Genomic DNA, 103,393 nt, shown 5'->3' with positions numbered 1-103,393 from the left:
TTCTTTTAAAGGTGGGTTACCCTAGAGCCATTTGATTAAAAATTTGTTCTTTAACTTTAATGACCTATGTTCAATACTCGACACACCTGGAAAAAAATTGTCCTCTTATATTCACTTGATGTTCTTATCATATCTCTTCATTTTTCTCTCTATTGTTTTTTTACTGGTATAAAGATAAAAATAAGAAATTTGTTATAAAAATTGTCATCAAATGATTGTACAAATAACATTACTCATTTTCATGTGTAACTTTATGAACTAAATTATGCAAGTAAAAATATTTTTGAGAACAAAATTAACTAACTAAAGACTCATTCGATAAATTATTAAAAAAAAAAAAAAAAAAACTCATTCGATAATCAAAATGTTTGTTAAATGGACATTGTTTTCACTCCCAAAAGGGAATATATAAATTGAGGTTATCAAACTCATATATACACTCACACTTAGCATCACACATTGTCACCTTTAGTTCTGCTTTGATATTATTATTTTAAATGAATTTGGATCTCATTCCTAAAAATAATTTTCTTCAGTCACATTTATAAGAAAAATCGGTCTTTTAAGTTTATTGAATAACTATTTATATGACATATATAAGATCAGATATATTAATTATTCAATGACTATAAAAAGTTGTTTTTTACTTATAAATATGATTGGGAAGAGTAGCTTATAAGGCGAGATTATCCAACCACGTATATACATCTAACGGTCCGATAACCAAAACAATGTGGAACTCTAATACAAATCTTTCTTTTGGACATGACTCCGTACAACTTCAATAACAATAAAAAGACAAAAAGATAATGCATAATATATGTAAGATCTGTGGTTCGAATCTCGGCCAAAAAGAAAAATGTATATGTATCATTATGTAAGTTTGATACATTTTGATAACTATGGTGACATCTCTTAACACATGTATAGCTTGTTAGCAGCTGTTTATGAAACTTCAATCGAAATGATACAAATAATGAATAGAATTTAATTTAATAACGTTATAGATTTATATTAGATATAGGGTCGTAGAATTTACTCAAATAAGCAATAATAACTAGAAACTAATAAATGAGGATCCGTTATCGCCTGCGCCGCAACCGCTTTGTTTAGATCTCAACTCCCTCCTTCTCCTTCTTTTCGCGCCAACACCGACTCATCTTTTAGTTCACATTTTCACAAATTAAAATTATTTGAATAACCTTATACTAAATCTTAAGCAATCCATGATATAACAAAGTCCATGTTAATATTAATTTTTTTATAAGTAACGCGGTTGGATCTTGCTTACTTCAAGAAATTCTAGTCAACTTCGTAACATGTGAGCTATTAATTTTGAAAATATTAAACAAAACTAATATTAATGTGTAATGTTGATAATGCATGTGGTTGTAATTTGCACATACATCCATTTTTGTACTCAATCTTAATATATATACGTTTGCATCTATCACTGTATACTCCATCCTCATATTAGTTCATCTCATTCTCAATTCCTCTATTCAAGAGGAAGTTAGTTTTTTAATTTGGTACGTTTCAATTTCCTCATTGAATCTCAACTCATAAAGCATAGTATTTTCTTATGTAGTTTCTTGACTTGCAACGTTTTTGGCTTTTTTTTTTTTGGTTACACGTTTTTGGCTTATTACATATATAACTTCAATTTAAACTTTAATTAGTGTTTCAATTTTCACCATATATACCATTACCAACCACAAAATCTTAAGTGGTTTTGCTAAAATCTTTAATCTAAACATGCACCAAGTCATACAATATTTTCTTGGATCATGCCATCATCCAAGTATGCCAAAAACATTAAGCTATAAGATGAAAATACATGAATTCTCTAATATTTTATAAACTAGAATAGTAATTGCATCATTGTAGATATTTTTCTCTATATATTTGAAATTTATAGGGTTATTATATTATTAGGCAAGATGAACCAGGCCATCATCACTCCAATTTTTTTTGGAATTTTGGCTTGTTGGAGTGCAATTTCGGTTACTGCAGAAGACCGATATCAGTTCTTCACATGGGAAATTACAAAGGGAACAATTTTTCCTCTTGGTGTTCCTCAAGAGGTTAGTCTATTTTACCACTGCTGTTTGAAATGACAATTCTTTCACATTTGAAAAAGTTAGTGATATTTATTTACTCTTTTACCAGGGTATTCTTATCAATGGCCAATTTCCAGGCCCTACAATTGAAGCCATCACTAATGACAACATTGTTGTGAATGTCATTAACAAGTTGGATGATAAATTCCTCATTACATGGTTAGTGATCCACTATTAGTTGTTAAGTAAATCACTAATTCAAGCCTTGAAATTAAAGAAAATCTAAAATTAAAATTTTGGATCACATTAATCTTTTGTATCCGTCAATTCGACACTTAAAAAAAATTCCGTACACAAAAGTTGTTTAGAGTCTCATATATGATGAGATAATATTTTAAACGAGGACAATTCTTGACTTTTAAAGTTGATATTGTAAGATTGAGTTAGGTCAATCCAAATTATAAAAAATGTGATTAAAGATCGTAAATTTTAGAGGCATAGAACCTTTTAAATTTGTTGGTTCTAATCAGTTAAATCCAACCCAAATTCACATATACTAAGTGTTGAGAAGTGAGAAGTTGCATATTCGAATTTGCATCCCAACATATCAAATGTCTCTGCAACATTTTACTGCATGAATAGTGCATTAATTAATTTAATTAATTATTTGTGTTGTGTAACATAAAACAGGAGTGGTATAAAACAAAGAAGGACATCATGGCAAGATGGAGTTTTAGGAACCAATTGTCCAATCCCTCCTAACTCAAACTGGACATACAAATTTCAAGTAAAAGATCAAGTTGGAACCTACACATATTTCCCATCAACCAAAATCCATAAAGCTGCTGGTGGTTTTGGTGGATTCAATATTGCTCAAAGGTCTACTATAGCCATTCCATATCCTGCCCCTGATGGAGAATTCACCCTGCTTGTTGGGGATTGGTCCAAGACCAACCACAAGGTTTGTTAAAAAAAAAAATCACTTCCCTTAACTCCTTTATCAATACTGCTAAAAGATGCGCACTCACGTGTCCGTCTTTCCGCTTTTTTAATTGCATTAACGTTTGAAAATTATTAGCCGTGTTTTTTTATGAAATTTTGATTTTAATCAGAAACATTTGATCACTAAGATGTGCAATTTGATTTCTAGGTGCTAAGGAGACTACTGGATGTTGGAAAGAGTCTTCCTTTTCCTGATGCTCTCCTTATAAATGGTGTAAAAGATAATGCTGTATTTACAGGAGAAGCAGGTAAATTAGGAACAATGATGAAATAGCTTTGATTAAAACTTTATAGCCATGATAGATTTGAGTTTTAATTGAAATCATTATCACAAATTAAATTTGTTTGAAAATTGATTTATTTCAGGGAAGACATACAAGTTCAGAGTGTCCAATGTTGGGATGGCAACCTCAATTAACTTTAGAATTCAGGGTCATTCATTGAAGCTCATTGAAGTTGAAGGTGCTCATACATTACAAGAAACATACGAGTCGCTCGATGTTCATGTTGGACAATCTATGACTGTTTTGGTCACACTTGATAAATCTATTGGTGACTATTACATTGTTGCATCAACTCGTTTCACGAACCCTATTCTTACTACCACTGCAACCCTTCGCTATTCTGGATCGAATAGTAAGGCCTCGGGTCTATTACCCGTCGGCCCAACTGATGTAGAGTGGTCCATTAAGCAAGCCAGAACCATCAGGTAAAAGTTGTTTCTGTTGCCTTGCTTTTTGACCTAATTTTAAATCAAATACATCAACTTACTTTGGTTGACTCAACTTTTTCTTATGCGTAGGATTGGATAGTATATTTTAAACATGTTTTCAATTACGAATCTTATAAATTTTTAATCTTTGACTTTTGACTCTTTTTTTTCAAAGATTGAACTTAACAGCAAATGCTGCACGACCAAATCCTCAAGGATCATTTCACTATGGAACCATCCCTGTGTTGAGGGTACTGCAATTGGCAAATTCTAAATCCATTGTGAATGGAAAGTTAAGATATGCAGTAAATGGAATTTCACACATCAATCCAAGCACACCATTGAAGCTTGCTGATTGGTTTAACATTCCTGGCATCTTTGATCTCAACACAATCAAGGACTTTCCTTCTTCAAGCAAATCTGTCAAACTTGGCACATCTGTCTTAGGTTTCACCCTTCATGACTTTGCAGAAATAATATTCCAGAATGATGAAAACACTATTCAGTCATGGCACATGGATGGATCTAGCTTCTATGTAGTTGGGTAAGACAACTAAATTTTTTCATATTTAGTTTAACTTAATTAAATTTATCAATAAAATAATTACTTAGTAATCTTATGTTGATTGAACCCAAAATATTTAGATTTGGCAAGGGTAAATGGACACCCGATGTGAGACGCACTTACAATTTGGTTGATGGTATTACAAGATACACTACTCAGGTCAGTCGATATTTTTATCGCTAATTCATCTTTTTCTAATAATCCTCTTTAGATTGGTAGGACGATATGGACGACAAAACTATCTTCTTGAAGTTTTGGCACAACGAGATTATTAAAATATTATTGAGTTGTATTTTAAAATTTTGTTACATTTTATTGATAAGAGTTTCTCTTGCATGCATGGATAAATAGGTGTATCCAAACTCTTGGACTACCATTTTGGTCTCTTTGGACAATAAGGGCATGTGGAACTTAAGGTCTGCAATATGGGAAAATCGGTATTTGGGACAAGATTTGTATATGAGGGTGTGGAACAATGAGCAAAGCTTATACACTGAGACCAATGTTCCTTTGAATGCATTGTTTTGTGGCAAAGCTAAACACTTGCCTAAATTATAAGCATTCCAAGAGGGATCTACAATTTGATTATTGGCATAATTAAGTTTGTAATTGAGTTTTCTCTTCTTTTTATTCTTAACATTACTTTGTTTAGAAATTTCAGTTACGAGGGTGTGACTGTCGTGAAAAATGAAAGGAAAAGGGTCATGTTTATTTTAGTAATGAGTCTCCTAATTGATTTGATGTTTCATTAGATTATTATTTATTGTAATCAAAATGAATAATAGTTATGTCACCTCGTTCCCATTGTTTGCCACAATATGCATCCTTATAATTATAATTTACATGTTAAACATTCTTAGTCAATGAGATTGTAGGCCATATGAATATAAACTTGTATGTAATTTAAAGTGAAAATATTTATGATCTTCTAGTTTCAAATAGATGATATATGACATCGAAGAGAGGAAAATAATTCATGTGGACCATATAGTGTACCTCTAAATTATAAATTATTCTACTTCTTAGAATATATCATTCACTACACATCATGCATCCTCCAAAACCTTAAAAAAAAGTGTTTATAGGTCCTCTTACTTATAAAGTGTTCAACTTCTACTTTTCTCTTCAACGTGAGACATATAACTCACACTTGCACACAACATAAACAATCTTGCAGGCCACATGACTTCCCAATCAAGAAAGTAAACAAGTGAAGCAACAACCTTGCTTGTGTTGCACTTCAAGAAATAACCTTGTGGTCGATATATTTTGTTGAGAAAGAAAAACCCCATGTATTTCTACTTTCTTGATAAACAAATAACTTCAAAGTAAAACAACTTTGAGTCACACACAACACCCATATAATAGAAAACCAATTATGTGGGAGCATAGATAGTTTATAATCTAGTGATCGACACGTCTCAATAACTTCAGTCTTTCCTTAAGTGGAGATATTTGATCGTGGGATCGAGACTTCAGTGGAATTTACACTATCAACTCAGCTTATAATGCTTTTGTTGAAGTTTCATCTATTGGAGTTGAACTTCTAAAAGATCAGCTCCAAATTTTTCCTAAAGTTTAGAATAGTTGGACTTCGTACAAAGCTATTTCCTTCTCGTGAATCTTATTTATAAAAGTTCTTAAATCTCTTGGACAACTTTTTGGAGGCAAAAAAGTTGTTGCAAATTTCTTTTCTAATTTTTTTGTTCTTTTTTTTAGTTTTTTAAATAAGATGATCTCATATCTTATATCTTATTTATAAAAGTTCTTAAGTCTCTTAGGCAACTTTTTTAAACAAAAAAGTTGTTGCAAATTTCTTTCCTAATTTTTTTTTCTTTTTTTTTAGTTTTTTAAATACAATGATCTCATATCTTATATCTTATTTATAAAATATCTTATGTCTCTTAAACAACTTTTTGGAGGCAAAAAAGTTGTTCCAGATTTCTTTCCTAATTTTTTCTCTTTTTTTTTTTTTTAGTTTTTTGAATAAGATGATCTCATATCTTATATATAAAAATTCTTAAGTCTCTTAGACAACTGTTTTGGAGCTACAAGTAGGGTAATATTGTAATTTTATATCTATTTTAAATAATTCTTATCAACGATCTCTATGGTGTGATAAGCCTTAGAAGTGTCAAGCGAGGAATTGAATGGGATGTCGGAGACTTGGAGACAAGTCTTAGAAGTGTATGACTTTCGGCTGAGTAGAAGCAAAACATAGTATATGTAATGTAATTTTAGCAAACGACGAAGTAGTTCTACCTTAGACATGAAAGTTGGATATCTTATCATATAAGTTACACAGTTTAAATATTTTGGGTCCATTGTACAAAATGACGAAGAAATAAAAGCATATGTAAATCATCGTGTTCAAGTTGGATGGTTAAAATGTTGAAGAGTCTCAAGTGTTTTATGTGTAACGCCCTAATTATTTATTTAATTATTTTATTATGTGGAGTATATATATATTATTATATATGATGTTTGATGATTTATGCGGAGTATATATATGCATATATTTGTATATATGTGATTTTTGGATGTTTTATGTGGTGCATTATTTTATTATATGGTTTATTTAATAATAATTAGAATAAGTATGAAATATTAATTATTTTGGTGTTTGGGGAATTAATTGGAGTTATTAGGAGTTTGGGGGAGTTAAGTGTAATTAGGAGGGAGTTACTCTTAAGTGGGAAGTTAAGAAAATAGAAAGTGGAAGTCAGAAACAGTTTTACGTGAAACCAAGCCAAGGAAGAGAGAACCAGGAGCAAGAGAGAAGAACCAGAGGAACCCTTTTTGCTGTGCATTTTTCATTCTGAACTAAGGTAAGGGTGAGGTTTACTTCAATAATGTAGTTACTGATTTCTGATTTTGAGTTTAACAGGTTTTGGTGAGGAATTGGGAATTTGGGGTTTTATGTTAAAATGATGATTTTGAAGTTGTAAGCATGATTTTGGGGTTAGAACTAGTTTCTGGTCGCATAGAACACTTAATTATGTATCTGTAAACTGATTTGGGGAGTGATTGGAAGAAAAATGGGATTTTTGGGTAAAACCAGTTTTCTGCCCGTACAGAAGTTCATCGCTCGCCTCGCGAGTAGCCGTGCTCGCCATGGCGAGTGAGCAACTTCATAGCTCGCCTCGCGAGCAGTCCAACTCGCCATGGCGAGTAAGCCCAGACAAAACTTGATTTTCTGAAAAGTTGTTATAAGATGTTTTGGGGATGGTTTAAGGTACCTAGATGATATTAATGATGAACGGTGAAAGTTTTAGGTTAAAAAGATGAATAGGGAGCTTAGAATTGGAGTTTGAGTGAGAAAATGTCACTTTTTCCCGAGAGTAGCTGTTTTTCACTCGCCTCGAGTTCGCCTTGAACTCGCCATGGCGAGCTAGTGTTTTGTGAACTCGCCATGGCGAGCAGATGTGCTCGCGAGGCGAGCTACTCAGTTCCTGAATGTTGATTTTCGTGCATGAATGGTAGTACCTTAATGTTGTTGTGTTGAGCATAGTTTCATGTAATTATGCATTATTGTGGTTGATTTGATTGCTGAATTGATGATTACTGATGATGAATGAAATGTATGCAAAGTAGTGAATCATACATGTTGTTTAAGTGGGGTCACATGGAGTTGCATTGCATGGTCAGTTGTATGTAGATATACACAAGTAGGTCCATTGCATATGCATAAAACAGCGGTGAGGGCTTCGGTCCTTGAGTACTAGTTGCTCAACAGCGGTGAGGGCTTCGGTCCTGATGAATGCTTTAACCATTCAAAAGCGGTGAGGGCCTCGGTCCTGATTGGTACCACATGCATAATTGCATTTCATTAAGAAGTCTAAGATGGTGTCTTAGCAGTGGTCATGTCATTTGCATGAGTCTGGGTTGTTGATTTCGGTTATTATCTGATAGATGATGTTGGTGTTGAATATGTGTTATATATTTATATCCATTGTGATTATGGTGTATTGTTGATGTTGTTGTTGCTTGTGACTTATACATATATATGTTTACAAGATAATGTGTTGTTGATTAGGGTGTTAGATTCAATTGATGATTTTAACATCTATATTTATTGTTGTGAATCTCACCCCTTCTGCTTGAAAACGTTGCCCTTCCTATGGGTAACTTGCAGGTGATCCTGAGTAGTTGGTGGTGGCTCATTGTCGTGTCTAGGGCTCTGATATGTGGGATGGGAATATCTATATTATTTTATTGTTGTTTTCCTCCTATGTATCAATTTTTGGAACTTGATGATGTGGCCCTTTGTTGGTTGACTTTTGTTGTTTAGGCTTAATGCCAGGATATTGTTGGAGATTTAAATCGTTGTGGTTGTTATTGAAATGCAAAACTTTCCGCTGCATTATTTTGAAGTTATGACTGATGTTGAATTAAATAGTTTTATTTTCTATTTAAGAATTTTGAATTTGCAATGTAGCATGCCCGTTGTGAAATTACTCTGATGTATTTATGCTATTTTACTGTTTTGGGTAACGGGGTGTTACATTATGTGGTACAAAAGTACCGTTCAAGTTGAAGAGAAAACATATCATACAGTTTTCAGACCAACAAAGTTTTATGGAACAAAGTGTTGAGCAGTTAAGAACCAACACGAGAATAAAGTAAGTGTATAGCGGAGTTGAGCAGCGGTGAAGCTATCATTATTTTTATGAGGGGGGCAAATATAAAGAAAAAAAAATTAAACACTAATATATGAAACTTAATTAATTTACTCATATTTAATGAAACTGCAACAAAGAAAATAAAAGCTAACAATAGTTATTTATAAAAGTTGAGCTCTAAGGAGTTTTTAGAAGTCAAATTTATCCATAATTGACACTAAACTAAATAGATTATCAATATTTTTATAATATCATCTTTATTTTAACCAACAAAATTGTTTGGAGTAGTCAAAAAATATCTTAATGGGGTAGCTACATATATACCTAAGTTAATTATTCAAGATTTTTTTCTCTTTTGGGGTAGCCAATGCTACCCGGCCCATGGTTGTGAAGCCCTTCGCCCCTGAAGATGAGGATGTTGTGTTGGATGTCTAGTAAAACTAGATAAGATAAGACTAGAAATGACAACATTATAGAGATAGTTGGGGTAACAACTATAGTATTAAATATTGTGGAAAACATGCTTAGGTGATTTGAGCATATAGAGATAAGACGTGTAGATTTCATAGTAAGATGAGTAGATCAAATAGAAGATAAAAAGATTACAAGAGGTACGGGAAGACGTATAAAAACTATAAGAGAAACTATTAAAAAATATTTATAGATTAATGAATTGGATCTAAATATGGTTTATGATAGAACAATATGACGTATTTCGATTCATACAGTCAACTCCACTTAGTGGAATAATGATTGGGTGTTGTTATCGGTGCCATATGGTAATAATGGGCTCTAACGTTATCTCGTGTTGGTTTTGCGGTTGTTTTGTCGATTCCAATTCCCATTTGCTTTTAAGCTGTGATTTTCCCTCCAAGGTTGATGCAATATACTGTTTTAGTTTGCTAGGGTTAGAGTTAGTTATGGCCCTTGATTTGTTCCATTTTTGTTTTGCAATTTTTGGGTCTTTTGCTGTAGGGTTCATCTAAATATTATGCAATGTTGAGAAATTGAAGGATATAATAAAATTTCCCTTGTTAAAATGGTTTCTTAGTAAGACTTTGGATCATTCTTGTACTTATTATTAAGAGTGGGTTGTAGAACATGTCTTGTGTTTGAGTCGTTAGTTGATTGTGGTGTTGGCTAAATTATATTTGTTTGATATGTGGTTTTTTTTTTCTTTCTTTCTAATTGGTTTTCCTTTTCTAATTTTCGGTGGTTCAATTTGTTCGCTTTTTTGTAAGGGTTGAGTACCCTTGTGCTCAATCATATTTAGTACAAATAGGATAATAATTGCTGTTTAGAAAATTGATGATGATTCTCTATTTTCCTTTTGTTTTCTCTAGTAGACTAATGATTAAGTGCTTGTGCATGGCCTTCTTTAATTTTTCTTCCTAGTACTTTTGACTTTCCATATGAAATGGATTTCACTCCATGTTAGCTAGATGAAAATATCAAGATATTGTACTATTGCATTGATTCAATAGTGGGAAATTCAAAGTCAGTATCCATTCAATTGTTGTTAAAATTCCAGACCCATACGGTTGATTGATTTCAAGAGCTGAGGGAAACGTTAGATACACTTCAAATGGAAGTTTGAATTAAAGAGGAGTATTTTTCTTTGATAAGCAAAATAATATTATGTGAGTACAAGGTACTATAACCTAAAGACAAGTAGAAACAACCACTTTGCATACATTCGAAAGGATTGTTAAACCAATTTGCAAAAACATGATTGCAAAATTGAAACTGTTAAATAAGACAATTAGTAGTGCAATCAGTTTAGTTGGTTTTTTCTGTTAATAGTTGTTAACTAAAGTGGGACTACAACAAGTTCTATCTGTATACAAGATTATCATATATAGTATATATACAGACGCAATATTTCGGACCAAACCTACCTTTGTATAATCGTTTCTCATTTTTCTTTATATATATAAAGTAGTGTGAATCAATTATTTTCTTTAATTAAATTCTCGTTGAATTACTTTTATTTCAAAAGTATTCAGCATGTGCTCATTCTAGCTCTATAACATGATCAAGTAATTTGTTACCGTGACTTACAGTAGGACCCTGAGATTACGTACTCTCACAGAAGGTAAGAAACGTTTGATACATTAATATTACTCCCTCCGTCGTATAATAACCGAGGTTTTTTTTCCTCATTTCACATATATCAAAAACAATTGTATAAGTGAAAGAGAAAAAAAAGATTTTTTTAGGAACTTGTTATCATAAATGTAAAGCAGAATATATTGAATTGAGAATGATGAAAGTAGTATTGATTAGAGTTATAATTGAAAAAAATTAATATTGTATTGAAAAGTGAAATAAGTCAATTATTTTAGGATAAATCTTTTTTGTAAATGACTCAAATATTTTGGGACGGGGGACGAGTACTGATTAGAAACACCGACAACCAAAATATCTATTTATAGATGGTGTGTGATAATGAAATTTAGAGTAATGATATTTGTCAAATCATTTTGTAATAATTTGGGGATAACCTTCTTCCTCTTTTTTTTTTTTTTTTTTTTGAGATAAAAACAAAAGAGAGATAAAGAGAGTAAGAACGCAATGAAATTACTAAGAGAAATGTTTCAAAATTTGTCCCACAAATATCATTTCTCTAATTCAATTTAGCGGGACAACATAGCTGAGAAACACAAGTAGCTGCAGAGCGGAAGTTCAGTGAAAGTGGATTCTTTCTCTTCACTAGGAATTGAAAACAGCAAGAATATTCTGTAATGCCGTTTGAGGAAACTCTTTCAAAAGACTGGTTTTGCATTAGGTTCCTCGATTTCTCGTTACAAAACAAAATCTTCCACTTCCCTATGCCACCCACTAGAATCACCAGCTCCATGTCAGACTCTAGTATAGTGTTGATCGAAAAAAGATATAGAAAGAGAAGAGATTATTGGAAAGTAAAATAAATGAAAGAGAATATTAAACCCTAAAAGGAAGAGATTAAAAGAAATAATTAATTAGTTTAGTTAGATCATATGGAAAAACATATTAAACCCTAAAGTTTTTAGTGGACCAAATAAGTGTATCCCACGCCAGCTTTACTCTTTCTTTTATAAAGTAATCTAGTATTTGTATGTGTAATCTTGTGGTATGTATGGGTTGAGACAATGAAGAAATATTAAGAAACTAATCAAGTGTTTTGCTATTAGCAAATTTTTAATTAAATTTCAAGGTATTTTATAATTAAATCTTCGTGATTAAAATAAAATCATAGAATTATTTTTTGGTTAGAAAAAAATTATTATAATTAGTGTCCTCCATATATAGAACTTTAGACCTACTTTGAATTCCTTTGATAAATCAATCCTCCATTAGAACTCCTTTGATATCTCAACCCCAACCACAAGGTGACTCATTCGTCCACAAATACATCATATATATCTTCTTTGAAGAGAACCAAAACATCTAACATATTTGGTTACCTCTAACATATGCTTTAGTTAGAAGTTAAACAATATATATAATTAATTGTTAGGGGTTTGAAATAAACTGGGACTTAAGCAAGACAAACATAAAATTAAGAAACTTAGCACCTAATAACAAGAATTCAAAATAGACTACCTTATACATAATACAATTTTAAACTCTCTGGTCTTCAAATTAATAACTTATCCGAACACACCATTAACTAAGTTACACAAAAAGAAGTAAATGATAGAAGGTGAGAGAGGGAGGGAAAATGGACAGAAGAAAAAAAAACTAGTACTAGATCCATATTCATATACCACCCAAACCAAAACCAAACACACACAAAAAAATACAAACTCTAAGATAGAATTAAGGAGCAAAACCTATGCTACTATGTAATGGTAAAAGAAGATTTGACCGGTCAACAAAAGAAAAAGAACACGTAGTTACACTTATTACTGATATTGGGTTTGAATTGCACCATTGGTAGTTGGAAGATCAGACCAAGTAAGGGTTGGAATTGGATTCCAGTACCCTAATTCACCACCAGTAACTGAAGTTGTCTCCAAAATGTTGGATATAGACGAAGAATTTGAAGCCGCGTTCCCTAGTAATACCGTTGGTGAAGATGAAATATCACCAACACTGTTACTAGGGAAAGTTGTTGATGACCTTAGTTTCTGGTACAGTTCTTGGATTCCACTGTTTTGATGATGCTGATGTTGTTGATCCCCAAGTACAAATCCACCATTTTGTAATTGTTGAGTTTGATTATCATGATTGTTTCTCCAAAATGGGTTGCATAAAACATGTCCAACACCATCATAACCATTTGACGAAATCAACGGCTGAGAACTCATCATGTGAGAAACATGGGACCCTATGAAGTTATTGCCTTCTTCCTTAACATGATTAGGGTTAGGGTTTTGGTTTTGACTAGATCTTAGCAAAGAAAGTATATGAGAATTTTGAGGAGAACCCCATAGGATTTGACTTTGTGGTGGAACAACGTGTTCGAGATCAAACCCTTGACCACTTGTTGACCTTCCAATAAACTCCGAAGAAGAAACTGTTTTCATCTTGTTTGTAGCTATTTTTGCCGCGTTGTTTGAGGCACCGATGCTCTTGTTTTTCCGGCAGCCACCTCCAATTGGAACGTTTCTTAAAGCACCTCCTTTTGTCCAATAACGACGGCATGTCTTGCAGAAATGGCGAGGCTGAGTGAGGTTATAGTTGTTGTAGTAACAAAATTTTGTGTTTGATGAGTCGCATCTTGGACACCTTAGATGTTGTTGGTTTTCTGATGAGGTGGTGGTGGTTGTGGTGACGGTGGTTGGTGCAGTGGTGGTGGTGGTTGTGGAAGATGGACATGAAGAAGGAGGTTGTGTTGTTGGTTGAAGTAAAACTCCTCCATTAATGGAAGAGTAGTTTCTTTCACTTGATGTGAGGGTAGCACTAGCACCATTACCAAAGAGTTCTTGGATCATCTTTCTTTAGTTTTGTTGTGGATCTAGCTACAACAATCCAAAAAAAAAACAGAAAAGCAAAAGGGTGGTGAGTCTTTTTGTGTTAGTGGAGAAAAGATAAAGCAAGTCGGTTTGTTGTTTGTATGAGAGTGAGAGAGAGAGAGTGTGTAGAACTCTACTATGACACTTGCCTTTGAGAATTCAATTTGCTAGCTTTATTGGCAGTTTGGTACTAGTTTGTTCCCAAAGAATTATATAGAATTAGGGGATATCATGAATGCATATAATAAAGCCAATAATGAATCTTCCATGAAATTTGTATTTTACAATTGTATTTTTATTATTTTTCAATTTTCAGTCTAAAATTGTATTTTTATTTTTAACTGAAGAGACGGTGTAATTATATTTTACAATAATTTTCCAAGTATGTTTTTAATGTAATATTTATTATAGATTGTTGGAAAAATATGCAACATCATAACCCATTTGGGTTGGCTAATGATATTGGCTTGAGACCTGAGAGTGTGCTCCTCCTCAAGGTCAGGGAAATGTTAACTTTTCTTCAAAAAAAAAACTTATGCCCTAAGAGCATAAAATAAGAAATCAAAAATAAAAATAAAATCTTTGAAATTGTCTATTCTTAATTTTAAAAGCTTTCACTTTTATCTTTTTAATTTGTATATTTATTAATTAATTCTTGTTTTAGTTTATTAACTTATGACCTAAAAGCACAAGTTAGCATGATGAAAAGAAAAATCTCAAAGTTCTATCAGAAAATAATCACAGTCTGACTAAAAATTACATGGGCATTAAAACACGAGTTCACCAAAAGGTTGTTCTTAACTAAAGATTATAAACTATCGAGCTCATTAAACACAAGTACTAATTGGTTCACATTGAGAATACATTTATAGCTATTTTAGGGCAAAACGATTTTGAAAGATCAATCAAAATATGACCGGCAAAAGGACAAAGAAATCAAACTGTTTGGATGTATAAAAATAACAAAGTGGCTTTATAGACACTAATTACTCTCAAGTAGGGCATGCAAAATGATTTTTCCACCTTACATAATTGATAATTGGTCTTCAAAGACCGCACGTATCATAGTCTAAGTAATGATGGATACATTAATAAACCCCTTCAAACTTACTATGTTGGAATTACATGATTGAAAGTACCCCTGCCATTCCATTTTAAGTTATTCTAATAAATGTACATGGATTAAGAATAATGTTGTATAGAAATAGTAATTATGAGTTGTTTCACAAAAATATAATTCATTAATTTTGTCAAAAAAAATATATCATTCATTAATGGTATGGAAAACAAAAATTAAAAGAATTGGAAAATGATAAAGTAATAAATAGTAAGGGTCATAATAGGAAAATACGCATTAATGATTCCTTGATATTGTAAGGTCGCGTATAATTTGGAACAAATAAATTTTGCTAGAATGACATATAAAGTAGAACTGAACGAGTAATAATAACGAGCTTAATGATTTTGTCAAAAATAAAAAACGAGTTTAATAAAAAAAAGGATCATGCTTATTTAAAATATATATATATATATATATATATATATATATATATATATATATTAACGCGTGTTCCCATGACACTAGTTAAGGAAGCTAAAACAAAAAAAGTTTAAATTAAAAATAACACTTTTAAACTTTAAGGAATTGAATTTTTATATTTTTTTTTATTAAACTTTTAAACTCTTACGCTACAACCATGAAAAATAATGTATTTAATTTTTTAAAATATTTAATTAAATTTTTACATTTTTATATAATATTTTTCTTTTTTATTTCAATAAATTTCTTTTAGATTTATAAAATGTAAAATTACTTTTATGAAAAAATAGACATAATTTATAAAAATTAATATTAATAACGAATATTAAATTAAATTAATACTTATAACTCATGATATATGTGAAAGTAAATGAGGAAATATTCTTTCTTTTTTATTAAGTTTGTTTTTAACCGAATTTACAGAGGTGTAAGAACTAAACTAATGATATGATGAGCCCAAGGATTCAACTTAAACAAATTAAATCAACTTGTTTTCTTTTTTCACAATATTCGAGTCTAAATTGAGTTAAACCAATCAAACTTGACCACTAATGGTTTGTTTATCGATATTTTATTCCAACCAATCTCCCAAAATTCGCATCAAACTATTACTTTTCTTATTTTAGCTTATCTACATATGTTTTAATTGTGTTAAAAATCTACGTTACTTAAATTAAGGTGGTCACATCCTTAACTATTTTTTAGATTTTGATAAAAATATCGGATTCCATTGCACATATTTTAAGTAATGAAATGATATAAACTTCTTTCCTTCAAATAAATAAATAAATTTTTTAAAATGTGACAACCCCGTAGAACCAAACCAAACTAACTTATTCTTCATCAGTTGCTTTGGTATGGTTGTGGCTTTAGAAGAAAAAATTACAAAACCTTAATCAATCCGAACCAAAAAATTTATCAGTTTATATTTCTCTCTCTCCCATAATCAATTCAACTTATTACACTCCTATCAATCTACATCATAATATAAGAATTAAACTAAGAAACGACACGATTAACCTAACATATTTTTTTATCTCCATAAACATAACTTAATTGACACGTACAATATATTATTATACGTAAAGGTTGTGGTTTAAATTCCAGACATCTCAAACACTCCATTTATTTATTTATTTTTATTGACAAGCCATTTATTTATCTTAAAAGTTGAATTATAACAATTTAAACTACTTGAAAAAAAAAATACATATATAAAAGTCTGTCAAATCGTATCTCTTACTCCAATCAATAGCTCAACGAGTTTTCTCTCGATGAAGAATCTCCTAGTTCAAAATCCATGATTATACATTCAAGGAGAAAGCTAATCACGTGGAAGTACGTGTAAAGCTAGTGTCCCAAGTCTTCTATTTTTGCCAACTAAAAATTAATAAAATTATTATTATTAAAAGAAAATGTTAAACGAAGGTCTCTCGATCACTTTTAAGTATCTTAAATAATAAATTTTTATGATGCTTATTATTTAAGATACTTAAAATGTGATCAAAAGACATTCGCTAACATTTTCTTTTAATAATAAATTTTTATATTCTCGTGAGCTTAGCTCATTTGGTATGGGATAATACACAATTTGTGCAGAGGTCGGGGTTCGAATCCCAGACACCCCAATTATTCATCTTAAAGGTGAATTTCTCTAACCACGTTAAAAATTGAAATATTTTAATTTTTTTATAATAATTTCATAATTTGATATACTCAAAGAGTACACCAATGACTATGTTAAAAATTAAAAAGGCATTGCGCGCCCGAAACTGATACCATCGGTTCAGCCTTTCCCTACACCAAACTGGCGCTCTGTGTAGCTAGAACAAACACACGTCCCATTTGTCTGGCCAGTGGTAGAAATCTGCCGGGATGTCTTCAACTATTTTTTTTTTTTTTGAAGGAGTGTATTCTTCAACCTAATGTGGCCTATATACGTGTGTAGTTTCATATACACAAAAATAGTTTTTTTTTCTTTTTCTTAATTACCTTTTTTTATCCTCTAACTATTTAATTGGTATCGGATTGATCATCTAACTAAAAATTAATTTATTTCAGTCTTCTAAGTATGTATGTGTGAAACAGGAGGTCATATACCCACATAACACAAACTCTAACGTTTATTTGAATAAAACTAATAGAAATGACTAAATGTAGTAACGGTGAGAAACTTAGAGGACCGAAATAAATCAATTTTTAGTTAGAGGACCAATCCGATACCAATTAAATAATTAGAGGACCAAAAAGGTAATTTAGCCTTTTTTTTTAAGAAGTTAATGTGAACATGAGATCTCGATGAGGAGCTAACACACTCTCAGATCCCAAGTCAATACCATTAGGTCAACTTAAGTGGGTTTATACACAAAAATAGTGAACTAGGTAACGTAATATAAAATGAGAATCTTCCTTTCTTTCCATTTCAAATACTAAAGAGTGATTCATCAGCCAAAAGAATAGTGATAAAGTGTAATAGTCTAATAGAGTATGGATGCCTTATGGAACTAATTGCTTTAATTTGGGAAGGAGATTTGCTGGTTGGGGATATGGGCAGTTAGCTTGGGAGTGCGGGTGTGGGGTTTAAGTAGGAGGAGGTTTTTTTTATTTTTGTTTGGAGTAAGATTTGGTCAACTAATATGACCGTGCTACTTAGGGAGGTCACTCTCTTCAATGCCAACAATCTTTGGTCGTGGAAGCATAGCTCCAATGGTTTGGAAGAATTGGGTCCTTTGTAAGATATTGGTTTTCTCTTGGCAGTTATTTCATAATAGCATTTCACATGCCATATTATTTGTTAAGGTTTAGGATTATCGTAGATCTTAGTGGTATTTCATGTGTGTTGTTATGTAGGGATCAGATGGAGTTGGCCAGTTTAATTTACATGGGATGAAGAGGCAACCTAGTCTATGAATTTTGTGAAATAGCATACTACTCCTTGGATTCGTTGTGTCAATCAAATTTATCTCTCTATACAACAATCAATATGTAACAATTTTCTCAAAAAAGAATTTGAATATGTAATAGAAAAATGAAATCCATAAGAGTGGAATGGTAAAATTGGAATGAGTTGGCAAAAATAAAGGGCAAAATAGATAAAAACATAAGTTAGTGTTGGGGAATATGGTTTGCATTTATAATTTATAATAATAGATAGATAAATAAATTTTTTTTTTGACGGAATAGATAGATAAATAAATATTGAGCTATTCTTTCGCTTTTTATTAAATAATAATGTGCATCACAATTAGCAACATACCCTAGTTTTTGAAAGGATATTTTTTATTGACTATTGAAACTCCAAAGAAAAAAAATTGATAGGTAGATAGATATGAAGACAAATGCCACAGGTGGTCAAACTTCAACAAGCTGTTATAACCACCTAAATTGCAATGCTTGAAACACGTTAAAAGCCTTACGATTATAGTTAGGTATAAACAAAATATATATGATGAGATTAGACGGCACGAGGAGATTCTAGGAAAATTAAAGAGGGGTCTACATGTTTTCCATTCGCAGAACCATTTGTCAATCATAATTATAATCGATTGAGAGACGACCTTGACGATGAAGGGCAAATTAATCTTATCTCTTGATGAGTTACAAGATGTAGCATGTTGATCACACTCATTTCCTTCGTAGTCTAGGTTTCATATGCTACAAATCTTAAAAACAAATTAAAATAGTATAATAGCATACTGGTATTTAAAATAAAAAAAATAAGAAAATTGTAGTCTCTGTTGATCCCTCTTCTAGCTCCGGCCATATGAACAGAAGACCTAAAGTAATCTTGCGTGGGCATCACCTTGTTCAGACCGAAAAATCCAACGCCATATTGTAAAGTAATTAGTGTGTTTCACCGTTGATTGTTAACTTTTGAGAAAAGCTAATATATAGATGGTACTAAGAATATTATTATTTATAGATTCACATCACATAAATGTTGAACAAACCAATATAAACACACTCATTAGTTTTACTGACTTTATGCTATATTATTGATTGAGACTGACTGAAGAAACAGAATTTCCAAATATAAAAACAAAACAAGTTGTTGTATGAATCTGACTAGAATATTTAGCCATCGTGTTAATTTATTCATGGAAAATTACCTACGAAACCACTAGAATAAAGAAAGCTTTGCGATGAGATTTGAAGTTGAGATGAGCATAGGAATGTCAATTATAGATACCAACAAATTATAATAGAAAAGGAAATTGAGGCAGCACAAAAACAAAAGCAGGGAATTTCAATTATTGGGATCAAAATACTAATATGTGATAGTGATGTGATGTGTGTGAAAATGTGTCATTGTAGAAAAATGTAGATATCTCAAAATCAGGGCCGGCCCATAGCCCGTCGAGGCTGGGCGACGACACCGGGCCTCTAATTTTTTGGGGCCCGAAATATTTTTTTTTATATGTAAGCCACGAAAATAATGGTTATATATCTATTAAAAGCAAATTAATTAAATTTGTACAGCTTGCTTTAGTGGTGTGACAACTTTTTGTTGAGTGTGAGGTCATGTGTTCAAGACCCACCATAGTGTGATTTTTAATAATTTTTTTTTAAATGACTTATTTATTTTTTTGGGGCCCAGATTTTTTTTTTTTTTGCATCCCTTATAAAATTAAAACCGGGCCTATGAATTTGTTAAGACGGCCCTGCTCAAAATCATCATAAATATAATCTCAAGTTGATTTTTTTTTAACAATGATATTTGTACATCTATTTCATAACAATTTTAGTGACAATCTTGTTTTTCTCTCTTTTTATTGGTCAAAAACAATGGAGAGAGAAAAAAGGAAAAGAGAGGATAAGACGATCACGAGAGTATGAAAAAGAAAGTTGTACAAAAATTGTTACAAATTGATTGTACAAATATCATTTCTCTTTTTTTTCATTGCCAGTTTAGAGATTAAACCGACTAACGAAGAGAAATTTCAAATAAAATAAATTTAGAAATATTTAGAACTAACAAAATATGCTATTTTGTAATTTTAACACATTCTATGATTATACTTTTCTGTATTAGTATTTTAGAAGATTTCTTTGACTCTAACCTTATATATAAGACCCTCTGAATTTTTAGAGGTATTTTTTACAGTTTCTAAATATATCACTTATTAACTTTATTAATTTATATTTTTCTACAAAAAAAAAAACTTTAGTAATTTATATTAAAATTTAAAGGAAAAAAATTAATATTAAATATGACATGAACATGTGTTTATAAGTAGGTGTAATCTTCACCTCAAAATACGGTTTTATGCGGTTGTATTAAGCCTATGAAAAATTTAGACTATATGACAATGCTTATAACACATGCAAGAACAAAAATAATAGATGAAAGATGAATGTTAGATGAACATTCTCTTTTCAACACTCATTATTTTTATCGAATAAATTAATATATGACCCTCCACTTTAAGTAAAACCATTTTTTAAGTATGAAATACATTATGATTTAAATGAGTGTCGAAGAGAATATTGCTAGCATTACTTAATATGTATAATGGTGACACTCCAAAGGTTCCAATGCCAAAATGAGTCTTTATTCATTCATGATCATGTAGAACAACATGCATGCATCAAATTAATCCACTTTATCCCGCGTGCCTTCCGGAGAGAAAGACAGAGACTGAGTCAGTTATGAAAATTCAGAACTGAAAAATCATGAATCAGAACATAAGAGATTAGAGACATGTCTTTTAGTTATGGTAGTACAAACATAGTATTGTAGCTACCAAGTAGCTACTACGGAGGATGTTACTTAGTGCTATGTGTGTTTTCCTTTATTCTCTCAATCAAAAAGTTTGCATAAGAAAACGACACAAGCTTTGATTGAATGTAAAAACATGCATGTTGGGCAGCGCGGGCAGGGCGGGCACTTAGCTAGATATTGATACTTTACCCTATGGTCGTTTTCAATCAAGAATCATGTCATCTTCTTCCATTATGCATGTCATTGTTCATTTTATTGGAGCCTAATAATGTTCAACTTTTGTTCTTCAATTTTCACTAGTCATTCAAGATATGATAGACCTCTTAATTAACTTATCTTTCTTCCCTTATTATCTATCTTTATACATTTGATCATGAAATTATAATCTCTCCATTGTTCACATTATGAAATGATTCTTGAAATTGTAAGATGATAATTGTTACAGACCGGCTACAAGGCCCAGTCAGTCAAAGCCTAATAAAGACTAGCTCACAACGGCGATGGAACAGGCTAAACTCCGTGTGAGGCACCACACAAAAGCGTGTCTCGGGTCCATCTGAGCTGTTGAAGCCATCTCTAACCACCTCATGGAGAGACGTCGTGCATTTCACGAAGACGGTTATGTTCTTACACGCTTATATAAGGATGATTTAACATCACCCCTAAAGTATGATTCACTTTTACATCATTTCGCACATATCCACATCTTTCTCTTTTTGATTTGACCATCAAAGTGTTGACATGTTTGCAGGTATCATTCTCCTCCGTCTTGAAGACAACCACGAAGGATCAACCTCCGATGCAACGGAGCATCCAGCACAACTGTATTATTTTCTCGATCTTCATTGGAAAGATCACTAATCAAGTTCGTCTCTTTGTTGTTAACTTTAGAGATTATATGACACAAGGTTGATGAGGTTGTGATGCATTTGAAATTAAGTGAATTATAATGTTAGTAATACACTTGATAACAAGTTATGATGGTTGGATTGGATAGATGTAATATATGGAGGAATATATTTCGACAAAAAAAAAATATGGATGATCGATAGATGTAACAACATTTTGTAATTTTATATATCATTTTTATATACTTATATTGTAAAATATTGTCTGATATAATTTTAATCGAGGGATTTTAAGATATTAAATGTGAATATTTCTTCTTCTAAAAAAAATGTGAACATTTTTTCTATTTAAAATTTAAATATTTGTTCACCATATTGTACGCAGAGGCTGATCGATCCAGCTCTTTTAAGGTGGTTCAATTGACTATTTAAAACTTTAAAAAATACAAATATCACTATATATTTTGTATGTTGAACCTTCTGATTTTTTTTACACTACTTGTCCAAGAATTCAAAAATTTGAACCTCTACAATTTTCAAAACAAATTGATCAATGTAGTGTTTTTCATAATTTAATTAAAATGCCAATAACTAATTTGTATTACTGTTGTATACTTGTGAGTTTTGATTGATATGCAACGAAGTCATACTAGCAATTTATAGGAAAACATGGCACATAGGTAGGTAGGAAATATGAAAGGACATGACTAGTAAAATCCATCCATGGTCATGGAAGAGATGAGATGAGATGGGATGTAATATCCCACATTCCAATAGATGGGTCCCCTACTCATGTCTCCCTTTATCCAACATCACAGCTTTCCCAGGGCTCCCTTCATTTTCGTTTTTTTCTTGTGTTTTTCCTCTTTTCTCCCTCACCCTTTTAACCGTGATGATAGGTACGTTTCTAATCACTTATCTAGCTACTACTCACTCTCTCATGCAGATGTATGAAGTTAGGCCCAAATGATCTATAAATCAAACAATTTGATTCTTATTGCAAATTTTGGTTGTCCTAGTTATACGAATTTCAATGTATATATATGAGTAGGCGATCTTCCATTTGATTAAAGAGAAGTGTGTTTGGTAAAAGTGGTGTTGCCTCAGTATGTGTATACCATGCGCATGGTCCATTTTATCTAGGACTTGAATCTCAATATATCCTCCCTCCCTAATTATCACTGCAAAAATATGCACCACCATTTTGGGTACCATTATTTAATATGGGATATCGTAAAGTTTAGGTATAACTGCATATTAAAAGTACTTCAAAAGTCATTTGCGTGAGCATAATTTAGTTTTTGTAGAGACATTGGGATATGCTAAGTTGGGATTCAAACTTTAGGTTCATCCCTTATTCATCTAAAGTCGTGAAATTTTAACTATTAGGCTACTTGATAAAAAAAAATACTTAAAAATCATTTAAAACTTTAATATGAATCGACAAATGAAAACAGAATGAAACGGTGACCAAATTGAATATAAAACTCCAAAGTGGATCAACATCATTTGAAAATATAAATTCCTGAGCCTTTCCATCTCTACAATGAAACAGTGACCTAGTTGAATGTCAAAATCAAATATTAATTGAGTTTTAAGATGCACATGCTCGTTTTCAATTGTTTCAGTTGAGTCAACGTTGATCAAATTATCACCTCAAATGTAAGGATAAGAATATAAGATAAACCATATGGTTCTACGATCTATAGCTAACATCTATCATTGTTAAAATTTCAAACAATTTTAAAACAATGATCCATAATTAACCATGCATCTGTCAAATTAAATTTGCCTAGAATGCATTATAAATAATAAAGAGATCAATATTGGATGGTTCTTAGTTGTAGCTTTCATTCCCATGTATAGATGGTCCCCCACCTTAAAAGCAAACAATTACATGAAATTTTAAGGGCAACCACATTCCACATTGAGATTGATTGAGGAGTGAGAGGGTTCACTTCATACCATATAACCTGACAAAAGATATGGTTAGACAAGATTCTTTGGGTGTGGAAAATTACAAAGATTGTCTAGTCTCTGTGTGAGGAGAATATGGGGTGAAGTGTCTTATTGGAGCCTGAGAGGTAGCTATGTATGTGAGGAATTTCTGACAACTAAATTTGAGCCCACAAAAAACCATGACGACCAAATGTGAGTGACTGTTCAAGAGAATTTTATGTTACCAATGCTAGTTATCTACGAGTTGATCCTTCTTGGATTTTGAAATTTTGGGCAGCCTTTATTGAGCTGAATAAGGATTAACTAATTACTCACTCGTCCCTTTTGATATTTAATATATTGTACTCTAATTAAGTTCATCATTACCGTTAACTAGCTCAATTAGCATGTGATTATACAATGAATATCCCAAGTCAAGATACTGTATCTCTATATAGTTTTTTTTTTCTCTTCTGCTGACTGAATATCTATATGGTTTTGATATTATTTAAACTGACAGTTATATTAGTTATTTGAAATTTGTGAGCATGTGCGAGTAAAGTTTGAAGAATATGAGTATGAAATGCAAATTTTACAGGAGTATGTATTCAGGTACCTTGCCCCCTTTTTTCTCTTACATGCAAGTTTTAAAATGGTTACTCACACATAAATCCCGCATCATTTCAAAATCAAGATTTAAAGTAGTTTATAACCCCTCACACTTATCAATTCATTCAAATGTTGTCCTACCATACAAGACCCCAAAATGTAAGGAATGTGACTTGAGGCTGAAATATTGATATCATTTGTGGGGATTGAACCCAGAACATGTGGAAAATGTCCCTTCCAAAACACAACTCACAAACAAATTCTTATCTAACGAGAATAAGCAACGAGAGAGCGAGAAGAGAGATTAGAATTTTTTATTTTTTTTTAAGGAAGAGATATTAGAATTTTGAATCTTTCTCAATTGTATCCTTGCAAACAAAGTATTAATAAGATTAGTTTAACAATGTAATTAATAAATTAATGCACAAATTTAATAATATAAAATTAATAACTAATAGGATTAAACTGTTGTAATCAATTAAATTATAATATAATAAAATTTAATATTACGTTCTCCGTCTAAGAGGATGATAGACAAAAAAGACAGACAAATGAATAATAAATATTACTTTTCTCATCTCTCTCGTATCTTCATCTCGTCTCTTTACCCTCTCATCTTTTTGCCATCTCTCCTCTCTAAACTATCTTCTCACTCTTTCCTATATTCTCTCATCTATCTCTCTACCATCTTTTTCATCTTTTACTCTCTTTTCAACATCTCTCTCCTTTCTCTTCTCTTTCTCCCCTCTTTCTCTATCTCTCTCATCAATCTCCTTTATTTATATATACATTTATGAACATTAATATAATTTTATATATTATAATGTAGGTCCGAAAATGTTTGAGGATTTTCAAATAAATCCTTAAAAAAAAAACTTTTTTTAGTTTAAGGATTTATTTGAAAAAAAAAAGTTATAATTAGATATATGAACTATCATTTTTATGTAATTAAGTCTTTCTTTTACATGTTGACCAACTGAATTACCTAATTAAAAAAAAAATAGTTCAATGACCTCATTGCAAAAAAAAAAAATTAGTTTAGGGACATACCGAATAAATATATATTTAATTCATTCTTTGTTAAAAACAATCTAAAATTTTACAAGAGAAAGATCTATAATATACTAAATATGACTGTAAAAAATAAAATTCAAAATTTTAAGTGATACATATAATTTGGCTCAAAGTAAGTGTCAAAAGTAGTGACAGATAATATTTAAAGGACCAAAAATTTTAAAAAATATTTTGAAGTAGTGATTCTGCTGGTGTTGTGACAGCTTATTATGTAAGTAAACAATTACATTAATATTGAAATTTAGTACTAAATGTGCATTCTTTGATGAATTCCTTTTTGTGTTTTTATGAATCCAATTGATGAAGTGTTAACAAGAATAGGGGATTGTTGCAGATGTGTACAGAAAATGGTGCAGGGCCAGAAAGAGATGAGCTTGATTTTGAGTTTTTGGGAAACAGAACAGGACAAGCATATTTGATTCAAACAAATGTGTACAAGAATGAATTGGACCGGTAATCGTGAGATGAGACATATGCTTTGGTTTGATCCCACTGAGGACTATCACACCTATTCTATTCTCTGGAATAATCACCAGATAGTGTAAGTTCAATCGTATATTACTCTTATTGGTGTTCTTAATCTTATAACCCAAGTCAAAAAATGACATCAAAGTTTTTGTGGATAGAGTTCCAATAATTAAGGGTGTTCAAGAACAATGACAAACCAAACAATATCTTCCCAAATTAGAAACCAATGTACTTGTTTTCAAGTGTATGGAATGCAGATGATTGGGCTACAAGAGGTGGACTTGAAAAAACAAATTGGAAATTAGCACCATTTGTGTCATCCTACAAAGACTTTAGTGTTGATGCTTGTCAATGGGAAGATCCATTTCCTAAATGTGTTTCAACCACAACAAAAAATTGGTGGGATCAGTATGATGCTTGGCTTCTTTCAGGTGATCAGAAAATGGATTATGCTTGGGTTCAACGAAACCTTGTCATCTATGACTATTGCAATCATTCTGAACGTTTTCCAACTTTGCCTGAGGAGTGCTCATTGAGTCCATGGGAGTAATGTATCAAGGGAAAATATATGAAATATCATTTTTCTTTTAAATATCTATTTTTGTATCAATTTTTTTTTTTTTGTCAAATAGCTTAGTGGCTGGAGCTCACACATTTTAAATGTGGAGAAGTGGGGTGTCCGGGGTTTGAACCCCGGCCCCTGCATATAAAATGCATTGGTCCCTACCAACTGAACAAAACTCACCGGGATATTATCAAATTTATTTAGTTACATGGTTTGAGAAGAGTGCGTAAATCTCTATATATGAACATGTTGAACGGTAACAAATTTTACCTCCAAATGAGTTTTTTTTTTACTAAAGATGGTAACAGGTAATCCAACAAAATAGGTGTTCACAGAAAGTATATGTATTGCGTAAAAAAAAGAAATACTATATGTAATATTTTTTTGGCACAAAGTATGTGTAAATGTTTCTTAAAAAAAAAAAAATGCAAATGTAATTGGTAGGGCGGTGCATATTCAGACAAAACACACACATCATTAATCAACAAAAATATGAGGTGCATGTGTGCTTTAGATTTTGGTGGAACCCTTGTAAAGAAATGATTTTGGTGGAACAAATAGAAAATTTTGATTATGAGACAAATTTTATTAGATGTAACAACAAATTTATTCTTCCATCAAACTTGGATTGAAAAGCCAAATTTCTTCATTTTGTGATGATAGAAATCTAAGCTAAACAAGGGTGTAATTATTTATTACTTCATCAAAATAACAACTTATATTTTTAAGATAAAATTTCTATTTCTAAATTCCTTAACCAATACGTCTAATGTCTTTGAGACGCTAGTTAACAAAATCTTTAAATATATTATTTTAAATATCATATGTGAAGTTTAAGTTGTCTTTGAAAATTTATGGACAAATTACCAACATCAAATGAAAATTAACCATAAAAGCAAATTTATAAGTGACATACACAACTAATTTTTACCTAACTTACAAATTTAGTCACGTGATTAATTTTTGTGATTAATTTTTATTGATCGTTAGATAAATTATCTACAATTCTTTAAATGTAACTTACAAATAACTTTTAAAAAACGATTATTTTTTAAAACAAGTATAAAAATATACTTGAGCGGATTATATTTTAATCTTCAAAATTGCATGAGCCACATGATTTTTCCATTCTACCAAATGGTGAATCAATTTGATTTAAAGCTTGATTATGGTTTTAGTCACGCTATTTTCATTTATTTATGAAATTTATTTCCATTATAAAATCACTTTGTTTTGTCCTTAAAAAAAAAATCACTTTGTTTTGATTCCTTTATAAGATTTTTATACTTAAAATAAGTGATTTTTCATATCTTAATGACGTGACATACGATTTTACGATGTAGAGTGATCGACCATCATAAAATTACAAGATAATCAATTTTTTTTTTAAGATAATCAATTTAAAACTTCAATTTCATCATTTAAAAATAGAATTAGAGGAAAGGTTGGTTCTTCAAAAAAAAATTACAAAAATATGATGAAAGAACAAAAATTGAGTTATTTTGAAATAGAGGACCAATTTTTTAAATGCGTAAAATTCGAGGAATCAAAAGTGTTTGAAAAAATAAAAGTGTAATTAAAAATGAAGGTGTATTTAAAATTGTAAACCATAAATAAATTAGATTTCATATGTTTTATCAATAAGAAAAATAAATGATTTATATTTATATTTGTAACAAAAAATAATATCTCTAGAAAAAGATAAAATAAAAATAGATCTCATACATACTCGAAGTCTGTCGTTTAAGAGAGGTTACCCGTAAACAAAAGGTCAAAACGACACGAATTAGCTGGAAAGGGTTTTGATCCAAATCTTGATATTCAATTTGAAAATTTCACAATCAAATCACTAATCAGAATCATTATCGACTGCAATGGTCTGCGAAAAGTGTGAGTTTCTCATCCTTTTTCTTCAATAATCCATCCATATTTCTAGCTTTCGAAAATTCAATTGATCTTTTTGGTGATTTGAATCCGTGGTTTTAGGTCAGAAAAAATTATCGAAGGTGACAGTACCAGACAAATGGAAAGAAGGTGCAAGCAATACTACTGAAGGCGGTGGCCGCAAAATCAACGAGAACAAGCTCCTTTCCAAGAAAAACAGGTTCCCTTCAACCTAAACCCTTCAATTTCTTTTCTTTTCTTTTTTTTACTTATTTTTTTAATTAGGGTTTTACTTATTTTTTTAATTAGGGTATGAAAAGCATAGTAATTTGGTCTTAGTACTCTTATATTTAATTTTATTAGCTGATAATATGCTAAGGTAATCATTTTTAGTTTTAATATTGGAAACTTTGGGATGCAATTTTCTTTTACCTGCTTAGTATAACTTCAAATTTTGAGGTGGGGTGTTTTGGACTATGAGCCTGTTTGGATTGACTTATTCGAGCTTATGTAGTGGCTAAGTTTTTTGTGATTGTTTGGGAGAACTTATGAAAATAGCTTATGATATTGTTCATAAGTTGTTTTTAGCTTATTTTCATAAGTTCATTGAGATAGCTTACAAAAACAGGCAGCTTATACGAAAATAATCTTTTTGGAGTGATGCATTCAATAAGATTGATCAAAATATACTGATTCAATTTAATATATTCTGAAAACATGAAATGCACATTATGATAAGTGTTACAATGTGTGCGTGTGTGTTATTTTTTTTTGTGAAAGGAAATAACATAGAAGCAACAGTGGCGGCCATCTTTGAACATCAGTGGGCATTGAGTGCATAAATATACGTGTCTCTTAAAGTAACAATTTGGTTGATATCTGTTTTGACGTGTTTTGCAGAAAAATCAATCAAGGCAAGAGGCTGTTAGCTACAAGTCCTCAAATTCATGATAAGGGTAGCTTGGGTAAGCATCACACTATTTCAAAGCTGTTTTGTTAAACCTTGAATGATATGCTTTATAACCCTTTTGTATCTTTGTGTGTGTGCATCTTGTCCCCGTGTCCTATATTTTAGACATTGCATTTGTTGTGTCCATCTTCATGTCGTGCCTTGTTCGATATCAGATGTTCACGGGGTTTCTCTCACGTCACTATACCTTTTGATCTCTCTTTCTCTCTCTCCACATGTTCAATATCAGATGTTCACGGGGGTTCTCTCATGTCACTATACCTTTTGGTCTCTCTCCACACACACATAATGATCATCCATAATCCCCTATATCTTTCTGATGTTTGTATTGTATGTATGTATGTTATCTTAGTCATGAATGCTCTGATTCATTACAGACTGATTGGCGTCATGTGCTTGAAGATTTTTTTTTGAATGTGTTTACTGTTATTGACATGTAGTTATTAAAATGTGTATTCATCGAAGAGATTGGTTGGTTTTTTGGAATCTCATTTCATTTACATGCCAATAAGGTTGCATGTATCCTGACTCTTTTGATGATAGAATTATTGGATGTTAGAGTTACACAACCCCTGCATTCTGCACAAGATTGAGGTTTTCGCATATGATATTATGCATAATCTAAAAGTTTCTTTGATGGTTTGATGCAGAAATTCTTTGGAAAAGCTTGTAAAAATGTTTACATTAGAAAGCATTCTAAAAGTGCAAGTACCTGCCAAGCACTAGAGTCATTAAGCAGAATGAATGGGCTAATAGAGAAGCCAACAAAGTATGTTCTTTGTAATGCACTTAGTTCTTGTGCAAAAACCCTGAATTGGCATTTGGGCATACAAATCCATGCATATATGATTCGATCTGGATACGAAGATAATTTGTTCCTCTGTAGTGCACTTGTAGATTTCTATGCAAAATGTTTTGCCATTGTGGATGCAAACAAGATATTTAGGGCCATGAAACAACATGATCAGGTGTCGTGGACTTCACTTATTGCTGGATTTTCAGCAAACAAACAAGGAAGAGATGCCCTCTTGTTGTTCAAAGAGATGTTAGGAACTCAAATCAGGCCCAATTGTTTTACCTTGACTAGTGTCATTAATGCATGTGTGGGGCAAAATGGAGTCCTTGAACATTGTCCAACTCTTCATGTTCATGTCATCAAACAAGGATTTGATACTAGCAGTTTTGTGATCAGCTCATTAGTTGATTGTTATGCGAATTGGGGACAGATTGATGATGCTGTATTATTATTCAATGAAACTAGTGAGAAGGATACTGTTATATACAATACAATGATATCTGGATATTGCCAAAACCTGTACAGCGAAGACGCTCTCAAACTATTTGTAGAAATGCGGGAAAAAAATATGAGTCCTACCGATCATACTTTAAGTTCCATTTTAAGTGCTTGCAGCAGCCTTGCAATGCTTCTTCAAGGAAGACAAGTGCACTCTCTAGTTATTAAAATGGGTTCTGAAAGGAATGTCTATGTGGCCAGCACTCTGATTGATATGTACTCAAAGGGGGGTGACATTGATGAGGCTCAATGTGTGTTGGATCAGACTTCTAAGAAGAACACTGTGTTGTGGACGTCCATGATCATGGGTTATGCTCAATGTGGGAGAGGTTTAGAGGCTTTGGAACTTTTCGATTATTTATTAACCAAGAAAGAGTTAATACCTGATCATGTCTGCTTTACTGCAGTCTTAACAGCTTGTAATCATGCCGGATTTATTGACAAAGGGGAGGAATATTTCAACAAAATGATAACAAACTATGGTTTGTCTCCTGATATAGATATATATGCTTGCTTGATTGATCTTTATGCTAGAAATGGAAATCTGAGGAAAGCAAGGGATTTAATGGAGGAAATGCCTTATGATCCAAATTGTATAATCTGGAGTTCGTTCTTGAGTGCTTGCAAGATTTATGGAGATGTAGAGCTTGGAAGGGAGGCCGCTATTCAGCTCATTAAGATGGAACCATGTAATGCTGCTCCATATTTAACTCTAGCACATATCTATACAACAAAAGGATTATGGAACGAAGCTTCTGAAGTTAGAAGCCTTATGCAACAAAGGGTTAAAAGAAAACCTCCAGGGTGGAGCATGGAGTTGGGTAGAGGTAGATAAACATAATCATGTCTTTGCAGTTGATGATGTTACCCATCAACAATCAAATGAAATATATGCAGAGTAAGAAAGTATTTACTTTGAAATTTTAGAATTTTCACCCTATGTAGTAGAGGATATCAATATTCAAGCATAGATTCTCACATGGAATGCATGTTCCAATTTATGATGGAAAAAGTTATTACTTCCATGCCATTAAACAATGCATGACTGTTACTAGATGATTACAAACAGTGGTTGAATTTCACTTCCTGAAAACCATAGAGATTGCCTAAAAACACTTTTGTGGATCTGTGATATTTTACAGATCTCAAGGATTTGTTCTGTCTGCTGTTTGACATGGAGATAATGTGTAAAGCTAGTAAGTAGTAATAAAAGGTTTACTTTCTTACTGCATCCTCAAAGTATTAGTTTCTTAATTGAAGTTTTTTCTTTATGGAATTATTAGTTTCTGAAAAACTTGATATTCAAAGGTAGACTTCCTATTTACAATTTGTTAGTTATGAATGTTGAATTTAAAGGCTGAAAAAGAAGTATTTCATTTGGCCTCCAACTGGTGCATATTTTAGTTGAGACACACAATACTCGGTTAACGGGTCTTCTTCTAACAAGTTCTCCATGAAGTTCCTTTATTGGAACTTTCAAGGGGAAATCAACCTATGAACCTTTGGGGTAAGTGAAATCGAAATTCAAACTTTATTACTTATGATAAAGATCAAGGTGATTAGAATTGCCATGGTTTAAAAAAGTTTCGATATTATTTTTCTAAATTGGGGATGGAGAATTTTTTTTTTAAGGGGAAATGGAAAACATTTTAATTAATTAAAGTTGCACTAATTACTAATTTACAATTGTCTTTGAGAGAATTTAAACTTTGTATTTTGTGGTTACAAGTTTAACCTCTTATAATCTTACCACATTTATTAGGAGTTGATACAAAACTAGTCAACTAGTGAGCTTTGCCTGTTGTGCAAGCAATGTCTTTTAGGATTTTTCAGTTTTTCAGTTATATGGAAGTTAGAGTGGTTATGATTCACAGTGTGTATGTGAACAATTGTGTATATAAGGCAATACAAATTAATAACCAAAGTAGTGAAAGTGTGATTTCCATTCATAAACAATCATCTCTAATCTTCTTCTTCAACCCAAATACAGAAGTGATTAAGTGTAAACAAGAAAACTATAGTGAGTTTCATCTTGTTTCAACACAAGTCAACAACTTCAAGTGTTAGTATCAATATGTTAATTACAACATAATTTTAAGCCATTGTCAAATAATGTTATATATAGTTTTTGACGTTAAAGGAAACACGCATTCAAAGCATAATTCCAAGAGGATTATAAGCATTATTCTCTATCCACTTCAAAGAAAATTTCTAACATTAAAATCTGATCATCAGCTTGAAAAACCATCGAAGCATTGAGTAGTTGCAAAAGACAGTTCCGGCATCATCATGTGGACCTATCAACACCTTGTTATTCATTATAAGGCATCTCTAGTATGTCTTTTTAACTTTGAAAACTTGGAAGCTAACTAACACAGAGTAAATCTCTTAATACTAAACAAAAATTTGAAAGTTTCTTCACATGTGTTACATCATTCAGTAAGTGAAAAAAATTCTTGGATGAGCAATAATTTTTTCTTGAATGATAGTAGCATCTAATCTCCATTTTATTCCAGCACTAAAAAGCCTTGCCAATTTATAGTCATGGCTACTCCGGGAGATGACGTTAGTGCAATTTCTTCAACAATAAATAAGGGTTATTTTTATATTAGAAAAAACTTTTAAGTGAATTATTCAAAATGAATATCCTGTTTGAAAGATTGAAATCCAACTTTTAGTGATATGAAGTTTTTATTTTTATTTTTTAAAGATGATATGAAGTTATTTGTAAATTTTTAGCTGTGACAATTTTTTTAAAAGTAAAATTCGCACATTAGTTTTTGCAACCAAAAAGAACTACATATATTATCCACAATCTCAAATGTCCCCTCATGTAATGTAATATAATGGTAATGAGAAGTGTTATATAGTTCACGAAAATTCACAGACGCCTCAATATATAAGCAATCTGAACGGTTGCTATTGATTTTTTTTGTTTTTGTAATTTTAAAAATTTCACTATGTCTTCATTGTTATGCAATTCAACCAAATAAAAAGGTGGTCAACATCGTTTGAATTTGTTGCACCTTTTGTTTAATTGTGAATTCATTTTAATAGTGTTATGTTAAGGTTAAAGAGTGCTAACCTTTAAACTCTCTTTTTATCAATTAAATCTCTTACTTTTAAAAATGGAAAGAAAAAAAAAAAGTTGCGCAAGTGACCAACATCAATTAATAACCGTCCGTGAATTTTCGTAGCCATACCTTCCGTACTATTTAGCATTTTCCAATGATAATTGTATGTGAAATGTCAAATTATAAAAACATAAAAAAAAAACTAGCAGTTGATATATTATTCGTTAAAAAATTCATATACAATGCACAAGCTCTAACTTAACTAACAAAATGGTTAGGTCAATCACCATGATCGAGATTTAAAATTCGACCTCCACTTATGAGTTTAAGTTTTAATGATTATTTGTCATTTCATTTATCTACAAAAAAAATGCATACACAAATTGATTTATTTAAAATAAATTGAAGTCAAACTAACCAACCAAAATTAGTGCTGAAAAAACTGATTGTGAAACTTTGAGAAGGGCACGCTTCAAGGCCTCAAACCAACATCATTTTAAAAATGTCATTCAATAACCTACTTTTAGAATTGCTTTAGAAATACTAACAGTGGATTGGTCTAAGTGGTAAGGGACTTGTGTTTTTTAAGAATGTAGTTATAGGTTCAATTCATATCTCATGTGTATGGAAAACATTCCGTTGGTAGAAATGTGTCTCACATGTTTTCTGAAGGAGATTGGTAATTGTTAAATGGCGGTGAAAATTTCATACCAATATCGTTATAAAAAATAAATAAATTATTTCAGAAATAATTGGTCCACTAAAAATAAATGTTCTGAAGGGAAAGCATTACATTGGGACAATTTTAATCTGAAGGGAAAGCATGGAATGAATGACGATGACTTTATGGCGTTGTTTAGTTTTCTGTATTACACTTATCAATATTGTTATCTTATAAATAATTCATTGTAGAAATCATTCAACAACAAGACAGTTTGGCCGAGTGGTCTAAGGCGCCAGATTTAGGCTCTGGTCCGAAAGGGCGTGGGTTCAAATCCCACAGCTGTCAAATTATTTCTTTTTAACCTCATTTTTTTTCTTTCGTTTAGTATAATATTCTTTTTTGTTTTTAAGGAATATTCTCTTTGATTCTTGTTTATTTATATAAACAAACAGTAACTTTACTCAAAAAAAAAAATTATAAACAAACAATAACTACCTGTTTCACCAGGTGGCATTTAGGGTGGGTAGAAGGAATTCTTTCCCACCATGGGAAAGTAAATATTGACCATTAAATAAAATAGAGAACATGGTTTTATCATAGACACTCAACACCAAATCTTTTCCTCTTCTTCTTCGTCTCCTTCAAACCATTGTTGGTGACAAAAAAAATAGATTTTTCAAAAACCATTCTCTAAATTTTAAGGGCAAAATTTCAAAATTAAAATGATGAACCTAAATCATTATACAAAAAATTTCCTTGGGCATGAGTTTCTCTCCACAGTCAAAAAAATAACATAAATAAAAATTAAAACATAACATCATAGAAGAAATTTCAATTAGAATTTAAGAAAAGTGGCTTTGTTAATGGTGACTGTGCTTCTCTTTAACCCTTGAACGCAATTCTCTTGAGATTTTGAGTTCCTATGTTAGTTTCATGATTTTTCTCGATCATGAAATTTCAATTAGAATTTCCATTCTGCTACCATAATAGGCCATCAAAGACCATACAGCAAAAAGAAGACCATTGCTTCCTATGCTTAAGCCTTTAGCTAAGCCTTGTTTCAATCCCAATTTCACTGATCCTTCCAAAGCATTAGAGAAAGCAGCTATGGTTTTGCTTTCTCCTGCAAAGGAATAAACAGTTCTAATTGAAGAAATTGCTTGTTCTGCTATTGTACCGGCTTTATTATACTCTTCTCTCATTTTTTGAAAGATGTTGTCAAGCAAGCATAAGATTTAGTGGTGATTGGTGACTGTGAAGACCACGAGTAGGAGAGGAAGAAAGAGAGTTGAGACAGTTGGTGGTGAGTGTGAAAAAAGATTTGGTGTTGAGTGTCTATGATAAAACCATGTTCTCTACTTTATTTAATGGTCAATATTTACTTTTCCATGGTGGGAAAGAATTCCTTCTACCCACCCTAAATGCCACCGTTTCACCAATATGGTTTTAATTTTGTATTATCGAAATGAAAATCACTCCATCTATCCTTTAACTATAAGTCTCTATATACAAGTCTTTATACAAGTTACTGAGTGTATTATTATTATCTTTTCTTAAACACGTCAATAATTAATACTAATATCTTGCCCTTTAAATATGAAAATTTAATAAGATTCACGCATAAACTTGACACATTAAATACACTTACAACTTTTCTTAATACGTGTGAAATTAGTCAAGGAGGTTTAAATTTTTTTAATATGTATGAAATTAGTCAAAGAGGCTTATAATAAGAGACAAAAAGGAGTATATTCATCTCAACCATAACCGTCAATGAGTATATTATATGGTTCCTCTACACTTAAACAATTATCTTTGTTTTGTGAGTTAGCATTTCCCTTAAGTTTAATATTGAACAATTCATCTTTGGTGGAAGTTATTAATCATTTGAACCCAATTGTTTTGGTTTAGATCAATATATTTATCTCTTGTTTTATTCTTTTCTTTTTTTTTTAGTTCGATTAATATTAGTATATCAAAAGTAATATCAGAGATAACTCTATGAGTAAATATACTAGCGATACACCGTATATTTTTTTTTTGTCTCAATGAGCTTTATAAAAACATCGTCAACCCCCCTGATTCTAAAAAATAGACTTGTTTTCCTCTTCTTCTAAAAAAATGATGGGGTTATTTCTTGCTTTCTATTTCCACTCGCATGTTCTTTGGCTATGTATGAGTTATGATAGTATTGGCTATGTTTTTGTATTTTCTTAAAGCTCGCTTCCAGGAGCTATTTGCCAACATATTCTTTAATCCAATTGTCTTACGTCATATTAGTAATTGGATAATACAATTGTTTTATATTGAAGGCTTTGTAATGTACTAACTACTAGGTAGTATTTTAAAACGAATTCCGCTCATTATTTAAACAGTATCGCTCATTCCTAAAGTAAATGTCTAAAATGCCCTTGCGCATGTTAACATGCGTAGCGTGACTTAAGTTGCACTAGTTATAAGAGGAACGCAACTTAAGTCATGCTACGTGCTGTTATTAGGTCAGACATAACCTCATTCTGCATCATTTTCAAACACAACACACACACAAATCTCAATTTTCTCTCAAATTACCCAACTTCAAAATTCCTTCAACTTCAAATCAAACAACACTCCAACAACAAGAACAAGTAAGCTTTCACTTAAATTATGTTGGTATGATAGATTTTTTCACTTAATCTAGAATTTTTTAGGTTTATTCTTTTGTTAAAATTTTAATTTTTTTTGCAAGAAATCATAGAATGTTACATGCAAATGACTTATAGTGCTTAATTGTTATGATTTTTAGATACTATGTTAGATTTTTTTACACTTAGATTAGATTTTTTTAGATTTAGGGTTTGTTTAATTATTATTTTTTTGCAAGATATGACCCAATGTTACATGCAAATGAGTAATATTGCTTAATTATTTAGATGTTTGCATGTTTATGTTGTAGGGTTTATGTATAATTTGCACTCTAGGTGTTTGATAAAATGTTGGAATGAGTTTTTCATTGATTGTGTTTAATTTCTTATTGTGTAGATTTGAAACAATGGTCGAGTATATCGACGTTCATGCAGGATTCAACGGCGGAGAACCTCATAGGTTGAAGGTTCGGTGCCTTGATGTAACGTTAAGAGGTCTCAAGGATCAACTGAATGAATTCAACCAAGGAGTCAATCCCATAGATGCAAGGAGGGTGGAATATGTTCGTTATAAACGTCCAACGCTCGACGAGGGGAGAGTATCATTCACTTGGGTGGAGTTAAAGAACGACGAAAACGTGACGAGCATGTTTTGGGAGCACAACATGTTCCAGTGGATCGATATGCGGATAACGTTGCTGAGATCAACTGAAGATATCATCAACAACTTGATTCCGCCAGAAGATCGTCATTAGTTAGGGTAAGGTGCATTCCAACTACAACAATTGTCTTACCTCTGAAATGGGGTAATTCAAACTTGCCAAACGGCCATGACTCAAGCATTTCGCCCAGCGTTCATGTTTTTCCATTGAGACAATTGTTGTAGTTGGAATGCACATTTCAACTACAACAATTGTCTTACTCTGGATGGGGCAATTCAAACTTGTTAATCGGCAGGACTCCAACATTCGATAAGCCTCTTGAATGCTGGTATTCAAGTGTTAAGGAATGCACCTCATTCTTTTGACACTTGAATACCGTCATTCAAGATGCTGATCGAATATTGGAGTCCTGTAACACCCCGTTACCCAAAAGCAATTAAATAGCAAATATACATCAGAGTAGTTCCACAACGGGCATGCTACACGTCATTTCAAAATTTCTTAAATAGTAAATAAAACTATTTAATCAAGCAACTTATTATTTATGAAAACATAGCAGCGGAATAGTTTTCAAAATCCATAACCTCATGAACATCCAACAATAGTCTAAGGCATTAAAGGCCTTAACATAATTCAACATCATAGTTCAAAGACAACAAAAGGCTCCACACCATAAGTTCCAAAATTTGATACATGGAAAGGAAAAGCAACAATAATAAAAATGATAAATCCCATCCCACGTATCGGAGCCCTAAATACGACTTTGAGCCACCACCTACTACTCAGGATCACCTGCAAGTTACCCATAGGAAGGGCAACATTTTCAAGCAGAAGGGGTGAGATTCACAACAATAAATATAGATATTAAAATCATCAATTGAATCTAACACCCTAATCAACAACACTTTATCTTGTAAACAAATATATGTATAAGTCACAAGCAACAACCACATCAACAATACACCATGATCACAATGAATATATATATAAATGCATATTCAACACCAACATCATCCATCAGAAAATAACTGAAATCAACAACCAAGACTCATGCAAATGACATGACCACTGCTAAGACACCATCTTAGACTTCTTAATGAAATGCAATATGCATGTGGTACCAAACAGGACCGAAGCCCTCACCGCTTTTGAATGGTTAAAGCATTCATCAGGACCGAAGCTCTCACCGCTGTTGAGCAACTAGTACTCCAGGACCGAAGCCCTCACCGCTGTTTTATGCATATGCAATGGACCTACTTGTGTATATCTACATACAACTGACCATGCAATGCAACTCCATGTGACTCCACTATAATAATATGTATGATTCAATAAATAACATACATTTCAACCATCATCAGTATTCATCAATCCAACAATCCAATCAACCAAAATAATGTATAATTATATACAACCATGCTCAAATACAACAACACCAACCACTACTAATTATGCAAGCAAGTCAACACTCAGAAACTGTGCAACTCGCCTCGCGAGCACATTTGCTCGCCATGGCGAGTTCACAAAAACAGTAGCTCGCCGTGGCGAGTTCAAGGCGAGTGAAAATCAGGTGCTCTCGGGAAAAAATTGCCATTTTCTCACTCAAATCCAAATTCTAAGTTCCCTACTCATCTTTTTAACTTAAAACTTTCACCATTCATCGTTAAAATCATCTAGGTACCTTAAACCATCCCCAAAACATCTTATAACAACTTTTCAAAAATCAAGTTTTATTATGGGCTACTCGCCATGGCGAGTTGGACTGCTCGCGAGGCGAGCTATGAAGTTGCTCACTCGCCATGGCGAGCACAGCTACTCGCGAGGCGAGCGATGAACTTCTATACGGGCAGAAAACTGGTTTTTTCCAAAAATCCCATTTTCCTTCCAATCACTCCCCAAATCAGTTTACAGATACATAATTAAGTGTTCTATGCAACCAGAACCCAATTCTAACATCAAAAACATGCTTACAACTTCAAAATCATCATTCTATCATAAAACCCCAAATTCCCAATTCCTCATCAAAACCTGTTAAATACAAAATCAGAATTTAATAACTACATTCTTGAAGTAAACCTCACCCTTACCTTAGAATTACAGAAAGAAATGCACAGCAATAATCAACTCTAGGTTCTTCCTTAGTTCTCTCTTGCTTCCTCCCAAAACTGGTTCTACGTGAAACTGTTTTTCTAACTTCTCTGTATTAACTTCTCACTTAATGTAACTCCCTTCTATTTACACTTAACTCCTGAAAATTTCTACTAACTCCAATTAATTCCCCCAAACACCAAAATAATTATTATTTCATACTTATTCTAATTATTATTAAATAAATCATATGATAAAATATTATACCACATAAATCAACCAAAAACACACATATATATAAATACTAGTAATTGCCCCGTGCAACGCACGGGCAAAAAGAGACCGAAGTTGGGTCTTAAAGCATATGTCGATAAGCCATTACCAAAATGAATAACATACGTCGTCATTTTTGTAAAATAAAATACATAGTTAATCTATAACAACTAATAAATTAAACCACATCCATTGCCATCACAAATTTATGAATTAGAACTTCATTGGCATATTACAATCATAGAATGACTTCAAAAAAACATCAAAAATGAACTGCATAGCCCAATAGCAAACATATATCTCAATATAAGCCCTTCAAGACAATGATTCGCTACGTCATGTTTCCATCAAAAAACGCTGCAAAATAAAAGGAAAAAACAACTTTCAAAATTATATGCAGTGACTAATGATGATTGAAACCTGACATATGTATAAGATATGCATTCATACCTTGTAGCAATTCAACCTACAAATTATCAAATACTTCTGGATAAACAACATTGATAGTTGATGTGCAAGGGATACCATCTTCATCCAGGATTAACATTTTCAAACCTTTCTTAGTAGTTACTCTTGACACAGCCACATACAACTGTCCATGTGTGAATACCGGGCGAGGTAAGTATAAACCTACTTTGGACAATGATTGGCCTTGACTTTTGTTTATTGTCATAGCAAAGCATAAAGAAACGGGGAATTGCCTTCTTGAGAATTTGAATGGAAACCCTGAATCTGATGGAACCAAATCCATCCTTGGGATTAAAACCTTCTGTCCTATACTCTTTCCAGTGATAACAGTGGCAGTAATAATGTTCTTCCCAAGATGGTTGACTTGCAAGCGTGTTCCATTGCATAAACCATTTGCTTGATCAATGTTTCTTAGAAGCATGATGGGAACTCCAACCTTCAATGTCAGCCGATGGTTCGGTATCCCAGAACATTTGACATCATTGAGGAACTCAGTGGTACACCAATCTCCTTGAATATCATAATCCTCATCAGATTTGCAAGGTGTATCAGAACTGAGATAATGTTTCTCTTCGCCTTCTATCAAGGACAAAACATAGTCATTAACCTGTTCAACACAATCAAGCGTTGGAGCCAAAATTGCCTTTTCTTCAAAAATCCGCTGATTGTCAATGTTGTTGACAATATTAGGATAAACAAAGTCAATCAATTCTTGCAAAGGGTTATCACATGGAGGAATGCACAGTTCTTCGGGTATATCTATGCGACCTTCTCCATCCTCGTCAGCTTCCATCTCACCATTACCAATTTTCAAAATCCAGTTTGCAAAATCTCTAATCTCATTAGCACTTGGACTTGTACCATCATCAACTAACCTCATGTTCCTTGTGAGCTTCAAAACCTTGCAACTATGCCAAAGAAGAGAAGAGTTGATAGTGGACTTCATTATATCAAATCGATTAGCTTGTCTAATCACAGGTAATATTTGCCTAAAATCTCCACCCAATACGACAACTTTACCTCCAAATGGTCTGTTCAAGTTTTCCTTATCTACACCTCTCATCAAATCGCGCATGGTACGATCAAATGCCTCAAAACAAAATCTATGCATCATAGGAGCCTCATCCCATATAAATAAACTCGCTTCTCTTAGCAACTTGGCTCTCAAATCTTGTTGTTTTATATTGCAAGATGATTTCACATTTATTTTGCAGTGGAATACAAAAGGTAGAGTGAGCAGTTTTGCCTCCGGGCAACAATAATGACGCAATGCCGCTAGATGCAACATTTATTACAATTTTCCCTTGTGATCTTAGAGCTGCAGATAGAGTCTTCCACATGAAGGTCTTCCCAGTTCCACCATAACCATACAAAAAGTAGAACTGACCATCTTGGGTCTCAACCGATTTCATTATAGTAGAATAAACACTATGCTGCTCATCTGTCAACTTCCCAAGAAGTGATTCATGCAGCTCTCGGAGCTTGTCTTTGTCATAGTTCAATTCATCTGCAATGAATCTGTTTTCCATCTTTAAAACCTCTTCGAGAATCGGATACGGTAGAGATTTATAATCCTTCAAAGACTTTCCATTGTATCTCAACAACTTCTCTAACTCAATTAAGCAAAGATTCTTCAAAACAGAATCAGATATTTGAAGATCTGCACAATTTATTTATTACGAAAGTCATTGGATGTCATTTGATTATAATTCAACAATATCAGTTACCAAGAATAAAATACCACCATAATTTACGTAAGTGTTATATACTTCGTTTCCAATATGATATACGTATAAGTATTATAAGGTGTTACTACTATTTGTTCTGGTTTACGCATAACTTAGTAAGAGAATAACACAAAACATGTGGGTGCACCCTAATTTTTTGGTTTTAATGTGAATTAAGAAAACATGATGGCATAAAACAGTTAGAATATTTAGCAGGTTCTACTTAAGTGTAAAATGCATATAGAATTATCAAGTTTGAGACAAAAAAAGAATTATTAAGTTTAAACCTGGAATATCCAACTTCCTTCGTCTTGCATATAGAATTCCATCAGCCAACATTTTCCAAGTTGCATCCCACACCTTATCAGGCTTGTGCATAGTGCTCATGTTCAAAAGTCTGACAAACAAAACCCGAAGCATATGCCCACTCTCTGTTCTATATGCTTCTAAAATTCCATCAATGAATTCTTTGTCATCCGACAACAAACCAATAGCATAACAGGCGTCTTGGAACGTATCATAAAGCTTACCGTTGACAGTTTTGATACAATCATACCCCATGCAACCCTTCTGGATCGTCAATAAGATGCGCATATAATACAGTTCACCTGAACCGACTGGAATGTATGAGAGCCTACCAATTTGAAAACCATTTTTCCTGGGATGCCATACCCTTTTTGTTGGAAAGTAAGTGAATTTTGAAGGGTATTCCGCATATGTCAAATCCCTTCCATCTGCATACAACTGATTTGCAGCAAACCAAGCAAGAAACATTGTTGGTACTGATTGATGATAGTCAACCACTTTGTTAAGGTTTTGTGTTTCCTTGAACCTAACACTTTGCTGACCTTCCAAATGCAAAGATAATCTCATGACAGGAGGCCATTTTTGATGAATATCGAACATGAAAATTCTCCATGTAGCTTCACATGGGGATACATAACGACAATCATAATACCTCTTGATTTCATCTAACTGTGCTGGATCTTCTTTGTCGCCCGATTTGTTTTTTATCTGTAGGTTTGCTCTATCGGGACCTTTGTTCACATACTTGAACAAATACTTAATTGCATTTGATTTGTTGCAATATTCTGTGTTAACATGACCTTGGTATCGCATCAATAGTGTTGGATTATACGGGACAACATACCTATTATCCAAAGGAACTCCATTCTTCATGACGGACAAACCACTGTCCACTCTTTTATACACAGGAAAGCCATCCTCATCTATGGTGGTTGAGGACAAAAACTTCTTTGGGAAGTATTTGGAGCATCTTGGTCCTTTCATGCAAGGTGAACCTGAATTTGCCTTTCCACATGGACCATGCATCATAAATGTAGAAACGGCCAAATGCAACTTTGGGTATAAGTCTGGGTGTGGTATTTCCGCTGATATGACCTTGTCGATGTCCTTAGTCGTGTGGATTTTGTTTGACCCTTCTAACCACAACAAAATGTGTGCATGTGGAAGCCCCCTCTTTTGAAACTCAACAGTGTACATCCCTGGAAAAAATATATATAAGTGGATTAAGTTCAAAATATGTCATTGATTCAATTAAAATACCCACACTAATTATAAAATTTTCTACATTATACAAAGCAAACCAAAAATGTACCTGCAGTTACTTTCCCAAACATTTCATTTTTTTTGAAGTCAGTCATCATCTGATCAAGTTTCATCTTAAACACTCGGGAAATAATATCTGGCCTGTCTGAAACACTAAGACCCTTTTCTCCAACAAAATTCTTAATTTCACTCCAACTTGAGTTGCACGTAAATGTAATGAAGAGATCCGGGTATCCAAATCTCTTACAAATTGCCATGGCATCTTGGCAATTATTAAACATATACCTTGGTGAACCTGTGAAAGAATCTGGCAGGATAACACGCTGTCCAGCATTACGGGGGTCTGTATCTCCACTTTCAACTGCTTCTTGTAGTCCGTTCAAAAGATCTGATCGAATGTTCCCTTGATTGTTTCTTATGAAAGAAAGCCTCTGTGCTTCAATCATTGTGTAACAATCAACAGAAAACTGTTGGAGAAGTCTTCTACTGTACATAATGTTTCCAAATTCACACTCCCTTTCTTGAATCCTAAAGGCTATAAATTCCCGAATAGCAACTCTTTCCTTTGATCCTCTATTCTTTTCTTCATCTTCCCACTCTCTATAAGGGATGTCCTCCTCGTAACCATTTTCACCGCGAGGAAATACTAAGGGATACTGAAGTGGCATGTATAGTGGATGTGTCTCATGTAACCTTCTTAAACCTTTGCTCACATCATCAACTATAATATCTCTTCCTTGTTCGGATAGATCATAATCACCGACTATCAATCCTGCAACTTCATCCACAGTTGGTAAATTATGCATCCTTGAATCTTTTTTCCTCTTGCGAAACAACCTTAAAGCCATCTTTGGAGGTGATCCTTTGTCAACCAAGTCACGAATCTTTCTAAAGGATTTGCATAGAGGGTTACATTGATCCAACATTTGTTTAAGATCCTCCACTAATGAAAGATCAAAACCTCCCTCACCACCTTCACTCCTGGAAGTAGTGCGAAAATGAGTAAATTAATAATGTTACCATTTATAATAAATTTTACACAGTCTTTATTAATGTTATCTAAATAGGAAACAAAAATAAATACTTACTCAAAAACCCTTGTTCTATTTTGGACTTCATTTTGGGTGTCATATATGTATAACTGCGCAAACTTTGGAGTAGTACCGGGCTCAGGCAAGAGACTACCAATTCTATGGTAATTTTGTCCACTCAATATGAATTGCGGCGGACCATTTCCATTGTTTAACTTAGAAAAAACCTTGCCTCCTAGTGATGTAAATGCAAACATACTGTTGTACGCCCTTATATTCTGTTGGTAGTGCTTACTTCTAGGTTCAGTCCCATTGAGCAGTGATACCAACAGTTTAGGTGTTTCTTCTAAGAGAGGAATATCAACAAACCCTTTTTGACAACAGATGGAGAACTCAGTGCTATCATTCGGTGGTCTAGACTTTTCTGCCCTTTCCTCTATCCAAACTTGAGCCTTGCACCATTTACACTGGATTTCTGGATAGCCCAAATCCAAGCATCCTGTCGAAAGTGTGAACAATAATTATAGGTCATATATCCATGTGCATTACAAATGATAGATTAGGCCAACAGTACGTACAAATGAACTATATACTGAACTAAATAGTATAGGATTATTATGTAAACCTGTGATCTCAGCATCAACGTAGATAGAAGCTCTAAATTCATCCAAATTTCGAATGTTTTGATTGACCCCTGTTAAAAATTTCGATGAAATCTAAGAAGTTGTAGCTATCTATTAAAGTGTATTATGTAGGGAAACTTAATAAAACCTCACCTCCGAATGATGTCTGCTCTCTTGGGACGACATCTTGGAGCAACGAATCGAAATCCAAATGTGCCACAGGAAGTTGATTGTATTTCCTTTTCCTTCCAATTCTGGTCTTTTGTGCCTTCTTAACGGTGTTTGTTACTTGTGATGCCACATCTGCTAATTCACATGTGAGGTCAATGGAAACATATAATGGGCTGAATTAATAATTATTCTTATTTAACACTTTCGGTGAAAATTAATGTACAAAGGAATCGAACAACTTTAGAATATTTGACATACTTGAGGACTGTACCGACACACCGTTGGAAATTGTTGATAATGGAGTCCTATTCTTTCCTCCCACTTTAGAGGAACCTTCCCTTGATATATTGCTCACTGTAGGGTTAGTTAATGTTGATGCACCTGTCGAAAAAGTCGTAAATTTATTGATATTGTGAAACTAAACATTGGATCTACGGAATACTTAATTAGAATACCATTACTATACTGAAAATGTTCTAACCTGATGCAAATGATGTTTGAGAAGGAAGGGTTGGTGATTGGAACAGCCTAACATCGCTTGAATTTAATCCATTGATATTCCTCGACGTCAAGCATGATTTATTTGAATCTATATTGTAATATAATGTTCAATATTGTATAAGTGATAAATTATTTAATACTAAAAAAATTATTAATAAATTAACAAAAAAAATTAACTGATGTTGTTGGTTAACAAAGTTAGACTATCACCAGTAGTAAGATGTGAAAAGGGAATCCTTGATGACTCAGTACAACTCTTTCTCTTCCTATATCTTAAAGCAAAATCTAGATCTTCATTCTCTGCATAATATTTGAACAAACTTTGTGATCTTTATAGAATGAATTGTAAGAACTACAACTAATGTATAAGCAATTACATAAAAAATATAGTTTAAGCTAATGATATGTTCTACATAATATTAAGTACCTTTATCCCTTTGCTTTTCATTGCTTCCTCTATTCAACTTAGCATGTTTTCTCTTCAATCTGGCCATTTTTGCATCTTGTGGATCCATTGTTGGTTGGCTTCAGGAAGATTACTTTGGCTGCAATTAATTTAGTTTCACATGATGGTAGTCTGTTGTTGAAATCTCTAAGGAAAAAGAAACTAAGGGAAAGTGCATGTCATGCGTGTAGGAATACCCACAACATTACAAAATATGGGGAAAGGCAAACTATCTTGTGTCTTAATCATATAAGTCTTGATTCCCATATTTACACCAAATTAGAAAAATAGGACATCTGACTTGGCTTTATGCATAAATTAATTTGGAATAAAGCTTGCAATATCATTTTCATAAAGTGGGGACATTAGGAATTTTGCATTAGAGGACAAATTACATATATCAATGTGTAAGCCCTTTTATAAAAAGGTATAGCAGGTGTGTGCTTTATTTTCCATGACATAGAGTCAATAGAATCAAATTAAAATATGATCCCCCAAAAAATTAAGATGAGTATAATGAATAAAATATGATCCAAAATTTTAATGGTGATGAGACTCAAAAATTTCATCTATAACTATTGCCAAACCATTATATACTACTTGTTACAGAACAACAACAACAGTCAATAAATATTAACAGTCAATACATATTTCCATTAGTCAAAATATATCTTTTCATTAACAGTTAATAAATATAATTAAGTTTACATCAGAATTCAGAATAGAATTGAATGGTAATGAATAATATTGAAGCAGTAAAATTAAGTTTATACATCACAAAGAGACATTCTTATTAATACTACTAAATCCTACTAAACATAGTAATGTATACATTTTGACTTTCATATAAATACATCATTAAAACTAATTAAGCTGAATATTGTGTTATTATAGGCAATCGCTTTCCTTAGGACACCCTTTTCACACTTCAAGTTTCTGTCTTCATTCCATCCAGATATCTCTCTTTGCATCCAATCATACACGCAACCAATAAAACCTGTGGAAAAAAACATAAATTGTAAGTTATTTGCATTTTGCTATAAGTTTAATATAAGCAGTATTAATCTCAATTAATGATATCAAAAAAAAAAAAACTGTAAATGAGACATGATTACCTTGTTTAGTTGACATACACAGGACAGTTAAAAAAAACACAAAATATCTCACTTGAATATATCAGAACAAACACAAAATCTTAACATAATGAAATTAGATTACTTAATAATGTGCTCAGATCAACATATTACAGATCTGATAAGGTAGCAAAATAAACTGATAAACAACAAATCAGTCATAAACTTAGCACCAAAATATTACAGTTCTCAAAACAAATTATACAAATTGAGCTCATATGAGACTGACATTTATAATAGTAAATAAGTTCATTAATTAAAGACATAATTAAATAGAATCCCAATAGGTGCATTTTAAGGCTTTTCAATCTTGATAGTTTTCCTCAACATCTTGAGAGACATGTTCATCTCATCATCATCCGTAGTGGGAGATCCCCTCTTGCTAGATGCAGCAGAACCTTTCTGACTTATCTCAACCACATCAAACTCACAATCTGCAACTGCAAACTTAGGCAGAAGATCCTGCAAAGATTTCAAAATTATGAGTTTTAAAATTCTAGACTCCATAAATCTAATTAGGGCCTCAGATTTACATAGTGTTCTTCTGACCTGTGTGACAATGCCAGAACCCTCCCCCAACAGCATTTCCTTGCACTTCTCAACAGGTTCAGTCAATGAAAAATCATCCTACAAAATAATATCACAATATTTTAAGTAAGTTTTACTCACCATATTGAAGAGAAAAATAGACAACACTCAAACAATAAACACAACTACATTATACTACTCCATACTTGATTCAACACATCAGAAGAGCCAGCAATCATGGGAGCTTTCCCCTTGTCCAACAAAACACTTAAGGAAGATGCTTCCTACATAATATTAGCATGGCCACCATTACTCTTAAGGTTAAAAAAACATAAATGTTTTAAAACCACCAAAATGCTATCTATGTCCAATATATAACAGCAAAGTATTCATACCATGGCGTTTTTGAAGAAGGCAGCTTCTTCTTCACCCCATTTCTTCTTGAACTCATTGATAACATCCGGCATGGCACAAATCTTCCTCACCCTGAATGATTGCTCAAATCTGGGGTTTTGATCAACTTTGGTCTCTACCTTGAAGAGGAAAGTTTTGCCAATGATTCCAGCAATTTCAGGTGGTAGATGACCTTCAGAAACAGCCTATACATTCAAAACTCATGTATCAGTGAATCCTTTAAGTGTGCTGGTCATAAAAATACAAAGAAACACTCTATTCATCCAATGACTTACCACTCCATGTTCAGCTAGCATGTCAACACAGCTCTTGTTAAAAAGTGCAGTTGCTTCTTTGTCAAAAATTACTAAGGTAGCACAATCTGTATGATCAATTGCTCTCACCCTCAAACAGTACCTAGTACAGTTATAAAACATTCAGTTAATTTATAGTGTGTATAAGGTCTTGGGTCAAACACATAAACTTTAACTAAGAGTTATAGAGTAAAGTAGATCACCTAGAGAATACTTTCTTCACATGCCTATCACACTTCTCACAATAGAACATTTGAGAATCAGGGATGACAGCCTTAGAGCATATACATGCAGTATACCAAAAATTTTCCCTATTAACTATTCTCTTAATGGTTCCAAGCACAACATAAACTTCATTCTGTCATATAAATAAGCACAAAGTAAGTAATCATGATTTAATGGTAAAATTGTGCCTATTAACAATAAAAAAAAAAAAGCACAACACTCACTGTGGTAGCATCTTTGAGCCCCTGCATAGTGTTCCTGGGTGTTCCATACAAAAACTCTTCTCTAGGGTCAAGTTTTGCTTCTGGTTGCAGCTGGGTTAAACCAAGTGGGGATGGGGTATCAACAGTCTCACTCAGCCTAAAAAAACTTAAAAATAAATGTCAAACAAACTACTACATTTCAGTTTTACATGAAATCCCAAATAGATTACAAAATACTAAAGTTATACCTATTCCTCATGCTAACAGCAGCATCACATGTAGGCTTGAAAATAACTTTGGTGCAACCAATACAGTTCTGAACATGTATTTTATCTAAAGGAATATATAGGAATTAATTAAGTAGACTTTTCACAAAGTAAAGAAAGGACACAATATAAGAGGGTAGCAAGTTATGAATAGTCCTAACCTTGGAAGCTTTTTGCTTTGGCAAGTTGGATGATCACAATCGCATTTGGGATATCTCCACTTGCTATAAAGCTGTTGAGATCATCTACATAACTTCCAAACAAAGTACATTGGATCTTGAACCTGTTTCAAACATAATCAGATTAAATAAGAACCAATAATGTATAAACTAATAAAGAAAGAAATCAAGCAGTTGAAAAAAACATTGTCTTACCCTCCAGCCTCAAGTTCAATGACATTGAGCTTTGTCATATTTCCATTCCTCTCAAGTTCCCTCTCACTTCCAACACCAGTCAAGACACCAATGATGTCTAAAACAATTGTAAAAATAATACAGAGTTAAATAGACAACTATTAACAATAAAAACTATTGGACTATTGAAAAATAACAAAAAAAATCGAAAGGGAAATAGAAAACTACCAACTAAGTAATCAGTGTCATAGGTTCCTCCAATAACTTCAGAGATTGGAACCAACTGATAAGGTGACTTAGTGATTGTAAGGGCAGGGAGGTATTTAACCTTTGAACTAAACTGAAAGTTCAACTTGTAGGTGTGCTTAGTGGTTCTATAACCACCACCATTGTTGGCAACACCCATATTTTCAAAACTAAAGCATTTTCCTTCAAAGAGATCATTCCTAAACTTGTAAATCAGAGTCTTCTTGAGTGAGGCATGTATCCTATCACCAGCCTCATCAAGAATGACCATTTCAATGGAAAAAGGCATCCTATTTCCATTGAAATCAGACACTTGCCAAAGCCTAATGATTTTACCCTTCAAGTTCCAAAAAGTTTTTTCAGTGCAAATCTCAGAAATTGCTGAAAAATCAGATGTGTTAGACATCTTTTTTTTTTTTTTCTTGAATGAGAAATGTATGTTTTTGATTTTTTTTTTTTTCAAACAGTTAAAATGTAAATGCAAGATTGTAAACTAAAAGAGGGGAGCAAAGAATTGCAATGTCAACACAAAGAAATTCTGGGGTGACTTTTCCTTCACCCAAAACACCTCTTTTATAGGTGATTGCTAGGGTTTGAGTTTGGATTAAAAAAGATTAAATTTTAGGGTTCAATGTGGAGGGAAAATTTCGAATTAAACAGTGAATTATTTTTACCTTGTGAGATGAAATTAACCTTGATCTTATCCTCACAGCACCTCCACCAATTCGAAAATCGCAAAGATTCGTCCACTTTGTAGACTGAAACACGTTGATTTGCAACCCTTTGTATGGAAACTGTGGTGTTTGTGACGCCATCGACGGTGACTGGTGGTTGTAATTTAACAATCAAAGAGGAAAGAAGTTCTGGTTTAATCTGATATGGTGATTAAGGGTTTTGTACCATAGCTGATTTGCTTTATCATTTTGGTGTTCTTGTTTGAAATCTCCAGCGGCAGACCAGGAAAAGCATCACTCTTTTTAGGTTAAGCAATTAATGTCTCTGAAAAGGAGAAGAGGGTTGAGTATTGGGCTGGACTACCAACTGGGCCTGGGTTTTAATTTGTTTTGTTTGTTACTTAATATGTGGTCCGAAAATGAGGTTTGATGGCTGGAAATCCAGCAATTCAAAATTTATATAATCAAAATGAATAAAAATGAGAATTTTTAATTTCAAATGTAGTTTTCTGATCCACATTGCTAATTTTGATCATTTTTTGTACTTGAACATTTTGCTGATTTGGCATTAGGGGGTTGAGAGATTGACACCTTGGATTAGGATGCCAAAAAATGTAGCTCACTTGTATATTATTAAGATATGCATATTCTCCACATAAATCACCAACCTCATATAAATATGTATATATATATATATATATATATATATATATACTCCACATAATAAAATAATTAAATAAACAACTAGGGCGTTACAAGTCCCGCTGCTTAGCAAGTTTAAATTTGCACCATTCAGGGGCAAGACAATTGTTGTAGTTGGAAGGTGCATGTAATGTAATGTTATTGTTGACATACATGTCGTTTATGTAATGTAACGAAACCTTAATTAGACTTTTTATTTGAATTCACGCTGTCGCAATTTTTATTTGAATTCACGCTAAATTTATTCTAATTTATTTATTGACTTTACTCGAATTTTTAATTCAGTACGCGCGCAATCAATCATAAAATAAATGCAACAAGTAACAAAAATAATAGATATAAAATATCATTTTATTAATATAATTCTTATTACATTTACAATGGGGTAAAACTAAATCTGCGAAAAAATAAAAACCACCATAAAACCTATCTCCCTTGTGTAAAACTAAAAGAAAACCACTAGAAAACCGACCTCCTTGGGGGTAAAACTAAAAGAAAACCACCAGAAAACCTATCTGCACATTTAGTTTTACCAAATTTGATTCTTTTTCCATGAAAGCTGCTCACTACTTATCTTTTCCTCAGCATTCCCACTACTTATTATTCTTTCTTTTTTTACACCAAAATAAAGAAGGAAAAAAAGAAGGAAAGGAGGAAGATTCATGAGGGGAGAGAGTGAGGAGGAGAAAGTCAGGAGGAGAGTGAGAATGTGAGTTGGTGTGAGGAAATGAGGAAGTTTAGAGGTGTATTTATAGGGGGAGATTGTAACACAAGGTGAAGAGTGCTTTCCTTCTGAATGTTGTAATCAGCTAGGGTTCTTTCGTCTTCCAACTGCTTTCCGGCGAAGATAAGCCTCTGCTGGTCTATGTGAATTCCTTCCTTGTCCTGGATCTTGGCCTTGACATTGTCAATGGTGTCAGAGCTTTACACCTCAAGGGGGATGGTCTTTCCGGTAAGGGTCTTGATAAAGATCTGCATACCACCACGTAGACGGAGGACAAGATGAAGGGTAGACTCCTTCTGGATGTTGTAATCAGCAAGGGTGCGGCCGTCCTCGAGCTGCTTTCCGGCGAAGATCAACCTCTGCTGGTCCAGGGGAATTCCTTCCTTATCCTGGATCTTGGCTTTGACGTTGTCGATGGTGTCGGAGCTTTCGACCTCAAGGGTGGTGGTCTTGCCGGTGAGGGTCTTAACGAAGATCTGCATGCCACCACGTAGACAGAGGACAAGGTGAAGGGTGCTTTCCTTCTGGATGTTGTAGTCAGCTAGGGTACGACCGTCCTCGAGTTGCTTTCCGGCGAAGATGATGTTGAGGCAAAATCCCTAATTAATTTTAAAGATAATAAACTTTAATGATTAAGGATCAAATGGACTTTGATTAATTCCTTGGTATTTAACTTGTGCTCTTGAGTGTTTTCACTAAGACATGAACAAAGTTTGAATCATACCAAGATGCATAAAATCAAAGGACATTGAATCCATGAACTAATTCTGAAGTTCAGAAAGTTAGTTCAGAATGTTGATCAGAACGTTCTGATGATAGTTCAAAAGGTTGTTCATAAGCAACCCAGATTCATCAAGAACATGAAGAGCATGCAAGTACACTTGACATGAATAAAAGGTCCAGAAAAGTACATCTGCATGGATCTATCAACAAGTAAAGGCATGGACAAGGAACTATGTCAAAAGGATCTTTAATGTTCATCCAAGACTATGAACATTAAAGTACTAGGAATATTCCAAAGAGAATATTGTCCTAGATGATGCATTCACTGCACTTAAGTTGTATCTTACTATTAGGTTTGATTACATTAAAAGTTAAGTCTTACAAATCAACCTAAAGTAAGAACAAATGGAACATTCTGAGATCAGAATGTTCACTTCTGCACATGCTTCCAGCCATGAACAGTGTAATTAGTGGAAAGATGGAAAAGCTAGCAGAAGGAGATCTTGCATCAGAGATAACGTGTACTCTTATATGAATCAAGCAAATCTCCTTGAAGCATGGGCCTGAAGATTGCAGATCCACTATCCTCTCTCTCCTGCACCAAATCCAAGACAGATTTGAATCAACTTTATCCTACTTTTTCAAGCAACTTTTGATGCATATGGAGAAGTAACTTTTGAGGGATAAAACTTGAACAAATCTCATGTCACGTATTGGATTGACCCAGAAACTCATCAGACTTTCATCCTTGATGAACCCAGATGAAGAACATCATGAATATCAAACATTCTGATGAATATCACAACAACATTCTGATGTTCATCCTGGGAACACAACAATATTCTGATGTTCAGAATGTTCACCCAGATTTTCAAGTAAAAGCTTGTGGGGCCCAAGACATGTGGCATAACACCATTGGTTACCTTACAACGGCTATATGAGCCAAAAGACTCTATAAATAGAGATCAAAGGCTCAACATTACTTGCACCATTGCAAAGCATACAAGAAAACAACTTGATTTTGTTTGAAGCTCTTGCAAACTGAAATTGATCAATCTCTAAGGCTTTCATTTACTTAGTGCGAATCAATACTCTCTATTATCTTAAAGATAACTTCTTCTTCTTCCTTATCTGTTTGTTTCACAAACATTCAACCTCCATACAAATTGTAACAAAGTCCCATCTAGCTTTAGGGGTACTAAAGTGTTAGTTTGAGCAAAGGTTGTAAAAGTCTAAGTGGTTAACTTAGCAACAAGGTGCAAGAGCTGAGGCTTAGAGAATACAGAATTGTAATTGTTCAGGTGAACAAAGATTGTAAGGTGCAGGATTTGAGAGGTTATCTCAAGCATCATAGTGGAAACTCTCACAAGATTGTGAGGAGTGGACTAACCCACATTGGGGGAACCACTATAAATTCTCTGTGTGTTGATTCTCTCTTCCTTATACTCTTTACTTACTGCATACACAACACACACAAACACATTTACTTTATTAAACTGTTTTGCACTCAGACATCAGAACGTTCTGAAGTCTGCTTTTAACTTAACCATTCCAAGTTTCAACTTGAGAATCAATTTTAAGTTACAGGTGTAATTTTTAAAGGGTCACAATTCAAACCCCCCCCCCCCCCCCCCCCCCCTTCCTTGTGACTATTTTATCTACTTCAGATGAGACGTTGCTGGTCCGGGGGAATTCCTTCCTTGTCCTGGATCTTAGCCTTAACGTTGTCGATGGTGTCGGAACTCTCAACCTCGAGAGTGATGGTCTTTCCAGTGAGGGTTTTCACGAAGATTTGCATCTGTAAAATCATACATCCTAACATGAATTAGATCGATACATCAAACTTGAATCAGAACCTAATTCAACAGATCGATACAATATGAACAGATAACCCGGAATCTATCACCAGAAATTGAATTAAATCATATATTACAAATAAAAACCAACGTTTTGCCTATGGATCTGAAGAATTTTGTGATGAACAAGTTCATGTAAAGCCAAAAGTTTGATTGAATTGAATCAAATACAACATATTAAAAACAACGTTTAACAAATATATCAGAAGAAACTATTAGATTCGTTCATACAACGATTGTGTTCAGGAATCATGAGTTTAAACAAGCTATGCAAAACCTACAACATCGAATTCAAACAGATCAACAATCTTATGAACGAACACAAAATCGATTGGAGAAAATTCAGAGAGATGGAAATTCCCTTGAAGAGAAGTTAGGTCACAGAGGAGAGAAGAATTAAGATTTGATTGAAGAGAATTGAGATTTAGAATTGTGTTGATAAGGGTGAGATGAGGTCGTTATATAGGAAAACGGGTCGATAGTTTAACGAGTAAAATTGTGACGCGTGTCATTATGACATATGATTCGGTGCAAGTTGTTGGGTTGAGCTTGTTTATTGTGATACGGCAAGTTTTGGACGTATCCAATACGTTCGAGGCGGTACTGGAATATTGCAATTTGGAAGGGTTAGTTGGCGTTAAAATTTGACGGAGTTAAATGTATGAGTTTTTCTATTCACACCCTATATATTTCTGGTTACACCCAGGTTTTTTAAAAAGTTTTTGATAATACCAAAATTGTCCTTTTATATAAATTTTCTTAAAATCTTGACTTCATTCATTGTCACTCTAAAATTCCACTCTCTTTCACCCACCAACGATCAAACAATTTTGATGTTCAATTAATCTCTATGGAAGATCAAATAGTGAGTCAAAACATCTTTCATTCATACTCAATTGCATATAAATAAGTGAATTTTTTTTTCTTTTTCAATAACGCTGGTTTCAATTTTTTTTCTTGTTCAACTGCAGCTGTACGACAGTTTCAGTTTTACATTGTTGAGGTTAACTTAAATTTAGTTTAAGTAGGTTCATGTAAACTTAGTTTACATAATCTACTTAAACTTAGTTTACATAACGTACTTAAACTGAGTTTAAGTATGTACACTTAAACTCAGTTTACATGACCTATTTAAACTAAGTTTACATGTACATACTTAAACTGATATTACGTATAATCATTGAACAAGGTTGAACTTTTAGATGTGCACTTAAACTCACTTTACATGACCTACTTAAACTGAGTTTAAGTATGTAGACTTAAACTTAGTTTACATGACCTACTTAAAATAAGTTTACATGTACATACTTAAACTGAGATTACGTAGAATTATTGAACAAGGTTGAACTTTTAAATGTACACTTAAACTCGGTTTACACGATCTACTTAAACGGAGTTTAAGTATGTACACTTAAACTCAGTTTACATGACTTACTGAAACTAAGTTTACATGACCTACTTAAATTAAAGAGGAATTTTAGGGTGTAACTAAGAAAAAATGAAGATGTTTTTTGAAAATTAATTTTATGGAAGAATAATTTTATGAGGTGCAACCATGATTATTAGAAACACTCGCGGTTTACTTTTCATTATCGTTATTGAAAAGTCGAATTCTTCTAAACCCTTCACACGCACGCTATTCCTCTCTTCTCCGATCCACACGATCACTCTTCCTCTTCCCCAATCAATCTAGGGTTTCATCCAAATTATGAACTGCGAAGTTTGCCACCTCAAAGAACTCGTAAACCTTCTTCTTTCTTCTACTCTCACCCCCTTTTTCGACTATTCGCACCTCCCCTTCTTAATCATTTCTTGTCTATTTTGCAGGAACTCGAACACTTTGAAATTCGAGAAATTCTCCGATGTAAGTAATTCCGCAACTCATTGTTTTTGTTGTTGTTTGATTTTTGAATTATGAAGATGAATTGATTAGTTTGAGTGATGATTTTGCAGGTATATTGCACACCATTATTTTTCATCGGGCGTTAGGTCTTGTGCGTCCAAAAGATGTAGACTTGGAACTCTTTGATGTTACCTATGTACGTTTTTTATTTCAATTTTTATTCTTATCATAATCTCTGTTTGCAGCAGTGACACTTTTGATCGAAAACGTGTCTGGTGTCACGTGTCAATGCATGTGATTACATTGAATTGAATTATGTCATTTAACAAATTATTAATTATTATCCGTATACGTGTCTCTTTCAGTGATCATAATCATGGATGTGTTTCATATAGAAAGTATTATTAAATTGTGTTTATTTTCTATGAAGTACTGACACAACACTATAGCGACACTGCTAGTAATTTGGAAAAAATGAAATAATTGAATGTAATCACATTTGTCGGTGTCGAACACAGATACCAGACACGCCTTTGATCATAAGGTGGTACAAAGTTTATATTTTTCACAATAACATTTCAATTTCCAGTTTTTTGGTAAATTGTGCTAAGTTTTTTGTTGTGTAGGTGCAATGTGGAGAGGTGGAGGTTGAAAACAAAATAGAAGAGAAAATTGAGCAGTTTATTTGCTGGGTGGAGAAACATCCAAACAAAAAGAGTCAGGTTAGATATTTGCTTGTGGATTTTTACTCTTGGGAGCCGCCGTGTTCACATAGTTAGGGTTGAATTTGGTGTCAGTTCTAGATTGGAAATGAAAACAAAAAAAAAAAATCTTTTCTTAAACCATGATCTATTTATTTTGTCTAAATGCATCATTTTGGACTTCGTTTTTTATATCATTTACTGTGAATGATCGTTCTGCTTGGTTGGATGTTGATTGTAATGATGATGTATTGTTGTCTTTAAAGGTGAAATTTAAGTATAAAATCATACAGCAAGTTGTATAATTATGGTATCACTTTATCCATGTTTGAAGAAGATCACACATAAGATTCAAGATGGATGAACAAATTGCTTGTGATAATGATTTGCCTATCAAATATAAAGGAGAATTTTTACATAACTCAAGTGCAAACCAAATAAAAACTGTTGTGGATATGTGAAAAATCACCTAGGACGATTTAGTCATGTTAACAGTCCAATGGCTTTAATGAAAGGATTGGAGTATTCTGTTATTGGTTTTATTCATTGTTCGAAGCAATTTGTTTCAATCTTATGATATGTATTTATGGATATGCTTTTTGAAATGTTGATGTAAAATAAACAGGCATATAAGGCAAGGAAGTTGCTTTAAATGTAATTAAGTTTTCTTATAGGGCTCTGAATTTGATGATGCAGATATGCTTGTCTTTCTATGAGGTTAAAAATAAACAGGCATCTTTAATTGTAATTAAGTTTTCTTATAGGGCTCTGAATTTGATGATGCAGATATGCTTATCTTTCTACGAGGTTAAAAACAAACAGGCGTCTTGGTTCAGTAACAGGATTGAACGTTTGTATTGGGAGCAATGGTATATTAATCTGAATGTAGCCCAGCATTTGAAATCACATTCTAGCAAATCTCATCATTCTAAATTTGTTGATCCAGGAGGTGCAGTTTCTTTCTTTGTTCGATTAACTAAATTCTTTCATATTTCACTTGTACTGTGCAAGTAGTTCCTTCTGGCACCCTCACTCTTTATTTGTCACTTTCGTCCATATTTCTCATGAGTAGATGGAACATTGGAGGATAGAAATGCTCGAAGTGCAGCACTTGAAGTATCGCTTCGTGAGGTTTTATTTCAAATAATTAAATTCGTCAACGAGAAGAAGGATCATGTTCCGCCAATACCAAATCTAGAGGGTGCTATTTCCTTTCCCTATGAAATTACAATACCTAGGTAAGCTCTGTATACTCTGCCCAATCATATCCCATTGTAATTATGCGTCTCTTAAATATTCTTGATATTTTGATATCTTTGATTCGGGATGACTGTTCTGCTTTGTTGGATGCTGATTGTAGTGACGATGTATTGTTGTCCTTAAAGGTCAAATTTGAGTTATAACAACAACTTGTATAATTTTGGTATCTTTTGATCCATCTTTGGGAAATCAGATATAGGATTCAAGGTGGATGAACAAATTGCTTGTGGTCATGATTTGCCTATCAAACATTAAGGAGAACTCTACGAAACTATTAGGTCAGCAATCCTATATTGTAGTTTATATTTTCCCATTCAAGTGCAAACCAAATAAAAAGTGTAGTGGGTATGAGAATGCTAAGGTGGATTAGTGAACTTCCAAGAAAATATTAGTTTTTGGAATAAATGTATGAGAGAAAATTAGAGGAGCACTTATTGAGTAGAACGCATGAAAACATACCTAGGACGGTTTGGTCATGAATAAGAATAGATAAAGACCCTCCCCCGGAAAAGAAGTAGAAATGCTATTTTGAATAACTTCGCTCTAAATGGCTTTAGTCTTTTACTGGAACCTATATTTTCAATGGATCACCCTAGCGTCAATCCAATTTACATATTCATGAATATTGTTAAGTAACATATATTATTTAAGAGGCATTGCATCATCTTAATGTTCAAAAAAATTTAATTTTGCTGAAAACAAGCCGCCTCTTCGCCATCATTTTCTTTATCTTTGCTTAAAAATCCTTATTTCATTAGATTTAATGAAGTCGTTGTGGGTGTTGGGATGTGAATGTCCTATACGTAGTGGTTGGTGGACATTTGCATGGAAGTTGGTGATAAATTCTATTTTGAAGGAAGTGTTAGTGAGCTTGACAAATTTGAAATGCTTTTATTATGTTGAGTGAAATTAGTGCTGACATCATTGTTACTTTGTGTACAGTCGATATTCTGTTACTCATTAATCGTATTTGTATCAAAATTTGACAGTAGTTTTTGGATAATACACATTAACGGTATCAAAATTTGACAGTAGTTTTTGGATAATACACATTTAACAGTGATGAGAATTCCCCTCCACTATTGGTTTCCTTGTTTTTCTGATGCTTCTGGGAGGAATTGTTTCCTACTTTAGATGTAGTAAAGTAGGACATTTAATCATTTAAACAATGTAAGTCTTAAGCTTTGCACAGCGTTGTGATCCCATTAGCATATTTTTGTGGACTACAAAAATAACCCGATTCAAGTTTTTGGATAATACACATTTAACAGTGATGAGAATTCCCCTCCACTATTGGTTTCCTTGTTTTTCTGATGCTTCTGTGAGGAATTGTTTCCTACTTTAGATGTAGTAAAGTAGGACATTTAATCATTTAAACAATGTAAGTCTTAAGCTTTGCACAGCGTTGTGATCCCATTAGCATATTTTTGTGGACTACAAAAATAACCCGATTCAAGTTTTTGTTGTTGAGGAAATAAATATCCAGATTGGGCTTTAATTTTGTGGACTACAAAAATAATCCGATTCAAGTTTTTGTTGTTGAGGAAATAAATATCCAGATTGGGCTTTAAATTTATAAGGCTGTAACTCTGTAAAATATTATTTTTTATAAAGCCGCTTATTGTTAGGTGTTGGGTACTTGGTAATCTACCTGAAGAGCATGTTTTATGTATAGTTTGAGTTCCTTGTAGTCGAATGCTTATACGCACAAACATGACTTTTTCAACCTCTATTTTTCAGTCCCTTGGCTCTTTGATATTTTATATTTGGTTTAATTGTACTTTCAGACCCTCTATTCTCAAAATAAATGACAGCCAATTTTCTTCTTTCTAAAATCCCTAAATTTTCATTTTCTATTCAAATATTTGAATGTTTTTAATGGATTCGGGATATGAAACAACTTCGAAGTTTAGAAATTTAGTGGAAATTTGATAAAATTTGAAGGATTTTGTAGGATGTGAAATTTGATTTATTTATTTATTTATTTTGGTTGGGAAGTTCGAGTAGAAGAAGATTTATACTGATTCATTCAATTCAATTTCTGAATGTGGAGTGAAAAACTCGAATTTGAGAGTTTAAGCAAGAGGAAAGTGATAGGGGGGGGGGAGGGGGGGGGGGGGGGGGGGGGGGGTCTTAGTTGTAGTATGATAGGTATAGGTATTGACAATCATAGTCTTCCAGACCTACACTATCACTTATTCTGATGTCACTTACTCATAGTTACTGACATGTTGAGCCATTGGAAAAGAATTCTGTAAACCAACAAGTTGGATGTTTGTTAGGTCCGGGTTTCTACAAAATAGCTGTATGATATCTGCCCTTGTTCATGGTACTTGCTTGGCTGAAGTGCCATTAAGCGTTTGGCAATATCTACTTCGTTTAGTGAACTCTATGACACAATAAATAAAAGATCTTTTTTTGAAAAGAGACATAATCAAAACATAACTTATTATTTGCAGTATATGTTTTCAACTTTTCATCTTCGCATTGGCGGGTAAGATTGATCAGCAATTGTTGCATAAAGCCAAAATTTTAAGAACATATGTATTGGATGAAGATTTCTTTTGTAGGGATCTTTCTTGATAAGTTTTAGTTTCATGTGCTTCTTTTCAATTTTGCTAAAGCTGCCAAAGTTAACACTGCTGTTTTTGCCCAGTTCATCGGATTCTGCATTTGGGATGGACATGATCAAGAGAATGCTTCAAACTGGGCATCCAACAATGCTAAGTTGATCTTTAGAGTTTATAGAACAATTTATGGGATTAAATGGATTCTTGTTCTTATGTTGAAGCTGGAAATCTGGTGCTAATGAAAGCTAGAGGAGAAGGCTAGGCAATCTTTCTGTAAATAAAAAAGAATATGTAAGAGCTAGATGAGCCATTTGTCTTTTCAAATACTACTACTTTCTAAATCTCAATTTTCATGATATATTGTATGTATTTCATTCGTCTTCTCTTCGGAGCTCAGAGTTCTGTAGATAAGTCTGCTAGTTCCAAATCATTTACTTTATATTGTATATATTTTGCTTGAGTTTGTGAACCCCCCCCCCACTTGTATAATTCTAAGCAACTACTTCATGAATCTCCATATCAGCTTTTACCTGATCTTGAAACACTACAGGAAATAGGTTCCAAACATGCCTCGATGCGACCCCAAAAAAAAAAAAAACCCCCTCATAAGATAAACACTTCGCTAACATGTGACAGACATTATAGATTATAGCATTGATTTTAAGGTTTGTGCACAATTTTTAAGGAAATGATTAATTATGTTGATTTTAATACTAAAATTACTATCATTTACTAATATACTTTTATTAATTGTAGTTGGTGAATCAGATAAATTGGGTGAAATTCAATAAGGGTATAGCAGTGGGAAAAAAAATATTGCATAGTTATTCTAAGGGACAATTATTTTACTAAAGTCTCTTTCTCCTGAAAATTTCAGGGTTAACCAAAAAAAAAAACAGAAATATAATACAAATGTCATTGAGTTCTCTTAAGTGCAAGAAAATTGCTGTTTACACCTAAAGAAATGCTATTACACATTAAAATATATGGTTTTACCTTCCACATCTGTAAAGAAGAAGAATAAACACTCTAACGGCACTTAAGTGCCGTGGAGCCTCATGTTAAAATTCAAATTCCATCATACTCCTAAAGTCAATACCAGATCCTAGCACATCCAAATGCACATTAAATATTGAAGGTAGGGTGTATCTTTCATCATATCAATAGCAAGTTGCTTTTGAATCATGTTAAATTTGTTTTTTCTCGTGTACCCAATAAACACATGCATTTTTGTTATAGATAACTATGTTTGATTCCCTCCTTGTTAAAATGAGTTGCTTCAACTTGTATTGAAATGATTTGGTCTTTATGGACAGTTTGTTTGGCTAGCTTCTTTTGTCCACCCACAATCATTAATAGTCAAGATGAAAGCCTGTCAGCAATAATAATAATGGAATTTTATATCATATGAAGCTCCACGGCATTTAAGTGCCGTTGGAGTTTTTCTTTTTCTTTTTATAGATATGGAACGGCAGTTAACTGCGTTGAAGGTAAAATTGTATTGTTTTTGGTGTATGATAGCATTTCTTTAAGTATAAACAACAATTTTCTAAGTGCAATGCCAATGAGTTTACTAATTAGGAAATGGCGCAGGATTCGCGAGACTATTTCATGACTAATTAGGGACTTTGATTAGTGGGTTCTCCCTCCATCCAGTAGCTTGCAACATTCTTGTAGCTAAGCTTTTAAGGGCTTATTGACGACTTTTTTCAGATTTATTAGGGTTAGGGAGCTTCCGCCAAGTTTTGGTTGAAAGTGATTTATTACATGTAATCACTTTGATTTTGAAAGACAAATACACTGTTGTCACTTTAGTGTCAAATAACTTGTGTGTTAAGTGTGAGCTAAAAGAGTAAAAGTATCATATTATTAGATTAAAAAAATTGAGCAATATATAGCGAGATAACTCGTATATCCAATTTCTTACGGTTTAAAAGATAATTATATATTTGTTTTAAAAATTGTTTGAACTCTTTGGTAGAAATTGTTTTTAAAACAACATTTATAGACTTAAAAGATACAATATATTATACATAACCCTTTAATTTTTATTTTTTTTAGAAGATCGATAACCTCTAATGTTAAGAAGTCAAATACAAGTGATATAACAAGAATCTTTCCTTTGAAAAAGAGAGTTAAGAGTGAAGACAAAATATAATGTGTCATAAGTGCCTTCTTTTAACTTGCTAATAAGATGTGGAAGTCTTAAAATGAATCATTGTGATGGAGATGAGATAAGTTGATATGTCAGTTAGAGATGAAACGTTTTTGCAAAATAACAAAAATATTGTTTCGATGTTCATTGTTTTTTAAAAAAATAATGCATATAAATTGCACAACTCAAGAATTTAGATCAATGATAAAAGTTTTTTTTTTTTAAGTGATAATTTTTTTTCTCTTCCCCAAATTTAAAAAAAAAAAAAAAACAGACTTGTATTTTAGTATTCATCAAAACCGTGAGTTAAACGGTCGTCACCACATACATAATTTATTCTATGAATCTAAAAATTTAAAACTTGGATGAGACAGGAGAGAGTAGTGTGCTAAATATTAAGAGAGTTTTTTTTGTGGTATTCGGAATTCGAACCCTGTACCTTGCATATATTATGCATTGTCCTTATCAATTGAGCGAAACCCACGAGGATGTATCAAGTGAGAGTTTAATCTCATTAGTTTATTAATTTTGTTGTCTAGTTCAAACATAAATATTAAATATGTTCATAAGAAATGGAATTTTAAGTAGATTAATATCCTTTTAAAAGATCAGGTTCAATCCTAAAACATAAGTTTACGAGAGGCAACAAGTCGACTTTAACTTTAAAATTTTCACATATCAAATTTAGGGGTAGCATTTAAGTGACACTGTGACATTGGTCAACTACAATATCACAAGTGCCTTTCTTCTTTTTCTTTCATAATATTTTTTTGTTTCTTTATACATTTGTAATATTGTGGTTGACCAATGTCACCAACCACAATGTCACCCAATTATTTTCCTGTTTCCCAAATTAAAGTTAAGCTCCGTCCAATCTATTTCTAAACCTACTTCTATTCATAGTTGGGAATTTGAATGGCCAATGTATTCCCCTTACATCAGCAGTCTTCAAATTAAAATTCTCCAATTCATCAGATTTGTTGGGCATCAACAACTAAAGCCCGTGCCTTGCATAACAAATCCGTCTGTGCATTCTTTCTCAAATTCACATCAAGAGTTGTCAAAGCAACCTTATTGACCGAAGAAACTATTATTGTGTGTGAATCCTCCTTTCTCTTATCTTAGGTGTGTAATGAACATGTGAATTTGACAAGGAAAGGAACTTTATAATAACAAATATAAATTTTGTAAAAATATTTATTAGAATGTTATATAATAAATATATCAGATGACTAGAATATTACCTGTGAATAAATGAGGTGTCTGAAATTTGAATTGACCTCTACATATTGCATTACAATATCTCTATCAATTGATTTATGTTTACGGAGACCATGTATAAATTTATTTGTTTATAGAGTAAATAGGAAGAAAATAAACTCCGAAATTATATCTTTCGTCAAAAATCCCAAATGACTAATACCTCAAAAACAATGTAGAGAGAGATGAAAGGAGAGAATAAGAACACAATAAAAGTACTCCATACATTTCAAAATGACTAATACCTCAAATTCGTCCTTGAATTTTGAAAAATCGGCCAATTTCGTCCCTGAATTTTACGAAATATCAAATTAGTCCCTGAATTTACAAAATGTCAATCAAATCAATCCCTCCGTTAAGTTGGTCTGTTAACGGAGGTGACGTGTCACGTTAACCTCAAAGCTTACCACGTCAGATGTCACGCAAGCAGGGACCAAACTGATTGATTCACACAAAATTTCGAAGGACGAAATTGATGGATTTACACAAAATTTCCAAGGACCAAATTGATGGATTTTCAGAAAATTGGCAACGGCTCTTTCCCTTCTTTGTGAGTAACGGCTCTTTCTCCACTTCCTCATTAAGGGCTATTTCTTCCCCAAATATATAAATTTGGAACCCTAATGTTATAATTCCTTACATAGAGTTCAAAATCCCCAAAATTTCTTCCATGAATTGATGTAAAATTTCTTCCCCAATTCAAAAAACTTAGAACCCTAATTTTTTTTATTAAATTCAAAATTCATAAATCAAGTGGTCTGCCTTGTAGATTCAGTGTTTAGAATTGATGGGTGGTGCACGAATGTCAATCCACATCTTCCACATTGAGAATTGGATGGGACATATAATCAAGAAGTTGTGCAAAGCAAGGTGTGGCTAGGAGACAAAGGAATTGGATTGATACTGAGTCTGAAGAACAAGTACAAAGTAATGTGGCAAGTGTGGAAACTGTTGTTGAGAATGTTACTACTGAGGTGCAACAAGAGGATGTTGTTAGAGTTCCAAATCCAAATTACGGGTCATCCGCTTCTACTCAACTCCAATACATGGAGTTTATCCCAACTCCAGGATTTCCAAAAGAGTGATGCACGTTTTAATTATGCTTTTGGACTAGTTTAATTAATGTTTTTTTGGCTATGTACTGTTGTCTTTTTGGCTATGTACTGTTGTTTTTTTGGCTATGTAATGACTTATTAACATCGAATATTGACTTATGATATAATGCAAATGTTTGTCCTTTTATAATCAAAGTGTTTGTCTTTTACATTTTACTTTGTTTAGCAAATGTATGCACAAAGGATCACATTGATATCTGTTATGATAATTCAATGACCAATTTGATGGTATTTTCACTAATTTGAGGATCGAAATGATGGATATGAATATAATTCAAGGACCCATTCGCGCACCACCCATCAATTCTAAACACTGAATCTACAAGGCAGACCACTTGATTTATGAATTTCGAATTTAATCAAAAAAATTAGGGTTCTAAGTTTTTTGAATTGGGGAAGAAATTTTACATCAATTCATGGAAGAAATTTTGGGGATTTTGAACTCTATGTAAAGAATTATAACATTAGGGTTCCAAATTTATATATTTGGGGAAGAAATAGCCCTTAATGAGGAAGTGGAGAAAGAGCCGTTACTCACAAAGAAGGGAAAGAGCCGTTGCCAATTTTCTGAAAATCCATCAATTTGGTCCTTGGAAATTTTGTGTAAATCCATCAATTTCGTCCTTCGAAATTTTGTGTAAATCAATCAGTTTGGTCCCTACTTGCGTGGCATCTGACGTGGTAAGCTTTGTCAGAGGTTAACGTAACACGTCACCTCCGTTAACAGACCAACTTAACGGAGGGACTGATTTGATTGACATTTTGTAAATTCAGGGACTAATTTGATATTTCGCAAAATTCAGGGACGAAATTGGCTGATTTTTCAAAATTCAAAGACGAATTTGAGGTATTAGTCATTTCAAAATATAAGCAAATTTTATTTTTTAAATTCATTCAATTATTGATGTATGTAATTCATAATATGGAGTATAAGAAAGAAATATTAGAATGTTACAAATTTAATTGGTTACATGCCTCAACCTACCGACCGTACTTCTAACTCAAATTTGACAATGCAACATATTTTGTCAACATATGCCAATATCGACCAATCTATTGACTTTTCTTCTTTTTATTGTCGATATATACTCTAGGATAAGGATGGTGAAAACAATATTAAGCAGCAATATTTTATATTATACCACAACAACAATAATCATTATGAGTACACAAAATTTAATTGCTAGGAAGCATTATGTTCTTGTACATGGTGCTTGCCATGGTGCTTGGAGTTGGTACAAGATCAAGCCACGTTTAGAATCTGCTGGTCATGTGGTTACAGTACTTGACCTTTCAGCTTCTGGAACCAACTTGAAGAAACTTGAAGATGTTGATACAATTTCAGAATACTCTGAACCATTGTTGAAGCTAATGGCAACAATTCCGCAAAATGAAAAGGTGATTCTTGTGGGTCATAGTCTTGGAGGACTTAGCATAGCTCTTGCAATGGAACAATTTCCAGAAAAGGTTGCTGTTGGTGTTTTCTTAACTGCTTTTCTGCCGGACATTGAACACAATGCTTCTTATGTCATGGAAAAGGTTTGTTTCTAAGCTTTGACAATATTTTCTAGTTTCATTTCATCAAAAAAAATAAAAATCACAAATATGATTTCTATATGGAAAATAACTATTGCTCTCAGATAGTTTTTATCAAAATTTTATATACTCAATGTATTGAAAATTAAAGTATCACATTTATTTAAAAATAATTTTGTAATTTGAAATACTTACATAGTGTCTCAAGACATTTAAGAACGTTTCAGGGTTTAAATCATGATCATGACATTCGATCTAACTACTTTTTTTCCTTTTCTATTACATGTTCTTCTGCCCTTAAAATATACTTTTCCCCTTTTTTATGTTTTATTATATGTTTCTTGTAGTAGTAATTTAATTGTCCTTTACAATATAATATGGTACAGAAACTGGAAAGTTTTGTTGGCATCTTAAATTATCGCTATCCAACAAGTGTGTATTTCAGTTTGCTTTTAGGCATCAGTTTCTTTCAAAAATACTCGATCAACTTAACTATTGTTTCCAAAAGTATCAAGAATTTAACTCGTTCTCACGTTATTTTTTAAATGATAAATGTTAATAATTAATTTTTAATTAGTTTTTATAGTAATATTTACTCATTCGTTTGGATTTAAACTCAAACTCTTAAACTTCTTATCTTAGTTAAAACCAGTTAAGTTGTCGTACACTCTACTCGGTCTCGACCCTAAATAAAATGTATTTAGGTATATACATATTAAAAATACATGTTATTTAATTATGTAAAATAACACATTTACATAAGTCTTTTTTTTTTTTTTTATCATTTGTGGGTGTGTCAAATCAAAATTATTTACGATTATGACCAAGCAAGTATTCCTCTTAATTTAAATTTGTGGTCCATTTTATTAGAACAAAGTTTAGATTAGGATAGACACACTCTTATGTAAAGTTTGAGAGAATCACCAACCTCAATGAAGATATGCAATAAAACTTACGTATAATTTATCAATTGCATAGTTTCATACCATAAATCACATCCATGTGAGTAAAAGATTTGTTAACTTGTGTCAACTGCAATGTGTAATCCATTTGTTTTATAAATATAGGATAGGATTTATTAAGATTATTTCATAGAAGAAAAATAGATTAGGGGAAGCATATCTCCTAATCATAAACCTCAATAAGAATTTACAATTGTATTTACGTATTACTACGTAGCGCAATTGTGGAATTTGAGACTTGAATTCAAATCACAACATATGCACGCAAATAGTCCTATACTCCTATTTCCTTATCGTTTTATTTTTCAATTCAATATTAATTATTGATTTATCTTAATACATGCTCCTTCATTATTTTTTAATTGTCACATTTACACTTGTGGTCCAGTTTACTTAATTGTCTTAGAAAATTTGTCTTCCCTTACTTGTCGTTTTAAAATTCAATTAAACATTAATATATGGAATTGAGGGAGTGATTATCTTCACCATTGTTAATATTATTTTTTGTATAAACTAACAGTATATTGAGAGTACCCCGGCGGCTGAATGGTTGGACACTGAATTCTGCCAGTGTGGAAACAAAACATCAATGTTCTTTGGTCCCAAATTCTTGTCCCATAAGCTCTATCAACTCTCCTCCACTGAGGTAACTACACGTTAAATTAAAAACAACTCCTTGTCTCACACTAGTACTATATGTATATGATTAAACTATGTCTTTCCATTAAAAAAAGAGTACAATTTAACGATACTAATAAAGACAAAGTACTTGGATTTAGCAGGATCTTGAATTGGCCAAGACTTTGCTGAGGCCAGGGTCCCTCTTTATGGAAGACTTGACTCAGCAAGATAACTTCTCTAAACAAGGTTATGGGTCAGTTCAACGTGCTTTTATTGTTTGCAATGAAGATCTTGGAATTCCATTGAAATTTCAACACTGGATGATCCAAAATGCTGGGATCAATGATGTATATGAGATCAAAGGGGCGGATCATATGGCTATGATTTGCAAGCCACAAGAACTATGTGATTCTCTAAATCAGATAGCTTTAAAATACGCATGAATTAATTAAGTATTCTGGTTTAGCTTAATTTGTTGGATTTGATATTTTACTTTTGTCCGAAATAAAGGAATCAGCATGTTTGAAACTTTATTGTAGACGTGGCCTGCAACTTCTTTGTCTTTTTCATGCATGTATGCATCTTTGTAAATTTTAGAAAGGGTTAAATAAATTTTTCATCTCTATAAATATAATGAATTTTGATTTTAGTCTCTTAAATATTAAATTGAATGTTTTCATTCTCACAAAAAAATTTACTTTGCTTTTAGTCCTTAATGGCCACTTTATGTTCATGTGAATGTCAAGATTATAACTCTATTATATTCAAATTATAAAATGTCTATTTATATTATGTTTAAAAAATGTCAGAATTATATCCATTAAGGGCTAAAAATAAAACAAAAATTGTTTAGGATGAAAACATCTCATTTCATTTTTGAAAGACTAAAATCAAAATTTAATATATTTATAGGGATGAAAAACTTATTTAACCCTTTTAAAATATATTGTTTAATAATTTGGGTTACGTGTAAATGTAATTTAGTTTCTACTATATTTTTAAAAGTGTATTCAGATCCTTGGTATTTTAGAAGATACTCAATAATAAAATTTGTGCTTTAGTTAGCTAGGATATGTCAAAAATAATTAGCTAGGTAGGGTAGCTAATTGGTGGTAAATTAAGAAGGAATAATATAATATTAAAATTATGTTAGCAACACACAATCTTTAATGGTTGAAAATTCTATGTCCATGTCCCACTAATATTATGTGAGACCTATAAGATTTAGTGGGACTCATGAATTTCAACAAATACAATAATGTAGGTTGAGAAAATTATATTAGAGTGTATTGTTAGCACTTCTATATAAGATTGATACCAATGAGAATTGTCACAAGTAGCTAAAGGATTATTTTTTTAATTCTGTTAAGTGGCTTAATGATATGGAATAATAGAATATCATGAAATGGTTGGTTGGGATAATCCTTTTTTTCTTTCTAAACAAAGTAGGGATAATCCTTTTGTTAATAAATTCAAAGTCACCTAAACCATAATTGAGTGGATAAAGCATACCAAGTTTTCAGCCAGAACTGGGCCAGTTAAATTAATTTTAAGAAATTAAGTAAATTCCTCATAGAAGTATTTTAGAACTAATTTTAAAGCTAACATTTACTTTAATTTTAAAAGTTATAATATATGCAAAAATAAAATTAATTGACAAGGTCTCAAATGATTTTAAAATTTATGAAAATTTGCAGACTTATCTACTCAAAAAACTAGTAATTTAGTGATTGAATTGATGAAACTTGGTGTCTACAAGTAGTTGGTTATTCAATAGAGCAATTTTAGCAAGAATAACTCCTGAAGAAAGTGGATCATAACTCATACTGGTTCTATTTACCTAATACATTTTTACCTATGGTTTAATGACGATTAGACCATTGAACCTTAAAAAAGCATGTGACTAATCTTTCAGACTTGTATCCTCTTCTCTTGGCTATGCACACTGCAACCCCTCCAGCTAGGGAGCGGTCGTTGGATTAATCTCCAACGAATTAGAGCATTGCTCACCCTGAAACATGTTAACTTGGATTACTAATAGGATATATTACAAAAGGTTCTCAAGAAAATATCATGCTGCAGTTCCGAGTGAATGGGCTGGTACCTTCAAGAATGGAAACAGTAATAGGACTAGGCACTACTCCGCTATTTCAGAATCTATGCACCCGACATCCGTGGCATCACTCACCATACTCTCTACAAAGATGGCATATAAGTATAGATCAACTGATCCATCGAAAACTCAAACGTGTAGTGACCCAAGATTATATGCAGACGATTATATGGAGACACTGCAAGTAGCCATTTCACTCCTTTCTGTCCATCATTGCTACGACTACCTGTTTTCAACAAGTGTCCCCCCGTTCAATCAGCAAACTGACATTTGAGCATGACAACAAAATAATTTCTGGTATGTATAACATTTTGAAAACGCTCAAGATGAAAGGCCTCCTCACCAAATATGTAGTTCTATTACCATTAATAATCATGAGATAGCCAAGCTTCCAGGGTTATTATACAAAGATTCAAGCAGTTTGGGTAATTACTCAACTTTCTGTCCTTCAAATCCCTTTTCCTGGCAGCATAACTCTTGAAATCTTCTTAGACTACAAGAAATAAGTTCATTACTATTTGTGGAAGGTGTACAAGAAATAAATCATTGTTAAGCAATGTACCGTCTCAGAAGAACTTCGGGGTTATATGGAAACAGGCTCTTTTGATGAAGATTTCCAATGGAATTGTTCAAAGATAGTAAACATTCTGCAGCTTTCTTAAATTGTTCAATGTTACGGTGCTTTAAGTCATATTCACTGTCTTCCTTAAAATTCTTGATATGCAATAAGATACTTCCATTTTTGTCAACTGAAGAAAATGTTCTATCTGCAACAAACTGTATACCATCCCCTAAAAGTTTTCTTCTCTTGCAAGATGATTGATTTAAAAATTCTCCAGATAATGGAAATTCCACAAATAATTTCCATGAGTTGCATATCAAATGCATGCATCTGCGAACAAACGTGCAAAAGAGAAAATGTAAATACCAATTTTCAAATAGTAATAAGAGTCAAGGTAAGTGCTACAACCACAATTCACAACTTAATTAGTAATTTTCTTTCTTTAATTGTTTCGTCCTTGACGTTAAACTAGTCATGCACACAACAGGTTTTAAACTCTGAACTTGTCCTCCATAATCAAATAAAGGAAAAAGAAATTGGTGTTTGAAACCATTTATAAATTGTGAGGCTGACAAGATTTGTCTTAAACATGAATCATAGATGAAACACAAAAACCATAAAATTTAAAGCATCACAAGTGAAAATAAGACATGCTCCAAATATATCGCAGAAAAATAGTCACTAACTAGATCTGGTTAATAACTTTCCCTGCTTATTTATAATCACAAACTCATTAAGGGAAATTTTGCGGTCCATAATAGTTAGTATAACATGCCTTAGAAGATATTTAGCACAGCTTATTCCAGTATCTTTTGAAATGAGATAGTCAAGTAGCACTTGATGATCATAATGTATCTGCGTAAGTAAAGAATAAGATAATCAATAAGTTTTTATTTTTAAATAAAAATAATGTAATGGATAATGAATTTTCCTATCTGCATGTAAGTCATGTACTATGGAAGTATAATACTAGCCTCTGAAAGAAACAGATGGAAAAGGTACACGGGATTAAAAATGTCTGACAGATCAAAAGGAAAATCTCTCTTTACATCCTGATATGCAGCATCTTTTCTTCCAGACCTACATAATTGAAATCTCATTATTGTGGCAGTGAATCTTTCCATTAAGCACTTACTAATAAAAGTAAAAGATTAAATACACTTGCTTACAGTTGCTGGAGACAAGATGATATGCTAAGCAATTGCAAAAGCACTTCAAACAATAGATCATCCTGCCATTCAAGTGTTAAATAACCTCAATGAAACAAGATGTTCTGAAGAGACTTAAAACTATTTGGCTAAAGGAAAACAAGAAAGACTCTGGACTCTCGTTAATGACCCAGGTTTGCAAATATATTTTCAACCTAAGAAGCATGGGTACAGACATTCCAAAATCCCATTAAAATTTGAAGTATTCCAACATGAAAACAGCAGTTTCATTTTAAAAAGTTTTCATGCTTCACAGTTTCCAGTACAAGATCACCCAGCCGGACATGTCAGAGTCATCATCCTTATCAAACATTCATATGACCCCAGAGTTTTTAAAAGCTAAATTTTCAGAATCAATAACTGTTTTGAAGACAATGGCCATGTCAGACAAGATTCAAACCCATAAACTGGTGTGCACAAACATCAAGAAAAGGGCAATTAGACAAACCTCGCGAATATATAGCTGGAGAAAAGATGACATGAAGTTTATACATATCTCCGGGTGCATTTCATAGTTGATAGAGACCTCATTTGGAAGATGGTTTTGAATCCACTTGTAAAGCTCTAGTAATCCCTTTTTTCTGTGTAAGTGATCAAGCTCAGTATCTGGGTTGTTGGTAAATAATGAGCTCAAAGTTGAACAATCACTTTGGTTTTTCATTGATCCTCTTTGATTGATCAAATTGACAGAACAATCCAGTAAGAGGAAAATAGCTTGTCTCTGTAGGTGGCTGGAAGGTACCCCATATGCTTCTCCATCGGACAAACTCGACAAAAATGGAGAGCCTTCCAGACAATCACCTTGATCAGACATAAATTGAGTTAAAGGTTGTAGCAGAAGCTCTTGAAAGTGGTTATGAAGGATTTCAAGCCAAGAAAAATAGTCTGAACAGTCCAAACACAAAAGTGAGCTAAGCCTGATCATTAGAATCTGCAGAGAAGAAGGTAATTGGTTTGAAGAGTTCACTTCATAGGAGCAAGATTGTCAAACTCAATAGTCCAGATAAACTATGAATCTCCGTACGCTCAGCACGCGAAGCTTTAAGAGTTTACTTAATACAAAAATAAAATACTTAAAACAGTTGCATAATATCTAAACAAAACTTAATCTATGTGCATAGTAAATATTCAACACTTTATACTTCTAAATTGAAGTGAGATGGGTTTCCAAGCTAGACCGGACCAGATAAAAATATGCAAATATAGCATTTCAATCAAAATTGATGGACAAATCCACAGATCGTGTGATAGGTTTACAATTTAGAAGACAAAACGAGAATAACAAGTTCAAAATCAAGTGACAAATTGACAAATCAGAATGTTTAAAATTGCTTAAGAGTGAAGAATGGTTGAATTAGGTTCGTTGGAGTTGGATCAACTCGGTAGAGCCAAGGTTGAACAAAAAATATTTGCTAAATTTCAATACTAGCCATGTAGACAACTCATTAGATATTGATTTTGGCAAATATATACCATGACACATTAACTAGAATAGCTAATGCAACTATGTTTCATCGGGGCCACGTGTCTTCTCTATATCCCGAGGACAACATGTGCAGCTATGTACTACAGGCTAACTTAGTCACAGCCTCAAGGTCATGGCCAGCACACCGGCTAATACCAACGAACACATTTTCAGCCTGCCATCCAACACCTAGTACAGTAGTACCACAGGACAGTCTAAGAAATAAATTACAAAGCTGCCAAAAGTTCAGCAGGATTTCCCTTATTTATCAGCATTGCTTAATATCTATTATTTGCCAGTGCCATACATACATCTCCAAAACTCATCAACCAATATCCACTCATTCATTTATAGTATTTGTTATAAGTTCTCAAAGTAAATCTAATGAATCATAAAAAAATCATCTATTCACAAACAACTCAAAAGAAAAGAGACTCCTATCCCTATAGTTTGCATTAATTGGTGCCACGTGTCTCCTTCCATATCCTGGCAACAAACATGCAGCTATATACTCTACCATTGGTATATAGCTGAAGACTACACATAATGATGAAAATTTAGTGTTTAGATGTCAAATGGAAAAGAGACAGCGTATATTGAATGAAACTCCGAATAATTGTTTTACATAAAACTTGCCTTATACTTCTATAGTTGTATGTGTACTAAGAATCTAGGTCAAATAGAATACAGTTATTACAAGTCTCATCTAATGACACGGATAATGTATAATGCACTAACACAATATATCAGCTCAGGTACTAAATGTTTAATGAAAGAAAAAAAAAAAAAAAAAAAAAAAAAACTCAAGTACTAAATTTGGTTTGAGATTAAGATGGAATATTTTTGTCAAGCTTTGACAATGTTACACGGAAATGCGAACAAATTAATCATATGAAAGAAAAGAAAAAACACCAAATTGTTTATTGATGAATTGAATATCAAACAGGAAAGGAGAGAAATCTCTTAAAAGGGTTTCCCATACAACCAACTCGCTTACTCTTTTTCCCGTTGCTAAGTATTTTCCATTCCACTCCCTTCTCCTATTTAAGCTGAACCTCCTTTGCTAATACTAACCAATTTATTATAATAACTAACTATGAACACCCTAATGTAACCAACTATTGATATTTGAGATCTCCAACACTAAAACAGTCAGCAATAAAAATATATCTGTGTTCTTTGTATACCACAAAATGACAAAAGGAATTTTTATACTGATAATAACCTTTTTTTTCCCATAAAACTTCAAGTGGAAACAATGATCACTGTTTACATTCAATCCTACATGTGATAATAAATTAAGTACTATAAGTTCGTGAACAAGTAGAAGAACCGTACCAGCAATTTATGTTTCATGTAATGGATGATGCAAGTCTCAGCATTATCTTCTTTCCTGGGGAGACACCACTTCACAAGTCTAGGTATAAAATTCACTACTGTGACAAAAAGTGGATGCTTGCTGGCAGAATCACAATCAGTTTCCTCGAAATTATTCCGGTCAACCAAAGTGCATAGTAACTGTAGAAAAGTTCCAAGAAATCTGATTCCAGGATCAGTATCACCCAAATTATTGAGATGCAGTTCATTCACCGACAAACTTTTCTTCCTGCTACCATTGTCACAACTCCAACACTCATCCAACAAATTCCAAGGAATTTTCAAAAGACAAGAATTAACAGAATCATAATACACTTTGACAAGTCCATCATAGTCCTCCTTCAAATGTTTACATATAACACGCAGCGCTTTAACGATACCAGCCACGGTTGACCAATCACAATTCCTCAGCTCATGTTGCAGCATGAAATCAACATCACGAGAATCCAAATTATTATTTTCAAATGAACATGATAGCATTCTAGTAAAAGCCGTTTCCAATGAACAGCACAACAAATGAATGAATTCAGCCCAACTGTTCCCCTGAAAATCATCGCAGGGAATCATAAACTACGCATGACACATTAACCTAAACTCAGCAAAACCACTGCTCCCTCCATTCCTTTCTTTTTAGGTCTGGTTTTAAGTTTATTTACACATCAAAAAACTAAGAAATTTGTTAATTTTGATGTAATTACTAGCATTTTTCCTATAATACCCTTAATTATTTACTTTGTAGCACCTGTCACCCTAATTGAAGGCATGTATCTCTATGCAATAAATATTTTATGGTATTATTGATAAAACAATAATTAATATTGCATTGAACTTTGAAAATGAAAGTAAAAATGAAAAAATAGAGTAATTGGTACTATTTCATACCGTAGTAGACAGGAATTCTGAAGTTAAGACAAGAGCATTAACAGCAACATGTTGAACAAATTCACTCTTAACAGTTAACAAATTCACCTGCCACATAAAAAAAAAAACACAGATAATATTCAAGAGGACGTTACATAGAAAGCATCCCAATGAAATTACTGATTCTGAAATTCACCATTTTAGTCACAATTTTGGGAAGACAGTGATGAACAGAACAATGCTGCTCAAAATCCTCTTTGTTTGAAGCAGAATCAAATTCATGAATCCGCAACTGAATTTTTCTCATTACCTACAATCAAAATTCGCCAAAAAAACAATTAATTAAATAAATAAATAAATAGAGAAATTATGGAAGATTGGACTGAATTTATAGATGAGAATAACCTGAGAAGAAGAGATTAGAATTTTCTTCTCGTTCTCTTTGTTTGCTGAAACGAACGCGTGTGGTTCCTGAGGTAAATGGAAAGAAGATTTGGTTTAACGGGTGAGTTGAGAAATATAACATGTATAGAGTAGTGAAACTGACTGTGTAGGGGCTGAGAGAATCGTCGACAAGGCGGCAGAGCCACCGGAGATCACCGGCCGTAGACATTTTCAAGGCCCGCACGGGAAAAGAATAAAACACTGCCGTAAGTTGGTCACAAACATAAGAAAAATTTAAAGTTAATTTTTTTATTTCTACGTGGTTAAACGAGTGTACCATCAAATATTTTCACCCGTCGCGGCATCGGCCAACTTCGTCCCTCAATTATGCGAAATATCAACTTAGTCCCTGAATTTGTCAGACATTCATCAAAAAGGTCCCTCCGTCCAAGTGCTCTGTTAGCGATGTTGATCTGTCGTCTTGCATGTTGTGTTGTCTTGTACGCGTGGCAAGAAGGAAGCCATGTGTTCAGGGACGAATTTGATTGAATTGGAAAATGTTGAGTTTTCACTTTTCAGTTTATTTTTTTTTGCTTTTCCCATTTTGCCCCTGCATTACCCATACCTCCTTCTTCACATTTCTGAACATCAAAAACGTCCTTGACCCTTTTTCTTCTCGCTAAAACTTCCTTCATTTTCACCCCTCCAAAATCATCATCATCTCCGATGATTCTGACATTTTTGAAGTTTGTGTGTTCTGCTCTGATTAAAGGTAACACCTTTCCTGTTGTTTATCAAGTTTTTGTGTTTGTATTCACCTTGTTTTTGTCCGTTTTTTTGTGTTTTCGTTTTAAGTTTTGATCATGTTGTTTATTTTGTTTTTGTGATCGTTGATGCTTGCCTTGTTCTTTGTTTGTGTGTTGTTGCGTTTTTGAGACAGTTGTTTTGATTATTCGTTTTAGGGTTTTTGAAGTGAGGCTCAAGAAAGTCAGCCACAAGAATAATGTTGTGTCTGGGAATGCAGAAACTACAGGGAATGTTGTTGCAAATGCTGGATAGGTATGACTCTTAATTTTTAAGGATCATTTTGGCAATTAGTAATATTAATTGAAGGACTCATATGATTGATTATGTTATGATTTTAGGGACGAATTTGATTGAATTTGCAATTTCAGGTTTCTGCACCAAGGAGGTATGGCCTTAGAGGACCAATTCTTTCAGTTGATAGGCCTTGGCAAACACCAATGAGGGGTCCTGCACCAGCTCATCCAACTCCTGCTGGCATAATTAGGGTTCCATATCCAACCTATGGTCCATCCGGTTCGACTCAACCTACTAAATTCATGGAGTTTATACCAACTACCGGATTTCCAAAGAAGTGATGCTTCCTGAAGTTTAATAGATGTTTTGGATTTGTAATATTTAGGCTTATTTGAATTATGCTCCATAGTTGGGTTTCTTTTTGCTTAAATTGCCGTTTAAGACTTATGACTTGTTAATGCCCCATAGTTGGGTTGCTTTTGCCTATGTCATATCTCAGACTTATGACTTATGACTTATGACCTATGACTTATGCCTATGTAATATTTCAGTTTCAATTTGTGTGTTCTGCCTTTTTTAGTTTATTTTGTACACATATGTTTCAAGGATCAATTTGATATCTGATTAAACAATTCAGGGACTTATTTGATGGTTTTTTTATATAACGTAGGGATCTATTTGATAGATAGAGAAATAACTCAGGAACTAATTTGATGGCAGTATTATTATAGAAAGATTACATTTCTCAATCATCTTCAACCTCTTTTGATTAGTTGAACCAACCTTTGGCAGAGGGCAAGCATAGAATGGCCTTCATGAGTTTTTTGAAGTATTGGATTTTCTAACAACACAAATTGTAGGACACCAACATTCAAGCACTCTCACAACACCATTAAACTTGGAGCTTGAAGATGAAACTTGACTTTCATAACCGTTTTTTCCATATTCCCACCCCACATCATTTCAGATTCAATTTCAATAGTTTTGCTTCAAGAAATTTTGAGAATTCTGGCTTTCAAATTCACTACGAAAAAAATTAGGGTTTGAAATTTTTTGAATTGGGGCAGAACTGAACCACTTATTATTGGAGGAAATTTTCATGATTATAGAGTGTAGATTGCAGATTGTGTAATTAAGGTTCCAATTTTATACAATTGGAAAAAAAAAAGAGCTATTGGGGAAGAAAAGAGCCATTTGGGAAGAAAGCCAAAACATTTTTTGCAAATCAATCAATTTAGTCCTTCGAAATGTTTGTTATTATCGGCCAAATTAGTCTCTGCCTACGTGGCGTCTGACATGTGAAAGGTTAACGACCACGTCAGCCCCGTTAACGCTCCGTTCGAACATAAGGACTAACTTGATTGACATTTAACAAATTCAGGAATTAAATTGATATTTCGCATAATTGAAGGACGAAGTTGGCCGACCCGTGAAAATTCAGGGACGAAGTTGATGATTCACTCGTGGTTAAATATTTTTAAGGCTTAATTACATTTTTTTCCCCTATTTTTTTTCCTTCTAATTGTGCGATTTTACACCTCCTTTTTTTTTTTGAGCAATTTTGCACCTCATCTTTGTGTTCAATTGCACTTTTGCCCCCTATTTTTTTTTGCTAATTGTGCGATTTTGCACCCCCTCTTCTTTTTTTGAGCGATTCTGCACCCTATATTTAGTCCATTTTCCTCTCTTTTAGTGATGATTTTGAACAAAACACAATTGGCAAAAGATAGGGTGCAAAATCGCTCAAAAAAAAAGAGCGGATGCAAAATCACACAATTAGCAAAAGATATGGAAAAAAGTGCAATTAAGCCTATTTTTAATTTGGGGTTGTGACTATGTAAAATTTTCTCGAAGTATCATCAAACCTATATTTATTGTTTTTCAATTTCTTATTTTACCAAAGTTTTCACTTTCTCAAGTAACTCTCATGTTCTAAATCATATGTCTTTCTAGCAATTTCACATAAATTAAGAAATATTGTTAAATTTTGTATAAAAAATAGCAATTATGAGTTGTTTTACAGAAAAATTATCCATTAATGATATAGGAAACATAAATTAAAAGAATTGGAAAAAGATAAAGTAATAATAAAATATTAAGAGGCATAATAGGAAAACAAACATTGATCATTCATTCATAGTGAAAAGTGACATATATAATTTGAGACAAACAAATTTTGCTAGAATGATATATAATTTAAAACGAGAGTATCATTTTCAAGGAGGTGAACGGTTCAAGAGATTGGATGAGATGCGGAAAGGCACATTTAAAATAAAGTTTTTAATCTAGACCATCTATTTTAATTTAATGGTTGATAAGTAATCTAATCATTCTCGCATAAGATTGTCATTCTCAAATGAGACAACTAGGCAAGAAAAGCGGAGATGAGAGGGACAAAATTATAGAGAAAACAAAAACAAAAGTGGGGAAAGGCGGCAACGTCGGTCTCCTTGGTGGTGGAAGGTTAGAGTCGTCGGGAACTGGTGGTGTAAAGCGAGGGGAAAAATAGTCACAAGCAAGAAGGGAGAATAAGTAGCGCTAACGCGTTGAAGGAAAAAGTGAGAATTGACACACTCATTTTTATCTCACCCTTCATTTTTAATCTGATGGCTACCATTTATTTCTACAATTATCATATATAAATGTATTTTTACCATTATATATATAAAATCTTGAATCTAGTTTGTTTGTTTGTTTTTTTTTTTTTTTTGAAAACTCGGTATCCGATCCAAGGATCGACTAATCCGAGAGAACCAATTCCACCGTCCACTTGCGGGGGCTCCGTTCTAAACCAGAACAAAGCTTTATATGAATTTGCCCACCGAAATTAACACTAGAGGGAATCGAACCTCCCAAACCAACCCCAAATGGGATATCTTGAATCTAATTTCTTTTTCCATTGTTATACTGTAGTTTCCTTGATGTCCTGCAGTGTTACATACAAAATGCAACATGGTTATTTGTATCGATTTTCTTATTTACAACTTCAGTGTCAGAAAGTTGCACATAGTATAATCTTATTGATATTTTTTGGTGTTTTGCAGAACAATATTCCAGTTTATTGTCCAGGATTAACCGATGGCTCATTGGGTGACATGTTGTCCTTTCATTCCTTCCACAACACTGGCGGTCCTGACAACCCTGGTCTTAATGTGGACATAGTGCAAGGTTTTTACTCCATTCTTTTTACTCTTTACTGCATGGATGATTTTGAAACAATTGGAATAAAATAATTTGCAATGCAACAGATATAAGGGCCATTAATTAGTTATAAAAAGCAACCGATTAACTTATTAAATATTTAAAAATTAACGAAAAGGTTCCATTCAATTAATTGTCTTTATCCTTGTCAAAGTTCCGATACACCGATGGCAATTACATGTTCCGGCTCATGTCTGCATCTCTGTGGTAAAAAATTCTAATGTTTTGTTGTTGCTTTTTAAAACAATATTAATTATTTTTTTCCTTTATAACTATAATTAATACTATTTTCATCATTTTTAATTCAATATATTCCTTTTTATATTTATCATAGTGGAGATTGCACTAATACTTAATAAGTGCACTTAAAATTATTTTTCTTTTTCTTTCATTTATACATTTTTTTTAATACGTGTGAAATGAGCCTTTGACTCAGTTAATCCAGGACGGAGGGAGTAACATATTTCTTTCTTTTAATTAATGCATTTTTTAATATGCGTGTAAAAACCTTAAATGACATTCATTTTGAAATTAAGAGAATAGTGTTTTTTCATGATATTCTCAATTCTAACCCAAGATATAAGATCATTCACCATCGTTGTCATTGGTCTGACTCTCCATCAACTTGCAGTAATTAAATCAAGTTATTCGATAAATCAAGTACTCCCTCCGTTCCTAATTATAAGATCCTTTTGAGAATTTTTTTGTCCCTTTTTATAAGATCCCTTTGTTATTTTCAACTACATTAATTATTTCTTTACATACATGCCCCTATTTATTATACATCTTTTTCTTCAATCAACAATAAATAACATGTTGAAAACATAAACTAACCTTTTTCTCAAAGGATAAAATTGTAAAAACAATAGTGATTACAAACAACTTTAATACAAATATCCACTATCTTAATTCCCGTGATTTTGGCAAAAGGGTCTTATATATAGGGACGGATGGAGTAATTTTTACAATATTTAATTAATTATGAGAATAAGTTTTTTATTTTACTATAATGATATCATGTTTGTTATCATGCACGTATAAAAAATATGATAGATTAATGCTTATCATATCTTACTTTATTGATTATCATATCTTATAATGTTCAAAACTAATCCAACTACTAGAGTATAGTTAACTTTTTAAAAGTATAGTATAGTTACTAAAGTTGCTCAAAAAAAAAAAAATAGTTACTAAAGTTGAGATGTTTAACAAGACTCTTTGAATAACTATTTATATAATAATTTTTAGGTTGTTTAACATGTATCTTAGGAACGAGTTAGCATAACACTTTTATTTATTTTATAGATTCCTTTCTATGTGACCCTTTTATTTTTTCTATGATTCCTTTCCTCAAATTTTTTTCTCTATGATTCCTTTTTGTTTTGAGACTTCAACTTTGAAACTCCACAAACAAACACCTGCGTGCAGTAGGACTAGGAGTGATTCGCAATAAATTGGAAAAGGAAATTTCCTTTTCATCTTGAATGATGTTTAAAAATCAATCCCAGTAGCACTGATAAATATTCCACGCGAAGTTCCAATTCACATTGATCATGCAGAATGAATGAAGGAACGTTGGAATAATGTAAAGACACAGAACAAGCCAAAAAGAGAAAATAGGTTCCAACTCTGAAACGAAGCTTAACAAGTTTTTGGTTCCAAGTAAGTGATTGAAAGTGACCCATGATTATCGGAGATCAATTTTTGAGGGCGCATGCGTCCGACAACCACCGGTCTGTCTCTGACAAGTGTCTCAAAACCTGATACCCTACAGTACAAGAAACAAGACCGTAGGATCAGTATCAAACGGTGTACGTGTGAGGTTTAACCATACTTACGGTGTTTTGTAGTGACTACAGTGAAGCGTAAAATCCGGTGGAAGATAGAGAGAGAGAGTACGGAAGTTGAATCTGATGCGGACATGACGCGTCCTAAATCAGAGGGAGAGGGAGAGGTTATCCAATTATTGCCCCCCACGCTGCCCGACACATACTCATTATTCTGTCGCTTCTCCCACCTACCTATAGGTAATGCTAATATTTTAAAGGTCTGTTAACCCGGCCGGTGCCTCCGGAGTACTGATTAAGGAATCTACAAAAAAAAAAGGGTTAATTATGTTTTTAATCCCTATAAATATTCAGAATTTTATTTTTAGTCCCTACAAAATAAAATCACACTTTTTAGTCCCTATAAAATTTTCATCAACATTTTTAGTCCTTATAAAATTTTTCATAAGCATTTTTAATCCCTATAAAAATTTTTCATTAGCATTTTTAGTCCTTAAAATGCTTAAGGAAAATGTCACAGGGACTAAAATGTGTGATTTTATTTTATAGGGATTAAAAACAAAACTGTGAATATTTATAAGGACTAAAAACTTAATTAACCCAAAAAAAATTAAATTAAAAATAACATTTTTTTAAAAAAAGTTGATTACATAATTTTCAATAAAAAATTACTATATTTGCTTCCTTAACAGATATCCCGAAAATACTGATTAACATCTCCCATGTTTTAAACTTCATTTCTTTGTTGATGAAAAATTTAGGATTAAGAATGATGCCGCAGTCTAAGGTAAAACCAACCTTCCAACTTAAAAAACAAAATCACTTTATTCCATCACTATTACTTCCTCGATCCCATTTTAATTGAACTCTTGCTTCATTTCACACTTATTAAGAAAAAGTGTATAAATGAAAGAGAGAGAAAAATGGGTTTGAGTGTACTTATCAACTATTTGTGCATTCTTCTTTATCATAAATACAAAGTAGAATATATTAAATTGTGAGTGATGAAAGTAATATTAATTAGTGGTAAAATAGGAAAAAAAATAATTAATATTGTATTGAAAAGTTAAATGAGTCAATTTTTCTGGAACAATATATCTTTGCAAATGACTCAGTTATCAAAGGACGGAGGAAGTATAAACAAAAAACAATTTTTTTTTGTGGTGGCCGAAGTTTGAACCTCGGACCTTGCATATTTTATGCATTGTCCTCACCAACTGAGCTATGTTCACGAGGACACAAAAAACAAATTTTTAGATTTATAAAATGAGTGATGTATGCAACCATTAATATAGATCAGATACATCATTTAAATTTAAAGAATAGTTTTTTTTGTTTGTTTATAATAGTAATTGGAGGGAGTATAAAGTTAAGGCTTAATTACACTTTTGGTTCTGCCTTTTTAAAACAGAACAAAACGGTTTTTCAATTATCATTTTTGTTGCATTTTTCGTCCTACCCCCCATTTTATTCTCCAAAAACGCAGAGAAATAACAGTTTTAGACCTACTCCCTATGTTCAACCATGAAATAAATAAGGAATAAAGCATGTGGGTGCAAAGAATTCACTTTATTCAACACACTAACCAAAAAAACCCTAATTTCTAAGATATGTTTCAAATTAGGTTTTTTTGTTAGTGTGCTGAATAGAATAAATTCCTTGTGCCCACATGTTTTATTCCTTGTTGATTTCATGGTTGAGCATAGGGGTAGGTCTAAAACTGCCTAAAACTGTCATTTCTCTGCGTTTCTGGGGTATGAAAATAGGAGGTAGGACGAAAAATGCAGCAAAAATGATAATTGAAAGACCGTTTGTTCTGTTTTAAAAGGGCAAGACCAGTTTCGTGAGTAGGTCAAAACACGAGGACCAAAAGTGTAATTAAGCCTAAAGTTAATTATATTTAGCTCACTCGAATGACATTAAGATCTTTAGAAGAGTTTTGTCATCAATTTCGATTCTATCTAATTTGAAAAGTTAGATTTTACAATTATGTGCAAACGATAGTTGATTCACACGTAAAAATGTACGTTTTCGAAATATAAAGGTAGAAATTTTTTATTAAAAAATAAATTTTTATACTTTTAACTTATTTTTTTTGAGAGGTTTTAAATAATTTGAGTACATGACTTAAATTTATTTTTTTGCACAATTTGATCTATTAAAAAAATGAAGAACAATGCAAGATAAATTGCCAACTTCAGTTATACAATATTTGATTTGTAAAACTGTTTTAGGGATAGAACAAACTAGAAGAAGTGACATTACAAAAATTGAAAATCTTTGTTCCTCCTAAACACAACATAACTTTTTGTTCAAATGTACAAGTTGTCTAAAATACCAAAATAATATTTTATCCGGATAAAATCGTATAAGACCAACAATCATTAAATACAATAAAAGTTTATTTTGTGTTGTTATTCTTTGTGTTGTTTTGTGAAGTATTTACTATTTAACATCAAACACATAGTTTTTTTTTTTTTTTTTTTTTTATAATTTAAATCGTTCGCTTTTCATTCGAGTTATGATCATCTCCATTTTAGATCTTTTCCATTTCTACAATTTAAAAAGATTTAGACATAATAAAACATAAACGGAGAGATCCTTACTCTTTTCTTTCTCAATTTTTTCCTATGGTCTTGTAGCTAGTGACCAATTCGAAAACCAAATCAACCTTCTCTTGGTTGCATTGCATATGTAGCCCCCACTCAATCTATCCTTATTTTATTGGTATGTATAAATCCACTTAATTAATTATTCAAAGTTAGGTTTGGAATACTCTGATTTGGTACAGTGACTAATGTCTACTAACAATGACATTTCATATGATTTTCTTTTGTTTGTATTGGTAATGTATATTCTTTTACATGTGCATAATATGAGTTGAATTATGTTGGCCTAATTAGAGAAAAAAATAGAGCAAGGTGAAAAGACTAGAGTGTGACATTATCCATCCATAGTTGTTTAGAATAATGTTTAGGATAACAACAAAGATCGCAATTCGATGCATGGGAAATCCCATTACCAAACACCCTACGGTCTATAAGCTCCCTCTGTCAAAGCAGATAATTATGTGAAGAAAAGACGGGAATCGAATATATGCGTAAAATATTTAAAACCTTACCTGACTATGATCACTAGGAAGAAGAGCTAATTCTAATTCTAATTTAGTTCTTGCTAACCATTGTTCTGCCCTCAGTGCAATGATTAAGAGAGTCAAAAGTAACATATTTGCATTGGTTTCAACAATATTTTAACTTTTAAAAAGTTAAATTTATCATTTTTCAATACTATATTTTTATTTTTATCTCATTATCCAATGTCAAGGGCAATGGTTAATCTTCTCTTCTAATTTATATATTTTACTTGTCGGGTTAGTTATGTGTAATTATCTCAAAGGTAAATGGATGCATCTAAGCGGCTGTAAAAGCAGCCAAGCACTAGTCTATAATATCAACCAAGATTATAGCTTGACAGTTTTTTCCCCATAAACTCGATATCAAATTGAATGATCGATTATTATAGAAGATGGTAAATCCTAACGTTTATTTGCAGAGATTCAATTAAGAAAAATACGTGTTTTGGGCACTTGTTAAGTAATCAAATATAGTATTATTACATCGAAAATTATGTAGTCAATGTTTTAAAAGTTTAAAAAATGTTATTCTGAATTTAAATCTTTTTATTTGGCTCTTTTAACTAGTGTTTAGAACAATAGATAATATAATCCTTCAATTTTTTTTTTTCTTTTGAAGGAATGACCCTCTCAAAAAGGTTATGTTATCTATTGTTCTAAACACTATAATATCAAATGAGATCATACCTTATAATTTTTTTGGAAAAATTGATATAAGATCGAATAATCTAACAAATCAATCTCATCATCCACCAATAGAGATTCAATTGAAGTAAACAAAACCAAGCTTTGAAGTAGAATTTTTTGAACACAAAAATTATTGCCAAATGAGATATCCAAATTTGAAATGCAAAGAATAACACACTCTTATAGTACTTAAATAATGCATCCAAGTAATTTATTTCTAGTATGAGAAAAATAGAAAAAAACAAAAGAATGGAAAGAAAATTGATTGGAAGAGAGAATTGCAGGAGGCGCAGCCCTAATAGCCGACTGAAATGTCGTGCTTAACAGAACACAACACAACACAACACACTGTACTATGTAGCATGTACTAAAGCTGAACCCACTCTGTCTCATATAAGCCTCAGAATATGTCTCTCCTATCACCATACACAAATATTCTCTCTTTATTTTCTCTTGTTTCCCATAAAACCCACCCTTCTCTATCTATTACCCCACCCCACCACATTACTCATTACACTCCTTCTTATCCTTCTTTCTTATTCGGTTATTTCATAACATCTCATCTCTCATAAATAAACAAAAACCCTACATTACTTGCATTCTACACTTGTTTGTTTTTTCACCAACTTCTTCCAAATACTAAACAATGACATCTTCGGACTCCGGTGAAAGCCGCCGATCAACAAAACCTCAAATCCGCCCCGGTGCACCGGCACCGGAGCAAGAGAATCTTCCATGTCCACGTTGTGATTCAACCAACACTAAGTTTTGTTACTACAACAACTACAACTACTCTCAGCCACGTCATTTCTGCAAAGCTTGCCGCCGCTACTGGACTCACGGTGGAACCCTCCGTGACATCCCTGTCGGTGGTGGTACCAGAAAAAACGCCAAACGCTCTCGTACTAATCATGTTGCTGTCACTTCCTCATCCGCTGTGACTTCAGCGGCGCCGGAGCACCATCATTATCAGACAATCTCCGCCGTACAAGGAGGGTCTTTTCCATTTTCCGGCGGTGTTGACGGTGATGGTAAACAGAATATGAGTGTTTGCGGAAGCTTCACTTCTTTGTTGAACAACAACAACAACAACAACCAAAGCTCTGGGTTTCTTGCATTAGGTGGATTTGGGCTTGGGCTTGAAGAAATGGGATTTGGGATTGGAAGAACAGGTTGGGCTTTTCCAGGAATGATGGATGGTGTTCCTGTTGTGTCTTCTGGTGTTGTTGGAAACACGTGGCAGTTAGAAGGTGGTGAAGGTGGTTTTGTTGGTGCTGGTGATTGTTTCTCTTGGCCTGGACTTGCTATTTCAACACCAGTAAATGGTCTCAAATGAACTCATTTTTATTTCATTTTTATTTATTTTTTTTACTTTTTGGATCTTAATGTTTTGGTTTTCATGGAGGGTACTGTTATGTTAGTTCAAGTTTAGGTTTTGGTGTGTAATGGAATTTGGGTATAATTATTATCACCATAGATAGTAGTAGTAGTAGTAGTGGTACACCTATGACTCTTGGTTTTGTTTTGTTTATGTTTCTCTTGAAAATCCTCTTGTCATGTGTATGTTTACTGGATTAATTAATTAATGGTGTTTTATGACTAATCTGTTTCATTGATTCTATTTACCTGGACTTTAGTCTTTCAATTTAAACTTAAAAGTTATGTTATTGCTGTTTTCTCATGCTCTAAATGATTTGGATTTTTCTTGGCACTTTCCTTCATTGTCAAACAGGTAATGATAATGTGACCTTGTGGGATACTTCCTCATTACTACTGCAAGTTGTATGTATATGTTCCAACTTTGAGTAACTAACTTTCCTTTGTTAGACCAAAGTTTGTCTTTTGACCGGCCCTCCTAATCAAAGTTTGGTTGTAAAGCTTAACTCAACTAATAATATTGAAATTGTTAGATTTGATGTCTTCACTTGAGACCTTACGGTATGTGTGAGTTTCAACGGTCTTTACCACTTTGTCTACAAACAAAAGAAAAATCTTAAATGAGAGTTTTATAGTACTAAAATAGTGTTTTTATATAAATAATTAATTAATTTCCTTCAACTTGATGAATATCTTTGAGTTGTATAGTACTCCAATGTGGATGATGAATACATTTTACATGCGTTAGATGGATGTCATGGGACCAGCAGCAGGCAACAATGAATTAAATGCGACCTTAACTGGAACATTACATGCCTCCATAACTAGGGGAAGCTCATAATCGTTAACATGATTAAACCTTATATTATGGTGTCATTTAGGACTGAGCTGTGTAATGGCTCTGCTCTGCCTCTTATGCATTGTCCTTTGGTGTGCTGGTAATTTGGGCCATTTTGGTCCCTAATAAATTGTCTATCTGGTATGAAATAATGTCTTTGTAATTATTTTGTTGAACTACATATTGACATTGCACGTTTTTTAAATGATGATACACGTTGGATAAAAAACTCAACTTTTAGTTGAATTTCTTTAAGCAACAAAACAAACTGAGTTCAAGATTATTTTTTCTTTCTCAAAAACTATATATTTCACTCTATACTTAAAAGAAAAGGGAAAACTTGCATGTATAAATATATGTTAATTGAAGTAAATAAAATGATGTGGCCACAACATAAAGTGTTGTAGACAAATACAGCTTGGTATACAATACAATTAAGTAATCATAAAATAAAAAACAAACAAGAAATTGAAAACAGATTAATTAAAGATCCCTCAGTTGCCTAAGATTGACAGGAGATATGTATCTCTTGTCTCCATCAAGTAGTTGCTTGGCGATGATTATGTTGGCAGCTTCACTTGGATGGTATGGATCCCAAAACACATGCTTGTACCTATCATTGCATATACTTGATGTTGGTCCACATGGAATTATCCCTGCAAATTGCCCCCCATTTCCACAGCATGCTCTACTTGATGTTGTAAATCCTACATAATTTCAAATAAATTATAGTATCATGGTAAAACAAATGACGAAGTGTTTAGATTGATGATGAATTTGTCAGAATTACAGTTGAAGTTTCAACAAAATCACCGTGCCACTGTAATTTTGTCAAACTCACGATAACTCTACATATGCACTACTTGTGTGGATTCTATGCAATTTTGTTCTTTTGCCGCCCTCTTTAGTCAAATTTAATTTGTGCAATTAATCTAACGATTAAGAATATTATTTTCTTAAGCCATTGAGTCCAATATTGGACTTATCCAATGGCTTGGAGAATAATATTCTCAATTGTTTCATTAATCCAACTACACACATTTGATTGGATCGAGTAATAAATTTGACGAAGATTTGAGTCATAATTTAAATGAAGAGTATGGTTATAGATCATGCCAAAAAAAGAGTTAGTATTTACCATATTTATCATAATTTTTAATGAGTTCCATCACTAAATCATAGACATTTGCAAGGACAAACGTTGCTCCAGGGAGATTGTCATTTAGCTCAGCAAGCATATCCTTCAATCGACCATTGTATTGAATTGCAAGTTTGTTAGCTAAATCCACACATTCATCTTCATTCAATTGATTGATAGTCTTTTGGTAAGGTATACATCCTATTGGCCCAACGTTACCTATAACAAATTTTCTAGCATCCATTTTGTAAAGTCTCTGTCATTAAAACACACACATTAAAGTTACCGTTTGACCGAAAAATAAATAAAGTTTAGTTCCAACCAAAGTTCGAACCAAACTCTAATTTCAATTAGAGTTATATTTAGATTAAGAATGAAATAAGATGTGTACTGTGAGTTGGCCTCTGAAATGATTAATCATATCGTCTACAAAAGCATCTGGACTTTGAGAAATTCTGGCTCCGACGGAGAGAACCGGAAGAAGATAATTGTTGAGAAAATCATTGGCCCCAACAGTGATGGAGAAAATTGATTTCTTCATTATGAAATCTCTTGCTTTTGATTGACCTAGAAGTTTGTCAATTTGTTTTCTTGTTATGGTGAAGTAATCTATTTGAATATCCATTCCTATCCTATTCACCTGAAACATGTAATATAATCCAATACATGTCATGGAACAAATAAATTTTTCATTTTACATAATGAATGAGTAAGAAATAGTAACAGGGGGGGTTTGAAATACTAACAAATATTCTTCCAGTTGCATTCAGAATTCCTCCTCCTCCTGAAGCATAATTAACTCCATAGAGTATTGATTTCCCAGTTGCATTTGGTGCTAGAAATGGGACAGCATAATTTGGTTGTCCCAATTCCTCTCCTAAAAAGGTTTTAAAAAAACATACATATTTAGAAAAAAGAATATAAATGTTTTTAGCACATTATTTTTCACATCATTCCTACTTTTGTTGGGAAAATAAGACGACATACGAATGGTTTGATTGGTTGCATGACTACATAGTATCCGAGTTCACATAAAATCAACTAAAATTAACTACGGTCAGTCCAACCAAATCTCGACTGTTAAACGGTAACTTGATTTAACTATTGAGATTTGATTGTATAACTATTGAAAATCCGAATTAGTATAAACAAAGAAAACAAAATTACCTACTAAATCACCAATGGTTCTTCCATTGGTGTAACGGCCAGTAGGATTTCCACCAGAGGCTTTAAAATCAATTCCATTGGGAGGTATATTTGCCTTAGAAAGAGTTGAAAGATAGTTATTGTTTCCTGCATCCACCAAAGAGTCCCCAAAGATGAAAGAAGCTCCTAATCCATTTTTTTGAGCTAGTACAACATTTTCATAAAAGCTAACATTGAAAAGCAAAAATATAAGGACCAAAATGTTATAACACTTCAATGCCATAGCTTTCATTCTCTACAAGACTTCACCTAATGAAGCACTCAAGTAACATTTGCTAGAAGTTTATAAAGAGAAAACTTGTAATAATGTTTTTATTAAGTTAGATTTGGTTTGACTGGTTTTATAATAAAAAAATGTAATGAAAAGAGTGCACAAGTTGAATACAAATTTTCATAAGGTAGGTCATCAATATTGTTCAGATTTCTCAGCATGCTGTGCCTTTGGTCTATAAGCTATTGGAGACATTGCTTTTACAATAAGCTAGTTATGCAATTCAAAGTCACATGTGGCTTAGTTTAATTCATGGTAACCTACTCAACTATGCAAAATAAATAAATTTTTGGGAGATTTTGGTGCTTTTTATGGTCGTAATTAAATGCAGTGCCTATTTCCAATTCAATCATAATGTTATGGAGCATACATGTGTACAAAATTAGAAACAGTTCATCTGCTTTCAACAACCTGGGAAAGCTTCTATGTTTTCGGTACCCGTTTAGTCAAAATAGGTTTCAACTTACTTTTTTTTATCTTTTGTCAAAAATAAAAATAAAAACTTTTAGGATTCAACTTATTTTTTTAACAAAACATAAATTAAATATTAAATATTATTTTTTTACTTAAAAATTCATATTTCGTTAAAAAAAAATTCGAATTTGAGTCTTTTTCTTTTACGGTTAATTTGATTGCTTCTTATAATATTCTAAACATTCCTACAAAAAATCATTCAAAATTTCAAGTATCGTTCGTCCACCAAATTAAAAATGTTGAATGTTTACAACCCTAGACTACCTTCGACATTCTTCGTCCTCCACCACGGTGGGATTTGTCAATAAATTAAGGTTAATCTAGCCGTTGAAGCTTGACGACGAACCCAATTAATTAAATCATTTCTTACTTTATATTTCACATTGGTGAAAAAGCACTTCGCATAGCAACTTCATTATGAACAAGTTCATAAACATCAGGCTTAACAATGTTCCTTTTAGAAGCAACATTTGATTTTAAATAAACTAAAACCACAACATCGTTTGGTTTCACATCATTAAAATGATGTTCAACCATAACTATAAATATAACTAGTTCGGGTCCTAACTAACTCTTGAAGAAGAAAAAAAACAGTTATACATGTTCTTTGAGACACTTGTTTTTGAAAGAAAAAAAATTTGAACTTTGGTGTAGGTGATGAAAATGGAAGATAAAGTGTATGATGGATTGTGTAGTATAACTTGCTGTCAGTTATACAACAAAAAGAAGAACAATTTGTTACTCCCGACTTGAGATGAGTTAGAATTCGATATTTTGAGCATTTTGAGGGGCCTATGAGCAAATCAAAGGGCCTGCTGAGCAATCTTTAGAAAATGGAGTCGATTAAGATCATGGCCCATATCAAAATAAAGGTTCTGAAGGACCAAGCAAAACAGTCAATAAAAATATCTGATTCTTATTAAATCAATTATATATTGAGAATTAAGTATTAAAAATGATAATGGTTGATTGTAAAATTTTGATAAATTTGAGGTTATTTTTTTTTTTATTAAAGGTAGAAACTGGATAAATTAGATCTTAAACATAATTTTATTTAATAATACCATATAGTTTGAGACAAATGATTCGGTATCCTATTGACAAATATTTTATTTTGAATTGTTTAACGGATGTCAAATTCAATGGTAAAAGTTTCATTCATGATTCAAAACTCATCTAAGAGGATAAGTCAATTATAAAATGACCATTACTCCATTAACGACACTGTTAGTAATAAACTTCTCTTTTCCCACTTAAAAACTATTGCAGTTTGAATACAAATCTAGAATTATATGATTTGTTAAGTATACCTATATTTTATTGTTAACTTAATAAATTTTATGATTCACTATGACTTTGCATAGTGATATTTATCCTCTAACATGTTTTTTGGTTTTTCATATAAAAGAAATGGGTTACTCTTGTTTATTCTTGGGTGGCACTTTTTCAAAATAGCAGTTTCTATTTTAAATAATATTAAAATTAAGGTATTACATCAAAATAGCAGTTTCTATCGATATAATGTATTGAGATTATGTTGCTTGAGTATACTGAGATTTGGATCCCAATAATTTTTTCGTTTTGAGTCTTGCAGACAAAAAATATGATTAAAAGAGAAGATCTCGCATAAAGTGTTCAATCAAATTTTTAAACAAAGATTAGTCATCGATGAAGTCAATAAATACTTCACATCAATAACATGTTAACAAAAGAACTGTTGCAGTGTAGGCTGGAAAATAAGAAGTGCAAAGAGTTGTAAATAAGATTATATATTCATATACTTATATTTTTTAGTTACTATTACATAAATCAAATCAAATATTTTAAAATCAATTGTGTTATTTACTCGTTTTTTTAATGACAAATGTTAATTGTTATTTTTGTTTTTTTTTCTCATTACGAGGACTTGAAATCTGGATAATCGGGAGTCGGAATCTCCAACTCCTTAACTTTTAGTTCAAACTAGTTGATCTACACAACTTGTTTATATATTGATTCACAAAATTGTAACACGTCTCAGTCAAAGTTAATATCTCCATTAGAAACTGCTGTGAATTGGACAATGAACATGTGTTTGGAAAACAATTTTTCCACGGTCATAACTCATGTTTGTACAAAAGTTGCATTTCGGAGAAGTTGGTCAGCATGTATTCAACACCATATATATCAGTATGTTTCCAAACATACTATTAGCGTATCTGTGACATTTAATCCAAGTCGACATATTCATGTTAGTGTTTATATTTCTATTTCTTATAAAAGAATATGGATTTGGAACAGGAGATTGATAAAATACGAGATCCCATGGTGGTCTATAAGGACTAGTAAATAGCTTCCCAAAGTTCAAATAGAGACAAATCGTGTACAACCAAAAAGAAAGTTACAAAGACCAGTTTCCTACTTTCCTGAACCCTCTTTGATCTAGGACCCAGTTACATTCTTGTCGAACTTCAATATCCCATCAATAAATCGGTTCACGCTTCGGTGTATGTTTGATTATGCAGTGACAATAATTAATTTTGAGTGAATTTATTAAAGAATCAAAAACAAGTTTGTCTAATGTATGTTTTGAAACAGTTATGTAAAAAGCAAGTTGAACAATAATAAATTTAAGTGTAAAAATCAATTAAAAAAAAAAATTGCAAACAACTGAAAAACAATTTAACATATCAAAATCAATTTTATATATTTAGAATAAATTTTGATACCTCCAAAATTAACTACAATCTACCTTCTAGTAAACAACAATTTACTACTAAAAATCTTCATAATAGTAAATCAGGATTCAACCTTAAGGTTAGGAATAGACGACACTGCTCAATAGCGATATATAGTCTAACATATGATAGATTATGTTAGACTCTTTAATGTCAACAATCAATTAAGTTATTCACGGTTCGTCTTAGAGATATGTTCACTTTTAATATTGGATGGTACATCAAATAAGATTATATCCAATAAAGAGAATATGTCGAAGCCCAAAAATATATATATTTTTACAATAGTATGATAGTAATGGTTAATACTATTACTCTTAGTAATCTTTATACTGTAGTGTGCTATTAATCCATAAAGGAAAGACATTAAGTGATGCCAAGTATCCATCAATCAGAAATAAGCTAGAATTGGAGATCATTGAATGTTGAACATAAGTCAAAAAATGAAAAAGAATGTGGGGATAAGAAACACATACATGAAAATAAAAAGTCTTATCATAACAAGATAAAGAACACCCCTCGATCATTATCTTCATTTGTCAATGAATTGAGGTTCCTCTAAAAAGTCTAATCCCTCCTTTGAATAAAAATAAAGTTTGGATCCTAGTCTAAAGCACTTGATTATACCTTAATGTACGTGGAGACCACACTAATGCAATGTAAAAGTGAGGCCCCATCATACACATTAAACCAAAGTCCTTTTTCTAGACATCTATTCATTTGATTTTGAAAGCCTCGAAGACATGCAAATGTTTTATATTTTCTTTTTCATTTTTCAGATGAGGGTAATTTGAGTCTTTCGCTTTAAATTGGTTCTATCTATTCTAACTATTTCATAAAAGAAAATATTCTTGTTTCCATACCAAAAGCCTGGTGATGATCGATGGACAAGAAACTCTTTGTATTGGATGAGGATCTCTATATATATAGTTCTTGAATTATGCTAGCAATTGCTATGCAGATTCTGCACACTTTTTCTAATTGGTAGAATTTTAAATGGATCTTACTAAATTTATGTCGGGCCTATATGATTTAGTGAGATTCATTTAAATTTCAACTAATTAGAGAGAATATGTTGAAAGTAATATATTAAAATGGGTATTCTTTTTACCCTCATGGTTTTGACCAAGGGGAATTTTGTGCACTCGAACGAAAAACTTGTTGACATGTATATATTTTTTGTTTGTTTAATTATGCAAAAGGTTTATGTAAATATGAGTTATTTAAATTTGAAAAATGCTAACGAATGTATTCGAGGTACTCTTTAAAATTTTAGATGATAAGTTTTCATAAAAAATTATGTATTTAATGTATTTAAATTAAAATATTTGACTTTTGTAGAAAATAATTTCTTAATTTGAAATAATCAAAGAGTATTTCAAAAACACTCGTAAGTAAGATGCTTAAAATTAGTAGGCCAGACGTCGTGACCCGGGTTCAAACTCGGGACCTCCCAGTTGTGTGTGAGTTTAATTTTAGTGGTTTACCACTTCTTCTAAGACAAAAAAAAAAAAAAAAAAAAAAAACTTTCCTTTACCATCGTAAGTAAGATGCTTAATTAAAATTTTAATCTTTGTAAAGTTTTTTTATTTCAATATGACCATGTAATTGCAAATCACTTTTAATTTGATCCGTCATTATATTTTTTTTTTAATCAAAGTGACTCAACTTTGATGACGTATCACAATTAACTAGGCTTAATACATGTTGATTTATCAAAGACACTTTGTCAGTGAGATAATTAACCTTACTAGTTATGTAACTTATTATTTTATTAATTTATGTAAAAAAAATACCAATAAAAGTTATTAAAAAAATAAAATTAGTGTTTTTCATATCGAAGAAGAGCGAGAGCTTCAAGGTCGAAGATGAATTGGGAACTTGAGGTTGAAGATCAATTGTGTTGGACGCGAGGTTAAATACGTTATTGGTTGAAATTCGAGTTCGCAATCTTGCACTTCTCATTTGTAACCTTTCTTCACAGCCTTTTCTCCTTCCTCGTCTTTCATCTTCTAAACTCTTGAAAATGTCTAGAGAAAATTCATCTAAAAAAACATCAATGTCAATGTACATATATGCATCCCAAAAAAAAAAAAACAAGAAGAAGAAGCGTCTTTGGATACCCACAATGGTTTTCTAAATGGTTTTTTCTAGATTATCTTTGAAGAATGGTGGGTAATTTACCCACCAACCAATAAAAATGAGCAATTTGTTGGTGGGGTCAAGATAGTTCATGGATACCACTTAAAAATGTGCTTATGTGGCTAATGTGTATTGGTTGGGGTAAATTACCCACCATTCTTCCATGGATACCCTAGTTGTCACCTTTCTAAATACACTTTGGCATCTTGATGAACAACATAGGATAAAGAAATTGCCCTAAAAGATGAATTGATTAAAACCACATTACCACCCTAGAACACATATTCATTCCTCCAATTATATGGTACAACGTTTACATGATTTACGTGTTTCAAGGACTTGTTCCTTAAAAATTACCTCACAAGTAGTCTCATAAAATGCACGATGGGCCAGTTCCAAAAAAAAAAAAACTTGGCAAATGGCTCGTTAAATACATTATTGCAACAATCATATCTACTTACGTTTCGAGGAATCGACAGACCATTTGTTTTGCTCTTCTGAGGCAATTTTGCCAGTTTGGTATGATATTTCTAGGTGGTTGGGTTGAGAGTTAGTGCCTCACTTAAGTATTCTAGGTAGTTTTCTTAGTTTTTCGGGGTTGGGAATTTGGTAAGAATGTTGCTCTAGGTTTACTTTTGGTTTGACTTGTTGTTGTGTATGATGTTTGGAACTCTTGTAATGATATCATTTTTGCGGGAGGCACTTCGATTGTCGAGCTTTTAGTTGATATGGTGAAGCTCTCATCTTGGAAATGGTTCATGGGTAAGAGTTTTGTCAGCCTCTGCTTCTTATATGAGTGGGAGGCACAAGTTGTCCTGTGCTGGTTTCGGTAGGGTGTTTGGGTAGTGGGTTCAGACCCTTAGCTGGGGTGTTGTGGTGTGCCAACCGCTCCTGTCCAGTTTTTCGAGGAGGTGTTTTCTTTTAGTTTTGCTTATTTCTTCCTTAGGTTTTTTTTAGGATGGTTGTAGTTTGGTGTTTTTTATTTTTTTGGAGTACCTCTGGTAGACCGAGTTACATGTCTGTTAGCTCTCTCGTATTATGCTTTTTGTTACTCTTTCTCCATACTATTTGGGACTTACTCCCTCCAGTTTTTATATATTATTACTTTGCCATTAAAAAAAACTTACGTTTCGAGGAAAATGTTGCTTAGAAATTCTGAATATTTCCTCAAAACTATGAGTTCCTAGAAAAAAACCGGTAGGAAAATTCCATTTTTCTTGTATTGTAAACATTTTAAGAATCATATCGACTTTGAAAATATTATATTTGAAGTCAACTTGATATTGTTGTTATTATTTGAAAGAAAAAAAAATACATTTATTCAAGTTATTATAATTTTATAGGCTTGTTATGGGGATTAGGTGCGAATACTAATTTGAATTCTGCTCTTCTCCCATTAAAAATTGCTCGCTCCCAATCAAACTTTTAAAAATACTCTTGCATGACTTAAGTCGCGTAGTGTGAGCTAACTCACGCTGGAATAAAACCTTTCTCCTTCACATCCAACTTCATCGGCCTTTCTTTCTTTCTTTCTTTCATCCACCCACCGTCGTTCTACTCTTTCTTTCTTAAAAATAGTATGAATTGTTATTCTAAATTCATGCTCCTGATTCCACCGATTTTTTTTTTTAAATTTAGAATAATTAAAATAAGGGTCATATTAACCAGTGCCCCGGGGGCACTAGTTAAGAAAACCACACAGAGAAAATTTTAAATTAAAAAAGACACTTTATTGACTTTTAAGGAATTGACAACACAATTTTCAATATAATACATACTATATTTGGTTCTTAACTTGTGTCCCGAAGACACCAATTAATATTACTCTTAAAATAATACCACTCCTGCCACAAATCCGAATGAACTGCATCACAAGCAACATAATTCAAACATGACCCTTCTAATGGCTTTGCATTCTTAACCCTTCTTTTCTTATTTATCGTACCCTTATCAAGTTCTTGTAGTAGAATCGCATCTAAATGAGAATAATTAAAAAGAGTTTCACCGATTGGAGAGTTTCATTCAATTTAGAATAATTAAAAAGAAAATAACAATTTACAATAACAATTCATGCTCGATAAATCTTTGATTCCAATTCATTCAATTCAATCAGTTGTTGTGTTCTTGTTCAAAAAAAAAAATCGTTTGTTGTGTTGAAATATTGAGCGTGACTTAAGTCACGTTGGTTAATACATCTACGTGAGTTAACTTACATGACTTAATTCACATATGGATATTTTAGTCTTTTCAGTTGGAGCAATTTTTGTTGGGTAAAGAGCAGAATTCTACTAATTTGCCAGCTTAAATCCAAATGGGACTATAGTAGAAGGCTCACTCAAAAGGCATGTAAGCAAACAACTCAAAGGGGAGATTATGGGACAAAGTCGTACCCTCATCCATACATAATATATACAGAATAGTAAGTACCCTTCTTAGGATTCCAGATTCTTTCTATGTTAGAATTTTTGTCAATCATAACAAACTATATCAAGTAATATCACATGGTAAACACACATGTGACACAATATAAATGCCTACATGTCACACTCACTCAAGGAGTACATCTAATCATTGTTGAAAATTTTGTTACCATGCTAAAATAACTTTTAACTTGAGCTAAACATAAGAAATTACTATCAGACAGAGAAACATACACCATACCAACCATTGTACTAAATGCTTAAAACTCGAACATGCATAAATAAGGTTTGGTTATAATTTTAATATCTTAACCATTTTTACAAAATTTTAGTCCTTTAATTTAGTTCTTTAACATCTAGACATGTAGTTGAAGAAGACTTGCACGCAACTCAAGTGTTAACACATTTTTATTTTGAAAAACATGAACAACTAATTCTAATTTTTAGATTGATTTAACCCATTTGGGTTGCCCTAGTGGTATAGGTTTGAGACTTGGAAGTGTGCTCCTCCTCAAGGTCTCAGGTTCGATTCCCTCTAGTGTCAATTTGGATGGGCTAATTTAGCTTCTTAAAAAAAAAAAAATTAGATTGATTTTTTTTCTTCTTGAATAAGTTAAACTAGTCAACTAAAACTTTAAGATAAACACATTCTAGAATCTCAAGCAAACATTACCAAACTAACCTAAGTGGCCTAGATTGAAACCAAATATCTCAATTGTGTTTAAATTAAACAAAAAATGCAAAAGCTTATCTTTCTCATATGTTTCTGGAAATTAGAGAAAACATAACAACCATTAATTAGCAAGTAAACTTAGACCGTAGGATTAAGTTGTTGGTTTCATGATATAGCATTCCTTATGCAATTTAGATTACTTTGGCAAACAATTTAATTGTTTAATTATTGAAGTAAATGTCTGATATTAGTGATTTATTCTTAAAATGGAAAGATGTCTCACCTCACTCTTAAGTCTCGATGGAGAAACATAATCATCATTAATTAAATAAATCCATACACACGACATTAAGGTGCGTTTGTCTTTTACCTTGCTTATGAAATCATTAGATTGCATATCAGAAACACATCAAAAGTCATGGATTATTTTTTATTTTTTTGAAGAATCAAAAGTCATGGCTTCAATCGCCTAGTCACAGTACTAATAGTAATAATTTATATATCATAATGTAAAATGAACTCCAATCACCATAATATAGACTATAAAAATTGATTTATTCATAAAGAAAGAAGGTTTAATTACACTTTTCTCCTTTATAGTTTGCTAATTGTGCGATTTTGCACTTCATAGTTTTAAACGAGCGATTTTGCCCCCTATAGTTTTCCCCCTTTCTGATTTTATGGTCCCCATGACATTTAGTGCTGGTTTTTTTTATCAATTAATGTGTGCCACGTGTGTAATTCCATTTTTTAAAAAATAAAAAAATAGTATTTTTCAGATTTTGAGAGAAGGGGGCACGTGATTTTTCAGATTTTAAAAAGAAATATCACGCGCCTCCTTCTCTCAAAATCTGAAAAATACCATTTTTTTTTTATTTTAAAAAAAATGGAATTACACATGTGACACACATTTATTGATAAAAAACAGACATATCAGCACTAAATGTCATGGGGACCATAAAATCAGAAAGGGGGAAAACTATAGGAGGCAAAATCGCACAATTGGTAAACTATAGGGGGAAAAAGTGCAATTAAGTCAAGAAAGAAAAAAAAACTATAGACTCTTTTCTATATCTTTTAAGAGTAAACAATTAAATGTTTGCATAAACTATTACTTTTCTGTCAATTTGGCACCCTAAACTAGTAAAATCAACTAAAATGTCTTTAAAGTGTACTCTCATTCAATTTGGTCCCTACTATAGAAGTATAGTTTAGGGACATTTTAGTTTATTTTAATAGTTTAATGACTAAATTGGTGAGAGAGTGATAGTTTAAAGAATTTCTTTTTAGCGAAAGTTTAAAGACTAAAATGAATGTTAATTCTCATTTTAATGATAACAATGCAATTTTTTTTTTAATTTAAGTTTTTGAACATAAAAATATGAACATTATTAAAATTGGTGTTTTTAAATTAATGAATATAATTTTTTTTCTTTTTTAAAGAGAATATAATTTTTTTTTAACAACACAGTTTTTTAAAAAAAAAAAAACTAAGTTTTAAAACGTCCAATATGAATATTTTTAAAATGGAAAAAGATAGGTAGACACCCTTTTTTATACACCTCCCATGTACACTTCATGTGTTAGGGGTATTTTAGTAATTTCACATCACATCGTCATCCACTTTTCATCTCTTCTTTCAATGTTTTTGCCACATGTCACAAATGTTTGTGGGTGTAAAAAGGTGTATGCCACCTAAAGTGGTTTATGTATAACAACTCTTTTAAAATTGATATTCAGATAAGTTTTGATGACAAAAACACCATAATAAAACTAAAATAAGTGAACTAAATTAAAACAAATTTTATATAATGAACACAATAATTAAAAATTACCGTGCAATAAAATAAATAAATAAATAATAGGTGGTTAACTTCACATAAACGTCATAAACAAGACACCACTTATATTGATTATAAACTAAGCACATGCATCATGCATGCAGGCATTTTTTTTCCCCTTCGTTTTGATCGATCCTCTGCTTGCAAGGGTTGACCAAAATGTCAGTTAATTAATCCATATAGTTTATAAAGAAAATTATAATATAGCAAGATTACAATCCACTTGATAATTCTTTTTTAGTTTTTCTGGTTACATTTCGTTTGTCACATCCAAAACATGAATAAAAAAATAAAATAATTGATATGGCTCAATAAACATGTTCCTCAAGCACAAGATGCTGTCATGCTGACACAGTAAGGTTTGCTAATTTCATATTATAACATAAATTTGATCAATGGTGTTCCATTAAAATACATGATTGTTTGAAGAATACGGTAGTGGATCATTGTTTATTTGGACTTGTTGAATGTACTTGGTTCTTTATTTTTTTTGCTATGAAAATGCACTCGTTCCTCTATTAAATTAAATTATCATTTTGCATTTGTCAAAAAAAAAAAAAGGTATCATTTTGCACTGAGAGTTGAAATAGAAATATTGAGTCTAGCAATAAATAACTCAGCTTTAGGGGCTGCGGAAATAGATTCTTCTAATTGGTAATTTTTTTATATTATCTAATTTTTTTTTTCATTAAAAGGAAAACAGAACAGAAAAACAAAAGATTAAAGTAATTCGATGTTTAAAAATTCTATCGAGTCGACGGACAAGATAAAATCTAATTGTGAAGGAGGCGAGGTCCATATCTTCAAAGTGTCAATGTTATGAGCCTTATATTTAACCTGTCAATTAATATATTCATTGTCTTTTTTCAATGTGTAAGCAAAAGAAACCAACCAAAGAAATTAATAAATGTATAACATAGTTTGAATAATTAAAAAATATTCGGTATGTCGTAAAATAGTTGAAATTGCTCATCATACTTTTGAAATGACTCAAAATATACTTTAGCGACAATTAGATGTTGTTGGACACTTTTTATGGCAGGTCAATCGTTTTTTAAGTCAACTTAACCGATCTTAAATGTGCACAACGACAGTTAATTGTTCTTAGAAAGCCAAACGACAATTAACATCGTTGGGTCAATTAATGCCGAAAAAAATAGCAATTTGATATGAGAAATGTTAACGAGTGCCTCGTGACACTCTTTAAACATCCTAAATTTAATAATTATTCTTTTTAAAAAATCAACAGTTACAATTTTCAATATATTAAATGCACAACTTTTCCTTTTGAAAGCACTCGTTAACGAGACCTAGTAATATTGCAAACATTGTTAGAGTATGATTCCGATTCCCTTTGAGATTTCACAAGTACTGAAGTGGA

The 103,393-nt window shown here is 32.4% G+C and overlaps 12 protein-coding genes, 1 long non-coding RNA gene and 1 other non-coding gene across 20 annotated transcripts; 7 read left to right on the top strand and 7 right to left on the bottom strand.

Annotated features, from left to right (window-relative positions):
• Nucleotides 1-1,419: 1,419 nt before the first annotated feature.
• LOC25502900 (L-ascorbate oxidase homolog) lies at nt 1,420-5,156 on the top strand. Its single transcript, XM_013591018.3, has 9 exons — nt 1,420-1,529; nt 1,936-2,084; nt 2,170-2,279; nt 2,751-3,021; nt 3,211-3,310; nt 3,429-3,771; nt 3,950-4,318; nt 4,420-4,498; nt 4,691-5,156. The coding sequence occupies exons 2-9, from the start codon at nt 1,941-1,943 to the stop codon at nt 4,895-4,897; spliced, it is 1,623 nt and encodes a 540-aa protein (XP_013446472.1). The 5' UTR covers nt 1,420-1,529; nt 1,936-1,940; the 3' UTR covers nt 4,898-5,156.
• A 7,363-nt stretch (nt 5,157-12,519) lies between these two features.
• LOC25502898 (dof zinc finger protein DOF2.4) lies at nt 12,520-14,092 on the bottom strand. The gene has a single exon (XM_013591016.3). The coding sequence runs from the start codon at nt 13,878-13,880 to the stop codon at nt 12,849-12,851; it is 1,032 nt and encodes a 343-aa protein (XP_013446470.1). The 5' UTR covers nt 13,881-14,092; the 3' UTR covers nt 12,520-12,848.
• Nucleotides 14,093-25,805: 11,713 nt separating this feature from the next.
• LOC112417542 (uncharacterized) lies at nt 25,806-26,710 on the top strand. Its single transcript, XR_003008119.2, has 2 exons — nt 25,806-25,843; nt 25,967-26,710. It is a non-coding gene; the product is annotated as an uncharacterized lncRNA (long non-coding RNA).
• Nucleotides 26,711-28,395: 1,685 nt separating this feature from the next.
• LOC25502895 (pentatricopeptide repeat-containing protein At2g13600) lies at nt 28,396-32,201 on the top strand. The gene is made up of 4 exons (XM_013591014.3): nt 28,396-28,555; nt 28,652-28,769; nt 29,450-29,514; nt 30,170-32,201. The coding sequence occupies exons 3-4, from the start codon at nt 29,497-29,499 to the stop codon at nt 31,646-31,648; spliced, it is 1,497 nt and encodes a 498-aa protein (XP_013446468.1). The 5' UTR covers nt 28,396-28,555; nt 28,652-28,769; nt 29,450-29,496; the 3' UTR covers nt 31,649-32,201.
• A 2,615-nt stretch (nt 32,202-34,816) lies between these two features.
• TRNAL-UAG (transfer RNA leucine (anticodon UAG)) lies at nt 34,817-34,896 on the top strand. The gene has a single exon. It is a non-coding gene; the product is annotated as a tRNA-Leu (tRNA).
• A 5,416-nt stretch (nt 34,897-40,312) lies between these two features.
• LOC120577375 (ATP-dependent DNA helicase RRM3-like) lies at nt 40,313-41,869 on the bottom strand. The gene is made up of 2 exons (XM_039828644.1): nt 40,649-41,869; nt 40,313-40,555 (listed from the first exon to the last, which is right to left on the bottom strand). The coding sequence occupies exon 1, from the start codon at nt 41,778-41,780 to the stop codon at nt 40,665-40,667; it is 1,116 nt and encodes a 371-aa protein (XP_039684578.1). The 5' UTR covers nt 41,781-41,869; the 3' UTR covers nt 40,313-40,555; nt 40,649-40,664.
• Nucleotides 41,870-41,880: 11 nt separating this feature from the next.
• On the bottom strand, nt 41,881-46,938 carry LOC112417423 (uncharacterized; the record flags this gene model as incomplete). The annotated part of the gene is made up of 9 exons (XM_039829158.1): nt 46,716-46,938; nt 46,269-46,376; nt 46,046-46,168; nt 45,770-45,919; nt 45,619-45,687; nt 45,051-45,492; nt 44,012-44,943; nt 42,681-43,898; nt 41,881-42,326 (listed from the first exon to the last, which is right to left on the bottom strand). Coding segments are annotated over exons 1-9 (3,576 nt in total), but the record flags the coding sequence as incomplete, so codon positions are not given.
• Nucleotides 46,939-47,912: 974 nt separating this feature from the next.
• Nucleotides 47,913-51,279, bottom strand: LOC25502892 (replication protein A 70 kDa DNA-binding subunit E). Its single transcript, XM_039828850.1, has 11 exons — nt 51,069-51,279; nt 50,170-50,266; nt 49,957-50,078; nt 49,778-49,862; nt 49,551-49,686; nt 49,305-49,459; nt 49,084-49,204; nt 48,790-48,993; nt 48,601-48,678; nt 48,416-48,493; nt 47,913-48,328 (listed from the first exon to the last, which is right to left on the bottom strand). The coding sequence occupies exons 2-11, from the start codon at nt 50,205-50,207 to the stop codon at nt 48,161-48,163; spliced, it is 1,185 nt and encodes a 394-aa protein (XP_039684784.1). The 5' UTR covers nt 50,208-50,266; nt 51,069-51,279; the 3' UTR covers nt 47,913-48,160.
• A 1,181-nt stretch (nt 51,280-52,460) lies between these two features.
• LOC25502891 (polyubiquitin 11) lies at nt 52,461-55,027 on the bottom strand. The gene is given in 2 exon segments (XM_039829157.1): nt 52,461-53,081; nt 54,893-55,027. Coding segments are annotated over 2 exon segments (756 nt in total).
• A 1,622-nt stretch (nt 55,028-56,649) lies between these two features.
• On the top strand, nt 56,650-61,958 carry LOC11406119 (autophagy-related protein 101). 2 transcript variants are annotated; one of them, XR_003008048.1, is made up of 8 exons: nt 56,650-56,814; nt 56,901-56,937; nt 57,027-57,112; nt 57,543-57,638; nt 58,404-58,566; nt 58,690-58,855; nt 59,071-59,155; nt 61,534-61,958. XR_003008048.1 is itself a non-coding variant. In XM_003629491.3 (7 exons), exons 1-7 carry the CDS (start codon nt 56,782-56,784, stop codon nt 61,607-61,609), a joined length of 657 nt encoding a protein of 218 aa, XP_003629539.2. In that variant the 5' UTR covers nt 56,651-56,781; the 3' UTR covers nt 61,610-61,958. The 2 variants fall into 2 exon arrangements, 1 of the variants encoding a protein (XP_003629539.2); XM_003629491.3 differs by lacking the exon at nt 59,071-59,155 and having other exon boundaries at nt 56,651-56,814.
• Nucleotides 61,959-67,032: 5,074 nt separating this feature from the next.
• LOC25501675 (salicylic acid-binding protein 2) lies at nt 67,033-69,730 on the top strand. Its single transcript, XM_013591007.3, has 3 exons — nt 67,033-67,516; nt 68,996-69,121; nt 69,258-69,730. The coding sequence occupies exons 1-3, from the start codon at nt 67,079-67,081 to the stop codon at nt 69,537-69,539; spliced, it is 846 nt and encodes a 281-aa protein (XP_013446461.3). The 5' UTR covers nt 67,033-67,078; the 3' UTR covers nt 69,540-69,730.
• A 1,070-nt stretch (nt 69,731-70,800) lies between these two features.
• Nucleotides 70,801-77,373, bottom strand: LOC25501673 (uncharacterized). Of its 6 annotated transcripts, none has more exons than XM_039828796.1 (13): nt 77,230-77,373; nt 77,088-77,153; nt 76,879-76,992; nt 76,704-76,790; nt 75,783-76,364; nt 73,428-73,910; nt 72,941-73,002; nt 72,746-72,851; nt 72,547-72,626; nt 71,772-72,101; nt 71,553-71,702; nt 71,201-71,435; nt 70,801-71,130 (listed from the first exon to the last, which is right to left on the bottom strand). In XM_039828796.1, exons 1-11 carry the CDS (start codon nt 77,293-77,295, stop codon nt 71,639-71,641), a joined length of 2,040 nt encoding a protein of 679 aa, XP_039684730.1. In that variant the 5' UTR covers nt 77,296-77,373; the 3' UTR covers nt 70,801-71,130; nt 71,201-71,435; nt 71,553-71,638. The 6 variants fall into 6 exon arrangements, with proteins under 6 accessions (XP_039684730.1, XP_024628410.1, XP_039684729.1 ...); XM_024772642.2 differs by having other exon boundaries at nt 70,801-71,107; XM_039828795.1 differs by having other exon boundaries at nt 70,801-71,435.
• Nucleotides 77,374-87,169: 9,796 nt separating this feature from the next.
• On the top strand, nt 87,170-88,518 carry LOC25501671 (dof zinc finger protein DOF3.4). Its single transcript, XM_013591000.3, has one exon. It carries the CDS (start codon nt 87,562-87,564, stop codon nt 88,249-88,251), a length of 690 nt encoding a protein of 229 aa, XP_013446454.1. The 5' UTR covers nt 87,170-87,561; the 3' UTR covers nt 88,252-88,518.
• A 959-nt stretch (nt 88,519-89,477) lies between these two features.
• Nucleotides 89,478-91,767, bottom strand: LOC25501670 (GDSL esterase/lipase At2g23540). The gene is made up of 5 exons (XM_013590999.3): nt 91,436-91,767; nt 91,015-91,145; nt 90,660-90,908; nt 90,269-90,524; nt 89,478-89,837 (listed from the first exon to the last, which is right to left on the bottom strand). The coding sequence occupies exons 1-5, from the start codon at nt 91,704-91,706 to the stop codon at nt 89,614-89,616; spliced, it is 1,131 nt and encodes a 376-aa protein (XP_013446453.1). The 5' UTR covers nt 91,707-91,767; the 3' UTR covers nt 89,478-89,613.
• Between the last annotated feature and the right edge of the window lie 11,626 nt (nt 91,768-103,393).

The sequence above is a fragment of the Medicago truncatula genome, chromosome 8 (assembly GCF_003473485.1).
Source record: "Medicago truncatula cultivar Jemalong A17 chromosome 8, MtrunA17r5.0-ANR, whole genome shotgun sequence".
Lineage (NCBI taxonomy): Eukaryota > Viridiplantae > Streptophyta > Magnoliopsida > Fabales > Fabaceae > Medicago > Medicago truncatula.
Note: the sequence above shows the minus strand (reverse complement) of the source record. Positions and strands in the feature narration are given on the sequence as shown.

What these genes read in the sequence shown, in the direction of transcription:
- LOC25502900 (XM_013591018.3), top strand. Translation starts at nt 1,941, where the DNA reads ATGAACCAGGCCATCATCACTCCAATTTTTTTTGGAATTTTGGCTTGT. An exon ending in GGTCCAAGACCAACCACAAG is followed by an intron (nt 3,022 to 3,210) that starts GTTTGTTAAAAA and finishes TTTGATTTCTAG; the next exon opens with GTGCTAAGGAGACTACTGGA. An exon ending in TCTAGCTTCTATGTAGTTGG is followed by an intron (nt 4,319 to 4,419) that starts GTAAGACAACTA and finishes CAAAATATTTAG; the next exon opens with ATTTGGCAAGGGTAAATGGA.
- LOC25501670 (XM_013590999.3), bottom strand. Translation starts at nt 91,706, where the DNA reads ATGAAAGCTATGGCATTGAAGTGTTATAACATTTTGGTCCTTATATTT. An exon ending in ATGCAACTGGAAGAATATTT is followed by an intron (nt 90,909 to 91,014) that starts GTTAGTATTTCA and finishes TACATGTTTCAG; the next exon opens with GTGAATAGGATAGGAATGGA. An exon ending in TAAAAATTATGATAAATATG is followed by an intron (nt 89,838 to 90,268) that starts GTAAATACTAAC and finishes GAAATTATGTAG; the next exon opens with GATTTACAACATCAAGTAGA.
- LOC25501671 (XM_013591000.3), top strand. Translation starts at nt 87,562, where the DNA reads ATGACATCTTCGGACTCCGGTGAAAGCCGCCGATCAACAAAACCTCAA.
- LOC25501675 (XM_013591007.3), top strand. Translation starts at nt 67,079, where the DNA reads ATGGTGAAAACAATATTAAGCAGCAATATTTTATATTATACCACAACA. An exon ending in CTTCTTATGTCATGGAAAAG is followed by an intron (nt 67,517 to 68,995) that starts GTTTGTTTCTAA and finishes ATAAACTAACAG; the next exon opens with TATATTGAGAGTACCCCGGC. An exon ending in ATCAACTCTCCTCCACTGAG is followed by an intron (nt 69,122 to 69,257) that starts GTAACTACACGT and finishes TGGATTTAGCAG; the next exon opens with GATCTTGAATTGGCCAAGAC.
- LOC25502892 (XM_039828850.1), bottom strand. Translation starts at nt 50,207, where the DNA reads ATGACAAAGCTCAATGTCATTGAACTTGAGGCTGGAGG. An exon ending in CAAAGCAAAAAGCTTCCAAG is followed by an intron (nt 49,863 to 49,956) that starts GTTAGGACTATT and finishes ATATTCCTTTAG; the next exon opens with ATAAAATACATGTTCAGAAC. An exon ending in GCTGTTAGCATGAGGAATAG is followed by an intron (nt 49,687 to 49,777) that starts GTATAACTTTAG and finishes AAGTTTTTTTAG; the next exon opens with GCTGAGTGAGACTGTTGATA.
- LOC25502898 (XM_013591016.3), bottom strand. Translation starts at nt 13,880, where the DNA reads ATGATCCAAGAACTCTTTGGTAATGGTGCTAGTGCTACCCTCACATCA.
- LOC120577375 (XM_039828644.1), bottom strand. Translation starts at nt 41,780, where the DNA reads ATGATGCATAGATTTTGTTTTGAGGCATTTGATCGTACCATGCGCGAT.
- LOC11406119 (XM_003629491.3), top strand. Translation starts at nt 56,782, where the DNA reads ATGAACTGCGAAGTTTGCCACCTCAAAGAACTC. An exon ending in AATTCGAGAAATTCTCCGAT is followed by an intron (nt 56,938 to 57,026) that starts GTAAGTAATTCC and finishes ATGATTTTGCAG; the next exon opens with GTATATTGCACACCATTATT. An exon ending in TAAATTTGTTGATCCAGGAG is followed by an intron (nt 58,567 to 58,689) that starts GTGCAGTTTCTT and finishes TCTCATGAGTAG; the next exon opens with ATGGAACATTGGAGGATAGA.
- LOC25501673 (XM_039828795.1), bottom strand. Translation starts at nt 77,295, where the DNA reads ATGTCTACGGCCGGTGATCTCCGGTGGCTCTGCCGCCTTGTCGACGAT. An exon ending in TCCAGCTATATATTCGCGAG is followed by an intron (nt 73,003 to 73,427) that starts GTTTGTCTAATT and finishes CTTGAATGGCAG; the next exon opens with GATGATCTATTGTTTGAAGT. An exon ending in TCATCTTGTCTCCAGCAACT is followed by an intron (nt 72,852 to 72,940) that starts GTAAGCAAGTGT and finishes TCAATTATGTAG; the next exon opens with GTCTGGAAGAAAAGATGCTG.